This window comes from Pempheris klunzingeri, chromosome 8 (assembly GCF_042242105.1).
Source record: "Pempheris klunzingeri isolate RE-2024b chromosome 8, fPemKlu1.hap1, whole genome shotgun sequence".
In the NCBI taxonomy this organism is placed as follows: domain Eukaryota; kingdom Metazoa; phylum Chordata; class Actinopteri; order Acropomatiformes; family Pempheridae; genus Pempheris; species Pempheris klunzingeri.
In genome coordinates this window covers 4,038,968-4,176,136 of record NC_092019.1, presented here as the reverse complement: position 1 = coordinate 4,176,136, position 137,169 = coordinate 4,038,968, and the positions used below count along the sequence as shown (strand labels likewise).

Here is a 137,169-nt window from a genome sequence, read left to right as displayed (position 1 = left end):
GCAAAAGTTAGTCACAGTCCAGTTATTTATAATAATTCTAGTTCATCCATTGATAAGGGGATCTTCTAATAATTCATCATTAACGTCTGCAGTTATTTATACTACTAAAAAGATGTTTGCTGCAGACGCTGAGCTTTTCCAGAAGGTCAGTTTCCAAATAGTCTACTGGAGGAATCTTTATAATGAAGAAGAGCTAGTGTACCGGCCACTACAGGGCAGCCCATAAGTTGTCCGTATTAAAGGGACATTTTGTCACGTTTTGTATGGATGTCCAATCAGTGTTGAAGGTAAATGTAGTTCGTGTTTGCGGTATTGACCGAGAGAGCTGAGTGTCTACATGTACCAGGGCAGGAAAAGCATCCCAACACAGACTACACATGCTGAAAGTCATTGCAGCAGAATGAATCAGTTTCTTTTGGCATCACAGTTTGCTCCGGTTTGAATGGTCCCCATTCGCCCTGTCCACTTGCCATGGCTTCTCTCACCAGCATTTCTTTGGCCTTATACTCAGGCTAGAATAAACATGGGTGAACATCCAAGTGAGCCAGAACACTGTAAAATGTGTCCTCATCCACAGAATCCCCCACACAAAGAGCAAGGAAGGTGAACTTGCCTGTAGTTCTTCCTGGCAACCAGCTAGGTCAGTGTACATGTCAGATGATGGTGCTGGTGCTGGAGGAACAACAGATTTTGCAGCATGAGAACTCTGTGTCTCACTAGATAGCACACACTGAGGTACGGCTTCAACTGACTACATACCATCAACACTGAGCTAATAGCGTGGCCAAATCTCTCTCTAGGGGCTCATAACTGATCTATGAAGCATTAGTTGATGATTTATCAGCCATTATTAAAGCCATTACATGCACGGATGCCTTATTAGAAAGTGACACAGAGGTGCAGTAATCTACAATGCTGATCTGTACTGAGGATTAGAAAAAAAGACATTGAAGTATCACATACCATCAAAGTGCACACAGAAGAAATGGTTCTGCTCTGGAAACAGAATGTAATCTGTGCATCAGTGAGTTTCTTGGACTGATATAAAGCAGCAGCAAACACACACAGGCTGTCACATTCAAAGTGTCTAATTCATGCTAATTGTTTGATCATGAAATGCCCCTGTAGCTCTGTCTGCCGGTAGAAGATGCTTGTCACTCCAAAACGTACTCATGTTTTTCATTCAGTCTCCCATCTGCACACGCCAACATCGCACCAAATGTCCCGTCACAGAAGGGAAATGTGAGACAAATCATCCCCCCCCCCCCGATCCGCCACAACAGCCAAGTGCTGATTTTTTCCAAACAATTTAGAGGAGAAAAGCATGGGGCTATTTTTTTTCTATTTTAATATTTTACAGCAGAACCAACAGCAGATCGAGTGATTGATTTTGGATGTCTGTTTTTAGGAGATAAGCTTTTCTGCTTTTAATCGAGGGATTAAAAATGGCTGTCAGCAAATAGCTTCTGGACTGGATCCTGGAAGCCTTTTGATGATATATATATATATATATATATATATATATATATATATATATATATATATATATATATATATATATATATATATATATATATATAATTTTTCTTTTATATTTTTTTAAAGGGGCTGTCCATGCTCATTGTGCACTGCACAGAAGCAAGAGATGAAAGAAAAAGGGAAGAAAATTGGATGAAAATCAAGTGTCGTAGGGAAGGAATAGTGTAGAGCTGAGGCTTTTCTGTCTGAGTGACACATCTCTAAAGCTGAACTGTCACGAAATATTCTTTTGGTATTTGGGTCTTGTGGAAAGCTCAGATAATATCACTTGAAGCTGTTTTATGCCTTACCCGCTCTGAATTACAATTCCAGCCGTATTGGTAGTTCATGGATTAATGACATTTTCTACGGCTCCCTCTTTCATCACTGAATAAATGGCTCTAATGAGAAATGGTCCAAATGTGTGATCCTCTCTTTATCCTCACTTGATCTCCCTGACATTAAATGTTTTGCTTTTTCTCATGTGTCAAACCACCAAAAGCGTGCTGGCCGCCACTGGTTTTAGATGGCATTAATTTCGCTGCTTATATTTAAACACATTTTTTGGTCCAGCTCATTAAGCCCCATCTGGATTATATTAGACTTAATACATTCATACATACATTATGAAGCCTGCATGCCACACTGCTAAAAGGATAGTGGTTAAAAAATAGTGGGATTTTTTTGTGCTGAGAGCTAGATATGAAAGAAATATTCACAATAACAGGATCATAATTTAAAATATAAAGAAACATGAAAAAAGATATTACCCATAGCCATGCATGCTGATAAATCAAATGTGTGAGTGCATGTGCATGTCACAGAGGGAAAGAGACAGTGGATGACTCATCCATAATAGCTATCATTGTCGTGCAGTGTGGTGAAGGTCATTATCTGGTGCAGAGCAAAAATAATGGACTATTATAGGCAGAGGCGAGCCACAGGTCTGCTGTCGCAACCTTGAGGCAGTGATGTGAGCATGTGAATCACAGGGCTGCTCTCTGGGAGCAGGAGGCGACGCAGGTAATGAGGATATTTTCCCTTACACATAAGGATAATATTATGTTTTGCGTTAGCTTCATTTTCAGTGCTATTACTGTGGGTGCATTTATCCAAAGTGACTTCAAAGTGCTCACAGCTCCTGTGTTCGTATAAGTGTGCAGATGTTTCACCTGCTGACCCTCAGGGACCATTTTGCACCCAGTAAACACTAGAGATCAAATCCAGAGGATTTCAGCTCTTACAGAAACCAGGCAAATGTTTTCATTGTCATGGTCACAGGTTGTCACTTGCCTTTTTTGATTTGTTGCTAATTTAAAAAAGGGCGGGTTGAGTAGAGGAAGAGGAGCATGGCAGAGTGAATGTATATGTATATTAGTTCAGTCTGCACCCTTGTCTTCTGTTAACACCGGAACATTTAAAGTGTGTGACAGTCTGTTAGCAGCTGGAACGGCCTTAAGATTTATGAATCACTATTTTATCGCTCATGTAGGTGTAGTGTCACATCTTTAATGAGCACGACATCATCAAAAAGTAGTGTACATACTATGGTGACTACATTTTTTATTCATGTCTGATTGCCGCTCAGCAGCAGTGCACTCAGTGGGTATGTGATATATTGCACCAACACTGTAGACTTCATCATTTTAATCAGTGGTGTTGCTGCAATACAGCGTCTGAAGAGACTTCTGCCTGTCCAAATATGTCATGTTGTTACTTTACACCTGACTGACATGGACGCTTCCACCTTTAAAGTTGCTAACAAGATTGTCTCAGCTTGTCACTGTGCCACTCTGTGAGTTTGTGCATTCTTCAGATAATAAATGCTGCCTGAGTGACTGCACTATCTGGGTCTGATCAGACGGCATCAGATCAGCGCCTGGTAAAAATACAGCATTTCTCAACATCTGAAGATGTAATTGTGTCTGACATTATGTTGGTTCTTGTGGATTTGAACGCAAAATATTACCAGCATTTTATGATGTAAATGAAAGAAATGAACCTCTGTCGGAGCTGCAGAATAAAAATTACGAGCCTAATCCAGAGAATTTAACTCTACAACATGCATGTTCATTATGATATGAGCCCCAGCCCCTCCCCTCTCTAATTACTGCTCGATTCATGCATCACACTTTCAGCTGTAGTGATGAGAGCTGCAAGCCGCCAGCGATTAAAAGAATATTTACACACTGTCTGCTCGTGCCCATCAGCTAATAATGATATTCTCACAGCAGGCGACAGCAAGCCATAAATAAAGGCTGCAGCAGAGAGCTCAGCTGCTCCCCATCTCTAACCATGGAGCAGGGAAAGTGGATCAGAGTCAGGTCAATGCCTCGAGTCTCTGCTGTTCTCTTTTTTCTTTTACACCCTGATTTCTGCTCCCTTTCTCCTCTCTTATCTGTTTCCCTTTCAGCCATTCTAAGCTCTGCGTTTGGAGCTCTAAATCCTGATTTTGAGTGCGACAGCTCCTCTGTCAGGGTCTGGGTATTTGAGAATGTGATATGGAGCTTGTTAACAAGTTTTTGATTAACAGGCTTTAACAGGTTATGTTCTTATCTGGCTGTTACAGTCTTGTCTGTTTCACAGTTAACACGATTTATGAAATAACTGATGGGACACTCTGGGAAGCTGACAGATCTTGCTCAAATCTAGGCGCACAGTTCCTCCTACATCTTCAAAATATGTGGCCATGCATGATCCCCAACTGGTTTTTTTTTAGCCATAATAGCGGCGTGGCTCTAGAGATGGTGATCTGTGACTAGTTATCGGAAGGATTACTGTTAAAATGTGTTAAAATACTGTTAAAAATATCCATCATGCTCAGAAGTGGGGCAAAAACTGAAAAGGCTTCAGCTATCAGTATTTTCAGGTTAGCTTGTTAGCGGCGTAGTTGTCTCAGTTGCTCCATTGACGTTACACACACACACACACACACACACACACACACACACACACATATACACACAAATACACACACACTGAACACCCAATTGTTGTCCTAGACAAACAGTAAATGGAAATGCTACTCTCATTATCATGTAAGCATTAGAACATTTGTAAATTTTTATATTTTTACCTGCACAGATTGTTTAGACCATTTGAAGACAGATGACAGGGTTAGGAAACATTTAGTTGTTTTAACAGCAACATGATCATTCATTTGGTAAAGGTTATATTTCTAATGGTTAATGGCTCCACATTTAGGCTACACAGCACTTTCAACCAAAGTACTTTACAAGGTTTTTACAGCCCATCCACTCACTGTCTTGCTCATAAACAGGCTAAGAAGTGGACACTGATGTTACCCACTGGTTTGTGGACTGATATTTTGAACCTCTTTAAGGGCGTCGTCACCTTGGTGTGCTATAGAAGACTTAAAACTAGCCAGTGGAGTCGCCCCCTGCTGGCCATTAGAAAGAATGCAGGTTCAACATACTTGGCCTCACTTTTTTAGACCCAGAAGCTACATCCTCTTCTTTTACACTTGCCCAAGGACACTTCACCAGGGTCAAGAGGACTTGTGATCAGTGGATGACCCACTCTAACTGCTGAGCCACAGCTGCCCCTTAGGTTCATGTTTGTGTCAACCTGATCAATGCACATCATCCTCTTTCAGCTCTTTAGTTTTTGGTGACCCAAACATCTGTAGGTGATACCATGGATGTGGTAGTGCTATCAACCCAAGTGTATGGGGCTTGTTTATTCCTCCACATGTCCTCATTCCACACAGCTGGGTAGTCTCTCCACCTCCATCTCTGCCTGTCTCTCCATCTTCACCTCCATCTGCCAATACATGTCCCTCACATAACATTTCCCTTCCTGGATGTGTCCTCCACTCTCTCTTTGCCTCTCTCTCTCTCTCTGCCTCTCTCTCTCTCAGGAACATGCAGCCTGGACTCCCCTCCTCTCCCCCTCTCATCAACAAAAAAGAGATTGAATTCCCCAGTAGCTTTTGTTAACTGTAGTACCTTCAGGCCTAAAATTACACGACAACTGTTCGTAAAGGAAAACAAAGCTTGTATTGACAGATACATTTTTATACTTCCTTGTAATCACTGAACTCACGTTATTATATATTGATGTGTTAATAACCTTTTACGAGATTGTATACTACATTTCGATGGCTCCGTAGCTGCCAGCAATAAGATGGTCAGCCTGAAATCCTCACTGCTCCTCGTACAGCTTAACGCTGTGACTGCGCAGTAACAACAGAGAGTGAATTATTAAGTCAGAGCTTCTGTTTTCTGGATTTGGGCAGCGAGACAGTGATATAGCCCGGTTTGGAGGAATTATAAAAGTTTGTGTGAAGCAGCAGGCACATGAAGGTCAAAGGAAGACACACAAGGACTAAAAAAGTTCTATACTGCCACAATTAACTGTGAGGCCACATGGAAAAGCGTTTTTTTTTTTTTTTTTTAGCATTAATTGCTACAAGCAGCAGAGCTGCCTCGTCGTTCAGTGCTCAATCTCCTGATAACACCATTAGTGAACCACTGATGCACCCGGCAGAATAAAAAAAGGTTAAACACTGAACACAGAGAGGACGGGGATACACAGTGGGGTACAAAATGTTATTTTCCCTCAACCCACACTCCTCTCACTGCTCACTCATTATCCCTCAGTGTGGAAAGTATTAACTAATTGCGGTGAAGTCGCAGGCTCGAAGCCAGACAAATGTATTGGGTTGATAGAAACCAGTTGCAGATGTTGGCTGTTTCCTGTCCCAAAATTAGTAAACCTCCAAAAAGCTTTTGTCTGTATAAACTGTGTGCAACGCTGCCACATCTGCAGCTAAAACTAAAAAAAGAAAAGTGGTTTACAAGTGTGGCTACATTTGTGGGCCACAAAAAAGGCTTATGGTTATTCTGTATATTAAAAAAAACAATACATATTCTGTAAAGCAGCTTATGTCCAGTCAGAAACAGTTGTAGCTCCTGACTGAAGCAGTGCAGTGTGGATTATGTTCTCCTACATTCATGTGAGCACACCGTGTGGTCCTTTGATACGACACTGCCGCTGTGAAGATTCATGCAGAGGTGACTGCTGCGCTCTCTGCTCAGCAGCCTGTCAGTTCTTTACAGGTGAGAGGTATGACAGGAGCCAACACATTAGCCCCCTGCCTGCCACATATTAACCACATGCAAACATGCCAGGCAGACAGCAGGCAATGACCTATACAGGCTGGAGAAGACACGCACTGCAGTGGCTGCATTACACTGTATGCACATCTGCCTCTGGCTGCCTCATTGAGTACAGTACCATTCATATTTAGCCCCGGCTGGTCTGGGCTGCATACTGTCTCAAAATGTTCTAATTGGCTTCAGTTTTAATTTCATGTTGTAAATGTCCATTTATATAGACGGTTAACCACAAACCTGCATTAATTCATTTTTATTAAGCTGTAAACTCAACATTAACACATTTTGACATTAGTTGATATGGCAATATTAGAAAACATGTCATAAAGAGGGGTTGGTAGTCTGGAACAGAAGGATAAGGCAGGCAGAGGTTGGTCTGGCAAGAGTTTAATGTGAAGAAACTTTAAGCTTAGGCAGGCATGGGTGGAAATCCAAAAGAAGTGCAGGCAGAGAAAAAAAGAAGCACAGGAGCAGAAACCAATCATACTGGAGAAACAGATACGTTGACAAAGAATTAACAAAGGACAAGGGCCAGTATATAAAAGGAAGGCTGATGTGGGGAGCAAAGACAGGTGAGGCAAACAAGGAACAGGTGCAGACAATCACAAGGGCGGGAAACACACAAAGGCTGGAAGGACAAGGATTTGAAATAAAAAGTCTATTAACTGAGCACGAAAAAAGGAACAAAAGAATTGGATCATGGTGTTAGTATTCATTGTGAGCTGAGTTTGTGTTCGCTTCATGAATTTAAGTCCAATACTTTACTCTCTTTTAACTCTGTTTTTGGTCTCCACCAACCCCTTTGGGAAATATTTGGCTCTTTAGCAGCTAAATGCTTCACGATGTCCACCAGTTAGTTGCTAATATTGCTAATGAGCAACAGGTAGTGCAAAGAAATTACCTTAATGTAGCTTTAAAGAGTAATGAAACACCACCTTTCAGCCTGCCCCCACCTCCTACACACATTTGAAAGTCAATCAAAGAAGAGCATGGTCACATTAACCTCCTCCACAGCGAGTCCAGAGAAAGAACGTGATTCAATCCTGAGCAGGGTATTGATTGACAAAACTAGCACATAAAACGATGACATCTCCGTTTCCACCCATAGTGCCATTGTTATTTGGTGACTGTGTTAATTATAGAGGCCCTTTCTTGATTTTGTTGGCCATATAGTCTTCAAGTGAAATAAATACGATGGGAGCAAATACTGTATTTGCATATACTGGTGCTAGTGTGACTGTACCTTACCTCAAAATAATTTTGACTCCCAAAAAGAGCATAAAAACATTTGTTTACATTGGTAAATTTCCCCGTTGTGGGACTAATAAAGGAATATTTTAAAACTGTTATGATGCTGTTGCAGTGGCGGGCCGTTCATTTTACACCTGGGCCTTCAGTGGCGTCCTACCTGAATCAAACCACCCCTTAATACCATCATTATGACGTCACGGCTATAGAAACCATCAATATTATACAGAAAGGCAGAATAACAGGACGCTGCATCGCAGACAGGTATCTCATGCTGGAGAATCAATGACATCACTAAAGCAAGAAACCCAATTAAAAGAATTCAACAAGTCACCAAACACTCTAACCACTGACTCAGCTCCAAACACAGAGTCGTTCAGTTGCCAACACCAGACATTCTCAGCAATACAATGTGCTCCTCTGAGCCTGTAAGCCAAAGGTACCGCTCGTAGTTGCTGACCTGAAAGTGGCGGACGAACCCTTTTCCCGGCTGGGACAGGCTCGCTAGCTTCGGGGTGGGCCGGCATTTCCTCAAAATGTCTTGAAATGCCTTGAAAATGGATTTCTAAGTAGATCTGCGACCAAATTAACATCTTCTCCTCCGTCAGCCGTTGTGGGTTAAAAAAAACTGCTATTAATACTTACGATTATGCTAAAGTTTTAGCTTGTGCAGGTCGCTACAGGTAACAATCGCTAGCTTTGGCTAAGCTCTCTGACCAGCCAATCAGAGGACGTGAAAATACTGACGTCATCGTACACCTGCTAGAAGGCCCTGGGGTCACCAACTGGAAATCTGATTGGTTAAAGCAACAGTTTCATTGCGATGTATTTTAAACTACGGGCGCCTGCACTTTAGATCCTGAAGGGCTCAGGCCTCAGCCTTTCTTTGACCCTGGCAACACATGATGGCTGAAATATGATTGGATAAAAGCTCTAATATAAACATACACTGCTGGAAGCACCCCGGCCCAGAGACGCTCTATGAAATGAAGAGCATAGATTTTTAGGAATGATCTAAAAAGATTAATGGGAAAATATTAAAACGTAAATCAGTTTAGGCCAGCAGAGAAGGCCTTGCTGGCCCTGACGTCCCACCACTGTACTGTTGTATATTTGTTCATCTAACCAGTCAAAAGTTGAGTGCTGAGTTTAATTTCTCTTGAAAGGAATACCCCACCAACAATCTTAAAGGAGCTTGTTTCTTCAAGGAACACAGTAACTGTAGTTTGCTTGAATTTACTGTTAGGATCCGGTGATTTTCCCCTGTTTTCCCTGCCTTTTTCCTTCATGTGTGTTTGTCTCCCCGAGGAGGTTACTCAAGGTCATTCCAACCGCACACCTGCAAACCACACACACCAGTTCCCGATTGGCAATCAGCCGCCTACCCCTTCCCCGCCTACTTAACCCAGCTCTGTTCACTCCCTCACTGCCATATTGTCTGTTTCCGATGGTGCGCTTCAGGCGCTCGATCCAGCAATTCCTTGCTACGAAAGATATTCTTGCTCTTCGTCTCTGCTCTGGTTTTGCCTCTCTGTCCCGTCAGCTATTCTGGTCCCCGTCCCGGTCCTGCTCCCTGCCACTCCAGCTTGTCAACCCCGGTCTCCGTTCCAGCCCTGCTACCTGCACCTCCAGCCTGTTAACCCCCTCCGGTCTCCACTCCGGCCCTGTTCCCCGCTACACCAGCCTGCTTCCCCTGGTCCCTTCCCCCCCGTTCCTGCTCCATTTTGTGTTTCTATTAAATCTGATTGTCTTCAAACCAATCGTGTTCAGTCAGTGTCTGCATTGTGGGTTCAGCCGGTCCGTACCGCTTAACATTTACAGCAACAGAATGGGATTAAGCAGCAAACAGGCAAAACCCCCATCTTCTCTACATCATTTGATCCATGTATGCTGAGCATTTTCCAGACTCATTACCTGTGAGGTTTGTGTGATGTTATTGGAACATTGTTACTGCTGTGAATCCAAGGAAGCTACTTTTCAGAAGCACCTTACATGCCTACAGGTGTATGGAGGAGTGTGTTGGGCTGAAAAATAGATTTTCAGTGGAGAATTCCCTCTAGTGCTTGACTGAGTGTGTTTCCTGCCCATGTGACAGTTCGTGGCTCATGGCTCGATATAGGTCTCAGAATATCTCTACAAATGATAGCAACACATTTCCTTATCAAAGTCAATGTGCCACTGTTTGTAACATCCGTTGGGTTTCTTGGTGAGGCAGCCACCGACTACGCGCTTGTTAATGTGTCATTTGTTCCTGCTATGAGATACTTTAATGGAAAGAGATCACAGTCCTCAGTGGTATGAATAATGAAAATAAGCCCTGTTTCCTCCTGTGGAAAGCGGCCTGCTGAGTGACATGAAATCGCCCCGGCTTGTCTGGTTTGGTCTCGGAGTCCTGGCTATTGTTGCTTGAAGAGCTGCCAACTAGGCTGGCACAGCTGATGCTCCTGACTCCAGCACTGATCCTGTGTCTCTAGCATGGCAGCCTGTCAGGCGCTGACTTCACTGTTTCCCTTAAGATGCTAAGCACTGCCAAAGCAGCAGGTTATTATTCCAATTCTGCCTTCAGTGCAGCGAAGTTTTCCAAACACTTTGGTCAGCGAGCATTGTGTTCATTCATTTGTTCCCGCGGTGCATTCAGTTCGGTTAACCTCTAACGGGAATTAGCAGGTTTAAAAGTATGGATGTATCCATTAAGGTGCTTAGATTTGAGACAACCTTCACAAATAAAACCAAGAACTGCCATTTGCTGGCATTTTAAAACCCATATTCACACATATAATCCTATTTCTGGTTAAAGAAGTTGCACCTTGAAGTGTGCCACCTCATCAGCAGTGTAACTCTGCCTTCTTTCATAATGTCTGAGAGAGTACATCTATTTTATGAATAAGAGCTCTGTCTCAATACTAATGCACAGTAACTGATAAAGACACCGGCTGCCACCTAGCACTCATTTTATCCTTTCAAACTAGGACAGCTATCCATATCAGTGTCCATATCAGTGTCCACAGCTCCAGCTGATGATTCAGCCTCAGTCTTAATGAAGGTAGTCATCAGCTTATCGTTAAAAGTGTATTCACCTATGCAAGTTTTCGTGTTTTGTTGTCTTACGCCATTGAGTTTAGTCTTTAATATCAAAGTGAAAACAGATCTCTACAAATTGAATTGATTGAAATTAATTACAAATTATGAAATAAACTCACCGCCTCTATGTCGCTATTTATTGTGAACTGCACACGATTTTATACCAAGCTGTAACAATCACAGAAGCACTGGCCTCTAAACATTAATATGAAAAACAAATCAAGGCAATATTTTTATTGTGTTGATGGGGAAAAAAAGGAATAAATGCACATTTCATGCTGTTGGATGAAGTGTGTCTGGTTTGTGCCACACCCAGCCAAATAATCACCGGCCGTCCCTGCTCTTCTGTCAGTTTCCTGGAGTGTTCATTTGTCTTAATGGTGGAGGAATACTGAGTCACCAAAAGTTGGATCCAGCTGGATTCATACTAGAATTAACAGAAACCCTTTGACTACACACAGGTTCCATTCAACTAATTATGTAACTTGCGAACTGCATAATGATGATTTATGTGTCCTATTCAAACGTGTGTGTGTATTTAGTATTTTTGTATTTGTTATTAATTTAGATTGCTGTAAAGGAGCGCATATGTTTATTAGCTCTAAATTGGTCACAACTCAAACCAAAAATGTAAAGCTTGAAGCAGCTTTATGTTCTTTCCAGCTGCACCTACAGCTGGCTGCAGGGTGCAAACATCCACAGTGGGTCCACATGGGGAGATATTAGGATGTGTTTACATTACTATTTGAGCTTCGCTGTTCATCAGAGGACATTTCTCGCACACAAACGACAGACAGGCAGACTCCTGCTGCACCATCAACAATAAGACTCAGCAGCTTTGGTTTGGTTTGTCCTTGTGGAGGCTTTGGATCAACATAAATTTCTCTTCAACCGTTAGAAAGGACACTTTCTTTCCTTGAATCTTGAGACCGTCTGAGGTCAGAAAAAACAGCCGGGGAACACTATGAGAGAATGAAGCAGCAGATCACAGTTCCATGTATTGCTCCAGCTGAAAAAGAGAACCGTCAGCAGCTCCATTCAGCTCACCACCTCCATATCTATCATTTTTATCTTCTCTTTCTATGTGTCTGTCTCACCAGTATAAGAATATGTGGCAATCCTTTTGTCAAAACCTCAAAACGAAGTTTATACCAAAGAGAACCAAAAGTCATGTTTACTTCCCCTGTCTAGATTTCACAAACACTGAAGTTTTGACAATGGACTGTCTGAATGCATTTAAGAAATACTCCCAGAGAGTTTCTGCTTCAGTCATTCACGTCAGCTGTCAGCTCGGCCAGGAGCCGGTTTCACCTCCGGGGATGCACCATCATGTTTTTTCCGGCAAGGACGCAAAACATATCAGGAAACATTAGAGGACTCGGGAGAACATTTATTAGAGTTTGTTTGGTGTTACTGAAAATAAGAGGTCCTGACTGCTTCGAAATGACACTGGAAAGTACAAAACTATCAATAATAGCTATAAAACCACTTTCGACCACAACAGGCCTCAACTACAGAAGAGAAGAGAAGAGAAAATATACTGTTGTGTTGAGGAGGGAACATGATGGAGACATCACAGCAGGGACGTGCATCATGCCAAAAGATTTGTTTGTCTACTGTTTAGGCATTCAGAGGAACGAAAATGTGCTCACACAGTTAAGAAAAACTATAATTACGTTATCGGGCAAATGTTCATACTGAATGTATCAGTAAAATGTTCACTGGTTACATATTTCATTTGTTTCCTGCACAAGCAGCACTTGGTCAAGGTCAAGGAAAGATCATGGTCTGGTTTAATACAGAAAAATGCCGTGACTTGAAGCACGAGACACAAAGTATTAATTAACATTCAACCAAAGCAAATATTTTTTCATAACCGTAACTAAAGTCTTTGCATGTGAACTCCATTGTTGGCTGTCAAAGTCCTGCACCTTGTTCAACCTCCACATGACTGCTGTGTGGAAAACATCGTCTGTGAACATAATCTAGGCAGTAGTCATGTTTTTCATCACAATATGAAGAAAACAACTATATAATATTATCAATGTTCAAACGTAATATCTACAATAGCTACATTAGAAGTATAGATTTTCATTTTTTAGAAATAAAGCAACGGACCGTGGCAGAGGTTATTTTTCACTGTAGTTTCAGTAGTGAACAACTCTATTTGCAGGTGTATGTTGGAAAGAAAATATTTTGTGTTTAATGTACACTGCCTTTTATATTTGACTTATTATTTCAACCCAAACCATGATCTCTTTCTGAAGCAAACCAACCAAACCTAACGACACAGCGACTGAAAACTGATAGTAATAAAAGAAAAGTAAATCTGTAAATAAATTAACATGATTAACTGTTGTCTCACACAGGAATCCGATCCTGTTCTCCCGTGTGAGAGTCCTGTAACTAAACCGTTCAGCCACACACCCACATTAATCCAAACAGGAATTATCATTCCACTGTGTTACTTGACTGGGTGTAAATAGCCGAATAGCGGCCGTCTGGGTGTTTGCACCCATATGCAAATACACACATGCCATCTATAATAGACATCTGTCAGCTCTGGCTTCCTGACATGAGGCATACTGCATAGTGCAGCGAGTAACAGTGACAAGACTAACACAGACCCCAATTCTTGCTGTTTGTGGATCAATGAGGCATGTTTCCTCCAAATATGCCATATATGTAAGTGGTTTAGGCCAAAGAATCATATTAGATGAGCACAGTGTATTCCGTCATAAGAAACTCTATGTTTTCTGTTATCTACCACACAGGATCATGGAAAGGACATGAAAAGATGACTGAAGTGAAAGCAAAATCCTGTTTTCCATCCAAAGCCATCAGTCTGCAGCTCTATCAGCCACGTAGCCTCTGAACGCTCGTCAAGCTGATCGCCAAAGCACTGATGGCAGTCTGACAAATGTTTGCACTCCTCATTAAACGGCTTTAAACGCACAGTGTGAGCTACCTTACCTTAAAACTGTCATTTCGTCTTCCAGTTTTAGCGCAGAACCATTCACAAAAATCTGTAACTCTTGCTGTAGCTGATAGATAATTATGCACTCCAACCAGTTTAAGGCACAGAAACATTTTCACATGTTGATCATCCCTGTTTGTTTTCTAACCGCTGCCTGTGTGCACACATCTTACCGATGATACGGCTAGGAAATTATCTTCTGGTGACCATGAATGCTTCTGCTTTAAATGCTTTATTCCAGCCAACCAACTGACCAACCAGCAGTGCCGGTCCCTAGAGCCAGGCCATTAGTGTGGCTGAAATGTCAGTGCTAGAAGGCAGAAGTGCTGCGGACCGGCTGCTTTAAAAGCCTCGGCAGCATCCATCCTCTCACATGAATTCTGACATTTATTTTGCAGTCAACCAAGTGATTTTATGCATTGAATAAGCTGAGGTAATAACACTCTGGCCACCCAGGGGTGTAATCAGCAGTGTGATTTCTACCCCTTTTTATTTCCTTCTGAGGGTTCACTGGGAAAAGTGAGAAATTTACCGCATTTCAAACGAGCCCATCATAGTGTTTGAGGAAGGCTTTCAATCTTGTGAAACATTCACAGAATTACAGCTGAGTGAGGTTGTATTCCATATAGTAAAATATTCAAGTAGAGCGAGTTACATTCATCCAGAGCTTTCAATAAAGTGAAATATTCATGGCTGCCTGACAGCTGGGCTAACTGTAAGCTGTTGTTAATCCAATATTTATTTTAATATTACTCGTTTATCCACCGATTGTCTCATCAATTTTTCAGCACTCATTACTTGGACTCATTTCTGTATTATTATTCAGCATTTCCTAACTTTTAGCCAGGGTTTAAAGATGTATTAACCATCAGCATGATCTATTCAAAAGGGTGTTTGTAGCTCACCCCCTCAGCTGAATTCATTCCCGGTGCTCTGAATTGTTTTTCTGGGCTTCTTGGCGTCACCCTCCTTCAAGAAAAACATGAACATCCTCCCCAGGGAACCCTTGCCCTGCACTCTCCTCCTTCTGATGGAGGAGTATAGGGATGTCAATGGTGTGTGTGTGTGTGTGTGTGTGTGTGTGTTTGTGTGGTAATAGTACACTACCTCATACCTTATTTATGCTGATGTCTCTGCACTGGCTCCCCCGGCTCAGAGGGTAAAATGTAGAGATGGATAGAGACTGCTCAGTACGGATAACTGGTAAAAAAAAAAAAAAAAGAGCAGAGAGGAAAAGAAGAAAATGACACGACAGGAAAGTTGTGACTAAATTACATCAGGTGAAACCAAAAGAACCACGCAGACAAACATACAGAATAGCAGGAAAAACAGAGGAGCAAAAGGTGGAGAGAAGCGTAGCAGCTCTCTCCGTGCAGCCATCCATCCCCATGAAGAGGCGATGCTGGGGCTCGCTGGAAGCTGTCTCATTAACCAGAGTGAACACACAGATCCTCCCTTAGGTGCATTGCTATAACAATGATGAGCAGTGTATCACCTTAATAACTCCCTCTCACACACACACACACACAGGTGTACACTGCCACAGTAGTAATGAGCAGGGGGATCTGTGTGTTCTCTAATTCCCACGTAGAGCAGTGGAATTTGTGTGGAAATGATTGGTGGGAAAATTATGCTAACAAACTGTTTCCATCCGTCTGCATCAAGGTTAAAACTTCAAAAACAGCACGCTGAGCCAATCAGATTCTAACTGAACACATCCATCATGTTTTCTTGTGACATTAGCACAGCGGCTCCGGTGTTGACGTGTTCTCCAAGCACCAGGGAGCCACAGCTTCCTGTTGAGACTTGATGTGTGGATCTTATCTGATGGGGGAAGTGCTCCCCCGACAAACACAGGGAAAAAAATGTCTCAATACGTTTCAATAATCTATACTGCTTATCCTCAGAGGGTCGTAGGGGGAGGTGAGGGGCCTGGAGCCAATCCCAGCTGACAGTGGGCAGGGAGCAGGGTCCATCCTGGACTGGGCGCCGATCAATCACAGGGCTGAAACATACAGACAGACAGACAGACAGTCACTCGCATTCTCATTCACATGCATTTCCTCACGTAAGCACGAGGAGAACATGCAAACTACGGCGGGCTCAAACGTAGACCTTTCATGCTGTGAGGCAACAGTGCTAAACACCACGCCACCGTACATACATACATACATACATACATTTTCTGAATACAATGAATATTTACTTATTTCTGCAGAGGAATTGTGATGAAAACATTTAAAACAACGTGTCCTCAAACTTCTGAGATGTATTTTTAATTTGAGTAAATGCTTGAATTAAACATGTTGTAACTTGAAAAGCATTTTCTGAAATACAAAAGAGACAGAACTGAAAGGAGTTCAAGAGTCAGTTAAAGGGTGAGCGCTGAAGGACACTGAAGAGTAAGTAAGTGAAAGTACTGAAAGGGGTTGTGTCAGTTAAAGAATTGCTAACATTAGTCTCAGTGTCAGTTGAAGTGTAAAACACAACTGAAAGCAGCTGAGTGGTCAGTCAACGCTGTATTTGTAGCTGAGGTGTGAGCACTGAACTCAATGGAGCATACAGGTAGTACTACAAGTGTTAGTAGTAGCTTGAAGTGCCTATTAAAAGGTAACAGACTGTAAGCAATGAAATGGTTCAAGTTTAAGCTGAAGTGGACGCAGTGAAGGCACTGTGAGGAACTGACTGCAAGAGCTGAAAGGAATTGAGGGTTCAGCTGGAGAGCAACTGTTTAAATTCATCACAGCGACGTGGTGAACACACAAAACTTTACACTCTGAAAAGATTAGATGGTGAGTTGAAGTGTGAGTGCGAAGCAGAGTTTAAGCTGAAGCGAGCGTGCTGAAAGGAGCTGGGTAGGAAGATAAGAGGACGGGGCTGAAAGGACCTGGAGCGTTAGTTGAATACAAGCGCTGAAAGGGGCCGAAGCGTCACCTGGAAACCATTTGCTGAAATGAGCTGTATCGGTTGCTGTCGTCCAACCTTCAAGCACAGATGGGAGTTCAAGAGTCAGCTGAAGTGGATGCAGTAAAGTGAGTTGAAGCAGTCACAGGTGGAGTAGTATTAGTAAGTAATTATTGCACTGACACTAGTAGTGATACTTCTTTTACATATGAACCCCTGGCCCACAGGGTTAAAGCTTTTACATGCTTTTTATTTAATTACTGAGTCACAGATTTTTTTTTTTTTACAGCTTGGTCTTAAACAAGATGTTCTGCCTTCTTTCCCCGGCTTGGCATAGAAAATCTGCTCCAGCACCAGCTCCCCTCCTAAAACGTTTTTCTAGCCAAAAGAAATCAGCAAAAAGTAGGTGATATTTTTGCCAAAAAGAACATCTCTCGGGTCCTCGTACTCTGGACAGCTGAACAAAAAAAGAGCCTCATTCTCATTTTCACCTGCAGCTCAAATAACAAGTAAAGTCTGTCCTCCTCTGGAGTGGCGTCAAACCTTCCAGCCTCTGTGGCCTGGTGGTAGTGTTTATACCATTTATCCACAGACTGCGTTTCTCTTTACACAAGGAGCAGTTTGTCCCTCTTCTCTTGAATGTCGCAAAGTTAATGACAAATTGTTCATGTAAAATAAGGATTTTATTTTGTCCACAAATGGAGCTTCTCTCCAAACAAGCTGCACAAGCAATAGCTACATTAGATTTAGTCAAAGTTAAGTTAAGTTGCTTCATATAACGATCTTTCTCTGTAAGAAGGCACCTGTATCATGTGACTGTCTGTAATTTGAGAAATATAAGTGTAAGGTCTCTTTCCTTTCTGTGTGATATATTTAAAAATAGTCACGCACTAATGAAAGTGTTCATTCTCTATGCTAATTAGGTGAAAACTTGCCAGTGGCACCAACAGAAACTCTCTTGCATGAACTTTACACACTCTGTGCCCGATCCCCCAAAGTCACCTTAACCTTTTAACACAGATCAAAGAGGGGCAAAGAAAAAATACAGGGAGAGACACCAGAAAGCTTTAGTCACAGTTCAAAGCACTGATATGTGTGGGTGTGTGTGTGAGCAAAAGAGATAGAGTGAAGGAGAGATGAAGAGAGTGATGAGAGAAGGAAGAGAGAGAGTCAATGAGGCACGACCCTGACTTCAAACACATACAGATTAACCTTACACCCTTCCTCACAGCAGCATATTGTTTCTGTGAAAAGCCAGAAACCCATTAGTGAGTCGAAGCTCTCTTTTGGAGGATCGTGACGGGAGGGGGGGGGGGGGGGGGGGACAGCAGCACTGTCTGAATACAAAGCTCAGTGGAAAGAATCCACCTGAAAACTCAATTCACATACAGGAGGTCACTGCTGCCATGCTGCTTAAAGGGTTCAGGCTTAATTTAAACTGATGTGTACATTTGTACTAATGATGCGAAACAAGACAGCCAGAGGAGAGAAAAGAAGAGACAAGAAAGATTATCAGCAGCGTGAGTGTCATCAAGAGGTAAGTACAAGAGCTGATCTGCTGTCGGTGAAAGGACAACTGACACAGTTGGGTCTTGAGCTCAGGGATGAAAACATCCTTTGAATTCTGTCACGGTTTGGATCCTCTGTTACAGTTACTAAGCTGAATAAAAACAGAACGATACAGGAGCATTTGACCTCTGGAGGTGTCACTGGAGTTCACGACAGAGAGGATGTTTGCACCAGATCATCTTGACTTGGGATGTGATGGAGTCTTAGGAAGCAAAGTGTAGTGAAAGGAGGGGTTAAACTGGGGTTAGGCATTAAATGGTAAAGAAAATGGGATTGTTGAAAGAGATAATTACCAGTATATAGTATGACTGTTTCATTCCCAGTAACTTGTGGCTCTGTGTGACATGAGGAAGGTACGGATGTCCCCTTTGGCCTGGTTGGATTTATCTGTGCCTGAAATGTTTGAGCTGATGTTTGAACAGGGGGAGATCATTCGTATTTGCGGTGTTGGCTTGGTGAAGGCAAAGAGTCAATGCAGGTTCAGAACAAAGGGCACAGTTAAGAGATCTAACGAGGAGACACTTCAGGGCAACACACTGCAGACAGGAAGAAAGGAAGAGCACAAAGTGAGTCTGTGAACAGACAAAATGACCACTTGGCAACTCATTAATTAGTCATTAGTTAATCATTAGTTGTGCATCATACTGAGTAAATACTGAGTAATCCCTCATTACTTGCATTGCATCATTAATATTGTATCTAGTATCTCCTAGTCTGTCCTCTAATGACTCATTATCTACTACAGTCCTTCATTCAGAGATATACAGGAACTACTAATTAACAATTCATTAATTATCCAGTTAGTTTCTCACCAATTCCTTAGCAACTACCACAGTTTGTACCATATTGTAATGTTACTAAAATACTTATTAGATATGTTTATTCACCACATTATTATTATTATTATTATTATTATAAGAGTTAGATGAAAAGATCAATGCCGCTCTAATGTTCTCAGTCTCTTTATTTCCTGAATTGTTGGGTCTCTCTCTTAATTTAAGAGTTTGGTCTAGACCTGCTCTTTATGGAAAGTGTCTTGAGATAACTGTTATGAATTGGCATCATATGAATAAAGATTGATTGATTGATAATGCCTCTGTGCTGGGTACAGAGCTGCAGCTGCGAGGTGAATAGCCTAGCTTAGCACAAAGAGTGGAAGTAGGGGCAAAAACTAGCCTGTAAGTAGTTATAGCATTTAACCCCTCAAACCACAAACTGTCATTTTCACATCTGTGTCTGCGTGTTGATGACACATTCCACTTCTAGATATTCATTGTTGGACCACCGTTCTTGCTGAGCTCCTCTAGTGCCGCCAACAGAGAGAATTTCACTGTCAGATACCACACATGCTCCCAAGAGGATGATCCCCTTACATTTTTAATTCTCTGTCAGCTTTCCACTTGCACCATATTCAAACCAAAATGTCGGTTTTGCAATAATCTAGTACAGTGGTTCCCAAGGTGGGGTCCGGGGACCCTCAGTGGCCATTGGGGAGGCTTAAGGGGGTGTCAATCTTTACTTTTATCACAAAAAACTGTATTCCACACAGTGGAGCTAAACACGTGTCACCTGTTTCCACAATGTTTTACTTTCCAGCTGGTGTTTTTCTGTTTGTTTCTTTCCTGCTTTATCTTTATCTGCTGGCAGCCCACAGGGCGCCTGCAGGGTCAGGTGTCTGATGTGATCTGAGAGGAAAGCTGTCTAGAATCCACTCATGCTCCATAAATGCCAGATAAAAAGCGATTTTGTTTGGAGCCGCTGGTACACTGCTAGGCTGCATTATCCTTGGACAAAAGTGAGGGGAATTCTTTTTCTTTGCCTTCTCAAATCAGCAGAGGTGACTGATAAAAGAAACCTTTGAAAGTACTCAAAATGTGAAGAGATTCAAAGAATGGAAACAATAAATACCGATGTTTGGAGCGACGTCTGCAAAGAAAGCTTACCGTAACAATCGTATATTAAAATGTGTCTTAGAGAGATAAACAATTGTTTTACGTTCTTACATGTGACAGAATAAAATAAGACGCCTTTAATGCCATGAAGCCATCCCTCACAGTGCGCACTATGATATACATAAATATTATTTTGTGCCACGGCGCCTCTTATTTCTCCGCTCTGTGTTAACACCGAAGCTAATAAAACACTGATGGAGGGTGGAGGAGGGAAAAAACATACTTGGTTGGTTTATTTCATGTAATTTCACCCCTAATGATGATAAATCTACTCTGGGGAGTTATTCAAATATTCCACTCCTGCGAAGAAAATGAGGAACACTTTCTTTCCCGAGGCTCATGAGAACACAACATTATTCTTGCCAGGTGTAAAAAAAAAAAAAAAAAACAGATCTACAATTCATCTGAGGCCCAGATCACACTCATCCTCACACGTCTCGCCGTGTTTAATGTCAGATAAGCTCAATTTAACTCCTTACTCACCACGTGCATCATGTGATCGTTTTATGCCCCTTATCACTTCCACACACACACACACACACACACACACACAGTGTATTACACAACAGTCCATCTCTCTGTGCTGCTGTGGGCTCCCTCTGCTCCCGCTCCGGGGAAGGCCACTGTCACTTAGACTAGCGCTGCCCATCTGCACCTGTCAGGCGGCATCTCGTCTCTGCGGTTAAGCTGGCAGAAAATAGCCCTGGGAGCAGAGAGCACTATGGGTACCGAGGAGAGGAGCTAGGCCGAGCTCTGACTGGGCAAATCGGTCCTTCGTCCTAAAGCCTAATGGCTCCCTGTGCTGCGGTGATCTTTTTTTTATGTGTAATTACACCTTGGTGTGTTTTCTGGGCAATATGTTCTCTGACAAAATGTTGACGGACTGAGCTCCCTGTACACACGTACTGAGACAGAAAGGAGGGGTTAAAATGAATGCTGGTTTATTTATTTGATAGATTTCACAACATTTCCATATATACATACATACTGGGTACATTCAGCATCGAAGGACGTCAATCCTCTGGTCAAGTGATGAATGGAACACCTTGGGGAACAAAACACAAATATCCAGGTACCAGGCAACCAGATGGTAATTCACATAATTAGGCCACGAAGGCATCTTTTATTATAAAACACAGAGAAAGACAAGAGGCGAAGGAAACAAGTGTGAATCTTACTTCTTGATCATACATGTTGCTGTTGCGCAGCCAGATGTGTCAGAGGGTTATTTAACAAGGGTAATCCTATACTTGAATTGATGCAATAATTCCTAAATCAGCCTGTGAGAAGAAGAAAAACATTTGTGGAGAAATGCTCAGACAAATTAAAATGGCTGCCACCTTCAGCAAGCCTAAGTTAGTTTAGTTAAAACTTAGGATATTCTAAAAACTGTCAAACTAAATATGTGGCTTTGACCGTCCTCTGCCTTTGTATACCTGCACCAGCGTACTCCACTGCATCGGTCTGCATGCTTTTTGCTGCTGCTAGTCTCTAATTTCAGTTATAGGAGTGGAGGTTTTCCTCTCCTGTGGTTTCCTGAGAATGATTCTCTGTGCCATGGTGCAGAAAAAAAGCAGCGTGAATAAAATGACAAATTAGGACTGGAGCTTCACAAGGGAAAATTTGATGAGCAACAGGCCACGGAGAACTGTCATGAACTTCCTCGGATAAGAACACTTAAAGAAATTGTAAAGCACCAAGATCACTGAATATTCTTTGATGATAGATCAAATCATTGCTCGCCAGCCCCTTTCTTTATGACTGATTGGATTTTACTTCACGCTCATATTATCCGAGCTACAGAAAATTCAGTACCTAAACATGGTATCTGCAAAAGCACTTGTGAATTATTCAAACATAGTACAAAGTGTTAATTGAACCTGCCAAAGTGTGCATCAGTCAGGGTCTTGATAATGATGAATTCATCTCTTTGATAGACGGTAAAACTCTTTCTGTTAAAGGAAAAAGAGGCTGTGAGGTCACTTTGAATGTTACCTTTAAATAAAGTGAAGTGGATAATCTTGTTTAGATATTATAACTGCTATAAATGATGAAAAATTGTTTAAGGCCAAAGCTATGTTTAGAATAAAACAGCAAAAGAACCTCGTTTTGATTCCTGGATCACTGTTTAATTAGAAGTGAGCTGGACTGAAGGCTCTGTTGGGATTGGCTCCAGCCCACAGTGGCCCTGGACAAGAATAAGCAGTTAAGCAAAATGAATTATTAAATGAAATTAAATGATGATGGTGATTAAAAGTGCTTCCCCCACTACAGTTTTACATCTTCACTACGCTGTTAGCAGACAACGGGTGAGAGTGAGTGAAAGGCCGATTTTTTTCGCTTCACTCAGTGACCTGATAGAGCCACTGCGAGCGAATCCTTCATCTCATTAAGAGCGGGCAGCAGGCAAGAGAAAAGATAATTTCCCCATAGGGAGTGATTATAGATAGCACCCAGCTCGCCGTTATTCTAGTCTACAGTTTAGAATTAAGGTGCCATGTTGAGGCAGGGAGCTAGAAGTCATTTTCCTCAATCTAGCTGCGAAAACTTAATTTCATATCACGGTTAAACGTTGGCCTTGGGCTCATAAGATGTTATCGTCAACTCTTATATCAGCCGGCACACTGCACTCTGGTACTGTGAACGGTGCATTCAGGTCAACACTACAGAGATCTCTCCTCTCTGTTTCAGGGACGCTTTCAGACGGCCAAACACACACAACCTGTAAATGCTTTAAAATCCTGCCATTTTCAGGGCAATCAGCATATTTCAGCCACCCAACTCTTCTAAGGTATAGAAGTTAAACCCCATGAATCTGGAGCTAACGGGGTGCCTAGAGTGTGATCATTTACACAGTAAGATAACCCTTGTGTAGAACGTGTAAACTGACACGGTAACTTACTTGAATAGCTTTTGGACGTTCTCAAAATACCATGGTTAAAGGAATAGTTCAACATTTTGGGAAATACACTTATTTGCTTTCTTGCCAAGAGTTAGATGAGATGTATTTGCAGCCTGTCATTGCTAGTAGTAACACTGGTGGAGGATGGTAGAGAGTCTGAAACATTCTTTTGAAGGCATTTGCATAATAGAGCAATCCAGTGCAAGTCGGAAGTCGATTGTTCAGAGTTGGTTTTCCAAACTTCCAGTCTAAGTGCGTCCCAGTGCACTGCAAACCGAGGTTTATTTGCCAAGTCTGTGAACTCCACAAGCACCTACTGCGGACCATTATGAATTACCACAATGCCATTAGCTGAGACAAACAGCGTGTAAAACCAACTGTACTGCTTGTCTTTGCACATTTAATTAACGTACAGCGGCTCAAAACCATGTAAACGGGCGTTGAGTGTGCTCAAGAGTATGAAGCACAGCCAACAGCATAAAGTTAGAGAACTTGTTTTAACGGCAACCTCAGGTTGAAAAGCCATATATCTCTCTCACTCACCTACACACACACACACATGCTGCACCTCATGCATTCCTGTCTTCCCTCTTTAACTATTCCTACAAGTGAGCTGTTGAGGCTAAAACCACCATAAAGCCCTTACGCTCAGGCTAAAGTCATCCACTGCAGCTGGAAGTCTTCTTCAGAATGTGATATGTTCATCCTATAAATGTTAATCTTACTTTTGGTTTTCTTACAGGATTCTACTTCCTCTCATGCTGATACCATTCAGGAAACCTGTTCTGAAGATGGGCAAAACATGAGAAGTCCTTCTTAAAATGGATGAACACACAGGTCAAGACTTCCAGGTCATCCGGTTTGAGCAGCAGTGGTTGAAGCAGGGCTGTCATGTTGGAGGCTTTTTGGAGATTTCAGACAAATTTGATGCGTCTTTACCTACAGCTCACTGCGTGATGCCCTGATACTGCGGTCCTACCTTTTACGGCACCTGGCAGGAGAAGAGGGCACAGCGCTCACATTGGCAATGCCTACACCTTTGTTGTGACACTGAAGCAAGACAATGGAGCCCTGACAGCAGAGGAGCAGGTCTGCAATTTACAGATAAGCCGTGGTGGAGTGATAGTGGAGCAGACCTTTTGAAGAGTTTAAGACGAGGAAAGAGAGAGACCTGTAAAACACGCGGCTTGACGTTGCTGCCGTGGTCATTATGGCGGCTTGCATCCCACATCATCTGTGTGCAGGCTCCACTGAGATATGTTACGACCATTCCCAAGGCTGCCCAAGGCAGGATGATGATGTGCAGACTTGTGAGGTCATGCAGACGAGATTATGAAACACTGAAGTCGTGATTCATGATCGCATTTTTGATGTAAACTGTTTCTAAACATTACAAATTGGCATTGACATCATTTGGTTTAGTTAATAAGACATTTCTCTAGTTTCCTTTATCGCTGAGTGCAGCTGAACATGTTTGATTTTTGATTTGAAGGTAACATCAAATTCTATGAATCACTTTTTTTTTATGTGCTGTCATTACTTTGAGTCTCTTGTATCATATGACAAATCTTACTATTTTATTTGACAAACATATCATAGTGTTCAATTTGGCCTCACAGTCTGAAAATAAAGTGTTTTTTGGCACTTCTGCATTGGCCTCACTTTTCAGACCCAGAACATCCACTTCTTTAATACAGTCTATTGGCTGGCAGGCTGGCTGACAGACTGCTGTCAATGATCTGTAGCAGATTAGTGCTCCGAATCTCCAAGCATCTGCAGTACTGAAGACAGGGAATTCAATGCTATGGCAGCCTCCCAAGAGCTCCATCATCCATCCATCAACTTGTAGAGTTGGAAACACAATGCCCCCTTGACTATATGATGGTTATTTTCTTTTACTTCCTCAAGAGTTGCCCATCATAGCAACTAAGTGGTGAGAAACATTGGTAGCCATCTTCTTCCACATTAGCTTTCTTGAACCTTTGCTCAGCTTCACATTCATTTCTGCTCCGTTTTTAGGTAGTTCACTTCCATCGGCTTCCACCTGCAACCTCACTAGATTAATGAGAGACAGTTTTTGTGTTACCAACGTCCAACTCTAAATAAATAGGGCAGAGGGAGGGCAGGGCAGAGTCAAGTGGTTGTGTTCTGCCTTCGTGCACAAACACATTCATGTTTTTGTCTGTCAATTCTATATAAAAGAAATTCTGATCTTACAAGCTTGTCTGTTATTTCATACCCTTTATCTATCCACCCAGAGCATCGTGGGGAATCATGTTCCACGGAGGGCCACGCACATGCAGAGTTTTCTCCCAACTCAGCAGCTGATTTAACAGATCAGCAAACTTTAGAAGAGACTGGAGGAGACATCAAACACAAATCAACTGAAGTGGAAACGACAAAGTTGTTACAGCAACGTTTCACAACACAAACACAACACGGAGCATAAAAATGATGAAAGTATAGTTCTGCTTACGGTTCACTTTGTGCTCCGCCATGTTGCTGTGACGTCAGCTGGGTTTGTGGCCCAGTCCCAATCGCCACGCTCATGGATTCGCAGACTTTGAGGCGTGTTCCTTTTAAGTGTGTGAAGGCTCAGGGATGCATGAGGGCTCTCTCACAGACATTATCAGCCCTTTACACACACTCCCCACGTCTTTATCAATGTTTATGACTATATGTCAGTTTTAATGCACAGTTGGCATCATTCTTTGTATGACAACGTGACATTAACCAAGACAACATAACATAAACATGTCATAACAGGCCTGATCGTCAAACTAGAAGAAACTGTTTAGCTTTATGTGTTAATATTACATTGAACTGTCTCGTGTAGTTGGTTTTGACATTGGCTTTCATGAGACAATTACAACTGACTCATGAATCATTTCTTTGACCTCAACCACCGTGGTACCAATTGAACTTCTCATAAAGATGTCATTGAAATTTATAACACTGTCAAATGACTTTAACAGCAAGGATCTAAATATCTACGGCAAAGGCTTCCACTAGTCCACCTGGGACTCCAAACCACGACTGTCTGTTTCTCTCTACTAGGTTTTTTCACCTAGAAACTGAAGCTAGCTGACAGGTATTACCCAACGTTAATGCTTGTGGGCCTCTGCCAAAGCAGAATAACATCAGTTAAAAGTTAACTTTAGCCCCGATGGCCTGCACCCACAGTTCTAGACGCAGCAGATTAAGTTTGTATGCATGCGTGAGACCCACCAACACTTTTCCACCAGCTTTTGAAGACTGCTGCTGTTTTTTGGTCCAGCACTGAACATTTATGTCCTCCCCTTTTATGAGGACAGCTTGTTTATTTCATAGTATGTATTTCTAATTAAGCCTTTTCTCTCTTATTGCTCAGCCCCTTTGATCTAAGCATTGTTTTCATATTATTGATTAAAAAAAAAAACTGCTGAAACAAAACAGATACTGTAAGAAATAAGCTTCTTTATTCAATCACAGTTACTGAAAAAGAAACTCCAACTATTTGCTAATGTAGAAAACAGAGACTACACTCTCGTTTCACTCAGCACATACATTATGATGTCTCCACTGAGGTGGGGCAGGGGCACTCAGAAATCTAACCAACAATACAAACACATACATATCTAAATCATCACATCCTGCACACACATCAATGGCTTAAAATAGTCTCTAAACGTGCAAACTGAACTGCATCTGAGAACTGTAGAAGAAAAATATCAGTGACGTGAAAAAAAGAGATATATAGCAAATCCTAATTTAAGACCTCAGGTAAAGGAAATACATCTTCATAGTGGCCAGCAGTCAAAACATTACAAAGAGGGTAATGTAATGTTTGCAGGACTGGTCATCAAAAGTATACCATATATTCATAAGAATGGCAAACTAGAACACAATATGTTGGTGGCAGTGTTTTGTTTAACTTGTGCCATTGTATAAGCCATCTCTTGCTACATCTCTACTACCACATGCTAACACCTTCAATTCGAGAGTCTAAAAAATAAATAGATTTTTGCAGTCTAGCTACCAGCAAGTAGTGCATCAGCATCAGCAAACGACACGAAAACAACTTCAACAGCCAGCTTCGGATGTCTGTTGAATCAACCAAAGATTCAACATTAGACTCCTTCCTAATCTCTGAAGAAAGTAAGAAGACACATAGCTGGGAACTCTATTTTAATTAACAGAGTTGTACACAAGGTAGTGTGTTTCTACGCTCTGCAACATACCTTGGTAACTTGATGAAAAATGCTTTTGTCTTTCATCCTCAATGCTCTATAAAGTAGGTCAAACACACAGGGTTTACTCTGGCTAGACACTCCTTTACACAAATCCTTAACAATGTCTTCAGTGACGGGATTTAAAACTCCATAGTTTTTTTTAATCAAGCATTGGAAGTATGAGGGAGATCTACAACATGTTAAAGTAATATGGCATGAGTGATGATTGGCTGAAATCATGTGGAAAAAGTTGCTTTGGTTTTGGCTAGGTTCTGCAAATAACAGTGTATGTATAATTAAACAATTGGGAGGTAAACTAAGCCACACAGGTATCACACACGCAGTAGACATTGGACGAGTCAGAAAACATAAAAAATCTTGCTATTCTAAAATCTCTGTTGCTCTCCACAGAAAAGCCATATTGCATACTGTAAAAGGTAAAGAACCAGTGTTTTGACTAAGACTAAAAAACATGTTATATATATTATTTTGCACATAAATAAATCTGTTGATTTGAATTCTGATATTTTCAGTAGAGACACAGTTTAGCACTTTAGTTCTTCCATAGTTACAGGAAATATTCATTCCATTCATTAATGGCTGTTGCCACTGAGTTCTGGCCCTGTGGTTCAAGTCTTTTGCAGCTCATCCAAAAGTCTGGTCCATGTTCTCTGTGCTGGCCGAGGAGACATCGCTGTGTGAGAGTTCAACAGCCTATTCTGGGATTGTAGAGAAATGCCATATCGCATTTGCCAATCCCCGACTGGACAAACTGTAATCAAACAGTCCGCTTTTCCAATTTGATTGTCTGGAACAAAACATGACTGAACTTGTGTGTAAAACTGCACAGCAACAAACTGGCATTGATGTTTGCACTAGGTCCTGCACATAAGAACATCTGCAAAGGGGCCCAGGAGGTTCTTGTTGAAGATGCACCTGACCCACACCAGGTAGGTGGTGAAGGGCTTAATGTTCTCTGAAAAAGTATAGTTCTGCTGGGGAAGGATATAAGGCATGTAGGTGTTCTCTCCCTGCTCCTGGATCCACACCTCGTACTTCACCTCTCTCACCTTCAGGTATTTCAGATTCCACGGGATCTGCCAGGAGACTGTGAGTTTAGCCTCATTACTGGTTTGTACTGAGGTCTGACACTGAGGTTCTCTGACCCGGCCAGGATGGACTATGCTGGCCACCTTCGACTTTTTCAAGCTGGGTTTTGTCTTCATGCCCTCTTTGAGGACTTCCAGAAAAGAGGGGATGTCCACCAGAGTGTCCTGGTAGATCCGGAAGAGCCACTCTGGATTACGGCAGCACAGGTGCCTGGGGACATCTTTGCTCGCCAGTATTCGCTCCTGCTCCTCTTTCTCCAAGTGAGCAATGCCCCCTTGTTCCCAGGGTCTGTCTGGGTGGGTGATGGTGTTCTCCTCCTTAGTGTTCCTCCAGGAGACATAGTGAAGGTCCATGCCTGGAAGAGAGGTGAGGGTCTTATATGGGGTGTACTGCTCTGGGTTCACAGCAAAGGGGAACAGCTCCACCACTGCGGCTCCTCTGGGGAGGAAGAGTGAAGTGATTAGCTGAGCTCCATGCATACTGACTAACATGGAAGCACCGCTGATCACCTGGACGATACTGGGGAAAGACTGGTCTTCCAGGGATACCGTGACCACTCTCATCTGGAACTCCTGGGCCAGCGCCATAATTAGCTCCGCTTCATTCAGAATCAGCCTCGTTGTTGAACGGCTGAACACAACAATGTATTCATCCTTTTTCTCTCTCTCCTTCTCATCCTCAGCACTCCCTCCATCCTTCTCCACCTCCTCCACCCTTGTGATGTTCATTTTCTCCATTAGTGCCGTGGCAAACTGTCGGATCTCGTTTCCCGAAACCAACATGTTGGCTTTGGGGCCCTGTGGCTGGACAAAACCGTACTGGTACCAGGTGGTCATCTTGGACAAGCCGATGTAAGATTTTGTGAAGCACATGAGCTTGCCAAAGTTCCTAAGCTGTTCTTTGAGCAGTGGCTGCTTGCTGCTGAGAAGTCGGTAGAGGTCAAAGTGGGGGCCTTCACCCCATCCCTCCATAAAAACCAAACGAGCCTCATCATCTAAGTCTGAATACTGTTTCATAGTATAGAAGGCTGGGAGCAGATCATCATGGAAAACATGCATTAGGTTGTCCGGATTAAAACGGTTTAGGATGAGTGTTACATCTGGCACGAATACAGGCTTGGGCATAAACTTTAAAGTAGCAGCTGGTAGCTCTAAAAAGTTGAAGTACTGGGTGTTGTGATCCTCTACTGAGGACAAATCCAGCAGGGCAGGTTGGAAGCGCCTTGACCCCAGGTTAGGCAACATGACAGAGGAATTGGAGTGGAAGAACACAAACTCCTCTGCCTCAGAGCAGTAGCAGAGGTAGTCAAAGCGGCAGATGCGGTCGGTGTGCATCTTGCCGGTGCAGACCATGCGGGTGCCGTGTTCCTGAAGAGCCTGCAAGGCAACATGGTAGTCAATCCGGGCCTGTGAGACTTCCTGGGACTGCCGTGTCATGTGCAGTTCTTCCTCCAGTAGGGCAGCATGCTCGCTTAGCTTGGAATACTTCCAAAGCAGAGCTGCAACTACGGAGACCAGCAGCCCGTTAAGGAGTGTGCCTACGCTCATCCTGCAGCCTGCCACTGAAGCCCGCATCACTGCTGCTGCTGCTGCTGATGCTTCTGGGGACCCACCTCCCAACTCCTGCTGACCTCCAACCTCAGAGGGAGGCGACGAGACATCCGCCGCCAGGCAAACACTAATGAGAGGGAGAGGAGGATGTAAAAGGGGGGGAAAGGAGAGGAAGCAAGGAAGGGAAAGAAGAAAGGACATCAGTTCAAGAACAAACAAAAGCAAACCAAAAAAACACAATAAAAAGTCTGAAGACCTGATCACCACTGCAGGAGACACAAAAGAGCACTGATATAACCAACAAATCAATAGCCGAGCCTATTATGCCGCAGTGCTCTTTATGTAAGTGATACAATCCAGTGATTCATCAGAGCAGGTTTCAGCTCTCACCTTTGGGAATAGCAGTTGTTTACCTTGGAAAACAAATGAGACATTTTTCTAACCTTACATCCCGTCACCTTCTCTGGGTATGTCGAGACAAATTGTACTGTGAGCAGGCACAGAGAAAAGAACAAGACTATTGCTCTCAACTCTACTCATCTGCATACTGAGAGAACAAGTGAGTCATTGAGACTCTAAATCAAACCAATGGTTAATGGCCAGCAGCTGCCTGCAAACACGAGGCAACTAGCATGCTAAATACCCATCTGAGGGATAGCTTAACTATCTTACAACAAAGGTTTCACATGAATTAATTACTTGCCATTTTATCCCCCACTTTTTGTGCATGAGGAGTATGCACGTGTCACTGTGCACCTACACACAGCTGAGAGGAGGGAGAGGGATGATCTTAAGTCTGTGCTTTGGTATCACATCCAACATGTGACAAAATGGGATTTAGGGAGCCACTCTTTCTCTGAAACTGGCCTTCCAGCAGAAAGTAAACTAAATCAGGTCAAACTAAACCAAGACAGGAGTCTAGGTGAACACACACACACTCTCACACTGCACAAATTCATGCGAGTAGACTCGAACAGCACACAGACACAAGCTTAAACCAGAAAATTTTATTCTTTCTGTGTGATTCTCTCAGTTTCACTCTATTCCCAGTTACCGTCTTACAGGATTTGCACTTAAGCTTTTTTGTTCCATGGTTACACCTTAGTTAGTTTGAGCTCTTTCTCCTTGCATGCCGTCTCTGCTCTGCAGGAGCAGAGCTGAGTCCCTGGGCTATTTTTGACATCGCTGCAAGTGCAATATGTCACTGACAACAGGGTCATGCTTTGTGATCAAACTCAGTGAATACACATGGGCAAACTATGGGCAGCTACAGTATGTTCAGCTGCTCCAGACAATGTCAGCTGAAAAAAAAACAAAAAAAAAACAATCTTCAAATACATAAAAAGATGGCGCTTAAATAAACCCTGAGCTGCCTCCATCAGGAGAGGAGTGACCTAGCCAAAGGCAGAAGAGGGCTACCAACTAGAGCAGCTACGATCACTAGCAGCCTCAGAGCAGGACAGCGCACCACGTGGGGCACAATGTCCCGCTACAGAGTCCAGTGCTGCAGCTACGGGTGAGTCAGACCAGTGAAACAGAACACACACTCATGAAAGACAAACAGGAACAGTCTCACATCAAACTTGCATCATTTAGGGCCAGGCTCTCAGGTTACAGACAAGAGAGGTGGTGGAAGGTGGATTTATCCAAACAGGCCCTTTTCTTGACATTTCACAGCAGGAAAAGCACAGAATCAAATAAATGAATGATTTAGCTGCTTCAGTTTCAGGGTCCTGGTCTTGTTTGTACTGGCTATCTGTCACACTGTTGGCTTACTGAGGCACTTAAATAGAGCACAGCCATTGTTGATGTTACTAGTAACACCTGTACTTTTCCTACTGAGGCAAGTCAAAATGTCTGCTGTGATGAAGGTGCTATATGCTGTTTCTCTGCATTACAGTACTGTTAATGGTAGTGGAAGTCCTCTACTAAAATAACAATCTGTAAGAGTTTTGTCACTTATTCCGTATCTCTGTGCAACAATCTGCTTGTGCCAGCACTGACCTGTAGCACTTAAGGATTAAGATCTGCCAAGCACCACAGCAGTTACATTACATCAGCAGAGTTCATTTCTATACTGAACTAATGCTGCAACTAAACATTATTTTCATTTATATCATTATGTCATCGTTTTGTTTATGACATGTCAGATAATGGTCCAAGATGTGGTCCTAAAATGTCTTGTTTTGTCCAAAACCTAAAGATTTTCAGTGAAACATTATATAAAAGGAGAGAGAAAAACCAATCCTCACATTTTCAGAGGCTGGAAGCATCAGAAACTTCTGGCATTTCTGGTTTAAAATCACTAATTGCTGCAGCTCTTCACTGGACCTGGTCAAGCTTTCAAGATTTGAAAACAACTGTAGGAAAAGTCAGAGAGATGAAGGCTGCTTTTGATCTGCTTTCAAATTAGCAATGCTACAAATAAGAAAAAAGAAAAAACCTTCTTTTTCCTCTACGTGACATGTTTTGTGCCCACCTCATTTTTTTAGTCTGAACTGTGAACCTTTCTTAACAGAATACTTCTGACCCTAACAGCCCCTTCACTTTTGACCTTACTGGGAAAACTGCCTTGAGTCAGGTAGGACTCACAGTAAAGATACAGCTATAAGCTATTCCTTCTTGAAAAGAGAGAGAATCAATTATTCTGTGTGCAAACAAATGCACTAAATTCAAAAAAGAAAGCAATGCAGCTCATGACAACCAGCAAGAAAAGATTTTTCTTCACTTACTCAAAAATCACTCGCTGCATAATAACCCAATAAAGAAAGCTTAATGTTATTTCCCATGACAGAATGTCATGAACAGTGGATGTGAGCCATAGCACCATAGACACCACACAGTATACTGTGGAATTGCCTTGATGCTGATGCAGCAACGAAATAAAGTGAAATGAAGTGTGAAGAGGAGACTGCTAGTGAGACGAACATTAGGCAGGCATCCTGCATGCTCCTTCAGTCCACAAGGACAAGGGCAGCATGAGGCTAAGAGTGCCAGCAGTGCTGCTTAATCCCTCTCACTGCACATTTACTCCCACAGGGACGCATGCGAATACCCTCTGCAATTTGCCCGAGCCAAGCAACCGAAAGCTTCAAAATGTCAAAGCCACTGCAAGACACCACAGCACGGCAAAACACCCTCATTTGCATGACCACATTTAACAGGCTACAAGCAGAGACCTGGACAGCGTGAGCCGCTTTCTGGTTTTGGTGGGTTATTTAAAACATGCAGGTTAAAATCAAGCTAAAACATGAGGGCACTTTTCTGAATCCGATGCCTGTGTGAGTAAGTATAGTCATTGAAACTGACCTTGAAGCTGTGCAAAAGTGTCTTGTATGTTGTCAGCAGTGTAAAAGGAGTGAGCTGAGACAATGTTCAAATTAAGGAAAGGTCACAGCAGTTCCAAATATAATCAAATGTTAGGTGAGATCCATCTCCTGAGCTTTGGTCTCAGATCCATGTTCTATTTCTGGCTCTATATGTTTTTAAGTAACCAGCTGATTGTTTGTCCCGACCCCTCCAGTCCAACACTTCCTCCAGCTGAACAAAGGGAATTCTCCTCTGAGCTCTAAACTGTCTACGCACAGTCTGTGTGATACAGGTCTGCTGAACCCCCCCTTTAATCCCATTTATATGAGAGTACTGTTCCAGGTTAATCGGTTATCGTTGCCATTCAGAGACCCCGAATGATCTGCAGTGCTAGTACTGGAGTATAGCCCAGCTATATGCCTACTTCTCTCACACAGTTGACCTTGGTTGTGCATGCTCTCTCTCTTACTGCCTTCATGTGCACATGAGGAATCAGGTTAGTTGGAGAAATTAGGTTAAGCAAGGAAATCAGAGAACATGTTTGCTCAAACTCATGTTTACATGCAGCAGTACATCAGATTACAACCCCATCCCCAGCAATAATTCACAAGTACTGGATGGCAGGCATATTTTAAGTGTGTTAGTAATGTATTGTGTGACACTGCCGCCCACAGAGTTTTTTCCTGGTCAAGGGATGGACTGAGTGAGCTCTCTGTTGAGAATTGACACATTTTGTTGTCACTTTAGTGGCTGAATTTTACAGATAGCCTTCTGTTAAGCTATGGAGACCGACTTCAGCTTTGGTCATTTCGCAGCGACAAATGATGATACTATCTTTCTTCTCTCAGTACTGCTGACAAAAGTCTTTGTCATGCGTTCCTGGTTTCCAGTCCTGCTGGAAACGCTCTGCATATGCACGACTAAGAAATCTAGGACCACATTCACAAAAGATCCTAAGGCTAAAAGTAGCTCCTCACTGGCTGAGTTGGGGAAACTCAGTTTTAGAGTTTTAAAGTAGCTCCTCAGTCTGAGAGAGGTTAGAGGTCCAGAGTTACTAAGACCATATCCTAGTCAGTATTGTGCTCCAGGTAATGCCTCCCATCATGTCAGTGCTTTGAAAAACTACAATAATAAGGAACTTAAAAACCATAAAACCACATTTTGATGGCAGCCTGGTTAATAAGGATTTGCTTCCTCGCCTCCTCTCTTCCTCTGTAATGCTGAGATTGTTCCCCTTCCGCCATTATGGAGCATCTTCCGATTCTTTAAATACACGTCAAGGAGATAAGGGGCGAGGTGCCAGTGAGGAAGGAGACGACTCGTTAGCATAATGAAAAGCAACCTCGGTCTGACCTGCAGCAACTCAAAAAAAATCCATCAACACCGGACATGACAGCTTGCATCCGCTTCTTGGCACAGTTTTCAACAACGTTTTACTTGACAGAGTACTCGTTCGCTTTGTCTGCCATGTGGTGCTGCGCAGGTAGTGTCCATTTATAAGAGCTTTTTCACAGGAAACCTGCTGCTAAAGTAGTTAGCTTAAAAAGCTATGCAGAGCTGCAGAACTGTTCTGTGTTTATCATGAGTGATCTGATTTAATATTAATGTGAAAATATTGATTAGTAGAGCATGTGCACTTCTGTACAGAAATAAATGGTGTCAAGTCAGGATCCATATCTGCTGTTTCTAAAGACACAGCAGCCCCAGTTAGTGAGCTCGTAACAAAACAGCTCTAACCCCCCCGTTAGCCTACTTACATCAACATTTGACTTTGTACTGACTATCATTGTCTAACAGGCAAATAATTACAAGAGATTTAATAAATGCAAGGGGTAGGGGGTAGTCAGAGGCTGATTTCAGTATGATGAAATGTATGAACTAGTTTTGACATCAATTTTCGTAACATTCAAATAAAAATTCTAAACCAGAGCTGAGCACACTCCACAACACACCACCGTCCCTCACATGCTGGTTCATCCGAGCACCACCGTAGGCTGCCAGGCAAGTTAGAAAACACGCAACCTTTTTGTACATCAGCATTTCTCAGCCCTTTAAACCTTGAGGCAGTCTGCCTACATGTACAACACTTTTCCTCCAGCTGCCTGAAATGCATGAAATAGCATACATACATGGAGCAAGACGTTTTCGTGAGTGCATCAATAAAAGATCATCTAGAGCGTTAATCAAGTACAATTAGCACAATGCTCAAAGCACAACACACATATTTGTGGTCTGACTTGGAAAACTGTTTAAATATGCACAGATGAATACATGCTCGAAGTAAGACGGCAAATGGATGCTGGAAAAATGCAAAAACAGGTCAATGATGAAGTCAATAACCTTGTCCTTTGCATAAAATCTCCCTCCTGTTGGTTTGAAACTGAGTTACAGGGTGACACCACATAATTGCATCATTAGAACAATGCTGAAAGAGGATTGCTTTCATTAGACATCTACTCACAGCCTCGTCTGTCCTGCTTCCACTTCCTAACGCTGGAGAAACCAGAGCAGCTGACTTCTCTAAACTCAAAAGCAAAACTCTGACAATTGTGCCATATCTGAGCATCTATGCCAGGAAAGGTTCAGTAGAGATCTTTTTGGGACAGGTGTCATTTTGAAGACAGGCTGAGACACCAGCATGAAGCCTTTCTGATCCCGACTGGACAAACACACCTTCGCTTAATGTTTGCTTCAGATTTTGGAACTGGAAAGACGCAGTGACTATTCTAAAAACACCAAGAGTTTCCACTTGGCACAAAGTCGTGTAAACTGTTAGAGAATATTGTACGTTAAACATTTACAGGATGTTTGTTAATGAAAAGCAAGAAGCTGCATAGGGCGCAACTTGTGTATTTCCAGTGGTTCCTAACTGTGAGGTTTGGTCATAACCGAGAACAAACTGGAGCCACACATCTCCACACACACGTGGTGATGCACACATAAAAGAATGGTGGTTCTTCAGTGATTCTTTGGGATATTATAGATATTATATATAGCTTTTGTTTAGTGAACCAAGCCAAACCAAGACTCTTTTGTGGAGCAGTTTATAGTCTAGCAGACAAGGCTTGAATAAATGCAGCTAATAAGCTAAATACCTTTTGTTGTTTTAGACCAGGGGTGTCAAACTCATTTTAGTTCAGGGGCCACATGCAGCCCAATTTGATCTCCAGTGGGCCGGACCAGTAAAATCACAGCATAATAACCTTTAAATAACGACAGCTCAAAATGTTTCCCTTTGTTTTAGTGCAAAAAAGTACAAGTACATTCTGAAAATGTTCACATTTAATGAACTCTTACAAATCATTATGAACAACCTGAAATATGTCTTCTCTGTAATTTTTGCATTTTGGGCCGTATGTTTGACACTCCTGTTCTAGACTGTCTGGTGTACAAACGTATATCTTTAAACTGTGTCATACAGATACAATACAGAACACCAACATGACTGAGCGGTGGCTCCAACAGCTTCCTGTGAAAGCATGATTTAACTGTGCATCTTCTGCATATCGGTGTGAATTGCTCATGAGTGTGTGTCGTCCTTTGGATCTCAGGAGTACGTCCACTGACCTGAAACTGACCATTTAATTCCTCATCGTCTTTAATAAAACCACACCACCCCTCGTGAAATGTCTGCCAGTCACCGCTCTCTCAGTGCTGCCTTCATGGCTGATACTGAAGCTCCAGCTTCCCCTGTGTTACTGGTTAGCATATCTGTTTGCTCTGGAGATGATAAGCACCCCAATGATGTGGTGGAAGGCGGTGCAGGGCAGCCTGGAGAGTCTAATGCATTTTAATGAGAATCCTGGAAAGTCAAAGCTAAGGGAGCTATGGGAGGGGGGGGGGTGGCTGTAGCCCTGCGCTGTGGCAGCTCATTCGGCCCCTGGTGTTCATCGTGCCTTGCAACTCACCAGCCCCCTCTGTTTGGAGTTAACCTCCCCTCTTTCTCTGCATTTCTTCCTCTTTCAAACCACCTCGGAGAGCCCCGACAAGCCTTTTATGGAGCTGAAAAAGAAAAGACGAACATCGGCGGTATCACTTTTTCCTCCTCCCTCCACCTGCTTTTCTTCCCCTTTGGCCGCTTGATTGCTGATCTCTTCTGGCCGTGATGATGCCTCCTTATTCCTTGTCATCTTTATTCCTGGACCAAATGTGGCCTGTCAGGTTGGATCAAGCTGGTTGGAGCTCAGTGTGGCACTGGGGAGAATTAATGGCCCAGCAGCCATTATCTGGCTGCACAAAGACAAGTCTCATACCCTTTCTCTCACTTTGCATCTCTTTCTCAAACATGTTTGGACAGACTGGCACATACACACACACACACACACACACACATTGTTGTGTTACATAAATGCAGTGCAATGCCATCCAGCCTGGTGGTGAAAAATGGACTTCATAATGACTGGCAGAGAGTGCTAGAAAATGCCCCAGCTCTATGTTAGACACATCACATGTCTGACTACTAGCCTATTGCAAACTGAGACTGATTACTCTCCTGATTGATAGCCTGCTACTTAACAATTCCATCCTCCTCTACATCATTCGTTAGCAGTGAACCACTATGGCTGCTGAAATACAGCAGACGCAGGTTTAAGACCAGGACTGCACACTACATTGTGTCGTCTCCCAAAGGACACAAGAGAAACCGAGGCTGATGTGGACAATCTGCAGACTGTGTGTGCGTGTGTGCGTGTGTGTGTGTTTGTGTGGAACTGACAGACGGACAAAGAAGAACAAAGTGAGAAGGACATCCTCTAAAAACACCGCAGCACAGCACTTCAGGACTGCCCCAGGACAACAGGCAATATTCCAGAAAGGGACAGAAATAGAACACCGTGGCTGGATGTACTCTTGAAGATACATGCAAGTGCTCAAGGTCTTAAGTTGCTGTTCCCATCCGTTTTGGAAAAAACTTGAGAATTCAGAAGGATTTTCATGTTGTTAAAGTTTGCGTAGGTGTCAGGTGCTTTGTGTAGGTGGGGAACACGTGTGTCAGAGGAGAAGAGCACCTGCTGAGCGTCCTCTGGTGCACAAGTGGCTGCAAATGACGACATGTTTGCACACTTTTCTACGCGTATACTCTCATGTCCGCACGTCTCACATGGACACAGGGGGGGGTGACGGACTTTATGTAACACAGTCCCTGGGGGCAATGGTTTGATATTAGCCTGATGACAGACACTACACTGTGGCTGCTTGAGACGGCGTTAGCTTTACAGACTGGAAGGACGAGCCTCTTCACAGCTCTGAGTCCACGGCGTATTAAATCAGAGTGTTTAATGTTAGAAGCTTAAAACGATGTTATCGTGTGCTTAAATGTTAAGTCGTAGATTCTGACAACTTTGCTCACCAGCTGTCATTTACAAGTGACAACTGTCAAGCTATCTGCTAGCTCCTGTGAGGCCTAGATCATTTGTGTACAGAGACATTTGCCACTCTGTTGGTTTTTTCCCCCTCAAGACCAGGCTGATGCAGAGAGGAGAATTTGGTTTTACAGACACTGATGTCATCTGGTGCTGGATACAAGATGATGTGATCTTCAAAAAAATAATCCCAATAAATGATTAAATGATAAATGGCTCCTAAAACAAACCTGATAAAGAATCTCAGGCTAATATCAACAACATGAAACCAGTAGAACCAGGACAATGCTGCTTTTCAGTTCAAACAGGGACATCAGGTCTGATTTGTCCCCTTTTTGTGGCTTTAAGCAGAAATATTCTGAAGCAATAATTTCTAACCTTCACCTTGAAATGTAGCCTGATATATTTGATATTTTTGGTATCTTCTGAGGCTGTGGGATCTCAACTAGAAGTTCTAGTCGTGTTCTGTGGGTTTGAACATGTTTGGCTGCACAGCTTGAGTTCGTAATGCCTGACTCAACAGGGCATCAGTGAGGTTTGAAGAGGTTCAAACAGCCAAATTACCTCAAAATAATAATTACCCCCTTTACAGGTGAATCTGAACAGATAGTTTATTTGGACGAACTGCGCCCAAAAGCTTGAAAACCATTTCACAGGATGATTACATTGGCAAAGACAATTCAGTTGAGAATTCAGTTTAACTGGATGGGTTTTGCTAGAGCCAACACTAGATTTAAGGGTATAGTCCTGCGTCGGCATATTTGTGAACCTACATAGGCTTTAGGCGCATGGGTGGCTAGCCTCGTTTGGGACTGTGTTATCCACTGTGTAGCACAGACACGCTAAGAGAAGTTAACCAGACATACATTTGGCAAACCAACCCCTTAGTCCTCATCCATTCAGTCTTTTCTCTAGCAAAACCAAAAAATACAGTTTGAAAACACTTCCAATAAAGCGTCAGTCTCACCTTTGTGCCTCTTGTCTTGACTACGTTTTCTAGTGCAGCATCATCTTTGTGTCATTGTGTTGCACCAAGCTGTAATGGGCTCATTACTGCCCCTTAGGCTGCAGGGCAGAAAACACCCCCACCCCCAACGGCCCCAAGGGGCAACAACGAGCCTATTTCACACTCGAGAACCAGTTTCCACGAGTGACTCAAAGCTGAGATTTAAGCTTCATTGGAAGTGTTTTCAAACAAGAGAAAAGACTTCAAGGATGAAGACCATCTGGTTTATTTTGCAAATACAGATCTGATTACTGCAACGGCTGAGGCAGTCCCAAACAGGACTAATAACAGCACAAAGCACCAGAGGGTGGCACATTTACCAACCGAGATACAGAGTAAAAGACAGGAAAAAGTGAAAGTGGACATCAATTAAAGCAACTTGTTTCACGCAGAAACAGACACGGCCCAGAATGACAACAGTCTGTTATTAGATGCACCTCTTTTAGTTCCTTATTGAGGTCATTGTGCCAGAAAGCCTGCCTTGCTTTGGTCTCACACAACAGGCTGAGGATTTGAGGCACACAGGCTCCTCCACAAACCTCTTGAACTATGATCACCTAAAAAGGCCTTTTCACGGTATAAATCAGAGACGTGTGTGTGTGTGTGCACCTTTGCAGAGGTAGGCTATGCTTTGAGACTTACCCCAACGCAGAAGCTGTTCTCTAAGAATGTACTGAACTCCATACTGTGTCTGCATGCATGCTGTGACACTTGAAAAGCCATGCAAGTCAATTCTCAGTTAGGGGATGTGCAGATGCCTGAATATCAGTTATTTCTTAGAGTTGGGAGTACAAGCATATTTTGCCCTGGCAAGAAAATACAACAGTATTCACAGAGGAGGATCCAAACTCATCCTTTCCTGCACAAGTCAGCGTTTCAGTTTTGTGGAAAGTTAGAAAGAATGGCTTTGAATTATTCCCAAAGACAAGAGCAGAAAAGCAGATCAAAGTGACAGTATAATGGGGCCAGTTCTGGGTCTGTAACACAAAACCCTGTGCAATGTTTCCACTCATATCAGACTTAAAAAAGAAGGCAAGGAAAACAAATGAAATGAACATTACCTTAATACTTCCTACAACGAGCCAACGCATATCAGAGACAACAAGGAACAGATGAGAATTGGCCTCTTATAACTTTGCAACAGCCCTAATTTTGGGGTCAAGACCCACATTTGGATGTTAGTGGGACTCAAATAAATCACATCAGTACTAACTGGACTATTCTAATTACAGGAGATTTCAAGTTTTTTTCCATAACTGTAGATCTTATTTGAGTTAAAGGACACACGTTGATGGCGGACCACGTAAAGAGCTTGACGGTAGTTTAATTTTCACAGCACACGTGTCATTATTATTGAGACCAGGAGACGACAACAACTCAGACTGTTTAAAGGCACTGATACACATCAGGGAGCTGGACACACACACACACACACACACACACACACACACACACACACACACACAGGCAGGTGCATCCACTAAGACTCAATTTATTCATCGTTTTATTTGTGGATTGGAGTTTAAGTACAATCATTTGAAGCAAATATCCAGTGTCTACACACTGTGCTGCTCTTAACAAACTGATGAATAGAAAAGAGGAGTATAAATGATGAATCATATCTTTTCTCAATGAAGAACACTGCTGTTCATACTAATAAGATAACTGCTTTCCAGCTTTAACACACCCTGTTAATAACTAGCCCGTCACGTGCTACACATATAATGCAAAAGCACATATCTAATGTAGTTTTTAATGACATATGACATATGAAAACGTATTAAAGTGTATTAAAATTATGTAAATGATGTAGTCAAGTGATATCCATTCATAGCATAGACCTGGACATGGGGAATAAACCGTCTTCTTGGTTGCACTGTTGACAAATACTCATTTTAAGTGTATTTCAACAGATATTTTTAGAAGTGTGTGATACTAACAGCACTTAACAAACGAAAGGACGTATAGAGGAAGTGGGTGATTCCTTATCCAGACAAGCTCTTGCTGCATTTCTACACGGATCTATAAGCGCATATTGAACTCTAAGTGTGTGTCAGCTGGGAGCCTCGTTCCTCCGAGGTGCCTGCCAGACACACTGGGCTCTGAGATAAACCTGCAGCTGCAAAGGCAAAGCCGGTCTGCAGGAGCAGCCCTCCTGCTTCCACATCCACAGATAAAAAACAGTCGCTGTGCAGTATTTCTTACCTCAGGTCTCAGGGAAAATGTTGCTTTTGTCTGTGAAGACACTTGAGAGGTTAGCTCATTTCGGCAGCATCAGTGTTTTGCAGAGACGGTCCTGGACAGGAGCACCGGACGTGGAGAGAGCAGGAGAACAGTGGCGGATACCGGGACTGTCGGTGAAAACACCGCCGTGTTCAGTCATTACATGGTCCGAGACGCAGCCGGGGCTTGTCGGTGTTGTTTACCAGCTAGCCTAGCTGTCAGAGCGGCAGAGAGGGAGCAGCTGCCTGGAGACCGACTCCACACTGCCGAGTCCAGTCTCCACCTACCGCCCTGCCAAATCCCGCGCTCAAATCTCGCGATGACACACGACCTCTCTAGTAGTCACATGTGCACTGGAGGATTATTGCATCTTCTGTTTAGGCTATTTATAAATCCTCAATAAAGCTGCACTTTATGTATGTAGATATTTATACATATCTGTTTTATTTTCTGCTGGAAGAACATTTGGTGGAAGAAGTACTCAGATCTTTTACTTAAAGGTTGCACATTATGCAAAATCATCCTTTTGATGTTTTATCACCTGGCGTGCCTACAGGCTGCCAAACTATGAGAAAAGGCCGTCCTTTCTCTGTTTCTCCATCTTTCAGTAAATGTGTGTGTGAAAAATATTTTGGCTCCCCTTATGATGTCATAAGGGGGATATGTTGAGCATGTGACCTCCTCCAGCCCCTCAGCAGGCCGACAATCTCCATATTTCCGCCATCGTTTTTTCCTCATTTATGCCAGACAAGAGCAAAGCACGCAGACTGTTCTGTTCTTCAGAGGCTGCACACAGCTGCCACGTCTGCTGTGAGAAAAATAATGTGCTTTTTGAACATTAAACCATGTAAACCTGTTCTGGTAGGTAGGACCTAGTTGAAGTTTGAACTTCAAAATGAGCAGAATATATGGGAGCGCTGACTAAAAGTTATTTACCACACTGTAAAAATACTCTTACAACTGAAAGTCCTGGATTCAAACGCTTATTCAAGTAAAAGTACAAAAGTATTGCATCAAAATATACTTAAAGTGTCAAAAGTACTCGTTATACAGAATAATATATTTTATGTTATTCGAATTATGATTATTGATCATTAATGTGTTCATGGCTTTAATGTTGCAGCTAGTAAAGGTGGAGCTCATTTTATTTTATTTATATATATTATACACAGCTTGTGTCCTGTGAATGTGTCCTGGGGACTGATCCTCATTGATATAATGATATCATCATTTATTCATCGGTTATATTTTGTATTGCTAATCCGAATTTGCAAAGTAAGTAGAATAAATAATAAATGAGGTAAAAAATACAATGTGTGTCTCTTAAATGTGATGTACTAAGCATAGTGCTTGAGAAAATGTCAGTGGTGGAGAGCAACTAAATCTGGGGTATTTATACATTACTTAGTATTTCTATTCTCTGCTACTTTATATTCTTACTTTATATTTTTTTTGTGTAATATTATGATTTTGTAGTGGTAAATACTAACATTATTACCCCTGAGTGAGTACTTCTTTCCCCACAGTGATAAAATAATAATCCAGTAACATGCAGTAGAAAATAAAATGTGATACATAAATATATGAGTAAATGTCATGTTCTTTTGAAAAGTGAAGTGTCTCATTAAGCCATGACCGTGTGAGAGTGAGGCAGCGTGCACAATACCAGGACCCTGAAACTGAAGCAGCTAAATGGAATTCAGCCAAAACTAATTTTATCATTTACACCTGTGCTTTTCCAACAGAAGTGCAGACGTTAAATGGGGTCACAGATGAAGTCAATGTCGTGAATATCGCCTTCATCCTTTAAACATAAAGCATGTTTGCAGAGAGCAAAATTAAGTTAAAGAAGAAAATCAAAGGATTACACTTGATACTGTGATTTAGATTCATTAGGATAACTTAAAGTGAAGGATTGTGACTTTTCCTGATGTTCTTGAGTGAGCTCAGTGAAGGGAAAAAGCGTAAATCTATTAGTCCCAGAATTGAATGGTCCATGCAGTAATGTGATGCAGATTTAATAAGCTGGTCATTAAGCAAACAGCACCACCACCACCACCAACAACAACAACAACAAACTACTCTAGATGTCATCAATCACACAAACTCTCCAGAGAAGCAAACTGTGACTCCTGCTCAGACATATAAGTGCACATTTAGGAACATATCAAATATAAAGCAACACCCCCATCTTCAGTTTGAAAAGAGAAAAGCAAGCGACACTGGCAGAATACTGTGGTTATTTTAGTGCATAATAGATGGATGACAAATGAAAGGATATAGATAAAACAATAAGTGTGTTGGTAAGTTATTTGTCTGCAACGAGCCTCCAGAGCAGCTTTACTACTGGGGGGACGAACACCATTCTTCCAAAAGATGACGAGCCCACTGCCACCAGAATAGAGAAACTTCAGTCATTACACACATATACCTCAAACCTCATTCATCACTGACACCAGGAGGAGACCTTCATGTGAAGCAAACTGTGCTTTTCCGAATTAATTTTTTCTTCCAGTGGGCTTTATATTGTTTGCGAGTATGTGCTTTGTGGTTGTATTTTCTTTTTTCTGTACTGTTGTTGATGTAAAGCGCTTTAAAACGTGTGTTAATTTAAATAAAGTTGTATTTGCTTGCTTACTGTAGCCACTCTAATGCTGTGAAAAAGACCTACTAGTCAAATCTCTTTATATTTTCCCACAATCAGTAAATAAATTGTTAAGTTAAGTACGTTAGCACTTACTGTTGTGAGGAAACGTGGTCATGAAGCAGACAACTGAGACATGGGTGCAGGCTGGGGTGTTTTCTCAGAAGGCCACAGCTGAGGAAAAGAGAGGCTCTGTCATCATCTCCTCAAGAAAACCAGCATCCCATCAGAAGAGGAGCAGAATATTCAGATAAGCCAAGTACGGGTCAGAACAGCCTGTGAGTCACTAGGTGTCACTGCACGCCTTTTAATGGGAGGACCGAGCAACAGTGACACCAGGCAATGGATCCAATGCACAAAAGCGTGGGCTGTGTAGACCTTGTGCTGTTAAACACAAATATTTAAGGATGATCACAACATCAAGAGCTGTCGGATTTTGTTGCCTTGTCTTAAATTATAAAATAGATTGGATGCAAAATGCAAAAACACACTCAGTTGAAACTCTCCCGTTCTTTGGGCTGCCACACCTTCATCGATTAGATTCTTGTTGTGCGTATGTTATTGATTGTTGTGTGAACTGAATAATGTTTCAGCAGCCTGTCTCAATCAAAAGACTTTGACGTCAGAGTTGAATGCGGTTGGTGATGCTCTTGTGCTGCCTTAACGGGGCCTCGTAAGATCCAGACTCTGTGCTCCCACATTGAGAATGTGTGCAACTAGCTCTGTTGTTTTGGTTTTGTCGGACAATGACATCAAGAGTAAACAGAAATTTTTTTTCCTTCTTGCTGCTGTTGGTTATGAAAAAAAAAAAAATCATAAATGTATTAAACATTTGTAATGCAACGAATCAGTGCATGATGTTTTATGGCTCTGATGGCATTTTTTTTCTTTTAAACATCATCAACTAAAAAACAGGCATCATCATTGTTACACCAGTATTCCAAACTTTTCAAATATTTCAGCTTCAAACCTATATTTATTCTACCATTGCGTTGACTGTACTTTATATATATGTTTATTTACTCCCTAAAGGCTTTGCTATTTCTTGTGTGTGCTGCAGATAAAAATGACAAATAAAGAAACTGACTTGGATAAACACTAGATCTATAATCATCTATATATCTATATAAAAATAATTTCCAAGCAGCATACCTCAACAACAAGAAAAAATCACTGTATATAATTTTTATAATTTAAGGATTGAAAGATGTTTAAATAATCTTTAAATGCCACAAAGCTTGAACCAACTTTAAAATAATCTACATTTGTGGATATAACATACACACACACACACACACACACACACACACACACACACACACAAACACGCACAAATTCAACAACTTTGTTTTGCATAAAAATCCCCAAACTTAATTTATCCTGGTTTAAGTATATGTGTCGTTAAAAATCCGACGCTTTCCCCCAGCACCTGAACGTAGCATCGCAGCCCCACCGCCTTGGGAGGAAACAACGGCTCCGATCAGGGCTGCCGCTGCCAACGATGCAATGCCTCGTTTCACGGATGAACCCTGGGCATAGGCACCTCGAAGAGGCGGTGCCATCCTCGTCCTCTGTGATAATTTGCGATAAGCTTCAGCAGAGAGCACCCGAAGGACCCGAGGTAACCCGGTGAAGCCCGGACTCCGGGCTTTATGTTTACCGAAGAGAAGCTAGAGAGGTGAGCCGAGCGAGCCGTAGTAACTTTAGCTTGCTACATGCTAACCGTGGCTAGCTGTGTGGTATTTAAAGCAGCACCTGTGTACCTGTGTGACCAGCGGCTAAATGCGTCTGCGTGTAGATTATCGGCCGGGTGTGTTTGTGAATTAGCCGGACTCGTTGTTCCCTGAAAGACCCACAGCAGTTAACGCCAGTCAGCCAGTCAGCTAACGTTGGTTAATCAATGAACAACGAGCTAGCCCCCGGTAACGGCAGGCTAACGTCAGTTGTCTGTGCTACCGCTGGGCCCGTTATGCAGCTGACTTCTGGACCAGCCTGTCAAACTCAGTCGTGGCAGCAGAACAGCTCTCTGTTCGCCCAACTACTGGAGGCATTTTAGCCCAGTTTTACTTGGTTAAGTGTAGCAGCAAGAGGCAGCACATCAGAGTGAGTTAGCTAATGTTACTGCAGCGGGCAGCCTGTCAAAACAAGCCCGACTACTCCTCTGAATATTCAGCTACCTGGAGGTTTCTGTATGAGGTGTTTATGTGCCAGCCTACACATGATCTGTGCTCCAAAAGTCTTTCCTCAATGCACTCGATGGAGCTTATTTCATTCTGTTGTGAATCCAAGTATTATGCTGCTCAGTGCTTAACTCTGAGTGAAGGAGGGGACAGTTGCATTAGTGCTTAGTTTATGTTTATTGTTCTCATTTATGTCTTTTTCAGTTTAATGGTCAACCATTCCCTTTTAATGTAATCAGTGGTTATAGAAGCTTTAGTCATTCTGTGTGTCTTATGTCTCTTAGGACGCTGGAGCCATGGGTTTCTCCTTCAGCCTTCGATGAATTGATCTAAGCTGAACCCACACGACTCAGCCAACCAGCCCCTGCCCACAGCGGGGGCCCCCCTCTCCCCATCGCCCTCTCCAGCTATGGCAGGCTTCAAGCGGGGCTATGATGGCAAGATCGCTGGCCTGTACGACCTGGACAAGACGCTGGGCCGCGGCCACTTTGCCGTAGTCAAACTAGCCCGCCACGTCTTCACTGGGGAGAAAGTGGCGGTGAAGGTGATCGACAAGACTAAGCTGGACACCGTTGCCACAGGCCACCTTTTCCAGGAAGTCCGCTGCATGAAGCTGGTCCAGCACCCCAACATTGTGCGTCTGTATGAAGTAATCGATACCCAGACGAAGCTTTACCTCATCTTGGAGCTAGGCGATGGAGGGGATATGTTTGACTACATCATGAAACACGAGGAGGGTCTGAATGAAGAGCTGGCTAAGAAATATTTTGCCCAGATTGTCCATGCTATCTCTTATTGCCATCGGCTGCATGTGGTGCACAGGGACCTCAAGCCAGAGAATGTGGTGTTCTTCGAGAAACAAGGGCTGGTCAAGCTCACTGACTTTGGATTCAGTAACAAGTTCCAGCCGGGGAAAAAGCTGACAACCAGTTGTGGATCGCTGGCATATTCTGCACCGGAAATACTACTGGGTGATGAGTATGATGCTCCAGCCGTAGGTATGCAGAACAAGTAGGCTGATGAATGATGCTAAAGTAATGAAATGAGTCACACTGTTAATTAGAAAATGACAGCAGTACCGGGCAGGATGTGAGCTAGATCTTTGCTTTAGCTCATTTCTGAAGGTCTGGTGTTTTCCCACAGGCACAGTTGTTATTTTATTTTGTATCATCCATTGATTGTTTTAGGTTGGATTGATCAGACTTGTTGCCTGTGGCATCAACACAGTGTCCAGTTCTCTGTATTAATGCCCCCGCTTCTTAGAAAGCATGTTTCTGTGTCAGTAGGCAGCCTGTTGGCATCAAACTAGACATAATATCTTTTTCAAAGCCACATTAAAAACCCAGCTTCAGCACAGTGGTGTAATTAGGTTGGCATTGTGGCTAGCACCTGTTTCACACATTCTTGTCACACCTTGCTGTAACACCTTGGCTGTTAGTTTGCTTACAGAGCCTGAACACGTGTTCACCATGGCCTGTTTTTGTGTTCAGAGAGCTTCAGGCCAGAACAACTATCAATCATGTGCCAGGGTCCTGTGCAACACAATATGCAGAGGTGGACTTGTTTTACATATGATGCTGTGTCCCAGTAGTGGTATGCTGCTAACAGTACTTGACACTGATCATTTTGCAGACTGCCATAGGCCATGTGCTACAAGGTCAGCTTCTAGTACTGATGTCTGTGGGTGTCCCATTGCACTAAATTAACTGGCTCATTGATTTTCTATGAGGGCTGACGGAGTGCAGACAGGCAGATAGTGTGTCCTTCCATGACAGATATGACATCTTTCACATCAGGTGGCTGCGATGATGTCTAAAACAGCTCTTGAATCAGATAATGCGATGTGCCCAGTTAAGCTTGTTTTTCGGGCCCGTGCGGTTTCTCCAGTCGAGCTAATCTAGAAGGAGTCCGAAATCGGTCTCACGGTTGTTTTTGTGTTTAGAAAGTCCTTTCAAAGGCAGTCAAGTAGGTGTTATTAGCTTCCCCTTTTTTCGTCACGGTTCACACAAGTTCAAGAGGTGCAGCAGGAGCAATGAGGAAACTGTGGTTGCTCTGACTGAACTTTACACCCATACACACACTCTCACTTGTCCTAAGAACTTTGATGTTTTGTTTTCACCTTGGACAGTGAAGGAAGATGTATATTACTGTGCAGCACTGCTCTGTACTGTTTGAGCTATATTCATAATGGTTGTTTCTTTATGTCGTACGGAGGGAGGTGAAGAAGGTGAAATACCTTGAAACATGAAAACAGTGAATGAAAGGCTGGTTATGAATGCGAGGTCTTGCTGCTGTTGGCTGCATGTGGTGCACCTGAGGGTCAGTTCAAGGCTGGTTAAGCGTACTAACCAGTAATATGAGCTGTGTAGAACTGGATTTTGCTGTTATATTTTTCTTTTATGTGGAGTTTTTTTTTTTTTTTCCTAATGAACAAGTTCCTATTTAGGGACCAACACTACAGATATGATTTCATAATGCAGGGTGCAAGTAGAAAAGAGCTTGAACTAGTGGCTTATTAGGTCACTGAAGTTCCAAGATGTGATAAAATCCTGTAAATCCTTTTTTATGTTGTCAACATGCTGAAATTACAAAATCAAATTTGAACTGAGGAGCCTTAAGCAGCAATAACTTAACTCTATTAAGCCGTTAGCCAAGTAACCTCGAGTCTGATTTTGGTTTTGTTGGTTGGCTCAGATTCAGGTGTCTCCGACTGCGTGAGCACTGAGATCTACTGTGATGCTTTTATTTGAACTCTGTTAGCCACGTCAGATTTTTCATTATTTTTTTGACTTGTGAGAAAACTCCCAAGCTGGAAAGCAAGTTTTCAAATACAGAGATTCTGACATTTACGCAACTAATGTCACAATGTTTTTAAAAATTTGGTGAAACGTTTTTAAAAATGGGCGCCCTTGGCTCGTCCTCCCCCAAGGTTTGGGTTCTATTTTTAGATGAATAATAGTGTTTGTTTGGGGGGGGAATAAGATATTCATATTCCTTAAGTTAGGACATTGAAAAAGTAAGGTTTCTGGTATCAAAACTAGTGAATCAACTGTGTCAATGAAGTATTTACTTTATAATGTTCAAAACCGTTTCCTTTACTTGGGCAAAAGTGTGGACACCATAAAAGCCATACACAGTTTACTTAATATGCTCATCACATGGACAAAATCTTTTGTTTGTCTTTTCTGGTTTTATACAGCTCTGTATCAGTATCAGTGCTCTACACTAGAGTCCTAGCCAAACATTTTACCCTACAGGCTTCTGTAAAAGACATGTACCATGACACACAGACCAGTGTGACGTCACATAGTTATGTTGTGAATAAAGGCAGTGGTCTTCATCGTTAAAGAAAAATGTAATTTCCTAATTCTTGAGACTAGCGATTATTTTCATCGTCAGTTAATCTGTCAGTTACTTTCTTGATTAATCGAGTAGTTGTTTGGTCCATAAAATGTCAGAAAAATGTGGATCAGTGTTTCCCAAAGCCAAGACGTCATCCTCAAATGTCTTTTTGTGTTTGTTTGTTTGTCCGATGGAAGATATTCAGTTTACTGTTGTGGAAAGCTCTAGTTTGTTGAAGTAGTTGGAAATTGTTTATCTGTTCACCTGACCGGCTGCATTGTTGAGGTCAGATCAGGATCCATCAGTTATCTTATTCTTCCCAGTATTAAACTGTGCTCCAGGGCAACTGCAGATACTGCAGAGGGTGTTTATGAGCAGGGTCTTGAGTATCCAGAGCATTATCGTATACCAACATCTGCACTGGTTGTGTTAAGAGGCTGTTTGCCTCTGTGCACTCAGAATTACTGATAGTCACTGTGTGTATGCAGCTCACTGTAGTTTATTGTGCTGAGTAGGGCTGTTTATTGGGCTCAACAATATGTGCGCTCTACCAGGTGGCTGTAGTGTGTAATACACTTCCAATATAGTCATTGAGAGTAATTATAGTATATACTACAGGAACAACAACTCTGGCCCTCTGCAGTTGTTGTTCCTGGAGCCATCAATGGTTGCTCTCCGGTCTGGCTTCAGATGCTGTGGTCAGAGACATTAGCCTTGTGTGTCTCTGAGAATGAGTGCAATGAGATGAAAGTGTGTATTGTTTGCATATTGCAGCCCAGGCAACTGAAAGGTTAATTTCTGGTGTACGAGTGGCATTCTCAAAGGAGAAAAGTCCACTTTATCTGCAGTCTCTCACTCAGAGCCAAAACACGTTTGTGTTTTTAGGTATGTTTGAGAGATGGAAATGAAGATCAACTGTACAGTACAAGTTAGAACCACATTCTGTGTCTTTGCATTTCTTCTTCATATAAATGACCGTGGAGGCAGGATAAAGTGCAGTGCAATCACCGACAATCAGTAGGTTCATTACAGAGGGTTTGATGTACCAACTGATAGTGGAGGCAGGTTAAAGCTCGTTTTAAGAGGCTCCGCAGGCTCTGATGTAGGCACTCTTTAACTGATGGAAAGCCCTCGACTTACAAAAGCCTGCCTGTCTACAAGTAGCCATTGATGACCCGTATCAGCCTATTAACAGGGCTGTGAGCCTGTGCCCTGCAGAGATATTTGGCAGGCCTTGGCAGCTGCATCACAAGGGCATCAGAACGGTTTCTCCCGACAGCAGCTAGAGGGGCTCTTAATTGCAGTCCTGGTTACTGTCGCCTGCTGCCTGTAGATGGGAAGAACAGTTAATCCATGCTTTTGTTTGGACTGGGCCAGCAGCAGAGGATGAGAGTGAGGCAGGATGCAGCGATTACACAGTCCCATGTTGACATAGACTGGCTCGCTTTGATTATAACTCGTTCATCTGATTCTCACCACTGGAACAAAGACCAACTTTCTCATTATCTGTACCATTTTCCTCCCCAAATAAAATGTTTGTAAGTGTTTCTGCTAGAGTCGGGTACCAGTCATAGCTTACGTGATTACTTATTTGGAGGATGTTTAGAGATCCAAAGATGTGCAGACAAATTGCCTGTGTGAGCGATTAATCTGGACTGCCTATTACATAAATCATGGACCATTTTGACCCAGTGTTTCAGATGTGGTAAAGGGCCAGGGTCACAGTAAGGCCTCAGTGGCCCTGCTGGCTTTTGTTTCATTACCATCAAAGTATGTCCAATGGAAACAAGAGAGATGGAGTATATGCTGTGTTCACACTACAGTTGTTTCAAAATCCTAACCAGTTTTGAAATCTGGTTGCATCACACACGAGGACAGTCACACTTGTTCCTCTCTCTAATCTCAAACATGCACACACTACAATTTTTTTTAAATAAGGGTATGGTTAAGTATATGATTAAGATTATCATGAGTGAGCAATGGACCACCTCGCATGATCTCAGGCGATCACATAAGGAAGCAGATGTAAACAGAATGCCAAAGCTTTGTAGTGAGAAAATACAAAAGCAGAAGACTAAACGAGCCTGGGTGAAGAAATGGTCACGTAGTCGTGGTCAACATGGGCTGTCTGTTCTCTGTCGAGAACTGGAGATGAGATGAACTGTCACCTTTAATATCTGTCAACAGAAGTAAGCTAGCTAACGTTAACCTCAAAGTCTAGGATGTTCACCGTTGCTCAGCATCTTCTACTTCTGGTACGTCTCTGTTACTTGTAGACTCGTGTCTCTCATTGGCTGTCGTGGTCCAGCTGGTAGTAGTGACTCTGTTATTCAGATTTTCAATCCTAAATATGACACACGTTTCAAATTAACAGGGCCACTGAGATTGGATCCGTAAACCGCTCACATTACCAGATAATCTGGGCCGAACGTCGGCACCGACCACAGCACTAAATGAGATTTCTCCTCCGATTGTCGGTAGAGCTGAATCCAAACTCCTGTAGTGAACTTGGCTTAACGTTTAAATAGTAAATGTAATCTGTTTTTGCTTCAATATTTACACTTGTATCTTCGTTCATTTTGGTTTCTGTTGCGGTGAATTTGTTTCATCTCCACTTTAGATTGCACTTCATGGATTGATGGTTGTGCTTCATGGTTGAGCAGCAGTGTGTTGAAAGTGAACCTGCAGTATAATACTAATACAAAGCCAACAGAACAGTAATACAGCCTCTGTGTGAAGAGGAGACTGCGACGCACAATGAAGATTTGTGTTTTTATGAATGACAGGTAATGAATGACAGGCAAATCAGTCAGAGGACTTCCTCCTTTTGAGTTACATTTGGACTACGCACAGCAAACAATATTCAAATCCACGTCCTTGGTTAGATTTTGAATGCGGCACATTGACACTCCAGCTCTGACTGCTTTTATTCCTCTTTGAGCTGCATTTTTCTCCGTGCCTGAAGCATTTTCTGATGGCCGACCAGGATGGAAAGATGTGCAGAAGCACACAAATGCACACACTCTATTACAGTAGTTCACCAGTCACTTGGAGGTGTCAACGAGGTGTGTGCAAATACTATGTGTTGCATAACTCTGTCTCAGACTGATTGATGGTTTGTAGGAATTGTGTGTGGACAAACGGGTTCAGCAGGGACGCTGTACAGCAGCTGGATGAAACCAGTGTTTGCATGATTTTTGTTTTTTTAGTGTGACACTGCAGTAGTAACAGAGATGTTGTGTTAATCAAATTAACTCTGATAAAATCTTCTGGCTGATATTAATTTCCAGTTATTTAGAGAAACATTGGCCAAATTTGGTTTTCACTAATGCCTTAAAGTTTTCTGGTCACATTTTGCATTTTCTTCTCATTTCTTCACTTGCATATGATAAATGTGCGCTTACAGTTGCCTCAATGTGCCCCTGTGGGACAGTCACCCTTCTTTTGAAAACTCTGGTATATGTTTTTCACCTTTTTATAAAAATTACATGATCATAACCAGACCTTAACAAATAGGCCTTTTTCACAGGAGACATTTTGACTTTTAATAGAAGGAAAAGCACAGGTTTTGCTATTACCATTAGCAATAACTTTGTCCCAGTAAGCCATGACAGTGTGGAACTAAGAAAGCAGCTAAATACATTTCAGCCATTATAATTACACCAGTGCTTTTCCATGTCACAATGTCTCCTGTGAAAAAGGCTTGCTGCTGGTGTTCAGCTTATTAGCCAATTTTAGCTTTATTGGCTTATTCCCCCCCTTAAAATCTAATACCGTGTAATACCCACTCCATATTCAGATAACACAGGACAGTTGTGCTGTTGGATCTTCAATCAATCAATCAATCAATCAATCAATCTTTATTTATATAGCGGCAGTTCACAACAGCGTTATCTCGAGACGCTTTACATGAAGAGCAGGTCTAGACCAAACTCTTTAATGAAGAGAGAGACCCAACGATTCATGAATTCAAAATGAAGGATTCAAGAATCCCCACATGAGCAGCATCAGATATTATATTGAGCAACAGTGGAGGAAGAACTCCCCTTTAACGGGAAGAAACCTGGAACAGACCCAGGATCAATGTGGGCGGCTTCTGTAGGGGTCCGTGTTGGGTGGAGACCCAGATCTTAATATTAGACCTTGTGCTACCTTGTGTGTATGTGCACAGAGATCCACCCTACAAATGTAAAACAAAAAGGTCAGTCTTTTCTATTTTTATAAGAGGTATGTGTTTTACTTTCTTTTACACAGAAGTTAGTCAACATGCCCTTATTGTTAAAAATGAAACTACCAATATACAGACTAACTTCTGACTTTCACTTTCACTTAGGCATCTTGATCACACTGACAGCATTTATTCCTCCAGTACCAGTTGGCGGTTGCTTAGTAACTTTATCCCATACACTGTAGTCTGTAGATGTTAACTTACCCGTATTACACTCAGTCAAAAAGTTTAAGTTTCACAGAGCTGTGCTGGGTCCTAAAAACACACAAGCTTACCATCTTTTTTTTAATTGTTTTTGAGCTGAACTCTTCCAGGACCTGTCATACCAAAGATATTTAAAAGTAGTAGGTATCTCAGGAATGGTAACTAAAGCTGAGAAGTGGTTAGAGTTGTTTGTTAGAGCTGCTTTCAGAGGATAACAGACAACCTTCTCACAAAAAATATGAACAAGGAATGACAACTGGATAGCTCTGCAGTTTGATCCAAAATGTTGCTCTTCTTAGTTTTAGCCTTCCTGATTCCCAGGGTTGTATTTTTGGTCGGGTATAATGCGATTGTGTTGCTGCTACTGCCTTCATTGACCAGAATGGAAGTGGTTTGGAAATGTGTTTATTATTATTATTACTGTATAGATGGTCCAGTCTTAATTAAGTGGCTGAGAAACTATGGGCCTGTTAAACTGCTGAGGGAAATTGTGTAAGTGTGTCTGTGTGTTCCACTTAAACTGAGGTGTGAGGTGACACTCAGGGGAAGATGCCCTCCAGCGAAGATGAATCTCAAGGGAGAGAGGAGGCTGTGGAGGAGTGCTGCATGTGAATGAGGACGGGAATGTCAGAGCACATGGATCACGTTGTATTTCCATTAAAACCGGTATTGCTAATGAAGCTTAGATTTGACAGGTCTGGCTGAGTTCCTCACATAAGTAACAGCATGAACATCCCATGAGTATTAGAGGGCGGCTACATGCAAGAATTGATTGTTCTACTAGAGCGCTGTGCTGTCTGACTGTTTTTTAAATCCCGCTCCCTCCTGCTCACTCTGGATTTCTGAACATTACTGCCTGCTGCTGTAATGTGTGCGCTCCAGACAGCCCGCTCCGGCCTGCAGCAAAGTTTAATCCACCCACTCCATCTCCGTCTTGTGGAACCCCCAGGATCCCAGTCCCAGTGCTGTCCCCTGATGCACACCTGTCTGTAATAATGTAGTAAAACTCTGTTCCTCTCCTCTACATTTAAACATAGCGCTTTGGTTTGATAGTATGTTGTTGAATGATCGGTCTTGTCCCAATCCTGATGCATCTTCTTGTGCCGTAGTTTTGCTCTAAAATCTTGAGGTTGTACAACTACAATGGCCAGATGTCCATACCAAATGGTGCCTTGCACCTCTAGTATTAATTTGAAAGGATAAAAATGCAGTTAAGGCCTATGGGTAACCTGATATGTGTCTGTATGACTGTGTATGTGTGTGAGAGAGTGATTTAGAAAGCCAAGGAAGGATGGAGGCCTACTTGAGCACTGTGGCCGAGAGAGCGAATGGTCAGCTGTCACTGGTTGGGATTAGTCGAAGCTAGCTGGATTCCTAAGAGAGAAGGACAAATGGAGAGAGACACATACAAATGAAAGGGGTGACAGGTGGCAACGTTGTGAATTGCACTCAGTCTCCAGACATGAGGGCATGCTCCTCTGCAAGACATAAGTTGAAGGTTATTTTTTTGTGTAGCTGTATCTCAGCTGACAAGATTATATATCAGTCTATAACTGTAACCAGGCTTTAGAAGCATTGTTTTGACTCTAAATCACAGTGTGTTCTGCTCCATTTTCTTCTTTGGCTCTGTGCTCTTATTCTTATGTGTTCTCAATCACTTCTTACAATACACACATGCACACACACACACACTACATAAACAGAACAATCTAAACAACCAACCAAGTCATATTCAATTCACCGTGCTTAGCACACGGAGGAGATACCAGGAAAGCACTGCTGTGCCTTCAGCGGCAGAGAGTAACTTTTGAGACCATTATGAGTACAATTAAAGAACTTTATTGAACCATTTTGAATAGCTGACTCAGTTTATGAATGCATCCTGACCTGGGAGGGGCAGATGGACAGTACATTATTCTACTGCTACGTTAATTCACTCGCTGCACTGTCAACACACAGTTTTTCTTCTGCTCGATGCCCTTTTTCTCTTGCGTTCTCAAATTAAACATTCCCTTCGATCCAGCTGCAGCCCTCTACTAGTGATTAATTACAGTATCAGGGCATAATAAATACAAGGAAAAAAATTGGACTAAGAAGGCATTCCTCCTAATGAAAGTTACACTCTTCAGCTAAAGTAAACTAGAACTGTTAGCTGCCCTTAGATTACCTCGCTGCCTGGGAGGTTGTCAGGTGAAACTTGCACAGTGGGGAGTTCCAATTAGTTTTTAGACTTGAACTGAAAGTTGTGATATGACTCAGGAGGAGGAATTGACACCCTTTGGATTTCTATTTGACAGAGCTGTAACTACTGTGGAGTCTCTGTTGTTTTGATCTTGTTGCCTGCAGTCAGTCCTCTGTAGCCACTGCACTCTAACCTGTTGATGCCCTCACAGCCCACAGTGTCTCCTTTACACCCTCACTCAGCCTCGGCCTTGGCAAGCTTAGAGTGCACCTCAAAGTCAGTAACGAGGGAATGGAAAAGGCCTTTATATTGTGACGGAGGTGTCTGAAATGACAATGGTTTGTGATTTGCTCTATTCTATAGTCCTAATTAAATTGTGGGGCCTAGGATCGTCCCAGGGTAAATGTCGGTGTGAAGTGGTTTTTAATCTGGGTTTTATTTGCTTTTCAGCTTCCAGAGGCACATTGTCTAATTTATATGATCATTTAAATGCTTAAGTATTGCTAAGCAAGCCTTAGTCCTATGTCTCAAGACACTATGTCTCCTTTGTTTAGATCAACTAATGGAAGCATATTGTTTATTTTGGAGTACAGTGTGAGGTCTGTTGTGAAATAATGGCTGCAGGTTGCAGGAAAAAATGGGAATACAAGTAACATGTTAAAGCACCTCATTAAGCAGTCCGAAAACTTCAGGGCGGAGAGCTGCAATGTGCTTGCAAGGTCGGTGGCCAGAGGTATAGACTGAAGTACTCAGTTACTGGTATCACGATTGTTTTAAGCAGAATGCACTTAATTAGCTTAATATGCAGCATTTCTAGTGATATTACCTGCCTGTTGAAATCCCAGAGTATCATGATGTACCATTTTTACCATTGAAAATGTTAAAAATGCTGTGATATACTATATATTGAAGCTGTACAATCCACCACTAGCATGACTTGCAGCCATAGTTCACAGCAGGCTCGCTGTGTTATCAGCTGGAGGCAGAGGAGGTGTGTGATATGTCTCACAGAGCGTGCTGTCGTACGCTGCACTAGTAGACCTATCTGTTTTCAGTCTCAGTGTGAGATGTTTCCATTTTGACGTAGCCATCTCACTCTGGCTTATGTGCTCCTCTGTCATCTTCTCCGTTCCCTTCCGCTTCCCTAACAACAGTCCAGGTTGAGCTGGCAGATGTCTGGTCTGCCCTGGATCTGACACATCCGCTATTAATACACACACTGAGCTACTGAGCGGGACAGGCGCTCTCTGGCTGACTTATCCAAAAGTTCACATCCTAGATAAAGCAGCCAGCACTGCAGTGCATCTGACCAGCGCTTGGTGAGCCAGCCAAACAGTGAATCAGTGCGATGTGTTCTTTGTTGCTGTCAGTATCTTTTTCCACTCCCAGTTGACATGGAAGCGATGAAGATTTTCTTAATCACAGACTAAATAAGGACTTAGATACATGTCCCCTTGTAAGAAGGGGGCAATAAAGGAGAGCAGATGAAGAAATGAAATGATGTTCTCCTTAGTTCTTACCAAAGACAGCTGCTGGATTAACCATTATCACAGTTTGACTCCACTGTAGAGAAAGGACAGCAAGGAGGCAGGGAGACAGGGTTATTAGGTGTAATTATTCCTTTCAGTGATCCATGACAAATGAGAGGTGGTGCTGCTGTGTGCAACGAGGCACATCACTCTGAATGATCACAGGCCAACAGGCAGGACTAACTGGCTGTTTGGCAGGCAAATTCAGCAACTGGTTTATATGCAAACTAACATGTTTGTTAACTTACATGCTTGTTGCTTTGGATCCTGTTGATCGACAGGTGAATATCTGCTTACTTTGATAACTGTGGTATTGGCTAGCTACATTATACAGTGCATCCGGAAAGTATTCACACCCCTTCACTTTTTCCACATTTTGTTATGTTACAGCCTTATTCCAAAATGGATTAAATTCTTTTTTTTCCTCATCAATCTACACACAATACCCCATAATGACAAAGTGAAAAAAGTTTTAGAAATTTTTGCAAATGTATTAAAAATAAAAAACTGAAATATCACATGTACATAAGTATTCACACCCTTTATTCAGTACTTTGTTGAGGCACCTTTGGCAGCGATTACAGCCTCAAGTCTTCTTGAGTATGATGCTACAAGCTTGGCACACCTGCATTTGGGGTATTTTTCCCCATTCTTCTCTGCAGATCCTCTCAAGCTCTGTCAGGTTAGATGGGGAGCGTCGCTGCACAGCTATTTTCAGGTCTTTCCAGAGATGTTCAATGGGGTTCAAGTCTGGGCTCTGGCTGGGCCACTCAAGGACATTCACAGACTTGTCCCGAAGCCACTCCTTCCTTATCTTGGCTGTGTGCTTCGGGCCGTTGTCCTGTTGGAAGGTGAACCGTCGCCCCAGTCTGAGATCCTGAGCGCTCTGGAGCAGGTTTTCATCCAGGATGTCTCTGTACTTTGCTGCATTCATCTTTCCCTCTATCCTGACTAGTCTCCCAGTTCCTGCCGCTGAAAAACATCCCCACAGCATGATGCTGCCACCACCATGCGTCACCGTAGGGATGGTATTTGCCAGGTGATGAGCGGTGCCTGGTTTCCTCCAGACGTGACGCTTGGCATTCAGGCCAAATAGTTCTATCTTGGTTTCATCAGACCAGAGAATCTTGTTTCTCATGGTCTGAGAGTCGTTTAGGTGCCTTTTACTGAGGAGAGGCTTCCGTCTGGCCACTCTACCATAAAGGCCTGATTGGTGGAGTGCTGCAGAGATGGTTGTCCTTCTGGAAGGTTCTCCCATTTCCTCAGAGTAACGCTGGAGCTCTGTCAGAGTGACCATCGGGTTCTTGGTCACCTCCCTGACCAAGGCCCTTCTCCCCCGATTGCTCAGTTTGGACGGGCAGGCAGCTCTAGGAAGAGTCCTGGTGGTTCTGAACTTCTTCCATTTACGAATGATGGAGGCCACTGTGCTCTTCGGGACCTTCAATGCTGCAGAAATGTTTCTGTAATGTTTCTCCCCAGATCTGTGCCTCGATACAATCCTGTCTCGGAGGTCTACAGACAATTCCTTTGACTTCATGGCTTGGTTTCTGCTCTGACATGCACTGTCAGCTGTGGGACCTTATATAGACAGGTGTGTGCCTTTCCAAATCAAGTCCAATCAATTGAATTTACCACAGGTGGACTCCAGTCAAGTTGTAGAAACATCTCAAGGACGATCAGTGGAAACAGGATGCACCTCACCTCAGTTTTGAGTGTCATAGCAAAGGGTGTGAATACTTATGTACATGTGATATTTCAGTTTTTTATTTTGTAATACATTTGCAAAATTTCTAAAAAACTTTTTTCACTTTGTCATTATGGGGTATTGTGTGTAGATTAAGGAAAAAAAAGAATTTAATCCATTTTGGAATAAGGCTGTAACATAACAAAATGTGGAAAAAGTGAAGGGGTGTGAATACTTTCCGGATGCACTGTGTGTATGTTGAGCTTGTCCTGACTTGTATGCAAGTAATTCAGCTGAGAAAAAGAATTCCAGATAAGACCACTTTAATATCAGATTGAATTGTCTGATTGCTTGATTTGTGAGCGTTGGCATCACTACATGATAACCTATCAGAGTTTTAATTTATTTTACATTTGCTTAATGATGAGTCTTGTAAGATAGGCTGCTCATGTGTTATTCTTGGAAATGAGCTTCCACATTTTGTGTTGTCTGATGAAACAACATACTTGCAAGTGGTGCAGTTTTTACACCTTCATTCGTCTTCTTAAAATAGTTTGACAAAATGTTTTTTGGCCTTTTTGTTCAGAATCATGAGAAGTAAATAAGTCAACCTGCTCTTCAGGGAGGAAATTAACCTGTCTTACAGACACAGCAATTTAGGGTTCAATATCTAGCCCAAGGACACTTCGACATGCAGACTGGAGGAGCTGGGGATGTACCACCCATCTTCTGATTAGTGGACGACCCGCTCCATGACCTCTACAGTTCTGTAGTAGCCGATAACTCAGTCTGCTGATGAGGCCTTTGGGATTCTGTTGAAAGATTTTCAGAAGAGCCCCTAAATGAACCTTGAGGTGAAATTGTTTTGTCAACTCTGTAATACCATTTTAAATGACTGGAGCCTTGATCATTTTAGTGCCGGCACAAAGAAAACCTTACAGTGTAAATTCTGAAAACTATTAATTATAGGGTTTCTCAGTGCTGATCTGGTCCAGCTCCTTAAAAACGGTCCCCTGTTATTGGCACCGCGGCTGCTGTCATTTCAAGCTGCATGGTGGTTTATCAGAGCAAAACGCCTGAATGCAGAGTAGGAGAGGAAAAGATGCCAAGAGACAAAATCCCACAGTCGCTAATTAAAGCATCATGGTGCCGCTGTAATACAGAGAGGAGGAGGAGGAGGAGGAGGAGGAGGAGGAGGAGGTGGAGGAGGAAGAGGAAGAGGAAGAGAGGATGGTCATGAGATTGCAGAGACATGTGTGTGTCTGTTGGGGGTGGGGGGATTGAGAAGGGAAAGACAAGAAAAGTGGAACATGGTGGGCTTCAACACCAAGACAGACAATTATAGGACGGTGAGTGAGGAAGAAAGGGAGCAGTGGTTAAAGGTCGACTGAGGAGATATTGACCCTGACTTTTGCAGGGTTTAAAATCAGGACCTAATGAGATTGAGCTGGAGTTAAGTGGAGGATGCTGATGAAACGATAGGAAGTTCAGAAGAAATAATGAAGACAAGGGGATTCAGGTGTATGATTGTAGAGAAAGACAAAGATGTAAAAGCAAAGGAATCAAATGCGAGTGTGAGTAAGGTTGAGTAGGGGAGGGGGAAGGGAAGTAGAGGAGCATAGAGGAAAGAGGGGCTGGGTTCTCCCCATCCTGTTTCCCCTAAGAGCATTGTTTGTTTGTTGAAGCTGAAATGGGACTACAGAAAGAAAAGTGCTATTTTGATAGTTTTCAGCTCCTTCTTGCATTTATAGAAGCAGAGTGCCGTTGTATTCAGCACTGACTGCTTGCATCAGTGGTGCAAATATAAATTCAAGCGCCGTCTGTGTGTGAATCACTTGGGAATGTAGCACATTTACATTTTAATGTAAATGTGAAATATAATTGCAGACTTGACTTTGCCAGACTGTAAGACGGCAAGATTATAGACAAATATTGATGTGTAGGGCTGCCGTGTTTTTGTGTGCGAGTGTGTACGTGTGGACAGATTTGCCAGAGGGCCTGACAGAGGCTCGTTTCAATCTCTGATTTGAGACTGGGAGCGTTGCTATAGTAACGGATGCTGCCGCGAGTGAGCCAGGTGTGAGGTAGTGTGCCCGTGGTCCCTGGGGGTCTCTGCCTCTACTCCCCACCCCTCTCCATCTCTGGCTCAGGTCAAACTCGGGCACACATCAACAAATGCAGACTCACGTAAGAGACAGTGTTCACCACACACACACACACACACAGATAATTATAGCACAAATGAATAGACAGACGCAACCTGAGCAGTACTAAAAGTAGCTGTAATGCTAACCTTTGGGGTTATAGCTTGAAGAGAGAAAGTATTTCTGTGTGTTTTATTTCTGTGTGCGTGTGAAGGAGCATATGTGTTGCAGGTCACTCTTGGGTCAAGCTCATCGGCCTGGTTATTACACTAGTACAGTTTTTGTCTTGCCACAGATTCCTAGGAGGGCCTGGGGTTGTTTATAGTTACACAACCCATTTTTCTTTGCTAAACCACAACTAAATGGAACGTATTTATAAGAGCCAATCAAAAGAGCTGACAATTTGTGGGAAAACTGGTGCAGGAGCACGCGATCTGTTTTATAACTAAATGCCCCAAGAATAAAGTCATGTCAAGTCAAGAGTCCAGTCAAACATTGTTGTAATAGAAAATGCCAGTACGCATGAAACACACAAGCTCACACACACTTGAAATAGGTCTGGATGATCAGTCAAGCGTTGGTTTCCTGTTGTTAGACAGGACACAAAGACAAACATGAATAATTGCATGCTGTCCAGCTAATTAGATGTGCAGAGGAGAAAGGATTGATGGTCACTCAGCTTAGAATCATTTTTCTTTCGGGCTTGCCCTAGTTTTAGTTATCATGGTTTTTCGCTAAGAAGGAGGCTAATAGAAGCACTATCAAATGCATCATATTTTCAAGGATTATGGAAACCTTAATCTGAAAAGTATCGAGTGGTTATTGCTTTTAAATTGAAAGAAAAAGGACAATATTTCCTTCTGAAAGGTGCAGGACTAGAAGTATAAAGTAGCATGAAATTAGAATACTCCAGTAATATAGTACCTCTTCAAAATGCACACTAAATGTACATGGTTGCTTCCCACCGCTGAGTTTTAGTGATATTTGCAAATATTAGCATGCTAACACACTAAACTGACCATGCTAGTAGTTTAAGAGTTAGGGATTTTAGTCTCTTCCACATTCAGAGCAGAGGATGAGCCTCCAGCCGTCATGCTAACGTAAGACAACATGAGGCAGGAGATGCCTGGGAGAGAACTGCACTTTATTCTGGGGCTCTGGCTCTCATCCATATTCAGAAACAGCAGCTCTGCTCGTCACTGCGAGCTAGCATATTTCTCCTCCCCCCCCCCCACCGTCTCTGCTTTACTCTCACCCTCTCTTTCATCGTGTCAGTCACTTGCGCACACTTACCCAACATTTGCAAAGACAGCGTACACATACACACATTACTTTATATTCTCTCATGCCAAAACACACCCCCCTCCTCTGTGCAGTGACGCACTGATGTGGTGTTTGCATCAATGCATCCTGGCTGTTCTTGTGTGCCATGGTTGTTTTCAACATCTGTCGCTTTTTATCTCACAAGCAGGACGAGGAGGAGAAATATGCCCCAGTGATACAGTTAACATTTGGAACAGCATAGGAAAAAATCCCTCCTAACCCTCTACTTTTGTTGCTTGCTATAAACCTTTTGAGCCTCAGCCACTCTGCGTGGGTGGTGGGGGTTGTGCTTGTTAATCAAGTCTGTCTGTCAAGTGTTTTTCTGTCTATTTATTCCTGTGCTGTTGTCCACAGTCAGGTCCGGTTCGGTCGGAGACGTCACACATTTATTGTCCTCGACCATCCGTAGCATCCTTTTAGACGTGATTTCTTGGTCTGTTTACTGCCAATCACTTTAGATGCCACAGTCGGCTGACTGCATGACAAGAGGCAGTAGAAATACCTGAGAGCTGTTAAATGAGACTGAAAAGCGATTCAAATGTCTTGAATGGAGGCTCTGAACAGGATGTAAAGAATTACCCTGCTTTTGTTTGAAATTCAGGTGTATACTGAGTCCATTGTGCAATTCCCCCACATTTCAAGGCCGCTGTCACACACTGACAATCCAGGACAATTTTTAAGCTTTATTTGCAGGTGTGTGTCTGCATTTTTACAATTTACTGCAGATTATAGCGGAATCAGTAGCACATTCAGACGTATCAAGAGGAGGGGAGGAGGATGCTTTATAAGAGAGATGAGATACATTCGACATGACAATGTTTTCTTTTCCACAGACCTTACTGTTGTTGCCTGAATTTCTCTCTCTTCCTGAAGATGCACACATCATGCTATACTCCAAGGTTATTGGAGTTGACTGCATTATCGTGTTAATAGTAGCTGCCGTAATTACAAGTTGAGGATGTACAACTTTAAAGAAACTTTGAAGTCCAGATAGAGATCCTGGACACTCGATCTTGTATGATGCTTATAAAATGTTTATTTGGAAGCACATTGATTTTACAAAGGACAAAACTTGCTTTTATGCTGAAGAATACATTTCCTTTGTGACCATTGATTTCTCTGAGTATAGTCAGACCGTGTTCTGTTAATTTCTTCGTCAACACAAGTACAACTTCGATTTCAGATCTATCATTGGGAAAGTTTGAATGCCTTTTTAGATGTTGTCCGAAACATCAGACTACAAAGGCTCAGAAGTGTCTGACAGCCCTGGTAATTTGAAGTACAGACTGAGTGGCCGCCTTTTTGAAAGCAAAGACGCGCTTGATGAAGCTTCAGACAAGCCAGTAGAGAAAAGCAAAGTGCAGTAATGGCTCTCCAGACTGAGGACAGTCAGTCACTAACAAAGGCTTTGTAACCATAGACCAAGATGAGACTCAGACCTTCTATCAATCCTACAAAGGAAGAAAATCAAACCTTCAAACCTAAACCCTGTATTTTATGTGGGACAGTGAGCATGCCGTTCTACCCACATTCATACCAGACTGCTACAAACAATCTGGCAGCATCAACCTGTGTGATGGAGAGAGGGAGCCCACCAGTGCCTCAAGTTATTGAAGGTGAAGGTGAAGGTGTTTTCTGCATAGACATCCGTCTGTCCTTACTACGTTTTCTGTCTGCCAGAGTGAAACTCTGTTTCAGTTTAATTTCTCTCACTCACCCACTCATGTTCTCTCTTTTTGTGTCTTGAACTATTTTAGACTTGTCGGTTAGTAGGTTACATAAATATTGCTTAAACATAAATAATATTAGGTAAAATTCATTCTTGGGCTAAATGCTAGCGTTGACTGACAGTCATACCCCAGTTTAGTTGGATGGCAGTCCAGCTACAGTAACTCAGATGAACAACAGGTGACAAAATATTCTATTTAACAAAAATAAGAAACAGATTTCAGTACAGGACACACACAATAAATGAATGCACACAGGCTTTCTAGCTTATTTTATTGTAAAAAGGAAAATATTTGTCTTTTAGACTTGTTTTCTCAATTCTATTTGATAGTAAATGGAAGAGCTTTGCTTATTTTGTGCAAGCAGCCGTTCAAAGTATAATCTGAGGACATCAGCTCGGGGATTTGTCCTGACGGCGCCAATTAAGTGATTAATAGAGACGACAATAAGATTACTTGATAATGAAAATGATCTTTTTTTGCAGACCAAGTAGACACTAGCACTGAGAAGCACTGGCTACGGGTCATATAATTGAAAGTTTCTCTGGAAAGCAGGACAGCAGTCTCCCACATATGGTGCAATGGTGGCTCTGCAGCATGTCTGAATGTGACAAAGAGATGTTAAGCAGATCTACAGCTGTCACCCAGAGTGCTCTCTCCACTCGATCTGCCTGCCAATGACAGTACCATTTATGTTGATGTGATGAGAGCATGTGTGTGTGAGTGTAAGGGTCTGAGGAGTGTGTGAGTACCCTTCCGCTTGACAGCTCCGCACATGCTAGTGACAGCTTCTAGAAATGCTGTCCATTAATGTGACTATGGTGTGTGTGTGTGTGTGTGTGCATGTGCCTTTTTCGTGCCTTGTAATCTTGCAGCTGTAAATTTCATATGAAGATTGCTTGAAAGTGGTTTTCTAATGAGAAGCCTGTGGACTGCCTGCAAACTGGGTGTCAGAAAACATTTGATAGTTTGAATTTCTATCAGTAGACAGTATACATCCTTTTGCTGGTTAGTGTCTAGGTCACAAAGTTCTATATGCACGTACCTCTGTGGTGTATTAAACTATGAATTTGGCTATCCAGAGGCTATCTAGAGGTTTCTACCTAAAACAAAAACTATTTTGGCTATTTTGATCTGGCATTTAGTTGTGCATCTGATAGCCACCACACAGAGTTGGCAGCTGTGTGTGTGGCATTATCTGCCATTTATTGTGCCAAAAAAACTCTCCAGGTTCAAACTGTTTCCTCGATCTCTTCAGCGCCATGGCTTCTATTAGAGGGAATTGCTGTTTTTGCGCCTAAACCTAACCAAACTGCGAGTGAAAACTGATAAAAGTAAAAGAAAACTGAAATATAAGTTTACAAACAAATAAATGTAATTTATTGTTGGTCTCACACAGCAATTGAACCTTGTTTCCAGGGTGTTTCCTGTATCTAAACCATCCAGCCACCATATCCACATTAAACTTTGACCATACTGGGTCCAAATAGCCGGATAGCAGTTATCTGGCTATTGGCACCCTGTACAAATCATTACTGTGGATCATTACTGTGTGGGTAGTTTATGTAATGTTGAACTTTCCTCCATATTGCCTGCACCCAGAGCCAGAATGCAGTGTGGAGGAATTATGACGTATGGAGGAGGAAAATAATTCATCGGCTACTTGATCAGTCAATTAACTTTTAACAATTTTAACTGCTAGAATGCATTTACCTCATTGAAATGAATGAAGTAGTCTGGAGACAGTGCTGTTGTTATTGTTGTGAAATAGTCTCCGTTCTGTGTTGCACGCACACGTCGTGCAAAGTGAAAGCAAACTTGTATTTGCTGTTGAGCAGGTTGTCGGTAATTGTGACAGTTGGAGGCCTGAGCGCTGTGAGGAGGCAGCACGACCACCCTTAGAGGACGATTGTACAGGACAACATCAAATTGCTCTGCTACGACTTAGATCCTTTTAAGGAAATGATTTCTTTTGTGTTGCCCTTGCTGGAATTCAGCATAGTCAGACTGTCAGGCATCTTGTGCCCAGTAAAAGGTATAAAGTAAGCACCTGAGCTTCTTGTCTTTGCTTAGATGTGTAAGCATCAATCAGTCATTTAGAAATCTTCCAACAGTTCTTAACATTTATGTTTTATTTAATAAAACATCCGGACTTAAGTCGGAACACCAGAAACGTTCAGAGGCAGGAAATATGAGTGCATCCTTGGCAGCTCAGCAGTAATAGATAACAAGTCGTAAGATCCATGTCTTTCACTGAGTTTGCTTTAATTAAACAGACTCGTAAAGCAAATATTTGGCTTTCAGACATGTTTCTCAGCACAACTCTCTTCCAGTCAACTGAACGGGGTGTGATGGACAGTTTATTTCTCAGCCTATCAACCTGTCCCTCAGATCAGCCTCATAGCCATTCCACCGCTTGGGCTTCAGGCCAAGGCCGCCATGTCTGCATACTGTAAGGGGCATCTTGGCAGAGAGCCCCATGATTTTTTTAAATACTGGCAGCCATGACTGTCCATGAATACAGAGTTTATTTGAAAGACACACAGGATAAATTGAGTTTGCTATGCTGCCCTCTGTGGAGACATGCTGGGAGAGTCAGGCATCACATCTGGAATACAGGTGCACTGAAGGCGTGTCAAACTATAGCTTGATTAATTAAGAACATTTATTGTTCTTGATAAATATGTTTCTTCCACGCTACTTTCTACATTTCTTTCAGTGTAGATCTTTAAGTTCCTTGTTGAAAATGTTAACTCCGCTTTTCTCTAGGGAATACTTAACCAAACTGTGAAAAACTTATTTGAATAACTTGTTTTCTGTCATTGTTATTTAAAAGAACAATATAACTAAAAGTGGTGTGTCTGCTTTAGGAGCTACAACTGTTTATTACTTTCAGTTTGCATATTTAATCGACTTTAGTGTAAATATAAGTATCTGAACAGACTATACTGGCACATACCCAATACTGAAGGACTCAGATCAGGATCAGTGCCAGCAAAGGTAATTCCATTATCAGCTCTCATTCTCCAAAACCTGGTGCTTACATTACCCACAATGCATCAGCATTTATCAAACTTCACACAGCTCCCTCTGGAGCCACAAAAGGCTTTACACAACTTTTTTTTATGTAAGTAGTCGGTTGGCCACCTCCTATTAGTTCATGAATGGTGTGTGAATGAAATGTTAAAAGTGCTTTGGAGAAAAAAAAGCCCTGCGTGTTCTGCTGTAGGATAATAAAAAAAAAAATCATGACTCCTGCTACAAAGGAGATGCTCTCCCATGCACAAATGGATCTAAATCACGATAGATGGGTACAGTAGGGAGGCAAAGATTCACTTGTGTGCTTACTACCTCAGTATCAATGTGTCAGCCTGTTGGAGGGGGTACAACCTGTAGGGCTGAGCAGGACTCCCTCTGTGAGCACATTCAAGAGACCGACCTCACATTTAGACATGAAGGACAGTTAAAAATAAGTCCTTTGAGTGCCAATCAGCATCTTAATGTCCAGCCAAAACACCAAGTCCACCATTTAAGAGATTGCAAGCGAAATTATCCAAGATGTGATGTGTCTTAGCTGAAGAACACACTTGCACACGTGCTTCGCCACAGCCCCCCCTCAGTGTGATAGCAGAGGCAGAGCCTGATCCTGTGTTTGTCAACACATTGCAGAAACCCTAATTGGTACACCGAGCAACGAGAAGCTACAAGGATGTCATGCAGAGCTAACCTTTCTCTACATCCGTGTCTGTTTAGATTTCAGCAGGAGGCTGGAGGACAGCTGTTTTAGGTTTCCAGAATATTGCAGTTGTGGTGATGTTGAGCACAGTGAGCTGCTGGACATGTTTTACACCAGTTGTTTTATCATCATGTATTCAGGCAGCTTTTTGGTCCATTAACATGCCTAAAATGAAAGGCTTGGTCTGGTTGACTAATAGCCATTACACAAAGTTTGGTCCTTGCAGTTGCGTTTGTGAATGGGTTTAGGAACACAGTGACCGCACTGATGCATATTTCATTTTAGACAGAATCATCAGCTGCTTCTGTTGTCCCTGTAACACCCCATTTGTAAAGCTTTGCAGTGGCTCAGTGTTACTAATGCCTTTCACTTTTGCCTTCTCTCAGAACAAATGCCATCTGGAAGTGAGACAGAAAACAGCAATTATCCTCTAAACTGCTCCATGGCCTGTGTTTTGCTTGTGGGGATTCAGCTCCCGTAAGACAAGCTAAAACTGTGGACTACTGTCTGCCACACCTGCTTCCTTATGCATGCTGAGCCCAGTGTTTACATTGCCCTGTCATTTCACTACTGTCCAGTGAACATGGAGACATGGCAGTGGTGTAAAACATGCCTCAGGGACACTCCTCTCCTATACTGTGCCATGCTTGCTGTAGCAGAAACCTTGACCCTGCTGGCTGTGACAGCCAGGAGCCACAGACATGAGCTAAAGCAGCGGTGTCGGTCAGCCATGTTGGTGGAGCACAGGTGTGTCATGAGATTGAATTTGATTAGATTGTATTAAAGTCCAAACCAAACAAATGACATTAACTTAAATCAACTGCACCCTTCTCTCAAATGAATGCTCTCAAAAGCACTCTTCACTCTGCCCAGCTCACTCTGCTCGCTCTCTGAATGATCGCTCACTTAGTTTGACTCTACACAGCACTGCTTAGCCTAGGGCTAAGACTAAGTCCTGTAATGCTGATACTAACCCAGCAAAGCAGGGTCTAAAGATAGAGTTAGTCCAATTTGGAATGTGTCAGATAGAGAACTCAAGGCTAAGCCTGCGGCTAAAAGCATTTCATAATCCATGTGGAAAGTCTTTATCAAGCTTTTCAGCCAAAAAAAGTCTGTATTCTGAGTTTGATTTTAAAGTATCTGGCATTTTTTCTTGTGCATCATCAGGCCTCCATTCTGCCAAGCCATTAAGCATTGAGGGCATCTGAGCATTTTAGCTTAATTAGAAAGTTGCTTAAATATCCTCATCATGGTAATTACTTCAAAGCTGCCAATAAATGACTGGAGCTGCGGTGTAGTCTCATTTTCCTCCCAGCCTGGCTGACTTGGCTCTGCTTCTCTTCTAAACATGGAATTGGAGGTAGAAGTGGTCTAACAAATTCCCAAATGTTTGTATGTGATGATATGGTTATGTTAGGACCTGTGTGTTTGGTCGGGTGTGTTGTAAAGTTGATATGGCCCGGAGCTTCTGCTTCTTTCCCAGAGTCCAACTACCAAGTGTGGATATGCACAGTTGAATAAGCATACATACACACAGATGAACTTACATAATTGTCAGACACAATTGACATAAACTTGGACGTTCCTCTCACACTTGCCTCTGCCTCTCTTGTTGACTCTCTAAGCACATCCCACTTCCCTTAATTGTCTCCTAGTTTCCAGTCAATGGCATATTTTCCATCTTAGTCACTTCTCCTTAATACAGATGGAAGACATAAGAGGAAGGAGGGATCGAGGGGAAAACATTTTTTAAAATGAGACGTCCTTCCCACTCAAGCATCATCTGTAGTGACATCAATTAGTGATGACGTCTGCACAGCAGGGCCCTTTGATCGCTGCCTTGCAAGTTATATTTACAGATAACGGGGGTTCATACGAGTGCTGAAAGTCCTTGAAAATGCTTGAAGTTTAATGTGGTGTTTTCAAGATTTGAAAAGTACTTGGATTTAGAATAAAGTGCTTCAAACTGTAATAATATAAGTCTGGAAGAGCCTAATTAATTTCAAAAATCCTTAAGTGCTTGACTAGTATTTGACTTTGCAGAAGGTGCAGGAACCCTGAAAACACCTTTGAAACAACATGTGTTGTGTGTTTTAAACACAGAAGATGTCGGTGTTGTTTGTGTGGACTAGCAGCAGCTCCATCATGGGAATATTAAGCATTTTCGTCTTGATTATTAAAAATGTAGGCACTTTTCAAACCTCAAAAATGCTGCATTAAAATTCAAGCCTTTTTGAGTTGCATTGTCCAGTACACTGTTCATACGGGTGCTGGAAATACACCTTGAAAATCCTTGAAAAGTGCTTGACTTTAGAAAAGGTGTCGGGATCCTGTGACAAAATGTTGACAGTTCAAAGAGTAAGAGTGCACAGTCACCAATTTTACCTCCCGTTTGACAAAACAGTCTGTGAAAACGCACTAGTTGACGTTCACAACCTTTTCAGACTTTGAATTGAATAGATACAGCAGTGTGTTTGACACAATACAAAAGGTTTAGTAATATTTCACAAGTCAATTTTTCCACTAGACTGTTTTATTGATTGTGCACATGAACATATTTGTGGCTTCTTCAGTAGATGCTGCAAGCTGTGATTAACTGGGGTTTAATTTACTTAATGATATCATAAAATACTAAATAAAAGCATACAGAATGAGTGTGGGCACATAGGCTGACCTACGCTATTTCTTTCAGCAGCAAGTCCTTGACTCTGTATTTTTTTTGTATGTAAATGCATTCAATGATAATTCATATTATGATAAGTGTTTCTAGTGTTTGCCCCTAGCACAGTGTGGGAGTTCTCCATTCAAATGTCTATAGTATTTACACATGGTTTGATCATGTATGCTGTATTTAAAGAAAAAAGAAAAGAAATGACAACTTGTATTTGTCTGGCAGTACATAAGGTTTCATATTGCATTTCTGTTTGGTTTCCTCTTCCTCAGATATCTGGAGTCTCGGTGTGATCCTTTTCATGTTGGTATGCGGCCAGCCACCCTTCCAGGAGGCTAACGACAGTGAGACCCTCACCATGATCATGGACTGTAAATACACCGTACCGGCCCACGTCTCCAGCGCCTGCAAAGAGTGAGTGATACATACACAGCATTCACACGAAACATCTGATGGTGTGACTTTTGTAATAAGACGTTGAACAATATGGAGCTTGTTCTAGTGTTTTTTATTCCCTGCTCTGCTCTGCCTGCACTCTGTCTTATCCTGCTCCACTTATCCATATCCCTCCATATATGACTACATCCCGTCGATGTACTGTTCTTGTGCTTTGGAGAACAGCCAATTGTATTAAGCCGACATGGCCTGTAGTCTGCCGCTGGAGGCCGTAGCTTGCACCAGAGACCTGATCACGGTAGGGTTAGGTGCTATGGTTGCCATATTTCCACCCTTTTTGTAAATGTAAAACATGTATTATTTGCTCTAAGACAGTCAATCAGAAGTTATGTCACTGTGTAGCAAAGCTCAACTAGCATATTGGCTAACTTTCTCAAGGTTTTTTGGGTCACATGGTTATCTTATGCTCTTTGCGTGGATGGAAACATGACTCACCATGTTTCAATCAACATTCAGTGTTTCAGACCTACTAAAAGGTAATTTGCTCTCAGCAGGAGAAATATCTGTTAAGTAGAAAGTTTAATTAGTAATTATGTTACCATTAGCAACCTTCTCTCAGGCATTATTTAAATACATCACTGACTCAGTAATAGAATATTAATGAGTTTCTCTGCAGCACAGTCAGTAGCAAGAGAGTATGTACGAATATCTCTTCATGTGAGCACATCTGTAAATCTGTACCGTGGGCTGTCAGGTCAGAACTAACTCTTGGCTAAACGAGGTTTAAAAAAAAACAACAAAAATTATTAAAAGTTTTGTCACAGAAAACAAGCTAATAAACAAATTTCCATCTTTGTTGCCTCTGTTGACTAAAAAAAAGTCAACACATTCCAAATACCTTTTGAAATTCAACACACAGGTGATAAATATCATTGGTGAACAGCTAACTTTCATTACTAACGTATTAACTCACCTGAGATGCACTGATTTGTTTGGATGCAGCCTACAGCACCATGAAAACCTCAGGATCTGTAAAAACAGGGCTCAGGCCTACTCATTATTAGTAGTTTTCTGTTATAACCCCGACATCTCAATAGTATTTGAATGATATACCCAACTTTAAAGCTTGACCCACCAGTACCTTCATATCTACACATATCAGCAGTACAAGGCCACTATTGTGATCTACAGTCTATGTTTAGATACAGTGTAAGATGGATATACATGCATATACTGTATCATCAGTATTGTTTCAGATAATTATATTAATATAAACTATGCATAATAAGGACGTTAATGACATCATGTAATAACCAAGTGCATCATGAATATGTTGCTGTCTTTAACAAACGATCCAAGAAAAACAATCTACCAAATATATCCTATATTATCAGTTATAGCTACACCTCTGCTCTCCACGATCTGCTTTGTACACAAGAAGCAACTGGAAAACAGCAGTCACCAGTCACACTAATTTATTCCAGGCCCTGAAGACCAATTTGCTCCAGTAGCTGGCAGAGACGTAAACCCTTCAAGCAGTTTAAGCAGCCCAGCTGCAGAGCAGCGCAGTCCAACCTTTCACGACTACACATGTTCCACACTCAAAATAAGTTAGGCAGTTAGGCAAATAAATTAGCAGTTGCATAATTAACCGTGTGTTAGTAAATCACACTCTTAATTTTGTACTAATTAATTCTCTCAAGATACACTGGGGTAATTTTTGAAGCAGGATAAATGGGCGGCTTTTCCAATAACTTTGACCAGAATTAATCAAGAAAATCTTCATGATACAGTTTTTTTTTTTTTTTTTTTAAAATACCGACCCAATCTTTTGTCCACACAGATTTTTCTTCAGGTTAATGAGACCAGAGCCTTTTGTATCTGCTATTAACCTTACTGTCTACATTTTTGACTATCACATCTTTTAATTTGTGCTCCAGAGGACCTCTTGCAGAATTGATTATATGACTGCAGTACACACCCTGCATATTAAAGTGGATCAGATTAGACAAACTGTCGGAGGTGAAAACTAAAACTTTTCAGAAATAAGAAGCCACTGTTTTTTCAGTTGAGCACCCGCATGTTTTTGAGTTAATGCAGTGGGTAATGAGTGGGTTTCATGGACATCAGCAATGGCATCAGAGCCACTGAGCTCAACATGCTGTGAAGGCCAATTCTTAGTTTCCATACTCTCACCGCACATCAGAGTATTTTTAGACACAGGAAATAAACGCTTATCTTCTCTGTGTCGAAGGAGAGATCTGACTAGATTGAAGTGCTAAGCTGAAGCAGCTGTGAGCAATCTGATGGGCTTTGACTTCAGAGCAGAAGAGCTATTTGTTGCATGCTGAGTCTCAAGCTTATATTTTTACCATGTCACTCACTGGAGAATTATCCACCCCTTTCACAGTTTTGAAATGTCCAACCTGCCTCTGCTGATGCTTCATCTTAATACAGTCTAGGATTTTTGCCATTAAAGAAACACTTGACCCAGGCATAATCAAGATTTTGAAATGATTTTGAAAGGATTCTTTTTTGCAGAGGTTAAAGTGGGTCTGTTGAATCATGCAAAGTGCCTCAAGTCTCAAGTAAAGTCTTAAAAAATAGGACATATCTACCAAGTTATCACAAAATCATTTTTATTTTAGTTAGCAGGAAAAAGAGTTTGCAAGGCCACAAATTATAATTACAGGGAATAGAGAAGATGTGGGTGCGTTATGGGCCACCATGGCCGCACCCTGCTGGATATCATTTTATTTGTGGTACTTTTTCTTTATCTTTATGTAGACTGCTGATATGTCCAAATCACCTCATCGCTATCAGATAACTTGGTCAATAGTGCAAGTGTGACTGCTGCTAGCCGACTTTGGAGAAGAGCAAACTACAAAGTTGCACCATAGGAATTGTCACTATCTCGCTTTGCTTGCTTTTCTTTAGCAAGACAGGGTGGAAACAAACAGTGATGGGTGGCCTGTGCTGGTCATTATGGGAATTCCAATAACAAATGTACACTAGAAACTAAGATGCGGAATGAAAGAACCAAACAATTATATGGAATTTGAACAAGTTTAAACCTGCCGTGGCTTTCTGTTGTCCCTTCGTCTCTTCTCTCTGCCTGAAGAGTTATTGATGACCCAGCAGAGGACCAGGAGTATCCAAGCTGATTCAGTAGTGGAGAGATCTTTGTTTGGGTCTATGTCAGCTCAGCTTTTCCTGAAAAGAGCCGTTATTTTACGCTGCACGGCACCGTCTGAAAAATACAGTTTTACAGATAATGTACGATTTGTAAAATTTTTAGCTTTAGAAGAAAGTTACCAAATCATTTACTGACATTTCCTTTTACCAAAAGACTCACAGGAATCTCCTGTTTAACACCAACATCAGTTTCTTTAGGCGCTCATTCCCAGTGCTGTTAGAAAAAGAGGTCCACCATTATCAACTGGGTCTGCCTAAGGAACTGAACACCCCATATTAAATAATGTCCAACTGTTTTGACATTTTCACAGTATTTAGGGCTTCTAATTACCGAGTATTGAAGTGATATCAGGTGGAGCTGGTAGCTCCGTCTACACTCAGAGCCCAGTGGACTGCTGTTTCATATGCAGGTGGCTGCACACTAGCTGAGCTTTCCATATAATTGGATAAGTGGCTTGTATTTGACCTTTGCTCATATTAAACATCACCCTTTGCCAGAAGGAGGAAAGGGAGAGCAAAGAGTCGAAGAGTGATGAGGTTGGAGATAAGGGTTTCTAGCTTGTCTTTGACAGTCTGTCACTAATTATGGACTAAGTAGGCTCAGTTTTAGACATAGGTGTATGCAAAGTCACGCTTTCCTGTGAGTGTTTGGTTTTTGATGCTCTCATCCTCTAGATAACACTTACCACAAGGTCCATGGTCTTTTTATGCCATGTCACTGGATCAACACTATCTTCTCCTTTCTCTTCGTGTGTTCCTGTCTGTGGCTTTCCTCTGTGTGCTGATGTTTCTGCTCTCTATTCCCCGTTGACTCACCAAAATGCATTTACATGCCTCAATTAATTAATTATTCACAGGCTCGCTTTTGTGATCCCACACCCTCCACCTTCCAAGCTTTGTTTGTTTTTGTCATCTTTGATTTTAATTTCTAGGGTTTGGACTCGAACTAAAATGTTTGTTTTACACACCCACTACCACCCAGAAATAGAAACAGACAAACGCGCTGTTTGTCACAGTGTGACAGCGTGCGGATGGTGATCATGCAGGACTGAGCTAGTCACAACCAAGCAGAACACTATGTTCCTTCATTTCCTGTCATTACTGTACAAACCACATGGAGTACGCACACACACGCACACACGCACACACACACACACCCACACACATACACTCAACCTCAACCTCATTTTCTGTATTTGCTTCACACACATCACACGACACTGAGATAAATCAGAGCTGGGATTCAGCCAGTTCATTGCCCGTTTAATTCCATTGTTTGAATCTGGATGAGTACAAGACGTATCCATGCATGTTGTGATGCTAATTTCTCTCCGGTGGTCCCTTTCACACACTAACACTTTCTCCAGCTTGTGGGTTGGTGGGATCTCTCTCACATGAAGTCACACACCTTCCCGTGGGAATGTGTGCTAGCTACACACCAGTGTGAGTGTGTGTAACCCGTAGTGGAGGAAAATATATGAGCAGGCGGCCCCGTGTGACTGCAAGTACCATACAGCCTCTTTCTGTAGAGGTCCCAAAGGAGCGAGAACGAGGGATGGGACAAGACAGCCAGTTGTAGGGTAGCAAGTGTCCGTTAGAGTACCACATACGGTACACTGGTAGTTGAAGAGGATGTCCTGTAACACTAGTGGGCTATCTGTTGCTTGTGAGGTGGAGTGTGTTGTTCTGTGTGCAGGTACATTCTTCAAGTGTGCACACCAGCTTAGGCTTTTAGACTGCCATTAATTCGCTAAGTGCTGTAGTGGATGTGTTTTGCACCTTACAGGGGTGCTAATTATTTGCTGTGCTTTATGGGAGCAATAGAAATTACTGAAGCGCATCAACAGAGGGTGTCACCTTCTCTCGTCCTTCTCCGAGATTACAAAATAAAGGCCTTTTTACATAGAGCCTGATTTTTAGGGTGGTTAATTTGCATGCTATCAAAAACAAATCACTGAGTGTAGCAATATAAACAAATTTTGCCCTGCTGTTATGTGACTTTTATTTTATCAGGTCAAATTCTTCTGGTTTTTTGTCTGGAATAGGACAAGTTCAGCTAATCACAGCAAGTGAGCCACATGGCTAAGTAATAACAATGAGAGATCGCCTTATTGTCGATGTCTCGCAGTAGCGAGTAGTAGAGAACAATCGTTGGTTTACCACAGCCTCACTCTCTTTTATGACTACACAAATTCATCTAAGCAGACGAAGGCTCCCGTCTTAAATTTGGATGGCCTATTTCTTCATTACAGTAAAGGTTATTCATCTGAGCAGTGTTAACACAGAACAACACCCCAAGCATGCTCACTCACATCTCCCTAACACAGATCGTGTCCAGAGATTCACAATGCAGCTGTGGTGTTATTTCAGAAGAAACAGCGCTGAGTGTGTGAGTGTGTCACTGAGTGCAACAGGTTGCCTCTCTGATGTGTCAGGAGTAGATGTTACAGCTACAACATATGAAGCTTTGGACAATAGTAGCTAGTTGGTTTTGGGCATTTCAAGGGAATTGTTGATGACAGTATTAATAAAACAATAAAATAAAACAGTTTGACATTTTTTTTAATGGAATATGGGGTTGAAAGCAGGTTTTGAAGACTGGAACTTCTTGAAATAACAAATTCTTCATAGCTTCTGATCAGCAACAATGCCTCCATAGATCAATTTTTTGCTTTGAGACAGTAAAAACTGCACTTCCTCTCCTGTAGAGCCAAAATTGTGTAAGTTGTCATTTTCTCATGTATCTAGTACTCCATTGTACTGTTTTCTACATGTTAACTTTGATATACAGTGCTTAACAAATGTATTAGACCACCACCCAGTGTAAGGTGTTTGCCTCCCCTGCCATAAATTAACAGTATTGCTGATAACCAAAATATTTTTTTAATTTCTGTAATGGTTAACCCACCAGTATGTGCAGCTCTTTAATCAGAATGATGTATTTGAAATGATGTAAAAGGAATCTGGAGTAGAGGAACTGATGGACTGGCCAAGTCAGAGTCCAGACTTGAATCCTATCGAACAGATCTGGGATTTATTGAATTAAAAAATAGATCACACACAAATTTAATCCAAAGTAAGTCTCTGGGAACAGCTGGGAACTATTTGGAACTCAATAACAAAAGAGACGGTCGAAAAGTACATGAAAACAATCAAAGGAGGTCAAACAGAATATTAAGATTTTTGGTTAAAATATGTGAATAAGGACTGTTTAGTTGTTCCAGTTTGTTATTTGCCTAATAAATAATAATACAATGTTTAATTTGAAACAAGTTGTTGACAGATTTCTAAAATATTTGTGTTTTCTCATTTTTATGACAGCTGGTCTGATAAATTTGTTAAGCACTGTATGTTGTGTGATTATATTCTTAGTCTAACTCATGAGCGCATGAACAGTAAGCCAAAAAAGAATAATCAAAAATCAATCAATCCTTTTGTCTTTCTGTCAATATTTACATGTTCTACAACTGCATCCTTAAATACAACTTAAAATATGTATAAATCTGTGACGATGTCTGTGTGCCTGTGGTTATTGAACCAACTTAGCAGTGCAGTGTTTGCACAGTGTTTGTGCCGGCAGTGTGCAGATAGTCTGGCCTTCCTCGGTGCCTCTATCTCCCCTCCACTGCTCCTGCTGTTACTGCCGCTGCTGGTCGTGGTCCTGAGGGAGCTCAGCTTGCTCTGACTAATCCCCGGCATGACTGACAGGAGACAGCAGAGCGCAGCTCTGCCCAGCCTGTTAGCCTGTAGCCTCCATCCCATGGTCTGCGCACGCTTTAGCACAAATACACTTGGGGGATTGGATAGGGTTGGAAAAAATGAATACAGTAGAGCCAGAATGAGCTGAAATGCTCCTGCTCAGTTGCACAGGGCTCTCATCTGTAGACTATATGTGTGAATATTTATGTGGATGGTTGTGTTTGCGTGGAGCTGTCATAGTAAGACCTATGACAGCAAACTAAGGCTTCTTATTTATTTATTGTATGTATTTATCGTCCATAACCCCGTATCTCTAAAACCGTCTCTATGTGCTCCAAGGTAAACCACCCTGTCGTTAAATGGAGACAGCACCTACTGTATAAGGCCTGGACAGCCCAGATGATGTTTGTCAGAATAGATTTCTAGATGTTAAGTCTCCTCATTAACATCCTTTTTCATTTGAAGCAAGCCATCGACTCTGTTTTCTTGTCATATGTTATTTTTTGTCTGTCATCTGCAAAATGTACAACCTCAGATTTATTCCTATTGCCTGTCTTATTATGCAGATGACATTTGTTGCTTACTTCTGGATACATGATGCCTTTTTCCTGTATTAATTTTAGTCTCTTCACTAGATTCCATATCCCACCTAATCCTATTAAATTGCAATCTCAGCCTTCAACAGTGTCATTTGTGTGGAATTTAAGCTGCCAGCTGACCAGCTGCAGTTTCACATCCTCAGCTCTGTCAAAGCAAATGCCTGGCACAGTCTGTCACTGTACATAACACACCATATATTCAATGCCTCCATCTGCTCGCCCTCACCACACCAACCAAACAGGTTATATTGTACTCAGGACAATACGTCCTGTTCCGGCTGTCTGTTAGAATAGGACTAGTTGTTCAAGTACAATTTCTGCACTGGCTACACTACAAAAAGAACCCAGAGAGACCGGTGACAGATTTACTGAGCTTCTCTCAAATGACTGTCAGGGCTGTAAAATTCACTTCATCTTTTCAGTTCAAGCAGGGTATTAAGCACGGATGTCATGAGCCAATCTTAAAAGACTGGTGCAAAGGCCAATCCAGGCAAAATTTAATGGATCGGTATCAGCTAAAATAAATCTGATCCTTTCTTTTCTGTACTGTGCTGCTGCAGGTCACTGCGATCGTTTCTGTCCGTAGGGCAAGCGTGAATTAGAGTATGTGAATGTGAAGAATGATTTGGTCAAACCCTCAGAGCCTTCGCCATTTGGATCAAGTTATTTCAACGTGTATGAATCTGATCAACATTTAAGTAAATTTAAGTATCTGATTGGACTCAGTATCAGGACGTCCCTAGGTTTTACTAAGGCCGATCACTAAGTGTGACTTTCCTGGTAATGGGTGAGGACTAATTGAAGAAACCAGTAAAATAACTGCAAATTTGTAGTTATTCACTTCTCTACCCACATGATGAAAAACTATATGTGTAGTTCTGCACAGTGAATTAACCTTGAAGTAACACAAAGACAGAAAACTTGGGTGTTATTTTATTTTATTTTGTCTGTATGAAAACTCTTAATCTCCTTTTTAGATATGAACAAAATAAATCAACCAGAATAATTGTGATCAGACCAAAGTCCTCAAACTCCACCTTAAAAACAAACTGAAGGAACAAATCAACACCAGTAGGGCAGAAGAGGTCTGACAGCCTGAAGGCTGTGACAAGCAGCGCTCTAGAGTCACACCAGTCAGTCATCAATTGTTCTGACAACATGGTCCCGAAGGGTCCCTTCCCGCAGGCTAAAGGGGCAGGTGGTGGAGCAGGTGGAGACCTTCCAGCACCTGTGAAGCAGTCAGCCAGCACCACTACTTTACAAGCGTGCAGATGGGGTTTCAAGACCCAGCAGCATCTATTTTTCCTCAAGTCACTCATCTAATCTGATTTCATTTTGAACACAACACCCGGATACAACTTTCACACACTCCAAAGCAGGCCAAATGCTCAAGGATGATTAATCAAGCTGCCAAAAATACCAGCATCGACCAGAACCACCTGTCCAGTTGGTCAGGTGGAGCCCACATCCCTCAGTCACAGTCACATAAATAAAACCATAAATGTGTGATTATTTTACAGGATTTCTGTCTTTTAGATTCATATTAATTTGAAGTTTGTGCTCCTTCCCTCTTGTCCTTCCTCTCTTCCTGTCCCTCCCCTCTCTCCTGTTCCTCCTGGCCTCAGTCTGATAGACCGCATGCTTCAGAGGGATCCCAAGCGAAGGGCTTCCCTGGAGGAGATTGAGAGCCACGCCTGGCTTCAGGGGGTCGACCCGTCCCCAGCCACCAAGTACAACACTCCGCTGGTCTCCCACAAGAACCTGTCAGAGGAGGAACACAACAGCATCATCCAGCGCATGGTGCTAGGAGACATCGCAGACAGGGAGGCTATAGTCGAGTAAGTTGTGTTATGTTTGTCCTCACAGGTGTACAAACTGAAGTACAGAGTTTGTAGACATGCTGTAATTGTTGTGCACAGGACTGGTATGTTAGTGCCCGTGGTTGGCGAGGCTCTCTGACAGTACTTACTTAGAGGCTTGGTCTTATATCCTGTCGTTCCTTGTTGGTTTGCCTTAAAATGCAAAATCTAGTCAAATGTAAAGTGCCTGAATCCAGGGGCTACCTCTTCTCAAAGGTCACAGCCCACAAAGGTGAAGAAAAGCTGCTAGCCTGAACCTGCACCTTCACCACAGCGGACACAGGGTCCATCATAGCATCACAATGCTTTCTTGCCTCTATCCTCACAAAGACAAAATTAATTTAACGGTTTTCTAGAGTTTTGAAGCCATTGTTTTTTTGGCAGTTTAACTTAAAACATTTTGAAGTCTTTGGAATAAAAGACCAGTACCAGATTCAGACTGAAGACAGCGCTGCCTTTGGGGAAAAAAAAACACAAGGGACTGTGTTGGTGGGGGGGCTGTCAGTTCAGGTAGAGGTGAGACGATAGTATACAATCCAGGAAGTCCAGTTTGAAGGCCAAAACACTGCGCAGTGGTTGATTTGACATGATTTCACAATCATGTGTCAGTCATTGTATGATTTGCCTCAAAGATCACAAGAGTTATAGATACTGAGAGCTGTAAAAGACATTCTGGTTGTGTCCTAAAATGTTGATAGTGGGAGTCTGGAGACCACTATTATCTCTTTATTTATAAAATGCAGACTTGGAAGGAGGCAGCTCTTATATGGGAATATACAGTATATCAAGCAAGAAAAATAGAGAACAAGAAAACACATAAAACACAAGTGCTATCAAGGACACATTTAAACTGACATCTTTGGAAAAACTACTTGTTATGGCAACACTCTCATCAGTGTGCAAATCTAACACCAGCGTCGTCATTGTGAATCAAAATGCCTCCTGCACAAATTATTTTCAAATCTTTGAACAGAATCACTGAGGAGGAGATTATCTGGTAATTCAACTGTAAATAATGTTCTCCCACGCACATTAATCAATGAAAACTAGACCCAGATCCTGCATACAGCCACATGTAATTACTTTGATAGCAGTCGCACTGTTCCATTTTGTGCCCCCATAAAATGCAAGTCAACCTTTTTCTGTTCCACTTCACTATATTGACATATAAGGAGCCATACAATACAACACCTGCACAGCTGCTGAAGCACGCTGACCGACGTTAGCTTGAAGAAACATCTACTCTTCACCCCGCAGCTATGAGAGAAACCTGGTGTGCTGCTACACGCTGAAAAAGACAGTTGCATTGAGAGAACAGCTGTAGATTTCAGAGTAATCATTTCTCGCTGACACTTGTTCCCGTCAACTGCGTTTCACAGTTCAACTTTATCTTCCTCAATGGAACAACCTGTGGTGTACAGTGTCTTTCCTCTCCTGCTTTCAAAGCTACAGCACTGCTGCAAATTCCCCATCATATTTGTGTGGGGGAGTGTTTATGTGTGTGCTTGTATGCTGACAGACGAGTATAGATTTAAGCCTCCTCTATACGTTCTGTGATCCAGTGTGTAAGCCCTTGAGATAATAGTAGAGAGAGAGAGCTAAACTGTACATCTGTAGCTCACAGTTTTTACGAGCCAGGCTTCCCCATTGAGCATCGGCGTTTGATGGATGTGTTGTGTCAGAGCGTGTGTGACGACGCGTTACTACAGTTGTGCTTTACCCTACGTTCTCTACTCCTGTCTGATATAGTCGCTGTCTCATCAGCTGAAGTGTCACACAGAGGAGTCCTTGCCTGGCTGCCACAGACTGTGTCGTACAAAGAGCCGTCAGGGAGGTTTTCATTCACTACAGTCCAGAGTTTTGATTGGCTCTCATACTTCAATGAGTAACATCCATAGCCTGCCATAGAATAAAATTCTATGGCAGAACAAACAAAATCCCCCAACAAAATGGAACGATAATGGAACCTAAACAGACAACCTACCTGACCTAGACTAAGTACAGACTGAGTGAGCACAGCCTGATGGTGGAGGCACCGACAGACCTGGCTGCCCAGAGAGGAGAGCAGGGAACAGTAGAGACAGAGCTGCACATCCTAACCTCCTGCAACCAATATAGAAGTCTCTGAGATCAGTATTTTACAGAAGTCATAGAAACGGAGTGTCTTTTTAGCCAGATGAACTATTTACTCTCGTCTATTTACACTATTTATCCTGTGGAAATAAAAGCAGATTCCTTAGCTGGATGTGTTTATGTGGCTGGTTTACATACAGGACTTTCACCAATGAGATGATGGTTTGAGATCCATATGAGGAAAGCTGTCAATGCTTATAGATGTATTTATCATCTGTCACGCTGTGCTAACCACAGTTTAGGCACCAAAACTGTGTTTATTTTTATGAAAAGATCAGGATTTAAAATAATATATTAATAATATATGATTCTAATTTTGATAATAAGTGAAAAACAGGGGACATTAAACTCTTTCCAACACACACCTGGGTGTAAATACCTAATATGGCTATTTAAGCAAATAATGTTGTTGGCCACTGATACCTGAATGCAATAAGCATTTGTCCAATATAAATAGTCCCAGAGTTCCTCTTTCTAAGGGTCCTACTGGGAGAGATGGAGGATTGCTGTAGGCTGCTGGCAAGACATGTAGCAGCCTTCAAGGAGGCTCTGTGAGCCCCCCCATCCCACATAATTACGATTAGTAATTATCTTATATCTTATGTTACTCTTACTCACCTTCCACTGCCCCCGTTGTTCTCCATACCCTTCTGTATTGTTTATGTATGGATATTATGATCGTAGAGTTTGTGCTAATATGCTTTGCCAACATTGTTTTTTTCATGCATACATGCCGATGAAGCTAATTGAATTGAACTGAATTATTCACATAACAGTATGGAAATGATGTGTGCCTTGGGCTATAAGTAAAAGCAGCACTTCCATGCACAAACAAGCAAATCGAAGCTCAAAGTGACAGCACAAACACACATACAGAGTGCATAAACACTCTCACGTCTCCTGTGTATACAGCTGTTGGCAGCAGTCTTCAGGATTTGATTAGTTTCATTAATATGCAGGGATTAAGCTCTAATCCCACTGGCTGCTCAGGGAGTCTGAGAAGTGTGCTTCTCTTTATTCAGACTCCACACGTTATCACAGAGGTGTCACAGAGGTCAGCAGGTCATGTTTCATAATAATATGTAATGGGATACTTTTAAAATCACATAGGTCCTAAAAGCCGTTCATAAAGCTCAGACTTATCAGAAATGTTGGACTGTGAAATCCACAGATTTTCAAACTTAAATTCAAACTTGTTTAACAAAAGTTTGAACTTCGACTACAAAGAGACATCCCTAGTGCACAGTAGTAACACTCTTTGTATGAAATGCAGGTCTGGAGCTCCACTAATCTAAATATTGTGCTGAGACAGCAGACATCTAAAACCTGACAAGCACATGGCTCGTCTGGCTTCACTACCTGCTGGACCGGCCTGACTTGTGTTGTGATATTTTCTCCGGTGGAACCTGAACCAAAGCACTTGGTCGTCTCTTGAGACCGACATCCAGCTCTCATGTGTTGTCTAAAGAATAACCCTCATTTGTTATTTATTTATTTGTTACTCAGTTCGTTCCTTTCCCCGTGTCTTGTTTTCTGTACAGTATGCTTTCCCTCTGTACTGTACATGTTCCTCATGTGACCGTGTTGTTTCAGAGCCCTGGAGACCAACAAATACAACCACATCACGGCCACGTACTACCTGCTAGCAGAGAGGATCCTGAGGGAGAAGCAGGAGAAGGAGGTCCAGACCCGCTCCTCCAGCCCCAGCAACATCAAGGCACAGTTCAGGTAGAGAACAACACAGTCCTGCAAGAACAGGACGCGGTCACACAGAAAGCAGCTGCAGCGTATGTTTGCACTAAAACAGTGACCTTTCTATTTTCATAGCCAACTAGAGAAGAATGTGGGTAAGAAGTATCGCTGCTCATCATCGTAATGACTATCTTAGTCATAGTATGAGCTGAGAAAAGGGTAATTGACCTATCTCGCTCCACTGCCTCACTCTGCAGCCTGCCTGGCTCCACTTTGCAGAGCCCAGCCACAGTTACTTAAGACTGGGTTACCTCTCTAAAGGTTTCATTTCCATTTCTGGGTTCACTGAGCCTCCACCTGCTGGGCTCAGGGGAGAGCAGAGGAAGCAGGAGAGAACATAGTTTAAACTATCACCAGATTCTTCACAAGATTTCAACCCTGGGCCTCAGTCCCTTTTTGATTTTCCATCATTATTCTAACTCACTGTAATGATTGATGGGGTAAGTGATGACTCCTGCCAGTCATCATGATGATTCAAACTAAGAAGATGCATCCTGGTTTCCTGTTTTGCGTCCTTGCCAACATTGTTCCTCTTAAAAGGAAGCGTAGAGCCGGATGGTGCAGAGTTATAAAAGGAAGAGCGGCAGAGAGGAGGAACAAATAAGGAAGAGAGGAGTGAGGAGGCTTCGGCAGGACAAGAGTGGTTGTGAAGCACTGGCACAGCTCCCTCCACATTCCTCTCTCTCTGCTCTACAGAGGGTGCGTTAAGTCTAAGAAATATTTTAGTAAGCCAATTTGAAGGCAAGCGTTTTTCACATACAAGCTTTATTTTTACCGCATCTCTGTTATTGAAAGCAGTGACTAATAGAGGGGGCTGGAGGTTTACGTTGGGTTATAGAGGTATTAAAGTGATGGCAGCACAAGTGTTTCTCATCTCAGACACAAAGCAAAACATAACAGGAACCTTGAGTCATTAGATTTTCCACAGAGTATGTACATAGAAACGGTGACCTGCACAAACACTGTAAGTGGGCAGAGGTTCGTAGGCGTCTACCTGCATCTCTCTGTGATACCCAGTGTATCGAGGGGCGTGACTGTTGCCGCCTCCTCTGTCATCATGCTTTGCTAAGGGCTTGACATGACGGTTCTTCTGTAAACTCCCCAGTAGTGAAGCAGTAGCCTCACAGCCTGGTGTCACTGAGCCACGGTGAAATGAATCTTTAGCCTCCTGTGCTGTGATCCCTGTCCAGAAGATAGTGACTAATGTGTTTAGGGGAGACCTCTGCTTATTGGCTCAGACTGACCCACATACCAGGGGCTGCTGCGCTGCCAGGTCTACTTCTCTCTCTCTCACACACTCACACACACAAAACTAGATTATTAATCAGTTATTTAAAGAATTCTTAAACAGAAGTTGTGTCTCTTACTGTGGGTAAAGCCCCCATCAGATAGATTACTGTGTGAGAGGCCATGTCTAACTTAAGCAGGCTGAGTTTTAACTCCTTGATTTGGCTCCATGTGAAACCAGCATTAGAAAATGGAACTTAAAACGCACATTATCATTCATCTACATTTTGGCTTAAGTCGTCAAATGACTTTGCAGCATAGAAGATGCTGCAGAAAGGATGTTTAGCCTGCTACACCCTCTGTTCCACTCTTTACCAGGAGTGGTTTTTGTTATTGAATGAAGTTTTTTTTACCAGTATACAGTCTTCTCAGATGTATCTGTCTCACTGTGGATGTGCTCTGAAACATCTGTGGAAGAGGAGCACTCTGATCAATATTTATCATTTATTTATCGTCTGCAGGCGTGGAAGTGGCGGCATTCGTTTTACCTTCCGCTCGAGGCTTCGGTTCCAACTTTTTGGAGTTTAAAGGGTCATTTTACCTATTTTACACATCAAGCTCAGCATACCTGAGGAGCTCTGTCAAGTCATGAGCTGGCGATGCTGTAGATAAATAGTATTAATAAAGTAAAATAGAGTTGGTGGGTAAAAATCAACTTTTTAAATGGAGCAGACGCTCAGTGAACACTACCTAGACTGACTGGTGCAGCTCGTGTTGATCCTCTACAGTTAACTGTAACATCTGAGGTCAGGCAGGCCGTCAGCTCTAGTGATGATGAGTGATGGCTCTCCCACAAGGTGACACACTCACTCTACTGTTGTTTCAGTGGTGTTTAGAGAAACACTCCTGTCTGTGAGCTGCAGGGCTTCACACCGTCTCCTGCGTTAGCTCTACTAGAATGATATTCAGCTTTTCCAGCGGCTGACATTCACCGCTCTCCCTCCCTCGTGACGCTGACTAATCGGCTTTACAAACTCCGCTCCTCCTTTCTCTCAGGTCTGTGCACACTGCGTTTAATTGGTGCATTATTCACTGTCGCTGAATGGAGGAGCCGCAGCTCATCTAACAATGAAAACAGATAGATAGTGTGGCCTTTGTGCTGCGGCGCTATTAGTCGATGACAAACACTGAATGAAGCTCAGCGTGGACATAAATGACCGGTGACCACATTCTCATCTGTTGGGCTGATTAGGAAGAAAGTACAGATTTCCATTAACCCTCATCCAAGCAACGTATTTATCATAGAGGGACTACAAACACCCCCGACTGCTCGAAGAGGCACAACATCAAAAATACTTCCGGAAAGTTAATTTGTATTGTAAAATGACAATATTAACTTCTGAGTCCCTCCCCAGGATATTAAAACTGTTCAGGCAGAATTGGGCGCAGGACTCCAATATGTTGGTTGTTTTGAAAGAGCACTAATTAAAACAAAGAGAAACCAATTATACAAAGTCGTTAGGAAGAAAAGTTGGGTGACAAACTTAGATAAGTTAAATGAAGCACCTGTGAGATGACAGAAATCCCCAGTCGGCAGGACGAGGGTTAAACATTTTAGAGAAGAGCTTCATTTATTCAGCCCACTTGGGTCAGACAGCACGTAGTAAGACATCTCCATATTTCAGTGGAGCTGCTTATTTAAAGCATCTTTTGAAGTCCTCCCTCCTCTCTGATCCCTTGAAAATGGTCTATATTTGTCAGTATAATCTTTATATATAAACACAGTTTGTATGGTAGTTAAATATAAAGAAGACAGTGAAGTCTCCTGCCAAAACAAATAGAAGCTTTTTAATGATCAAACATTTAAGAAAACTTAAAACTGGATGAAATGTTAAACTCCGACCTGAGTCCCCTCTGTCTGATCTCCGCAGGCAGTCGTGGCCCACCAGAGTGGACATGCATCAGGACATAGAGGACAGCTTGGCAGCGTCCTCCATCTCCCACGCCGGCGGCCCACAGTCCCCGGCCCGCAGCGCAGAGAACCTGCTCAACGGACATCGCTCCAAAGGCCTGATGGAGCTGGGCCGACGAGAGGAAGCCACAGTGACCGACTCTCCAGCGCCGGCGGCACAGGTTCGCTCCTGCATGTATGACTTTGGGTTTCTACGTTAGGATGCTCTGGAGGACTGTTGTGGTTTATTGTTTTTTTAATCTCATTCCAGGGAGCCAGTGCTGCCTCGGGCGCTGCTCCTGGCTCCGTCAGGGCCCCCACACCATCCACCTCAGCAGCAGCCAAGCAGCGAACCTGCCTGTTCAGGTCCGACAAATTGTGTTGATTTTTACAAAATGTTCACCTCCATTGTCGCTGAATAGAAAAATAAGTAACTGACACAAGTTGTGGAATCAGAGCAGCTAATATAATCAAATATTGTTTGACTCATACAGCTGCTCAGTGATCAGAATCAGAATATTCCAGCATGGTGTTACTTTATTTGTTTTTGCTCTGATCAGGTAAATAAAGTCAATCATTTCATGTGTTTTCAGGGTGGAGGAGGATGAGGAGGAGGAAGAGCAGGACCCCTCTCCCCTGTCGACCCAGGTCATCCTGCGCCGTAAGCCCCCCTCCATCACCAACCGCCTCACCTCCAGGAAGAGCGCCCCGGTGCTCAACCAGATCTTCGAGGAGGAGGGGGAGTCGGACGACGACTTCGACATGGACGAGGGGCTGCCGCCCAAGCTCAGCCGGCTCAAGATGAACATGGCTGGAAACGCCGCCAACCTGAGCTCCGGCGCCGCCTCCTCCTCGTCCCCGGGGTCCACGCAGAAGCGCTACCACCGCCGCAAGAGCCAGGGGAGGGGGTCGTCGTGCTCGAGCTCGGAGACGAGCGACGACGACTCGGAGAGCCACCGGAGGCGTCTGGATAAAGACTCCGGCTTTGGGTACGGCTGGAACAGAAGGGACAGCAGCGAGGGGCCGCCTGGCAGCTCGGGGGGCAACGGGGGAGGCAGCAGCTCAGGGCAGAGTAAACCCCCCGGAGAGGGAGGGGGGACCTCCGGTCCAGACAGGGGGAGTCCTCCTGGAGGGGGTGGGAATGGAGGAGGAGGTGGTGGCGGCGGTGGAGGTGGGAGTGGGGGAGGAGGAGGGGGTAACAAAGGACAAGACAGCCCCTCCAGTTGTTGTAACAACAGTAGCACTACCAACCCCTCCCTCAGCTCGCTGTCCCGCTCGTCCCGCACGAGCAGCCGCAGCACCGAGCTGGTGGAGAGCCTGAAGCTGATGAGTCTGTGCCTCAGCTCCCAGCTGCAGCACCACCGCGGGGGGCGGGGGGGTCGAGGAGGAGGAGGAGGTGGAGGAGGAGGAGGAGGTGGAGGTGGAGGTGGAGGTGGGGGAAAGTTTATCATAGACCCTCGCGGCCTCTCAGGAGGGAGCGTGAAAATCCAGGAGAAATCAGCCTGGAGGATGTGCATCGGCTCCACCGGGAGCCTGGACACCGTCACCCTCCCTACAACCACCGCCCTGCCTCGCACCCACCACCACCACCACCACAACCACCACCACCGCAAAACAGCGGCGCACGGCCCCCCCGGCATGCAGGCGGGGCCGGGCGGCAGGGACGCTCACAGCAACCTGAGCACTTTGAAAAACGGCGTGCTTCAACTACCTCTGTGTGAGAAGACCATCTCTGTCAACATCCAGCGGGGCGGGGGCTCCAGGGATGGCCTGCTCTGTACCTCAGCTCCAGCCAGCTGCTGCCACGTCATCTGAAGCCCTCTGACCCCCCGTGGACCATCAGCCCCCCCCCCCATGCTCCCTCCTGTCCTCCCCCTGCAGATTTCGTCCCTCCATCCGGCATCAGTCTGAACTCACTCCTCCTCCTTGTAGCCGGCTTTGTCCCGTGTTTAGCTGTAGCAGACATCTGACCCACCACCCGCACACCCGCCTTCTCTCTCAGCGCTGCGTGGCTCCACCTTAGCGTCACTTTGTTTATTTGTCCTGTGCTCTGCTTACTGTCTGAGGTGCATGTCGTTAACGCTGTTTTTAACACTTATTAGTGTGTTGTTTTTTTGTTATTTCATCCGTTTTCATGTGTCCCACCTGCTTCAGATCAGTGGAGCTAACGTTGTTTTACAGTGTTTATAACAATACGACGGTTTTAGAACACATTCAAATGAGGAAGGTCTGATTTGACTGTAACTGGATACGGGATGAAAATAACTAGTAGAAGTAGGCTTTGTTTGTTTTGTTTTTTAGGTACAACAGTACACTGTGAGGGGAACATGAATCAAAATGTTTTGAGAAAATGAGCATAAAGTCAATATGACAGTAGTTTAAACTGGAGAGTACATTTTACAGAAATTTCACATTTTTTTTGTATTTTGAGGTTGAAGACAAAGTTGAAATCATATTCAAGAGTGAAGTCTAAGAAAAGGTGTGACTTTATCCAACTTCAGTGTTGGAAAGTGTATTTTTCTTAAAAAAATCTAACTTATTTTTATAATTTCATGACTTTTTAACTTCACTCTTGAATTATTACCCTTTTTTTTTTTTTTTTTGTAAACTTGACTTCATGTTTTTGTTTCAACCTTATTCACAAAGCACTACAGCCGTTGTTCTTGTATAAACTTCAGGTGTGTGTCTCCCAGCAGTAGCCCTCAGTACTGCGTCGCACTCAGCAGCAGGTGTTTGTAGCTCAGAGCAGAACTGTGAGCGGCGACGTCAACTCACACAACATGAACACTCCTGCGAACAGCATCCTTCCCTCCCTTGTTCACCTGTGACCTCAGCTCGCCTCTGAATGATCAGACAGCAGATGACACGTACACGAGCCCCCGGCAGGTCTCCTCCACCACTTCTGTCCAGGTTTTCCTTTCCACTCCAGTCTGGACTCCACGTTGCACTCAGACAATCTGTTTTACGTTGTTTTTAAAAATGATTTCTACTAGAATGACTTCAGCTCCATGCGTTCACGGCAACCGCAGCGCATTATCTGTCAAAACCCCTTTAAACGTAAGCGTCTCTTAATCGGAGGCGACACAGTTTTAGCTTAATGAACGAGACGGCGAGAGAGAAACACGGTAGTCTATCAAGGTTTGTGCACTCCTGTGGCAGCAAACAGATGGTGATATTGATACTGTAGCAAGACGATGCTGATCGCCACCTCGTTTGGAAACGTTACTGCTGACCATATATTTAAAATGAGGTATTCTTATATTTTTTAATTCCTGTTTTAATGTGTCGCTGATACAGAAGATTCTGTGTGTGGAAACACAAACACACCGACGTCTAAGCAGTCTGTTCTGATTTGACCTCTGCTGACTTCTTGCGGTCCCACCTGCACCCACGCGTCACCCAAAGCTCGCTGTACGTGCGGGTGCAGCGTGTCGACCCGTGTGTCGAATATGTATATACAGTATGTTGAAAACTAAAGTTTATTTTTTAAACTTTTTTTTTTTTTAGTTTTTTCGAGCGATCTGCTGTTTGAAAATGTCGACAAACGGCGCCTGCGTGGAGTCTCATTGGTCAGAGTGTGCAGGAGAGAAAGCTCACGACTCACAGGTTCAAAGGAGCCGGACATGAGACGAACAAACGAAAGGCAGAAATGGGGAATTTCTTTAAGGGCATTGGCAATAAGCTATACTGTGTGTTGCAGCTATCTGTACAGAAACATTTTCATTAGTTTCATTTTTTTTAAACTCCTTTAAACTTGTGCAGCCTCACAGCGGCCACATCGGACTGAAAAGAAAAAAAGGAAAGCTACGTTTTAAATATTTTTTTCCTCTCTTTGGTTGTTGTCTGAGGTTTCTTTTAACCAAATGTAAATAGAGTTGTAAATATGGTGCTCTTTATCTAGAACAGCGGAGTGAACCCTTTGGTGCATAGCTGTACAGTAATCTAGCCTTATGATAATAGTACTACCGTATGGGTGTCTCAGCTAAAAATAAAGCCGTGTGAGAAAAACGACACGATTCTATTCATACTGTCAGGTCTCTTTGACTGTTGTCTTACTCAGCTGTATCCAGGTGAATGACGTGCATGTGTTTTCAATGTTTGACATTCAATGACACAGAGGAGAGAGAGTCAGCCTCAGAAATGTTACTGGACCAAAAAAAAACAACAGAAGAAGAAAAAGAAAAAGGAAGGAGAGAAAAAAAAAAAAAAAAAAAAGATGAGCTGGAACTGACAGAAATATTCAGTGTATTATTCTGTAGTTGATACCTGTTGTCAGAAGTTACATATAGCTATGGTAATATCCAAAAATAAAATGTGGAAAACTGTCTCATACGTGTGGTCAACCGGCTCGTTCTTGACTGATTCCTGTCAAAGTGGGTGAGATGATCGGAAATACATCAACTTTTGTGATCCCTGAACTTCATCATTTCATGATCATTAGATCAGGATCTTCATCTGTGCTGGTATTGATCAGCAAATGTTAAACTAAGACGGTGACATCAGTGAACACCACACTGGCCTTTAAGATCGCGCGTTAACATCGCCGGTCTTGTGATGCTGTAAACATGGGAACTGTAGTTTTTCTGGATAAAAAGTGCTTTAAAGTTATTTCTCTGAAGTACGACAAAGTTATATTATTGGAAATGTAAATGCTTTCGTGCTTTTTATCCAGAGAAACAGTCGCTCTTTACTCTTCGTCTTGCTCCATCCATCATGGCAGTGATGTTGGCGTATCGCAGCAGTCAATGAGCCTTTTTCAGACATTTTGCTTTGTCACAGTAGGAAGAGAACAGGTGTGAAAACTCAGATGTATTTTTTTTTTAATCACCTGTCGCTTTTCCTGCTTTGACAAGTCAAACTGTCTGCTGTGAAAAAGGCCGATGTGTCTGTATGTGTGTGTTTGTTATCACCTTGTAAGTAGATATGATAAATATGTTAGCAAACACATCCGGCAGCCGGACAAACCAGAACAGAAGAGTTGTGGGCCAGAAAACCAAAACGATGAGCTTAAGGACACTAAAATGCTCACACACACACACACACACACACAGAGGGAGAAAGTTGGGCGACAAATTCCTGCTTCTTCCCTACAAGCAGATCTTTTAGTGTTGTAGTGTCATTTGACACTCTGGTGCCATGAAAACACTGATCACCACACTGTTAAACCGCCCAAATCATCCCAGACCTGTGGTTAAGACTCCGTCAGACAGGTGGGTCAGGGACCCGAGGCTGCGCTCCAGGTCATTAAAGGTGTTGAAAAGCAGTCAGGAGTGATTAACATGCTACATGACACCGAGGAGGTTGTACTCTCTGCTCGGCACACTCAACTATCTGCTCAAGTAACCCAGAGGCCTCCAGACCAGATGACACGCTCTATTCAGGGCTGATCTTTCTATGAACTCGCCTCTTTATTTCCCAACGCAAACACAGTGGAGCTCCAGCCAGGAACTCAGAGCGGTTGGACTGAGTGTGTGAAGCATGTTTCAGAAACACCACAAACATACGGCTGGACACACATTTCATTTCCTCCTTTATATGTTTATTTAATCTGCAGGGACTCGCTAAGATATCAATCTACTTTATTCTCCACCACAGTCTCAGTACATTAGGGGAACACCGGACGACTGTCTGTCTGTGTGTGTGTGTGTGTGTGTGTGTGTGTGTGTGCAGCGTATAAAAACAAACACTCACATATTTAATATTTGCATTTCAAGGCACCAGGGGTGTTCACAAGAGTGCAGGCTTTAACTTCAAGTCATATTCATCACACTGGAAGTAACAGGCCGATGTTATTACTGACTAGTTATAAGATAAAACCCCGGTCACATCACATGCTAAAAGACAAGACAGCCAACAAAACACCTGATCTCCGGTCTATTGAAGCAAAAAAAAAAATAAAACTTTAAAAGTACTTGAACACCTGATTGTGAGATTTCATCACTCCTGAATACTGGAGTTTAAACAGCACTGCATTTATAGCATTAAACGTTTTATTTTGAAAAACGTCTATCTGAACTGATGTGGTTTACAGAGGTTGAAGGCCGGAGAACTTGTGAGCCTGAAAAGTTGTGCAGAGTCTGTTGGATTAAGTATTAAATACTTTTAAAATCGAAGGTGTGCCCTGCCTCTGGTGTCAGATATAAAAACTCAACTTTGTCAGTCATGTGATTCAAGAAAAGTGGTGACTGGAAACCCACAGAGTGTAACCTGATTGGACAGATCCACGTCTGAGCCACTGCTTGGTCTTGGCAGCCCAAAATGTTGAATTTTGAATTGAGCAACTTGAATACAGGTTTTTTTTTTACTTTATTTGAATTTGTGAGCCCTTAAAAAAAACACCACTAAAAATGATCTAATAAATGTGAAAGAGGGACATTCAGACCACATGGATGATAGATGGACTTTAAAGTAAACCACTTCAGTGCAGAGGTGTTCAGAGTGTTTACGTTTCACAATCAGGTGCTTCAAGGTGTAAATCTTCATGAACATCATGTGTTGTCCAGTTACAAGCAGCTTTAATACTGAGAGCATCAGTTATATTGTAATTTAGGATATTAGATCGAGGCTTTGGTGAAGTGTGTTTCCTGAAATAATAATAATAATAATATGTGGACAAACCCAAATCCCAAAGTGACTTCAGAGCACATACAGTATCTAACTGGGTATAAAATCATTGTTTGCTACAGTATAATATGTCATGATACAGCATTCTTCTGTGATTTGAACGTCTGGCTTTTTCTAAATCTATCCCCTGTCCCATGTGCACACCACCCATGATAAAGCCTCATTACAGTACACCTCATGTAAAGACAGAACATGTCTGCTACAGATTTATGTAACTAAAACCCCATTTCCACTGTAAACTCGTCCCTTAGTGATGTGCTGTGGATACTGAACACAAACAGTGCAGCCCTGCATAAAAATCAGCCGAACAAACTCCCCAAAAATACCATGTTGTTCTGTGTGAGAGCACATACGTGTGAGTGAGTGTGTGTCAGCGGCGGTGTGATGTGTTAAAGCTGTGTGAAGTGGCTGTCGACGGTCCGTCAGTATCTGCGGGGCCTCCTCCCCTCCTCACCGGCTGCTCTTGCTGAGCTCCGAGGCTTCAAGCATTTTCTGCAACACACAGGAAACACAGCGACACGTTCACGTGGATTAGTTTCAGGACAGAAAGGTGTGTGTGCGTGTGTGTGTGTAATTTATTTAAAAGAAGGTGAGAGGAGTTGGCATCCATCCCACTTAGTTATCTCTGCATTTGGCTGGAATAAGAAGCAGAAACCCTCCTTCCCACCAACCTTCTGGCTGAATGTGATGATGTGCAAGTATCCAAGGGGAGAGTCTGCATGTGTGTGTGTGTGTGTGTGTGTGTGTGTGTGTGTGTTATTTACACGAGAGCGACGACCGCTTGGCCGCAGGGAGTTGGGGATTATTCTGGTGTATCACAGTTTGAGTTTTGGCCCTTGTTTGTATCATTATTAATGACACTGCATCAAGGTAATTACTGAGATCATCACTCAGACAACTCTTTACGTTCCCACTCAAACCTGTCCCACTATGACACTATAACCAGCCCACTGGGCCTCACATAAGCTCAGTTAAGGTAAAAGTTCCTCTGTGAGCGTAAAAATATCCTGGAGAAGATTTCAAACATGGAGCATCTTGGTGTGTTTGATTTGTGTCACTTAGCGTTAAGGTCAGTCGTATAGTATAGTATAGTATAGTATAATAACACTGACCGCACCACTAAAAGACTTTAAGGCGGTATTGTGAATGGTGTCTCCTCTCTGCCCTCCTGCAGACACACCAGCAGGACACTCACATGGTGCATCATCAAGTTTTCATGTGACTTTTGTTTTTACTCTGTGGAGGGTTAAAAGGTGAAATTACTGGTGCTTCAAAATACTTAAAGAAACGCAAAAAAAACATGTCACAGCGACAAGAGTAAATGTAAAGAGTTACTTCCAACCCTGAAAATGACATTCAGTCTCTGCCCCTGGTTCCTCTTTTTATTGGAATTATTTCCAATCAAGACTGGAGGTCGACTGGAAAATAGAAAGTGAGACATTGTTCCTGAGACACAAGAGTTCAGATATATCTGACAAGTAAAGACAGGTGGAGAAATCCATGATGTGCATTCTAAATAACGATAATAATAATAATAATCTCGCCCTGAGGACACCGCAGAGGTCGTGGAAACACGGCTGGTGTTACCTGTTCCATGAGCTGCCCAGAGGCAGAGCGCTTCTTTCTGTTTCCCAAAATGACATTAAGTCCTGAGCAGTGAGGGGAACGGAGGCTTTGAAATAGTATTACATGGAAGCAGCTCTGCAGCAGGAGGTCTGGAGCGTCTCCGGCAGATGGAGTCTGTCAGGGACTGAGGACGCCTCTCCGGATCACACAGAGACACACAGGGATGGTTTGTGGCGCTCTGCTGACAACACACAATTCGGAGAGGATCGTGGGTCATCGGGAGCAGGGCGGCGGAGCTCAACGCCATCGATGCGGGCTGGAGTTACACTGTAAGCAAAAACCTGATCCGGAAACACAGATCGGATCTTTTCACAGCTGTCCAAACACCAGAAGTCAGTCAGTCACAAGGTCAGACAGGAGCAGCGTCTATGAGTAAAGCTAAAGTTGTGACTGTACATTTCCTGGTTCCACTTGGCCGTGATGACTCTCCAACAGCTCCTGGTTGCTCTTTAATAAATCACGGTGAAGGCGCTCCTCCATGGATGCTGATCTTGGCAGAGTTACTCTTTAATCAGTTAATTGAGCAAAATGCGAAGCAGCAGAATTGAATGTTATTAAAGTTTCTGTCCCGCAGACTGATCCACGGGGGGGTCGTGCTGAGGCAGCCGTTTAACTTCACAGCTGATTCTTCAGGGGCAGCAGAGGGGTTAAACACACACACACACACAAGGTCTCTCCCAGGAACTTAAAGGGCCAATTCAATCATTTCAGTAACAAGCAGAAAGACTGGATCCTTCCTCCAGAGCACAATCCAGAGAATTAACGAGTGTTAATGTCAAGATGTTAGCCAACAGGACGTCTGAAGCCTGGATTTCTGCTCCGTCTGTGGTGATTGTTGGCGGATGAGTTAGCAAAAAGGAAAAGCAGCACAGGCGAGAAAGAGACGGACCAATAACAGATCTAACTGAGTATCTCTAAACGAATAAAGAAGGTTGTAGTTCTTATTGTTGGTGTCACAGCAGCTGACAGCGAACACAAGGAGGAACCTACACTGGTGGACGGGAGCAATAAGTGACATGTTGTCTACATTTCAGTCCAGTTTCCACTTTTAGATGCTCTTTAAAGGATCTTTTTTTTGTTAGTTTAAATGGTAGATCACAAACTACTTGAAGATGCTCAAGACTTTTCTCTGATTTCTGTTTTGGATGGTTTGTTGCAACAACTTGAAGATGTCACTGTGATGAACGTTTGTCATGATTTTGTCATGTTTTATAACACTAAACAATGGAAACAGCTCTCAGCTCCGGCCTTCACAAGTGGCCCTGAACCAGGTGGGATAATGTCCAAACCGTGCCGTTCTGAACAAACAGCACGCTCATCGGGGTCAAACCTGCAGCGCTAATAAGACGCTGCCCCCACGTTCACCCTGCTGCCTTCAGAGCATCGGCTCTGGAGCCAGAGCTGCTCTCTGCTCAACATGTCCCGCTAATTGTCCTGATATGTCAGTATTGATCAGAGAGGAGAGGAAGCAGAGTTTTACGTATCCTTACATCATCTCTCTCTCTCACACACACACACACACACACACACACACACACACACACACACACACACACACACACACTTAAACATGTCCAAACAAACTCATACATGTACAGCAGGTCTGAGCTTATTTAACACTCTGTTAAATACAAGACTCACTGGAATAACAGTGGTCTGAGTCAGCAGCATTATCAAGGCTACACACTTAAAGTGATCTTCTGTCAGGCCTGTGTGTGTGTGTGTGTGTGTGTGTGTGTGTGTTACAGCTCCTCACTCATCACTCGTCATAATCTAAGGTCATTAAGAAATGTGTGTGCATGCACACACGTGTCATATGTGAGTGTAATTACTTGTCACAATCTGTCCTGTAGTCATGGAGCTGTATGAGTACTGAAGGACACTGTTCATCTCTGTGAAACTGTGTGTGTGTGTGTGTGTGTGTGTGTGTGTGTGACGCATACTTCACTGCTAAACTGTAATTTTTATGAAGCATGAAGGGTGTGAACGCCGAGCTTGTCGCTGCCCCGGTCGTCCGGTGTGGACCTGCTCTGCTGAGCCTTCCTCCCCGTCTGACAGCTGACTCTGCAGGACTCCGTCTGACGGAGCTTCATGTGTCATCGTGGTGGTTTAACGCCGCTATCGGCGCTCACCATCGACTTAGATGATGGCGAAAGCTTCTGACAGACGTTCATGAGTCACATTCTTGGACTCCACCTTCATCTGACCTTCCCGCTGCAGCCAATTGTTAACTAACTAATAAAACTGATTTTTTTTTGTGAGGGCTGTTGAAACATGTCCGTTACGATTTCTGAAAGCTCAAAGTGATGTCATCAAATTAATGGTTCCCACTGTGAAATACAGCAGAAACACATCAGCACCAAGTCTTACACGTTTCTTAGAGCTTCAGGTTACAGGCTGTTTAGTTGATGCAGTAGGAAAGGGGACACTGGACGTACAACTTAGCACATAAGAGGAGGAACATGCAGAAAGCCCCAGAGAGGCATTTTAACGCAATGATTCCCACCATTCAGATGGCTCAGTGATTTCCTCCAGAGATTTCACAAACCAAAGAGCTTCTCATCAGCTGTCAAAGCCTCTGACCACAAACTCAGCTCCATCACCGTCACAAACAGGGTGGTGGGGTGACACAGGCCATTAAATATTTAGGCATCACTTGGGACAGTAACCTTTGCTTCACCTGCTACGTGCAAACGGAAACTGAAAGACTGCATGAAGCAAAGCAGCTGACAACCTGCCCTCCTCCTCTGACACTGTAGCACCGCTGCAATATGAGAACATTTGTTTCCTCACTTACTCAAAAGGGAAAGTTTGGGCTATTTGAAGTGGGGTTGTATGAGGCACAGTTAGTGTATTACTTACAGTAGACTGCAGTTAGTACTGCATAGAAAGGAAACAGCAACTAACTGTATATTTAGAATATCTTCCCTGCTTACAATGCCGTCAAACAACCCGTTTCACTTTTTTCTAGTTTTTTTTTTAAAGCCACCAGACCCCATTGACAAAACCTCTAATTCTACCTCACAGAGCACAGGAGTCGCTGGTATACTGCAGCCTTGTTTGGTCAGTTTGTTTGTGTTATTGAGTGACTCTGGTGTTTTAAATGGTTAGTTTGAATCCCCACTAATGTGTTACTTAATTGAGCAAGGCAGCGGTAGACCTGAAACTCCCATGTTCTGCAAGATAAAAATACTCTTTTTTTCCAATGGAGTCTGGTGGTTTTAAAGTGAGCAAAGAAGAAGACGGAATGGATTCAGTTTTTGGGGCAGAAAGGTCTGCCTGATGGTGAAAATATCCTTAATCTAGCGTACACTTAACCTGATATTGATTTTTTTTAAGTGGCTAAAATACATTTTTCAGCTGACCACAATCTACTGTGAGTAGATTCATACATTAATGATAAACTGTGAGTGAGTACCTCATACAACCCCACTTAAAAAAATCCAAACTATCAATTTAAATGCCACAAACCAGAACTTATTTCTTAACATTTTCCCTCACGGCTGCTGGAATATTCAGGCCTCTGACCATCACTTTTTTGCAACCCTGTGTCCTCAGCCGTGACACAGAGAGCTGACTTCCTGACTTCCCCCGTCACCTTATGCACCTTTCCCCTGCTCGTAAACATCCCTACAGATCACTTCAGCTTCGTTCCCTCTGCCAGGAAATAAACAACTCTCCCTCTTAAGCGGGCATCTTTTCATACGTATTCAGTGGGATGACATCGAATGGAAAAAGCTCTCGGCTGAACCCGCCGTCTCCGTGTTTGATGAAGTCAGGGTTAAGGCACGACATGATCTCGTGCTTGTGCTGTTCTGCTGTGATTGATCTGCTCAGATGGCGGCACAGAGGAAGGTGACTTGTAGCTGGTGAAGTGCAGCCAAGAAAGTCACTTGTCGGTCTGATCAAGTGTCTCCTGTGGGAATGTGAGATCTCTGCACACGTTTCCCCTCAATAGGCTACTGTGGCCGGCTGCGTCTGCACGGTGCTGCACATTTTATTCAGCCGCATTAATATTATCTAGAGCGACGTGGGAGACAGGGAGGCTTGTTGCATTTTAATCAAACACTCCACTGTCTAATTTTAAAATCTAATTAAGGCATAATGATAACTAACAGCATCATTAAATGTTACAACACTTGTGTAGTTTCAGGTTAATACACAGCTCGTGCATGCAAAACAGCTCTCCTGACTCCTGACTACACACACCAGCCCTGTTTGTCTGCCACACTGCTGCTGCTCCTCAGCCAGTCAGTCAGTCAGCCAGTCAGTCAGTCAGTCAGTCAGTCAGTCAGTCAGTCAGTCAGTCAGTCAGTCAGCCAGTCAGTCAGTCAGTCAGTCAGCCAGTCAGTCAGTCAGCCAGTCAGTCTTTGTTTTGCAGGTTTGTGGCAGCTGACATTGAGCGAGAGGCGGAGTACACCCTGGACAACCATTCACTCTCACATTCACCCAACCTGCATGTTTTTGGACTGTAAATCATTTCAGTCATTGTAGTTGTGATAAACTGATGTTAATGCTTCATGTGTACATCAGTCCTGATCTTTAGAGCTTTCTTATAGTCAACAAATCCAGTGAGAAGACCCAAACCAACACTGTGTCAGTCCATCTGTCTGTGGCTCTCAGCCCTACTGAAGACATAAATCTTTAAAAACTTAAACGCACACATACATAAAGTTTCACTTTTTAAAAAGGCTCAGTCATCTCTTAAATCAGCTGGTCATCACAGTTCTTAGTAAAAGTTGCTCAAACAGGGAACACAGATTTTATTGGGGACTACTTTCAGTGGCGGATTGATCCACATTTGGTGATCTCCTGAGCATTTGGGGCAGCAAGGACGCTGTATGTGGGGTTGGTGTCAAAATAAACTGCAGTGTGTGTGTGTGTGTGTGTGTTCGTGGTAATGAAGGAACATGTCACCCAGGGCAACAGTGAGGCTCATTGATGTTTTTAATAGCTCTTTAACAACACTGGAGCTGTGGGGCACAAAGGAAGAAGGTACAGTGTATCAGGCAGTGGACACACACGCCTGTTTGCAGAACACATCCATTGCTCTTTTAATGGGATTTGTTGACAGTAACAAACACGCAGAAAACTGCTGGTCTGATTCTTCACGGCTGATCTGCAGCTCATTTTGATAAAGAGACTTTAAATGCTACCACTGCATTGAAGAGTCTTGTTATTCTATCAGAAAGCCAAAATTTCAGCTTTCACATGAATTTACATTTGCCACATGACTTTTGGCCGCGGTGTCACATTATCGATTCAGCCGCTTGTTGAAATGTCACAACAGTGGCCCCAAATTGTTGAGGTACTGAAGCAATAAGTGAGATAATCAATCTCCCCTAAAGTCTGAACTATAGTATGAATCAGTATCAGAAGAGATTTGTCAATATTTCTTGCAACCACTGAACTGTACGAGGTTCTGTGCTGAAATATGAAATATAAAAGCCAGAAAATCTAAAAAGTAAATTGGTGGGCATGATGATGATCTGGTGATCTGGTATCCTACTATTCTTTGTTGGAGGGAAACTATAAAAAAGGTGTCATTTTACAAAACTCTCAGATGTTTGTGTGTGTGACTTCAGTTTCCTCTAACTAAACACTACCTTATTGTTCTCTAACTATTCTAGACTCTGTCTCTGTCTGCATGCTTCGCTCAATATATTGTAATGTCATGCTTAATTTAGCTCTAACTCTGTCTGAATGCTTTTCTGTCTGTATGCTTGTGTTTGTGAGGCTGAGGTCAAACTGACTGCCATCCACTACAGACTTGACATGATTGACGAGGTAGAAATAAAAAAAGGAATTCCAAACATCAGGATAGAAAGTTAATCTTGAGGAAGTTCTAAAGTCAGTCAGGTGTGATGAGGTGAAGGATTATGCCACACTGAGTCGATAATCGGTCTTGGAAAAGGTGTACGTTAAAAGAGGACCCAGCATGTTAGACTGACAAACAAACCAGTGGATATTAGGATATTAGATGAGGAGAATATCAGCAGTGACACACAAAGCCCTTTAATCATGTCACTCCAGTCTACTAAAACATGTCATCCAAACTCACACAGCCGGAGTTACTCACCCTCCATGGAGCTGTCTCTGCAGAACCAAGAGACCACAGAACAGCACTGATCAAACCCAACATCACTGACACAACAAGAGAAGACACCAGTCCAGCTATTTCATCGTGACTGCAACCTGTGCAGGACTGGAAATAAACATCAAGCATGTATGCAAGCTGCAGTTTGATCCTACAGAGGGGCACATTTCTTATTACCCCTAACCATGTGAACCCAGTGAACCCCCCACTGGTAAAGACCGCAGAGATCACCTAATGTCAGTGTGTGATCTGCAAAAGGAGTGGATTATGTAAACAGTTCTTCTTTGTGATGGGGAAAGTGTATGGAAAGTGTCAAACCTGTAAATGGCTGCACACTGTGCAGCAGCAGAAGTCTGACAAGAACAAAAAAAAAAAAAAAAACACACAAGAGAGACAAACGATGAAGCAAAAGACAAATAGCTCATCAGAGAAGCACTCAGGCCCGTCGGTCCACATCAAACAAATGGCTGCGGTGCCGAGCAAGCTAATGCTTTACTGTGGAGCCGTATCAATACTATTAGCATAACCAACGGCATTTGTCTTCAGCAAAGTGGTCTGGGACAGGCGTCAGGAGCCCATTCTTAAAGCTAAATGGGAAACTATGGACCAGTGTGTTGTGATGGATGCATACAGGAGATCTCTCTGTCTGCATTGTGTGGGGAGGCTGGATTATTAAAGTCACAAAATCTGTGTGTGTGTGTGTGTGTGTGTGGGTGTCCTAATGTGTATCTGAGTAAATCACCATGTGACAAATACCTGCTAGAAAGGTAAAATCTAATTAATATACTCTTTTAACATTAATACATATGCAATATGAACTTAAAGATGTTTTAACGCTGCAAATATCTTTTATAATGCATTGTAGCGTATAGCAAAAGTGTTGCAATGTAACACACACACACACTCACACTCACACACTCACACACTCACACACTCACACACTCACACACTCACACACTCACACACTCACACACTCACACACTCACACACCTTATCCGTTAAGTTGCTGGCTAAGCAGAGCTCCAGGGGCAGCGGTGATGGGAAGAAGCTTGGCTTTTGGTCATTAAGTGATCAGTTCTGGATAACAATGCTGATGAGGCAGGCATGGACGCAGACACACACACACACACACACACACACACACACACACACACACACACACTATTAAGTGATGAGCTGGTCTGCATCAACACAATCAGCGGTGCGGTTCACGTGTCCTACTGCTGTCCATCAGAGGCTGAGCTCTGAGTGAGAGAAACACATCTAAACACTGTCCTGTGTGTGTCCCATCACCAAACATCCACTGCTGAGAAATCTATTCATGGTTTTCTTCTAATTAACACATTTCAGGATCTCTGTCCGAATGTGGGGGTTTAACTGGCTCATCGTTTGTTCCCTTTTTGCCGCCTTTAAACAACATTCAGATCACTTTTTCTTCTCGAGCATCAAACAGTAGTTTGTGTTTCCTGTTGACGCTGTTCAGCACAGTTTTCAGTAAACAGGATCCCACAGTGGTGAGGACGACTTTCACTGCTACAAACTAAAAGAGTGAAACACCAAAAACTATCTGCTGATTATGCTGTGAAGCCTCCTCACTAAAAACAAGTCTGAAAGATATTTCTAACTTGCTGAGGGACAGGAAAGAAAGTTTGTGTGAAGGCTGCTTTGCCTCGTTACTCTCAACACGATGCTGTTTGTACTGTTAATACTGTTTGAATTGAACTAATGAATACAAGAACAGCCTTGATGCCTGATGTCAGTCCATAAAGAGGCTGTAGTGTGTGGTCGGGCTTTACCTTTTTCTTGAGGGCCTCCAGCGATTCAAACTCCAGACGAGCCAGTTTGATTTGGATGTGTTTGGGAACATTTGGGATGAGGAAGGTCAGGATGAACTTGACGGCCAGCAGCCCATGCTGAAATCACAGAATAACACATCACAGGAATTAAAGTACTTCAGTTCATTTCAGCATTTATTTGGATCCTTTATATATATATATATATATATATATATAAAAAAACACAGTAAGGAGAACATGCTTTGAAAGATAAACATAACTTGATTAAGTCAGGGTGAGACAGACTCTCTCTGTACAAACGTCCTTGATGCTAAATGAGGACAAGAAATGAAGTTTGGTGAAACAGTCAGTGTTGGCTCACTGATTTGGAAAGAGACTTATTTACTACGTGGTCAGAGTCAGTGACTGTCTGCTGATGTCTGGTTTGGTATACATTACCCCCCCCCCGGTGATGGAACTGCACCCATTTTCACGTCTTGCTTTTTTGGAGGCTTTTCGCTTTGACTTTCAACAAGTGAAACCCACAGAGGTGAAGGTGACTGGTCGTGATGTTACCGTACTGAGGAGCTGTTATAAAATGTACTATAGACCTTCTCTTTGTCTGTGTGATATCTTGGTGTCCAGCACAGAGCGCACGGTGCACAGGCCGTGTGTCACAGCCTCTCTTCCAACTTTCATTACAGCAAAAGTGGCATTTTCATGTTTTATTCTTTAAAACGCATCACAAAGCAAACGCTGCTGTGTCACATTTGAAGATACGACCTGGCCATTTACAGCGTGGCATACATGTGTGTCATAGATACAAACAGGCATTGGATTGATGCGGTCAAAGAAACCGCTTCACCAAACTATTTTGTTTTTAAGTTGTATCTCTTATCATTGTACTAATTACCTGTCAAAAACAACCCAGACTGTCTGCAGATAAGTGGTGCTGTGCGTTCACACCATCCTGGAGAGGCAAATTCCTCACTTGCAGAGCTGTTGTCGTGTTTCTCTGTCATTGGCTGTTTGGCAGTGATAAGACTACTGATGTAATAGGCTGAGACTGTTATTCTCAATCACCACATCCTTTGATCTATATTCACCTTTGAGCTGCTGCACATACATGAACCAAAATACCAGGTGGAGACGCCAGCACAGTCCACGGGCCCAAAACCGACCGCTTCGGCCTCACTGGTGCTGTTAATATACGGCCCTATGATTCTTACAAGGTGCACCCTTATTTGAACACCCTTAGAGCTGAAAATAACCACTTCAACGTCACAGTAATGGTCTTGTATCAAAGACTGCAGAGCCAACAGGATGAAAACGTCACCGTCCAACTGCCAAATATCACAATAAACCATCGGATATATTCTACGGTTTATTCATTTACAGAAAAATGAATACATAAGGGTACATATGAACACTTAACCCACAACATATGAGCTATTACCCAGAACACTGTGTGCTTATCAATGCCTTCTCCGAGGGAACACGTCCTCTGAATCAGCAGGGTGTGTGTTTTCCCATGAAGATGACAGCACACATTCACTTACATGTACGCTGAGCAAACACAGTTTTCTATCAGCTACCATAAGCACACTACCGGACGCACGCAGGCGTGTAACGACCCACACGAACACTAACACACACTGAAAAGGGCATGTCGAGGAGCACACACACACACACACACACACACCTGTGCCAGTCCGTCTGGAGGACTGCCAACCGCCATCAGCTCCTTTGATTCAGTATGCTTTTCCTCATCCCAGTAATGGACTCACGTGTGCTACAGTACACAGAACAAATGAACAAATGATACGACGGCAGACTGCTCCACAGAAATGGGCTTCGGGTTTGCCGAACTAAGTGATTGGGGTAAGATGTATGATTATGACCTTCCAGCTGTAATATGTTCATGTCTATATTTTCCCTCACAAGATAGGTTACGGCTGAAATACCTACAAGCACTAAAGTTAATATTAGCTTCTTTCATCTTAACGTGGAAACGATTCTATCTAGTTACACATTTATTTTTAACAGTCTAATTACCTTTACCCTTTTCTCCTTGTTGCAGTCGTGTTGATACATATTATTTGTGCACAGGTAACAACTAGATGAAGTTTCTGGGAGATTTGTGGAATAACTGTGGTGCTTCAATTTGCTTCAAAGAAGAGCTGTTACACAGTGAGTCCTGGAAATGAATAAAGCCCTGTTCAGTTTATCCCAAAGATTTTTTTTTACAGGCACAAGAGCAACATTTCTGACATAAAGAGAGCCAGACTAAGAAGTTTTGTCATTCCACTCAGCACAGCCGCTCCACTAATTAACAAGCAGAACGAGCAAAGAAATCCCTGATCTTAGTGACTTGTCATATTGATTGAAAGTCCACAATAAACAATCCGGCTCTTAGTTAATTGCTAATGCTATTCAAGAATAATTTATATTTCGGAGGGTTCTTCAGCACAAGGTCAGTCTGAGAGGACGCCCGCTTACGACTGGAAGGAGACTGTGACTTCTGAAATATTGTTGTTCTTCTCAAGGTCTGACAATAAATTCTGTTTAAGCTGACATAACGGATGTGAGTCAACTCCAAATGCTCCGTTTGAAAGATATTGTCATTGTCATCGCTACGCTGAGCTGGCAGAGGAACCTGACTGATCTTCTCCTTCAACTATTTGATCGCCCCGTTTCTCCTCTTTAAACAAACAGCTTTGAATTGGGACAAACGTGAGTCCGCAGTACAATCCTTAATGTTATCTTTATTACATTGGTAATGAGGATAATAATCCCCTGACCCAGCTGCTGTCCTGGCCTGAGGAATATAATCTGCAGATCGGGTCTTTGAGAGCATGCTGCTACACCTCTGACAAGACAGGCACAAATTAAGAAGGCCCACATTGCAACTGCTATTTCCACTATTCAGTATTCAGCACTTAATGCATGTTACCATGGCACCCCTTCACTGTTAATTGGAAAATTAGCATTTCAATCCACCATCAATCGAACTGATGAGGAATAACTAATTCTGCCATTTCATGTGGGATCTGACATGAGTAGAATATGTTATTCAAACTCAGACTCTCTGGCACTTGTTAAGATGTGGAGTTATCACTGTATACTCCACTCAGTTCCCTTTTCCTGGGGACTCAATTGCTTATGGAGCTGATTCGAGTATCTACAAATGTGGCCTGGTGTGTCTGAAGAGGGCAGCCATGAGAACTTGTGAGATTCTCAGTAACTTCATTAAATATACTGAACTACGTGAGTTATTACTGCTTATTTTCAAGGCCATCTGGACTAAGTATTTGTGACACGTCAATTAAAGCTGTACTAACTGATTCTACTTGGGTGCAGTAAACCTTATGAGGCTGCTGGATTTGCAGGATCAACATCAGAGAATCCATCTTGCCAGGCTCCAGGTCATGTGTTTGTGGACACACCACTGGTTCGGACCGATCAGAATAAGCTATGGGGAGAGTTTAGGTGTGACAAGAGCGAGAAACAACCGTTTGTTCCAAAGTAACAGTGACGGCTCCTAAAGAGGAAAGTGCAGATGTTGCTGAAGCATCGGTTAAATCTGAACTGAAGAGACTTTCTTCATTGACGCAGAGCAAAGAATGGGATTGGAGGTTTGTCTCAATGGAAAAAGATGTTTTCACTGTTCTCCCGATCGGCTCCAGCAAGAGTTTTAACTACATTTAACAGTTCGCTGATCTGATCGGTTGAAGTTTGCCTGTTAGACAGATGGTTTGTCCAATCACCTGCCAGACACATCAGGTTAGGGAACAGTAGAACAAGCTGTAAACACAACACTGTACATATCATTGTCTATTACAGTGGCTTACATACACATCCAGCTGAAAACAGAGCACCATTAGCACTCATTTGATGTTGTGTTTCTGGCCACTTAACAAATGTAACTCCAACATTTCCTTTTAGCTCTGGTTTTGTCTCCACAAACTCCTGAGGGAAACATATCTGGCTCTTTAGCTGCTAAATGCTCCATTATGTTCACCACATTGTTGCCAACTTTCTCTGTTGGATGTTTGGTGCTGAGCAGGTAATGTACGCAGCAGGACAGGTTGTGTATCTGCTGTGTAAAACAAGACTAACCAAAAAAGCTTAAAGGTGTAAACTGCTCCGTAGAGCTGCAGAGTCAGGAGATACTTTGATAAAGTGTGTTTGTCATAAATGGCACTAATTAAAACACTGGTGCATGCACCTTTAATGACATGAATATTAAAAACAGCACCTTCTCTCATAAATAACCAAATAAATGATTATTCCTCTACTATAATTACATGGAGTCTACAGGGCAACGTGACTCTAAATTTAAATTTAACTTAAGTGCTACTTAATTTAGCCTTATTAGGAGGTAAAAAAAAGACAAAAACAAAAGATAGTCCACATACATGGTTTCCCAACAAACTAACAGCTGTGCAGTGAGGACATCCTATTATCTAAGGAAGGGTTGGAAGATTAAGTCGCCTGGTACAGGGAGTTCCAAGACCACTCAGGAGATGCAAAGTTAATGCACAGTAAGATGCTAGGCTAAGCTAGTTTATTGGAGAGTCCAGGTCTGATGCTTTTGCAGTTGCCAGTGGGTGAAAGCTAATCTGGTTATCTGAAAAACGGTGTAATGAGATTACAGGATGGTGGGCTGCTGGAAATAACCTTGGACAAGGAGGCAAATTGACAAACCCACATGCAGCTACAATAATGATAAACAGTTTGTCTTTGTTGGAAAGATATTGTAGGACATTAGACCAGCTCCACGGGTCAGAGTCTTTCTGCTTCATGCTGTGAGATAGTGGCTCACTGCACACTACCTGCTCAGCACCAAACAGCAGACAGAGGCAGTTAAAGACCAGCTAAATAAGCATAGTTAAGCATTTAGCAGCTTAGCGGTTGGTAGAGACCAAAAACTGAGCTAAAAGAGAGTGAATATTGGACTTAGCGGACACAAAACACAACTCCTAATAAATGACCATAAGTCTGTGTCTGCTGGACGTGTAAATCAACAACATATGAGCCATAACTTCATTACATGATGATGTGACACGCTGTGGCTTTAACTCTCAACAACCTGAGAGCCTGAACACTGTAGAAAAATAGGCATTTCTCTAATAAATAAAATCTATACGACTACAGCGCAGTGCAAAACATAACTTACACCTTGCTGGTACAACATTTGAGTTTCTGTCTTGCAGTTTGAAAAGACATTTAACACTGATGGGAAAACCTGTGCTGTTGGTTTAGGTCAATAAATCATCTCAGCAAAAATGCAATTATACCACACAGGCTACATTTGTAAAATAAATACCTGCCCATCTTTAATCACCCATCATGACAAATCCCTGACTCTACTGTGCTTTCCATTAGGCGCTGATCAACCCTTCCTTCAGTTTTGGGGCTTTGTGAGCAGACACAGCTCAGTGTCCCTGTTCTGTTGTTCTGTTGCACTGAAATGAGTAGATTATAACAGACAGACCCGTGACTCTGAAGGAAAGTCTCAGGCCGGTTGCCTGGTTACTGCTCACTCATGTGTGTAAGCCCTATACAGTAATTACCCAGGTATCATAGCACCGCTGCTGGAAAGCGACGAGGCGCTTTCCAGCAACAAAAAAATATCAAGCGACGTCTGTGTGTATTTGTGTGTAGCTCCCCCTTGGTCCACTACACAATATAAAACCCGGCTCTTATTATTCTTGTTGTCCCATCTCTTTAATAGCCTGCTTGCTCTGTTCTAGGAAATGTGCCGGATGGTAACCGGGAGGAACGTGCTTTGATATACAATCATGTAGTGACTCAGGTTCATCATTCACACACATGCACTGCTTTTCTCTCCCCTTTCTCAATTAATCTTCCTTCTCCCTCTCTCTCTTCAGACATATTATTATTTCTTCTTTCAACCTTTTTCCTCCCCTACTGTTTCTCCATCTCCTCCTTCCTGCCCCGCTTCCTCCTTCATTTTCATTTGCCGACTCTTCCCGTCTCCACTGTCAGCCGAGCCGTCTATCACGGGCCTTTGGAACATACTAGAGAGAAGAGCACATACCAACATATGCGCGGACCGGTCTAACTGATCCAGTGTGTCATCATGCACGGGATGCCACAGCAGGACGGATCGCTGACACACACAACCACACAGAAAAAGAGAGAGTAATAGCCTAACACATGCTGCGAGCTGCCCTCATTTTTTTTTTGTGCTCACCAGAGCAGGACCACACCAGGAGACAGTTTGAAGGAAGAAGGGATGGATGAGAGGTGGCATGCTCCCTGTTAGCACAGGAGTGCCTGACTTTCCTACCGTCTCCTTGGCTGAGTTTTTAAATCAGCAAGACTAAAAGCCTAAAGCTACTAGAGTCTGTGTAATAAACCCACAAACAAAGTGTGGGACGGAACAATCAGCACACTGATAATGTTGTTATTGTCACAGCCTTACCAGCAGTAAGGTTAAAAATATAAAGTTTGTCCTGAGGACGGCACTAAAGGTCATGGTGTCGTAAAGATGATTAAAAAACACACACTGGTAATATAAACAGGCTCAGTTGTGTCCTGAGGGTGGAGCTGGAAATCCAAAATTGTCTAAAATCCTTTGCAAAGCATTAATGTGCTCAATGAATTATGTGGCAATGTGCCAGTCTGGAGTTCATCACCTAAGGACAATTAATGTCTGCAGCAAATGTACTGAAACGCTCTGGAAAATGTTTGATGGATGAGTGGAGGGATTGTCTTCATTAGCCTTGCCCTTCTGCTAGAGGCACAGCAATAATAACACTCACACTATGTCCCCGGGCTTCTTTAACCATGATTGTACAAGATATTTTAGTCTGTATTTAACTCAGTAGTGATTTGGAAATGATTTTTTTTACAAATGTGATCCGGTGAAAATTGATTGCCATAAAATTTAGTGGCGATATGGTTAAAAGAGGATAAATGCTGATGAGTCTGGTGATCCCCTCTGACTTTTCATATTACACCAGCATGAGGTTCACACTTGTTTTAAAGTGAAATATTGACAACAATTCATGATATTCATGTCCCCTTTAAGATTTAACCTGGCATATCGGTTTAAAAAACAATGCTTGTTGATGGTTTGTTACACAGAACCATCTGGAAAATCATCCGTAGAAACTGTTTGTAAGAAAATACTTGCCAGGTGATTGGATGAAACATGTTTCTCACCGTCTTAAGCAGTCTAACTCCATCCTAGCGGATCAACAAACCATATAACATATATAAAAATCTTGCTGAAGATATAACTGATGCTTTAGCAGTATCTGTGCGGACCTCTTTAGGAGCTGTGACTTTCATCACACCTAAACCCCACCTGTCGCTTACACCGGCGGGTCTAAACCACCGTGGTTCAGCCACTAACAGATTACTTGGAGCCTGGCAAGGAAGATATTTGAGTGATCTTGTGAATCCAGCTGCCTCGCAAGGGGATAACTTTTTATCAGATCAATATTTCTATTTGTTTTGGCTGAATGAAATGAATAACATTCCTTTCAGCTTCAGCCGTACTTTGTTTTAAGAGCCAATAAGAAAATATTACCATGATGACCGTAGACTCTCAGTCCTGCTGCTCAACTAGCACAAGTATAACAAACCTTTGGATGTGTATATAAACCTTCAAAATATGGAGCACGCTGTGGGTCTTTGTGTGCAACCTACCTCCAGTGAAATAAAAAGGGCTGCTGTCAATACAAACACAAGCACACTGTCACCAGACCTGTGGTTCTCACAGGGGAGCCTGTTGACTTTCCTTTATAAGGCCTCCAGGGAGTCTGGATCAGGGAGGATCAGCTAAACTCACTTGTTTGTTCCCAATTAACAATATCTAAGAAAAACTGTAGGTTTCACTTTAACCACTCATGTCTCTGACCTACAGTGTAAAAAGTCAATACAACAGTCAACAAAAGTCTGTCCAGGTGCAGGTTCCTGGGACAAAATACTGATCAGGGAGTCAGTCCTCATAACCTGCAGTCTTCTGTGAGGCAGAGCGACGCTAAAAACAACTCCATCCATCTTTCATCAAGTGAGAACTCCCACCAAATCATCCTCACATCCTTAATCATCCTAACAGCCGCCGAAGAAGAGAAATCACACACAGCGAACAACTTTTCCACGAACAGTGGAGTTTATCATTCGGCCCTGCGTGTGCAGACCACACATTCAATCAGACATGCAGGCGATCAATATGACCTAGTTTCTGTGTCAGCAGAGACCCGCCGTACAGTGAGGTACAGTATGGCTTTATAGAGCATCTCTGAGACGAGATGGTTAGAACAATCATCCCTCAGGAGCTTGTTAAAGCAGCACAAACATACAAATGCTTTCTCTATAAACGTCCTAAAGAAACCTCCTCACACAGCATCAACCCCCCTTTTCACTACAGACACACCATTTCTCTGTTTGTGCTGTTATTTTGAGCCTTTTCTCTGGAGGTGTGTGTGTGTGTGTGCGTTAGGTGGTGTGTTTGTGCCATCTGAATAGAACAGAGATTTTTTTTTTTAAAAAGGGAGGTGAGGGGGGGGTGATGGTAATGTTAATAGAGGTGGACTCAGGAGAGGCCCAAACAACGACAGACTGACAGGAAAACACACACAGTAAAACCCATTTAGCACACACACTAATGCGCACAAAATCTCTCTCCCCCTCCCTCAGTTCCTCCCATCCATCCTCTCAGCCTCTATCGCTCACAGATCTGTGGGGATCTACTTTGGACTCTGGCTCCATCTAGTGAGTAAAACTCTTCATCAGCGCTTCACTTCCTGACGCGTGGTCGAGGACGGAGCAGGGCCTCCATGGGGGCATCCCAAGTCTCTTAAACTGCATCCGTGTCCCCCTCATGTGCGTCCTTTCTCCAGTCGAGGATGCATTGAGACAAGGACACCATACCAGAAGAGAGGGAATGTCTAAATACGTTTTAAACGAGGCGTCTTTTCCTCTGATAACAGAAACGGCGGATCACATCTGGATTAGCTGTCAGTCAGTGCAGAGACTTCTGATGGAGTCACCACACTAATACTAATAAAAAAGGCTGTCACTGCAAGAGAGGCAGCGTTTTCTCTCTGTAGCCTGTTATCTGTCCTGCTCAGAGGCTCAGCAACCATTTCTGCATGCCTTCATATTACTTATCCATTATTAGTGGCTGTATTTATTGATATTCTGACAGTGAAGTCAAAACAGAATATGATTGGTGAACATGACTGTGGTGTCTTTTCAACACAGGAAATAATTTATTAGGCTAAATGTTTCAGGGAAAATTGAAATTATGTGACTCATATCAAACCCTCTGCTCAGGAATGATCAGCCTCTCCTACACTCTCTGACTTAGTAAGTTAACTTAGTATAAGTTAAAGGGGAAAATAACAGATCATGAAAAGAAAAACCTTTCTAGTAAATCTAGTAAAAAGTTGTTTGTGGTCCCTTTGTTGTTCATATACAGTTTACACAGACCCTTAACTATTGAATCAGAAAACATGGGAGTGAAGCGACTTGAGTTTAATCTGTTATCTGCCTTTAATCTGGTATGAAACTCCAGTGATGTCATTTGGACAATCAACATCAGATGAGAAGTTGTTGAGAAGCAAAAACTGATCCCCTGCTCCTTAATGGCCGACTGTGCTTTTGCTGTTCTACAAGACAGGCAAAGTCTTGTTCTATTATAAGTCATACCCAAGCAATTACATTACCACCGACTTACTGCAAAATACAGCACAGATGTTGTGTGACCTCGACACAAAGGCGTACTGTTCTATATAGATAGTTACTGTATATGTGTGTATAAGAGTTACCTCAATAGCCACCGTCCACAGTATGAGCTGCGTCTCGGACTCGGAGAAGTAAGCCTTGACTTGCGGGGACATGCCAATCAGCGCACTGTTGGTCACAACAGCTATCACACTCATGGCCTCAAACGCCAGCTGGACAAAAGAGAGACAGCGACCGTCAGTGACTCGTTTCCAAACATGGAAGGTTTTTTTTTTTTTGCCGGCTGCCCACAGTGTGAGACTTTGTTCTTAATCAAATGGTTCTGTTAAGATTAGGAAGGCGTGTTAGAAAGAAGAACAGTTTGTCTAATAAACTAATAAAAGAACACCTTATCTTGTGTGCATCAGTTATTGGTCTAAAGCTGTTCCAGATTTGAACCTTTGCTTTGGTCTGCACTTAAAAATCGAAGCAAATTACCAAACATCCTTAAATTTTTATTTCCTAAAAATAACATCAATTGCCTCCTTTGTGTCAAGAACATTCAGATACATCTACAAAAGTCGCTGAAGCAAACCGACCGACACACAAACAAGCTGGCACTCTTTATGTGTCTCACCTGCCAGACTCCTATGTTTGCTGCCGGGTCGGAGAAGGGTCGCTTGAACACACGACACATCTTGAAAGCGTCAGAGTAAACCTCAGTGATGTTGTTCAACACCACTAGGACGGCGGCGAGAGGGTAGACGCAGGAGAACAGACTGACGTAACCAAACAGCAGGAACAGCTCCAGGTAGTCATCAAATGTACCCTGAGAGAGGGAGAAGCATAGACAGACGTGTGGATCTGCACACATATGTACAAATGGAGACTCATTTGTCTCGGGTACTGAATAAAGTCTACAGTAAAACCATCACATCAACGTTTTTATCCACATCTTAATGAAAAGATCTTGTGCAGCTACCAGGTACGTGCTCATGTCGGCCTCCAGCCGGACCTGCTCCGCCAGAGGAAGCTCTATGTCCTGTAGAGTCGCTGCCTTCTGGATTTTGCGGATCATCTTCTTGTTGCGTCTCCTCTGAAGCCAGTAGGGCAGGAAGGCCTCCATGAACTGATTCAAGATCTGACTGGTGATCAACAAGGTGGCCAGACTCTGCATAGACAAGGACAGAGAGAAGAAGAGAGGATGACAACATGAACCAGAAGGAGCGAGGTGAAACAGCAAAGGAAGGAGGGACACATGGAAGGTGAAAGACACAAACAAAGAAAGAGTAAGGAAGGAACGAAGCTCAGGCAGGACAGAAGGTAAGATGTAAAGAGGGAAATACTAAATGAGGAAGAAAGGGCAAAAAGAAGGAAACACAAGTAAAGTGAAACTAAAAACAGGGAACAAAGCAGACAGTGAACTAAAAAAATGGAGGGATGAACAGAGGGAAGGAAGGAAGCTAAGAAACCAGACAAAGGGAGGATGGAGGGAAGGTAGGCCTACCTGTCGGAGCAGCACCATGTCCTGCATGACAAAGGCGATGTAGAACAGCGAGGCAAAACAGTTGAAAAAGTTGAACTACAGAAAAAAGAGCAAAGAGCGCAGCGATAAGTGGACTGTCGACAAGAAAATCTGTTCTCTGATGACTGGAAGAAATTAATATGTGATTTATACTCACAACTAATACTTTGAGGACCAAGTGATTCTGATATGAAGACTCTAGCCTGTGATTTTCTGAGTACACGGACAGGAGAACACACGGAGAAGGTCAGTAACACAGATGAACTGCAGCGACCCTCGGCTCTATCCAAAGTGTCTGCTAATGTAATGTAGCTGAAACATCGCTTTAATCTACAGCTAAACACTATTTTCATTATATTTTATATAATTTTTTCAATGAATTGAGGAATCATTAATGTATAAAATACCCAAATCCACAGAGATTAAGATGAAATTTCTGAATTGCCTGTTTTCTCCAACTAGCAGTTCAAACCCTAAAATATGTGCTTTACTAGAATGATGATTTTTTTTTCATATTTTGGTTTTAAGAAGTTTTGAAAAAGCTCCAATAGTGTTCTGCGAGGTAAAATTATTGTTTTTGCCAATGAAGTGTGGTGGCTTTGAACCAAGCGATATGACGGCTGTCTCTGGCTAAACAAAGAGGATCTTAGAAGTCTTTCTTCACAGGTATACTTTCTGTACTCGTGTCAGATTCTTCAAATAACAATCTGAGCCTGTCAGAGGCAGAAAGCACTTTTAGTGGACATGCTTTGACTTGCATGGATGCCCCAAAGGACTATGTTACAACCACTGCAGTGTGTTTGCGCCTGCCGCCTCAGGCAATCTACTGGAGAAATTCAAATACTTTTGTCATTTCGAAATATCTAAAAAAAAAAAATCCCTACTACTCACCCCACTCAGTGAGAAACTCAGCAGCATATCGGTAGATGAAGTTCATGATCTCTATGACCACAGCGTAGATAATACTGGGGACGAACAACAGTATTCCTGTCCAGAACGTGGGGTCCTCCTCATGGAGCGACAGCGCCCATCCCTCCATCAGAAAGTAGATCATCATGACATAGAGAGACAAGTAGAGGCAGAGCAGGACGAAGGGCAGGGACACAAGGTAGATACGCATCTGCCTCTTGGCGTTGGGGTAGAGCGGCTCCTCGCGGCCCGTCACGGGGTTGAACCCGAGGACGCCGTGGAAACCAGACCGGGGTTCTTCAAAGGCCTTCTTCCTGCTCAGTGTGCCCCACTGGTAGGCTAGTGAGGCACTGCAACGCTTCCACAGCTGGTGGAGGAAAGATTCAGCCGATCTGTTACTCAGCTTTTACCTGATTTCTATTCATTCAAGATATATTTTATGCTCATGTAATTCATCTGGCAGCACTATTCCTTCATTATCTTTTCAATAAATTCTATTATAGTCAAGTTTCTTAGATTGTAAGTCCACTTCAGGTGACTGTAGGTACAATCGCTGCACATACCTCCAGGATGACGGTGCACCAGACCAAGTTGAACGCAGCAAAAACAACATATTTGTCGTAGCCCTCCCAGTCAAACAGGTAGTAAGGCACTCCAATGAGAGCCATAGGCACCAGGGCTAAGGTAAAGTACTCCAGGAAGCCAAAGTAGAGGGCCTGACCCTCACCGTAGTAGTGTCTGATGGCATCTGGGGATGGAGAATGGAGAGGAAAGTAATCAGGTTGGAACATTAACGAGAAGTTGTAATCCAGTCAAAAATATGAGAGGAAACAGAGGAAATCATGGTAATCAGTGTGAAGACAGAGATGCTTAAGAATATGGAAAGAATAACATGGTTTTCACAGGAAAGACAGAGACAGATAGTTGGCACTTCTTTCACTTACCAAGAGGCTGAAAGGACAACTTCACCTTTTTGTACCAGGAAAACGACAGTCTCTTCAGTTCCTCCTGATCATGGAGAGGGAAAATTTGGATCAGGATCCCTTTGGACTGCAGCCTGCGAACTACGATGGAAATAAGAAAAACAGCACGTTACTTTCTGCCATTAATTCACTTCAAACCCCACTGCTCTGCTTTCAGAACAGAAGTCATGATGAATGGAAGTGTTGTGTATATAGTAGGTAGTTTGGTGAAGCTTCATTTGCTTCACAGTTTGAAATATTTGAAAGATGCTCCACTGACTTTTGAGTGACATGAAAACAGCCTTGCTGCATTTTTATCGCTCGCTTTTGTTTGTCTGAACTCACTTTCCCAACCAAATAAACAAGCAGCTTAATTTTCTAAAACATGGACAGGCAAACAATAGCTGGGAGCCGGCCCATTGTACACAATGCACTGTCTATAGCAGTAATTCCCATTGTCTAATACAGAGTGACTAAATACAAGCACATGAAAGCTCTATCATTTCATCTGCAATTTCTTGAGTGCATCATTTGTCGGAAATGATTACATTCTGCTTTAACACGATTTGTCAAACACAGGCGCTGAATAGAGGCACCCTATCTCCACTGCAAGTTCATTGCTTCCTTATCTCCCTTTGGGGAAATTTTCTCTGTATTTGCATAATTATTGTTTCCATACTGCAGCCACAGAGAAAAGGGAGGGAGACAAAGAGAAAGAGAAAGAGGAGACGTGTTCAGTCTGCTCCCAAGGAGAGCTGGACTTGTGCTGCCTTTCTTTTTCTGCAACTGCAACATTTCACCACTACAAAGAAACTTAATGTAATACTGGAGGGAAAATAAAAACGTAACCATAATAGCTGCTGAAATAATAAAATCCTGTCACAAGCTGAAACTGAACTGACAGCTGCTTCAGAGAGACACACTGATTATGTCAGTTTTCACCTTCGTAAAATCCAGCGGCTGTTGTTTCTTGATTGGTGGCTATTTGAACGAGATATACAAAATGTATAATAATTATCGTTGCTGTTGATGAAAGAATCAGTTGACAAACATAATCACTCAGCTACATTTGCTTTTAGCCATCATTCTAAATTCATCTGCGATATGATTTCCAATTGAACAACTCATGGTTTAGTCTCCAGAGTGTCAAGAAAACTGAAAAAAAGTCCAAGGCAGTGTCTTGTTTTGTTCAACAGTCCAAAACCCAAAGATATCCATTGAATCTGATGATTAAATGATCATCAAAATGGCTGAAAGTTAACTTTCTGTCAGTCTGTTTAGGGTAAAAGATGAAGTCCCCTAATATAGTATAAGAGCTACAACAATTTATCGATTTAGCAATTAATTACTTTTCATTAAACTGCCAGAATAATTTTTTAAGAAAATTCTCTGATTCCAGCTTCCTAAAAGTGAATTGTCTGGTTTCTTTCTTTTCACTTCTATGAATGTGAGAAAAAGCAAGACATCTGAGGACGTGATCAATACGTCAGTTGATAATGAAAACATAATCCTAAATTGCAGACTTACATTGTAAATGTAACTTAATGCCCAGATATCAATACTGTTTATATGGTAATATTACAGACTACAGTCAGTTAATGGTCTAAGCTGTACGGGATAAAGTACAGGACTGCAAAATAACCTCTGACAGGTTTGGCAGGACCTTGAATCATCCTGTAGGGGTTCGTTTGGCAGTAATGTTGCTGCCTGCTGTACATTATCCCACTTATTACACCGCTTTGTACTTTAGAAATTAATAATTTGACATAAAATATTGATTTAAAAATGCTTTTAATGCTTTCGCTATCAGAACTGCTTCCATGGGACCGTTCTGCTATACAGAAATAACAGACTCGAGCATTCAACAAATCTAATAAAAATAAAGTAATAAAGTGATTTAAATTCCTGACAAATGAAGAAACATGACTAAAGTGATCCTCCTATTTGACGGAGTGAGAGAGTGAGACAGACACTCACCGATGGATTTCCCAGGGTAGAGCTTGGCCTCCGTGTGTCCTGGTACATGAGTCTCGTCTCGGGCTCTCAGCGTGTCCAGCTCGTGTTTGATGATGTACTGACACTCAGCCATGCTGAGGAAGCTGTCCCCGTCCCCTGGAGAGACAGAGCGGAGATCACACACGAGCGGCAAACACACCGCGACACACGTTAAACAGCCACACCGCAACAGCTCAGAGGCTGTGAGGGTGAGGCCAGTGAGCGGAAATGTGACGATGACAACAGTTTGTTGGCTCTTTTACCTTTACCACTGATAGTTTCAGCCTTAAAGTAGCCAACTTGAATCATTTTTATCATTCAATCAATCAATGAATCACTGTTTCTGTGCTTTTACGGCTGAGGTCTGGCTGCTTTTTTTCAAATCTGAAATCAGTATCAACTCAAGTTTATGGAATCTAAATCCTTTCAAAATAGTTTAGCTTTCAACAATCTAAGTAAAAGAGTTATAAAAAACTTTTGAGCTTAACAAATATGGATATTTGATCTAACATGGACCTGGTTATCAGGATCTAGCCTAACCAAATTTATTGCCAATCTAAGGAATTTATGTCAGATTATTTTCATTATTTCTACAGAATAATACACATAAGACATAATATCTAGCTATGTTCTGTAGGTCATTGATGGTATGAGGTATTTTACAGAAAAATACCTCAGACTCCCTAAATCAATGTTATTAAAAACACTCTGTGTGAATGTTACATGTTGATTTGTGCCTCTCAGCACTGTGTGCATCTTATTTGGTTGCATTTTGGGTTATTATTATTATTATAAACAAGCTGTGAACACAGCATCAACAGATCATACTGAGTATATATCAGCATATATAAAAACTGTTGCTTATTTACACACCCAGTAGTTACAGAGCAGCATTACCATTGATTCGCACATTTAACTCTCTTTTATCAACTTCTGAGATACGATGAAATAAAAATATGGGGCTCTTTAGATGCCAAATACTCAGAAACTCTCACAAGACAAACCGCTGCCTTCATGCAGCCTCCACCTGGACTTTACCTTCAAAGTCTTTGAAGTTGTGTTTGTTGGCAAAGGTGAAGGCTCTCATGGACCCATCATTGAATTCTTTGAAGAGGCCCAGCTCCTCTGCACCAGAGAGCAGCCTCTGCCATGTGGCCCCCACCAGGAACATGTTGGGGTTTTCCTTCTCCTGGGCCCCGACACCAGGGCCCAGCTGCTCCACCAGCAGCTCAGCACCTGGAAGAAACAACCGGATAAATGACGCTGAAAGTGACGGCGAACAGTGGAAACCAGCAGATCAGCTCGAGCTTCCACACACCTCCACTCTGCTGCTGGTCCGTTATCCTGTTCTGCAGCCATGCGATGGCTTCCTCCTTGGTGTCTGGGGCCAGCTCCACCACCACCAGAGGAGTGAAACTGGAGCCACTGCTGTCTACCAACCCCTGCACCATCTTCCCCCCTCCCAGGGAACCTGCACCGGCAGTGAGGGAGAAGTGGATGCCTGAAAATGTCCTGCGGTGCTCCTCCTGGAGAAAGAGTTTATATACAGTTTATAAGCATATGATAATTATAAAATATATGATATAATATAATAATAATAATATATGATAGCAAATACAATATTATAGCCTAAAGCTTAAATTCTACATTTTTATCCATTTTAACACTGAATTTTTGATAATCTGATTATATTTGAATAGCTGAATGTTTGTGTTTATGACCCTGCTGTCGTCTGTAATTTATTTCATCTGGCTTCCACGGATTAACAAAGTCATCTATCTATCTATGAATAACACCTGACAGATAAAATCCCAATCCTCCCACACTTCCCCACCCAAATTTTGGGACTTGCAGGCACTATTGTGTTCTTAAAGATAACCTTTACTGTAAATAGTCCACATCAAGAAAATCAATACAGCCATTTGCCCAGAACAAGGAAGGATGGCAGTCAATGTATTTACTCAGGAAACGTCACTGATAGGCCCACACAAGGTGTGCCAGGAGCTGCTGGAGACACTCCCAGGAATAAAGTGATCCTATCATCACAGCTGGGATCATCACTGCTGGAATCTACTGCGTGGTGTGAATTTATTTATTCCACATCCATAGTTTGTGAGGGCAGTAGTAGGAGGAGGACTGATATAGTCTACTGACAGAAACAGCTGACTGACTCACACACACACACACACATAGACACACAGGGAGGGGCTGTTGTAGGAGCCACACGTTAGTAAAACATTAGTGGAAAAGCAGTGTTGGAGTGCTCAGACTGCCACAAATCCACAGGGTCGACTCAGTGCTCGGTGCTCGGTACTCACCCTGATCTGTCGGCGTAGGAAACGACTGTGTTGCAGCCCCGGGGCTGCAGCTGGCCCTGCTGCTCTGTGAACAGGCGGATTAGATTATCAACGACATGTCTGTAGTTTGGAGTCTGCAGGCTGCTGCGCCCTGTGGACTACAGTTATGTTCCACGTCACGGAGCAGCGCAGCAAACTCCAGCAGACACACCCACCAACGTTACACAATGTCATGTAGTGCATCCACCTATAATCTGTCTTTTGTTTTACAAAATGTTTCCTGTTCTAGAGATTAAAAGAATGCATTTTATTATTATTACTATTATTATTACATTTTTAATTTTGGAATTTCATCCAGTTTAGTTTCAGATGGTTTCTAGAGTGTGTTTGCTCATTTTAACTTAGCTTTTAGTGTATAAAATGTTTAGTTTTTTGTAGTTTAGGGGTATTTATCAGGGGCAGATTTTATAAATTCAGAATTAAACAACAGACACCCATAAACATATCCACCAACGCCTCCTCAGGCTGGTTGTATTGACACATTTGACAGACATTTCAGACATTTCCTGTATGTTTTTATTTTATTTTGGACAGTTTTGTAAGTACACAATATCGTTTCAGTTGGTTTTAATGTCTGGTATTTAGTTTAGACTAAAATAACCTTGTTCTGAACCCTGGAAATAACTGACTCAACAAGTAAACACATGTTTCTGAAGGGTCAACGCATTTTTTCTCAACACACAGAGATTACTGTGTCTGCATTATGAGGTTTTACAGCACAACATTAACAAAAGCAGAGTTTTTAGGTTTCATTACAAGAATAAAACAAATAAGCCACCTCACTGCAGCTCGACACTGAGAAACCATAACTGTGTGACTGAGAAATGAATTAGACTTCACTGGAATCATGCAGTATTTGTAGAATTAATGTGAATTATTTTAAGAGCTTCCACAAACATAATACAACTTAAAGACACATTAATAAATAGTACAGTATGCTCAGAACTATTGCAGCCCTGCTGTTAAAGCAGAGAATACACATCTGCAGCCTGAGCAGAGATTTAATTAGGTGTCATTGGAGACAGCTGACATTTCGAATGCATCCTTTAAAATTCACAATATTTTGTCACAACTTATATGAACGTGTTTTCGGACAGGAGCCAATTTCAGTATTACAAAATAAACAGTACAGGATTAGATACAACTAACTAAAGAAAGGAATTTAATTTAGTTTTACCAACATTACAGAACACAGTGTTCACACAATAATAGCTCATGTTCGGCTCTTAAAATATAAAATCAAATTGTCAAATCAATTGACAGCATGTTGCATATAAACAGGTAAATTGGCTTTTTTTTTTTTTAATTTTTATTTCCCAAGTAAGTAAATCTCCATTTTACGTGTCATTGCTGCATTTATCAACAGTGCCAGCTTTTTATTTCCAGGCATGAGGAAGATTATTCCTCAGCTGTGACTTGTTGAGGTGAAATAAACATGAAAAAGTCCTTGTTCATTCAGACTTTTAACACTTTAAACAGTGTTTCTAACATGTTTAATGACTTGCAGGTATGACTTACAAGGCAAGAACGCAGTATTACTTAAAATACAACATTTTAGTGTGCACCAAACGCTGTAAAACAAAGAAACCGTGTGTAAAGTTAAATACCGACAGAAGATGAGTCACTATAAATGATATTTATCTACTTACCGAAGCTGATTCCTCTGCCCAGTATCACTGTTTGGATATCTGACAGCACAGCTAACGCTACTTCCGCATTGCCTTACGCTCTGTGGCAGGGTGCGCTTGTTTTGAGTTACAGAGAGTCGAGGTGTCACTGCCATGGGCGGGGACGGAGGCGTCATGGGCGTGCCCTGTGCGGATTTCAGCGTTATCTCAACGCACAAATCAAACGTCCCCAATCACGTTGACCTCACGTCAGACTCTCTCGGGCCATGTGACCGCGAGTTGTGGCCGGGAGGTGTTTTCTTGCAGTATGGCCGAGCAAGCGGAGACGGCGAGCAGAGGGTGAGTGTTTCCTCAAACCCACCTCACGAACGAAGCACGTACAGTGACACGGACGACACTCAGCTGGTCATATCTGTTGGCATGACAACCACACTGTGTCACTGCGTGTTACTGACCCACACTAACTGAACAGAGACAACTATTCAAACACAGGACTGTTTTAACTTGTTTAACTTGTCAAACCTTCGTGTGTTGGAACATGTTTAACTCTGTGGACACCTAACATCCAGGTAAAACACGCACGAGCAGTTTGCCCATAGGTTTTTACACCAAACTGGACAAGAAACACGTTGTCAGGTGTGTTACAGGTGTTTATGTGCTACTTTTACCAGAATTATTTGGTTCTGCTACGATATTAGTTGTACAAAATGGTGAAGATGGGCAAAACTCAAATGTTTTGATTAAGTAGAAGTAACAAAATACTAAGTTAAGTCTTGTATTCAAGTTTTTATTGAAGAAAAAGTATAAAAGTAGGGTATTAACAACAGAATGTAGTTAAATATTAAAGTAAAAGTACCTGGTGGGTAGAATGGTGCCTCTCAGAGAGTTATATTATTATATATATAACATATCATTCATTTTTTAAGACTTAAGCATCTCCGTAATGGTAGATCTGGTGGTGGTGGAGCTTATTCTAACTCTTGTGGAGTAAAAAGTTTAATATTCCCCTCTGAAATCGAGGAGTCGAGGTTTAAAGTAACATAAAATTGAACTCAAGTAAAGAAGTAGCTAAAAAAAGAGTAAATGTACTTAGTTACTATCTACCACTGCCACCTGTAAATTGAATTATCTGTATATACGGTATGTTGGATGTGCTCTAATTTCCTCGAGCACCCCGATGTTGTAAACGACAACTGGATGAACCTTGAACCTCGGATGATGAGTTCACTGTAGCTCTCATTCACTTTTTGTTTCATTTTGTTCCTGCTGCAGGGTTGTTCAGAGGATGCTGTCCGTCGTTGGTGCTCATAATGTGGCCAGCAGTGTGTGGGGCTACGTGGACACAACAATAAGGTAAGCCTGCTCTCCGACCATCCACACACAGTCACTGCTGCCCCTTCAATCACAGGACAATCTGAGATGCAGCATCGTCACAGATGTAACGTTAAAGCCCTGCTCTTCTCAGAAATGTGTTTACGTCACCGTGATGTTTGAGCTTCACTGTGCGGATCGATGCTGGTGCAGCGATGGACACTAGAAGGCTGTTTTCACATCGATCTGCTGTAGGGGGAAAGTTTCGTCGTGCTCATCTTAAATCAGAACTAGTCTGCAGCCAGTCGTGCTCCCAGATACAACTTATACAAGTGTGATGTGTAAACCTGAAAGCTCCAGTGCACTTAAACTAAGAATGGGCCTTACAGTGAGGTAGGAGACATCTTTTAAAATGAAAACTATTTATATATTATAAGAGATTTTGAGGGATTAAAAAAAAAAACTTGTATCAGACACAAATCATTCTCCCAAAATGTAAAACTTTTTTATATCTCTTCGAACATGTTTGATGTGGATCTCTGATATAGATGTTCCCACACTAACAGTAGTCTGACAATGAGCTTTTAACATGTGTTTTAATTAACTTGGTTTAAAAGCAACAAGTCTTACTGGAGAACTCACGAGTTTAAATATCGGCAATGAATAATTTATCAGGTACACCTACAGTATGGTAAGACAAGAGTATTTGCATAGCATATGTCAACAACAAAGTGCTTTATATAAAACAATAAAAGCATTGGGATAAAGTGCAAACGCATTATGAAAGGACATTAAAATACAGTAAAGAGCAGAAACAATAAAATAGAATAAGGCAGGTATAAGATTTAAAGGAATAAAAGTTCTAGTGCAGTGCAAGGATTGAATACATTTAATGTAATTACAACAAACAACAATAATAATAATTAGAATAATGATTTAAAAAATGAGACCACTCTTAACACGACGGTCCTGCAATAAATCCTAGCTTCATCAAAGATCTTAATGATGTTCCATCTTAACTGAAGCTCATTTTGCAGGCTGTAGGCTGTCAGATTTTATTATATTCTTATATATTGTCTATCCCATTAAAATGAACAGGGGCCGTACAAAATGATAGAAACACCTCTCATCTGACAGCCGTGCAGTTCGGGATGTTATGCAGAACCTGAAACACTGACTCAGTCCCACACATAAGCAACAACAATCTCATCAGTGTCCTCTAATCATTACAATTAGTCATCAATAATAACTCACACATTAGTTTATCATGAGAAAGGCTTCAACGATCCAGTCACAGTCCAGGACACTGATATGAGGATGAGGAGGATATTTTTTTTTAATGGATTTTGTTACATATAAAGATATTTTATATTTATTTATTTATATTTGACATTTTATATTCTACTTATGTCATGATTTATACAGACTAGTCCTACCTGTGTGACATGTCTTAGATTCTATATTTCCTTTTTACTTGCATGTTTCTCCTTTACATGTTGTTTGAGCATTGAAGGAGGGATAGTTATTCCTGATGACTGCTTCGCTGTAATGAGAAATAAAGAACGTGAACACAGCACACCGAGCAGCTGAAGCAAAGGTCATCAGATGTCACACTTTAACAGTTAATACTAACATTCAGTCATATACTCTTTTTTTTTTTTTTTAATATACTTGTTTTATTTCTGTGTATGTGTGTGTAAATCCTTTAAGTCCCACGCTGCAGTGACTCTGTGTCCCTTCTGCGGTTCATAAAGATGATGCTCATAAACCTGATGATTGAAGATGAGCTTTTCTGCCTGTGTAGGTGGTGCTGGATCCCCAACTGGCTGCCGTCATGGTGTCCCACCTCTCAGATGCAGCTCCAGACTGCAGAGGACATGATGCTGCGATGTAAGGATCGTTTAGTTTCCACACATGACTGTCAGAGTGTGGGAGTTGTGCTTATGAAAAAGAGTGATAATGATATGGAAGACATCTTCGTTTCTACTGTATTATTCTCTGTTTTTGTGCAACACGAGTAGGAACTACACTGCACCCCTGCTGTATTGTCTCAGAGATGAGGGCTTTTCAGATTTAAATTTTTATTTTTGTCGACAAAATATTCATTTTCTGTGGTGAAATATTGAGATACAGTAAATGCTAATCTTCACTTTTTAGCAGTGTGGGTGTGTTTTTTGCACGTCCTCATTATTAAAGTAATAAATGATAGTGATATTTGTTTTTAACTTTTTTTGTGATATTCATTGTTTGTTAAATTTGCTAAATATAAATAAATATTTAGATATATTGAATCTTTTAGCAACCCCACAAATTCTGCTGTTTTTAGCTTACAAGGCCTTAAATGATCCTAAACACACACCAATGAACTGTAGTCTTGGATGTAAACACTTCAGCAAAAACTATAGTTGTTTAAATCAACTAAGTGGTTAAAACAAACACAAACGGCAGGACGTAGGATTGAGGCTATGCTACTGTATCTTTTCCAGAAACAATCACATCTCTACTTTCCTCTCTCTCTTTGCTCTCCCTTGTCTTTCCAGGTGTAGACAGCATGTTCTCCAAACAGTACGTCCCCATCTCCAACGGCAACCGGCTCTGGACCCTGAGCTTTGGCTGTGACCACGTCAAAGACAAAACCCCCCTGGTCCTGCTCCATGGGTTCGGAGGCGGAGTGGGCCTCTGGGCTCAGAACCTGGATGCTCTGTCCCAGCGTCGGCCCGTATTCGCCCTGGACCTTCTGGGCTTCGGGCAGAGCAGCAGGCCTCTGCTCTCCACAGACTCCCGGGAGGCAGAGGACCAGTTTGTGGAGTCTATAGAGCAGTGGAGGGCTAAAGTGGGTCTGGAGGCTATGATACTGCTGGGACACAACCTGGGAGGGTACCTGGCTGTGTCCTATTGTATGAAATACCCAGGCAGGTGGGTGCAGATTATGCGATTTCTCTTATCTTACTGTAGGTTGTGCTGTTTTTAATTTAAAAGGGATCTTTTATCCTGAAGGTGCTGATCTTGTTGATATGAGCTGCAGCTGATGTGATAAATGTTTTACCAAGGGCAAAGCAGCAGCCAGGACACGTGGATGTAGTTCAATCTGAAACATTCAGCAAACAAGACGTTTTCACTGACACTGAGAGATGGAGGATGGCAGGCTTTTGTAATGTTTTAGGCTTGAGCGTCAAAGAGAGAATCGACTGTGACTGTTGTTGCAAAGACTCATTCGTAGCTGCAAGCCTTGAGGCCTACTTGCTTTATGTCAGCAAATCTGATATATATAATAATCAATTAGTGACCACATCAAACCTCCACGTGGGTATCAAAACCAATCATCACAGTGTGATGTAATACAGCCAACTAAAGCAGGGCGCAGTGTTCTCTGCATAGTGAGGCACTATAGTTTATAGTTTGTCATTACAAATAAGACATGGAATGGTCAAATAGAAAAACAACCAATAAATATACAAGCAGTAAATCAAAACCAGAGCTCACCAGGCTGCCTGGATGGAGTCCTTATCAACAGTGGTTAAAGTTACACATCACACACAATAATGAACACAATTATAACATCAAATGGGTCACATGTCAACGTACTAAGTGAATTAGTGCCGAATCTCCCTCGTGCAAGGATCTTACATAAATAGTTGCCTCATCTATGATGAAGAAGATACAGAAAAATAGACATGCTTGGCAAATAAAGCATCTTGTCAATATTTTAAAGACACCCCAAAATTTCACACGTCATGTTTTCAGGGGAGCTCATGTCTTATTTAGAGGAGGTAAGCTCCCCCCGACTCTGCTGTAGATCCCATCCTGCTCTGATCTTGTTGTTTTTGGCAGCAGCAAGCAGCTGTTTTCAGAGAAAAACCAGTAAAAATTCACTGTAGACAGACACAGTGAGAGACTTACTGGTGAACATAATGAAGCATTCAGCAGCTAAAGAGCAAAAAAAAATTCCCTCAGGACTTGGTAGAAAGCAACACACAGCTGAAAGAGATTGAATATTGGATTGACGTCGATCTGGTGTCCAAATAAATGACAATGTTGCTCCTTAACAGCTGTTTTCTAACAAGTTCACCTCATCAACTTAAAAGCTGATGATACGTTGTGTTTGTAACTTGGTACCGCTGCCCTCAAGTGGGCAAAAAAAACCTGATCGTGTGATATGGCCAAAATACTCGAGATCGTGTCCCTCGTGTCAAGACCCAAGTTGTGCGAAAGCAGAATTATCCTTTTCTCACGACTGTTAATAGACAAAAGATCAAACGAGCAGTCTCTGCCCAGAGGGAGAAAAATGAGTCTGAATTGAACAGTGTTTTGAATAATGATCCTGGCCTTTTACTGTTAACATGACTGTAGCAAAATATGCCAGCATGTGTTCAGGATATAGTTGTGGCAGTGTGCCTGTAGGTCCTGGCAGCCTGTGATAACAGCAGTGTCCTCCAAGCCTCTCTCCTCCCACTAGACTCTATCTCCTGAATCATCTTCTCTCGCTGCGTCTCCAGCTCCGAGCTTCCAGCAGGCGCCCGGCTCTCCCCGAGGGACGTTCTGATAAAATGTCCCCAATCCCTTATCGCCCTCCTCCATCGCTAATGCTAAAAACATCGCTCTTCCTGTCCTCTTATTGTTATCTCAGTGTTCCAAATGGCCTTTAAGTTATAACATGAGATGTTCTTAATCAGAGACATGTGTCCTCATTTAAGCTGAACTGTGCTTATTGTTCTTGTGATGGCCTACAGAAAAAATATGGAATACATCATAATAAATTACAAATTGAGGGCCTAAAAATAATTATCTATGCCAGGTGAAGCCCAGGGGATCATATGTTTGGTCCATAGACTGTAAAAGAAGCGGACGTAGCCACCGTGACGTGACCCATTGGTTTGTGGACTGCTCTTTGGCGAACTAAGTTTAAGTTTAGCATTTTCAAAATCACCATCTTGGTTTAGCAGCTGTAGCCATCTTGATTTTAGAGTCTCTCTGATTGGTTAGGTTAAGGCATGAAGGTAGACCCAACATGAAGGATATATACTGCTTCAGGGTCTATTTTACTCAAAATCGGATCATAATTTACAAAACGAGCATCATGCTGTATTGACGAAGACTTGAAACTAGCAACTGAGACCATGAAGTCATCAGGGAAGTGTTAACTGAGGTAATACATCAAGTGAGAAGTCGGCTCATTTTCTCTTCAACGTTCATACACTCGGACTTCTTTTTGGAGCCAGTGCAGTCGCCCCCTGCTGGCCATTAGAAATAATGCAGGTTGAAGAAACTTGAGCGCTGGCTTCACTTTTCAGACCCTGAAGCTACATCCACTTCTTGTATGCAACCCAAACAGCAGGTGAATGTTTCATTTGTTTGTATCCTACAGAGTAAAGCACATAGTGCTGGTGGAGCCCTGGGGTTTCCCTGAGTGCCCAAACACAGCAGAGGCAGACCGTCCCATCCCGGTATGGATCAAAGCCCTCGGCGCCATGTTCAGTCCCTTCAACCCTCTGGCTGGCCTGAGACTGGTCGGACCGCTGGGTAAGACTGGATTAGACGAACCTTAGTGATCCCTGAGGGGAAACCGAGTAGTCGCTGCAGCACAACAGGATACAGTGAATAAAAATGAGGCTACAAGTAGAGCAAAAAGAGTAGTTTTAAACATCAGAGAACTGACTAATAGACTGTTTATTTAAATGAGATGAATGATATGAATGTAGGGTATGCAAAAGAGTAGCTGAGCATCAGGAGGACACAGGGAGAAACTGAAGGAGAAATCTGAACATATTTGCAGACTAAAAATGTGTTAATGGTAACGTTGAATCACAGCTCAGTAAAGACAGAAGAACCATGGCTAAGATGGTTTATTAATGTATGTTTGTTAATATACCAAACCAGTCATATGGTGAGCAAGAATCCCACTAACACTGCTCTAATGTTTTGACTTCGAAGAGAAATCTAGTCAGCCTTTGTGCCCTCCAACCCTGCCCGTTGATGATAACCATGTAGAATGTAATGAAGCAGCCTCGCCTCTTTAATGGCTACACGCTTATCTTTGACACCTGAGCGTCTCCTCTGTGGCCCCTGCAGGTCCCACTCTGGTCCAGACTCTGAGACCCGACTTCAAGAGGAAGTTCTCCACCATGTTCACTGACAACACTGTGTCAGAGTACATCTACCACCTGAATGTGCAAACCCCCAGGTCCGCCTCTCAGTCTCCATTTCCCTGCCGAGCCTCATTTACGCCGCTTATCTTAATAACTGCAATGAAAGCATTTTATTTTATTACCTTTTGTTGCACTTATTTGAGAGTTTAACTACTTAATGTTATGTCTTGTCATCAACATTTGCCGCCATGTGCTGAGTTAGGTGTTCTTCTGTGTTGTCGCAGTGGGGAAACGGCTTTTAAGAACATGACCGCGCCGTACGGCTGGGCTAAGAGGCCGATGCTGCAGAGGATGGACCAGCTTGAGCCTGAGATCCCCATCACCATCATCTACGGGTCCCGCTCAGGCATAGACAGCAACTCGGGCAGCGCCATCAAAGAGATGAGGCCACACTCTCATGTGGAGATCATAGTAAGTCCATGGTGTTCTCTGGATGAGAGAGGTGGAGGTGGTTTCATACTCTTTACTCTTTGTACCCTATCATGAGTTTTTCCTCACACCTTTCGTCTGCATCAGATATCTGAACTTTGAACTAAACTCTGTGAGGAAAAATACAGTAGTATTGATTCTGTAATATAGTAATGTAGTATAAATGATCACTTATATAATGTAAAATACCTGTAGTACATTCATGTATATAGGCCAACTATACTGGCAAGGCTGTGATGATTACTGGGGAAAAAATCTCTAAACATTTCTCAGATATCACTTTGTGTTCCCAGTGTCTCCAAACATCATTATCAATTAAGAGTCATTCATATACTGTAGTCAGACTGTACATTTACATTATTACAGTGTTAGAACTGAACTTTTCACATACAACAGTTTCTTCAAATTACTTTCATTATAAAGTTCACTGTTCAGCTGAAATCATTTTTGGCTACAGTACAAAACAATGGCTGCGTGCCTTCCCTGCCAGTGGACACACCATTAAAGTCAGCAATAATAGTCATATGTTCCCACATAAGACAGATGTAAAAAACAGGATCAAATGATTCTGGGTGGTCTGTGTTGTTATTTTACCTAAATGTACCACCACATGACCACATAATTAAAATAAGGCAGATACTATTTCCAGTAATACCATTTGCACCTAGTATGAAACAGCCATGGTGGCTATTTACACCCAGGTGTTTGTTGGAAGAGGCACATTTTGTGTTTAAAGTTCCCTCCCCTTTACATTTATAACTTATCATTTTTACCCAAACCACCGTCTTTTCCTAAACTGATCCAAGTAGTTCTGGTTCCTAAACCCAGCTAAACTGCAACTGAAATTTTAGAATTAGATTTATACTGTTTTTATGATTATTTTTCACACGTTCTGCTTTTAAAAATGTAATTTATGGAAAAGATTTCTCATTTAATGTACTTAAATAATGAACATACATACGAGCATAGTAAAATGAACATAGTAAAAATTGTGACCAGTAAATGTAATCTCAAGGATCCTCTGCTTTAAACTGTATCTGAGTGTCTTCATCACCAAATCAGTTGTCATCATGGTGACGGTGTGACTTTTTAACATCATGACAGCAAGTTAAATATTAGTAAATGGACGCTTAGTTTAGATTATTTGTCGCTCTCCTATTTTTGCCAGGGTCTAAAATGGACCTCCATACTCATAGTAACAAATGTTGACCCCCACATGCAAGATGAGAAAACATTTTAGGACTATAAAAAGTTAAAAAGGGGATTTCTAAATCACATAGTGATGTTTTTAAAAAAGGAATCAATAATTAGAATAACAACATTTCCTTATATTTTCTATTATTACTCCCTTCGTCACCCACATATTATATGTATTAAAATGTATTGATTTCCCTGTGAATAATCTGTTTCTAATCTTTTTTGACATCGTGTGCCATCACACTCACTCTCACGGGGCTGTTACTGAAGGGGAAGTGTGAGGTCATACACTGCAGGCTTATGAAACTTGCTCCTCTGTTATAACATGTTGAGACATGCTGAAGTTGCAACCACATTTGTGTTGTTACTATTGAGGAAGTTCTCTACTAACTGTTTTTTACTAGAGATGTTTTTAGAATTGAAGTTATTTTCATCTTTCTTCTATAAAGAAGCATTAAAACAAAGACACAGTGCTCTCCAGTAAAAACCATGCTTTTTTTTATGGCCTCTCCTTATATGCTGCCTCCTTCTTGATCCTCCCTGCAGACGATCCGTGGAGCTGGACACTATGTCTACGCCGACCAGCCAGAGGACTTCAACCACAGAGTTTTGCAAGCGTGTGATAAAGTGGACTGCAGCAGAGAGAAGTCTGGTTACTGAACTCTGGAGAAAAAGGGGAGCATCAACAGCAGCTGGTGTGGAAACACGGGATCGCACTTCCTACAAGCAAGAATGAGGTGTGTTTGGACAGAAAAAAAATATCATAAAGGAGCAGTGATCAGAGTTTGAGTCATACTGTGATGTCAGCTGACCACTGATTCAGTGATATTCTCAGAAACTTGGTGAATACAGGCTCTGAGCTGACATCAGTGTTGAATTAACCACCATTACAGGCATTCCTACAGTTATCAAATAGTGCCTGTGGGCCTGCATCACATGCTCCTTTTACATTTCACTGTGCACATACACTCAGTACTGTAGGTGGTGCTGCAGCATTTTGGTCACTTGATTGAAGCACTTGTTATATTTTTTTCCCTTCCTCTTTTAACTGCAGTGAAAAATGGAGGGATTTTAAAATTCAAATATTCTGCTGAACATGCAGCCAGAAAGCCTCAGTGTGTGTATATTATTGCCCGTGCGTGGCCTTTAATAGCTGCTGTAGTAGTCTGGGTCAAACATGGAAGTAATAACTTAACTAGATTAGTTTAAAACAGTGTATTTTTATATCACGTGAAAGTACTTAAAGTGTGAATAAATACCCACATTTCTGCTTATTTTTATTAAGAAATTCAAAAGTTGATATTTTTGGAGAGTATTTTATAATATGATATAATATTATATTTAGCCACCCACTAAATTATATCAATTAGAAACATAATCAGTGTCACTGCCTTCAAAAAGCTCAGTTCCAGTGTCAAGTGTTGGCTGTTTCCTGTGTAGCGCTTAACCTGTGGTTTGTGGGTTTTCCATATGATTCTGATACAGGCAGGAAGTGTACTCTTCAGTACAACACTGCGTCAGCACCAGGAAGCAGCTATGGATTTATCTGCAGCCTCTAATAGTCTATTTTACAGCGGCTGTCCTCTGTGCGTTCATTCATGTAATGGTGACTTTCAAACATAGCCTTTACATGCAGTGTGCAGTAGGCTTGTGTGAGGTGCCATAGAGTTTCTATTGACTCAAGCTGATCCATATAGGATTACTGTAACAATGGAGACATACATAATATTTGCCTTTTTTATTTATGTAATGATTTCTTTGTTTCTTTATTTCAAACCCTCAATAGCAAATAACATGAAATTAAAGATTAAACCTAAAAATAATCATTTAGAAGCATTTTACAGAAATGTCAATTGAAGTTGTTTCTCGGTGCTAAACTGGGACACCAAATAGCTTTTGGCTCGTTTGGACACCAAACCAGTGTCTGTCTCTCACCTGGATTTGAGGTGTACTGACAAACATATCTGTTGTTCAGTCACAGCTCTGTCTACTTGTAGTACCAGCGTGATGCCAGACATCACACTTCACTGGTGTCTCTGAGCAGTAAGGTATAAAGGAACACTTTACCCATTTCTCAAATCAAGGTCAGGTCTGTGATGCTCAGACTGAAGTCAACGTTCCATCTTTGCAGCAGGACTCCAATGTGTCTAAAAACATGAATATCAGAAAAGCAACAGTACATTTCTTCCTCCAGCCTCCATATTTAGGGACCAGTTTGGAGGAAGCTAAAAGTTCTAAGGCTGATATTGATAATTTGTGTTATTAGAAAATGTTCTAATAACATAATTTTGAATGATCTGATGGCACAGAGTGGACAGAAGATGCTACTGAGCTGCATTATGGTACAGGATCCAGCAATTTTGGAGCAAGGGACTAAAAAAATCTGTCTTTCACACTGAAAGTCCCCCTAATTTAGTAAAGTAATCTCTATATTAAAGAAAGCAGTGGAAGGTCTGCTGAGCCTCTTTATAAGACCAATGGAATCTCATGCCTCTCTACCTCTTCGGATGCTAGATTAGAAACGGTGTATTTAAACCTATCAGACTCTTTTTACATAATTGATTTCCTAATTGAAATGCTCTAATGCAATTAGTGTCCATTATATGAAAGGCAGGAACTCAGAGTTTAAAGAGGCTATAGGAACAGAGTGGAGGAGCATGTGTAAGTAATTCACAGGTGAACTCGGAGAGCGATAATAATTAATATAAATATGTATTTCTATTTTACTTTCTTGGGTGAGTTGCTTAATACTGATTGATGTGAGAATTTGGTATTGCGCAAATCATTTTGCTCCCCAAAAATGTTGCCTTGCTCCTGTGACACTATTTTTACCGTATTTCTAAATGTAAACACAAATAAAACGTTTGCTATAGTATGATCATGTTTTGCTTGCTTCTCTGTCTCCCGTCACACATGAATAATGTAGATCCAACATGTGTTTGCATCGTGTGTTTAATCTGCGATGCAGCACCTTGATTCGGCCACTCCCGGTCTTTTGCTTTTCATTTTAACGGGGCCAGATGAATCAATATTTTTCCTCCAGCTCACCTTATCATTTGGGAGCTGTCAGCGCTCTGCAAGGGAGAGAAATGATTCCCACACGTTTGTGTTCGGCAAAGGGCCTCTGTAGTTTCCCCTCACGGCCACTAGAGAGCACTCATATGCAGATGGGGAGACGGTGGAGCTCGTAGAAATGTCCAGCGTCCCCCTTCCCTCTTTTGCACTAACATCATTTGACTCATTTCCACCTATTTATTTGATTTCCAGAGAAAGCAGCCTGAAACTAACATGTGACATGAGATATTGTTTCCACATTTCCAATTACCAAAAGGGTGTCTGAGGATAGCGAGGAAGGACGGTGAACACTGCTCTGGAACAGGGAGTGTTAGATGGACTGAGGATGTACATTGTTCTTTTTTTTTTCCTCCCTCTGTTTCCACCCGTAGATCCGGACTCAACATTAACACAGATATCGATCGTAAAAGACATCCTATCTGTGTTTATTCCCTCCGCTCTTTGATCGATACAGGGGAAATATGCAAGCTCATGTGAAAGTATTTCCGAGTCATATGGAGCCGGTGGAGGCGGTTTTGTCCTACTCAGCTGTTTGGAGAATGATTGAGGTGGATGTAATGAAGTCTCCTCTCTGTGGTACAGTAGCTGTTGATTATTCTTTGAAACTGAAGGAAACTCATTCATTTCATTAAGGGCTATGCATTTCTATAAGAAGATTACATCATACAATCTGCAATACAATATCTGCCTCATACTGAGAGAATTTATTTGGAGCCCCAGTTGACTGCTTATGTCTGCTAATGTATCCCCCACCCACTAAGACTGCAAAGCTAGAGCTTCCTTAGCTGGTTTATCAGCTGCCTTAGTTGGACATCAAGCAATTAACTTGGAGCACACCTCAGGGTACACACTATAAAGCTACAGTAATGCCATCCTTCCTCTGACATGAGACCATTAAACACAACATGGCAGGGTGGGGCCACTACAGACCCGTGAGTCACTCCGCTGACTGAGAATATCCCACTCATGAATTACAGGATTGATTAGCAGAGCTGGAGTTCTCTAACACTCATCCAGTCATGGTCAAATGAGTTGGGAGGGGCACCATTGTGATAAAATCAGGTCCAAATGAAGGCCAGCGGTCCTCTGAGGTAATAAAGGACCAGGTAGAGAGACGCAGCAGCGAGTATATTTGCGTACTGAGAGAGCTGAGCACAGTGCTGCAGTTTCAGTCATTCGGAGGTGGTCCGTTTTGCTGTGTCATGTCTTGAAGCTTCTTCAGCAGACGGCTATCAAACGGCTTCTGTAACATGCAGATCTGAGCCACAGTCTGCTCTGCTTTGCTGCGCTCTGTGACTCACTGCTCCTGTGCAGGTCCAGTGCTCACATGAGTTCCCCCACCAAG

General features: G+C 42.4%; 4 protein-coding genes across 5 annotated transcripts; 2 read left to right on the top strand and 2 right to left on the bottom strand.

The window, feature by feature from the left end:
• Positions 1 to 27,718: 27,718 nt before the first annotated feature.
• On the bottom strand, positions 27,719 to 42,121 carry pomgnt2 (protein O-linked mannose N-acetylglucosaminyltransferase 2 (beta 1,4-)). The gene is made up of 2 exons (XM_070835826.1): positions 42,041 to 42,121; positions 27,719 to 30,287 (listed from the first exon to the last, which is right to left on the bottom strand). Exon 2 carries the CDS (start codon positions 30,182 to 30,184, stop codon positions 28,376 to 28,378), a length of 1,809 nt encoding a protein of 602 aa, XP_070691927.1. The 5' UTR covers positions 30,185 to 30,287; positions 42,041 to 42,121; the 3' UTR covers positions 27,719 to 28,375.
• Positions 42,122 to 46,200: 4,079 nt separating this feature from the next.
• On the top strand, positions 46,201 to 90,278 carry snrka (SNF related kinase a). Its single transcript, XM_070835534.1, has 8 exons — positions 46,201 to 46,380; positions 47,167 to 47,880; positions 71,925 to 72,066; positions 81,167 to 81,379; positions 85,127 to 85,261; positions 88,444 to 88,645; positions 88,735 to 88,829; positions 89,057 to 90,278. Exons 2-8 carry the CDS (start codon positions 47,292 to 47,294, stop codon positions 90,276 to 90,278), a joined length of 2,598 nt encoding a protein of 865 aa, XP_070691635.1. The 5' UTR covers positions 46,201 to 46,380; positions 47,167 to 47,291.
• A 3,702-nt stretch (positions 90,279 to 93,980) lies between these two features.
• On the bottom strand, positions 93,981 to 122,041 carry ano10a (anoctamin 10a). Of its 2 annotated transcripts, XM_070835535.1 has the most exons (15): positions 122,000 to 122,041; positions 121,000 to 121,207; positions 120,720 to 120,917; positions 119,664 to 119,798; positions 117,669 to 117,788; positions 117,288 to 117,472; positions 116,707 to 117,091; positions 115,973 to 116,028; positions 115,798 to 115,872; positions 115,273 to 115,461; positions 114,928 to 115,119; positions 114,395 to 114,523; positions 104,607 to 104,723; positions 102,793 to 102,809; positions 93,981 to 95,579 (listed from the first exon to the last, which is right to left on the bottom strand). In XM_070835535.1, exons 2-15 carry the CDS (start codon positions 121,130 to 121,132, stop codon positions 95,510 to 95,512), a joined length of 2,001 nt encoding a protein of 666 aa, XP_070691636.1. In that variant the 5' UTR covers positions 121,133 to 121,207; positions 122,000 to 122,041; the 3' UTR covers positions 93,981 to 95,509. The 2 variants fall into 2 exon arrangements, with proteins under 2 accessions (XP_070691636.1, XP_070691637.1); XM_070835536.1 differs by lacking the exon at positions 102,793 to 102,809.
• A 1,932-nt stretch (positions 122,042 to 123,973) lies between these two features.
• abhd5a (abhydrolase domain containing 5, lysophosphatidic acid acyltransferase a) lies at positions 123,974 to 134,222 on the top strand. Its single transcript, XM_070834975.1, has 8 exons — positions 123,974 to 124,005; positions 124,939 to 125,019; positions 126,782 to 126,867; positions 127,518 to 127,893; positions 130,343 to 130,497; positions 131,047 to 131,158; positions 131,348 to 131,534; positions 133,296 to 134,222. Exons 1-8 carry the CDS (start codon positions 123,974 to 123,976, stop codon positions 133,407 to 133,409), a joined length of 1,143 nt encoding a protein of 380 aa, XP_070691076.1. The 3' UTR covers positions 133,410 to 134,222.
• Positions 134,223 to 137,169: the final 2,947 nt, after the last annotated feature.

Excerpts from the sequence above, each read along its gene's own strand:
- pomgnt2 (XM_070835826.1), bottom strand. The coding sequence starts at position 30,184 with ATGCGGGCTTCAGTGGCAGGCTGCAGGATGAGCGTAGGCACACTCCTT.
- snrka (XM_070835534.1), top strand. The coding sequence starts at position 47,292 with ATGGCAGGCTTCAAGCGGGGCTATGATGGCAAGATCGCTGGCCTGTAC. Across the intron at positions 47,881-71,924 it reads GTATGATGCTCCAGCCGTAG|ATATCTGGAGTCTCGGTGTG; the intron begins GTATGCAGAACA and ends CCTCTTCCTCAG. Across the intron at positions 72,067-81,166 it reads GTCTCCAGCGCCTGCAAAGA|TCTGATAGACCGCATGCTTC; the intron begins GTGAGTGATACA and ends TCCTGGCCTCAG.
- ano10a (XM_070835535.1), bottom strand. The coding sequence starts at position 121,132 with ATGGTGCAGGGGTTGGTAGACAGCAGTGGCTCCAGTTTCACTCCTCTG. Across the intron at positions 114,524-114,927 it reads CAAACATAGGAGTCTGGCAG|CTGGCGTTTGAGGCCATGAG; the intron begins GTGAGACACATA and ends TCTTTTGTCCAG. Across the intron at positions 104,724-114,394 it reads TGTGGACGGTGGCTATTGAG|CATGGGCTGCTGGCCGTCAA; the intron begins GTAACTCTTATA and ends CTGTGATTTCAG.
- abhd5a (XM_070834975.1), top strand. The coding sequence starts at position 123,974 with ATGGCCGAGCAAGCGGAGACGGCGAGCAGAGG. Across the intron at positions 125,020-126,781 it reads TACGTGGACACAACAATAAG|GTGGTGCTGGATCCCCAACT; the intron begins GTAAGCCTGCTC and ends CTGCCTGTGTAG. Across the intron at positions 127,894-130,342 it reads TGTATGAAATACCCAGGCAG|AGTAAAGCACATAGTGCTGG; the intron begins GTGGGTGCAGAT and ends TGTATCCTACAG.